Source organism: Amphiura filiformis, chromosome 2 (genome assembly GCF_039555335.1).
Source record: "Amphiura filiformis chromosome 2, Afil_fr2py, whole genome shotgun sequence".
Taxonomy (NCBI): domain Eukaryota; kingdom Metazoa; phylum Echinodermata; class Ophiuroidea; order Amphilepidida; family Amphiuridae; genus Amphiura; species Amphiura filiformis.
Window position 1 is genome coordinate 39166982 of NC_092629.1, and position 140052 is coordinate 39307033.

The 140052-nt window shown below is 38.8% G+C and overlaps 4 protein-coding genes across 6 annotated transcripts; all 4 read left to right on the top strand.

Annotated features, from left to right (window-relative positions):
- The first annotated feature begins 4942 nt into the window (after positions 1-4942).
- On the top strand, positions 4943-5281 carry LOC140140590 (uncharacterized). The gene has a single exon (XM_072162350.1). It carries the CDS (start codon positions 4943-4945, stop codon positions 5279-5281), a length of 339 nt encoding a protein of 112 aa, XP_072018451.1.
- A 1766-nt stretch (positions 5282-7047) lies between these two features.
- Positions 7048-63378, top strand: LOC140140597 (uncharacterized). The gene is given in 6 exon segments (XM_072162357.1): positions 7048-7220; positions 8374-9888; positions 9891-10330; positions 41178-42452; positions 42455-43030; positions 61659-63378. Coding segments are annotated over 5 exon segments (4785 nt in total). The 5' UTR covers positions 7048-7220; positions 8374-8927; the 3' UTR covers positions 63192-63378.
- A 2052-nt stretch (positions 63379-65430) lies between these two features.
- Positions 65431-69842, top strand: LOC140146195 (uncharacterized). The gene is made up of 2 exons (XM_072167977.1): positions 65431-65578; positions 67996-69842. Exon 2 carries the CDS (start codon positions 68354-68356, stop codon positions 69677-69679), a length of 1326 nt encoding a protein of 441 aa, XP_072024078.1. The 5' UTR covers positions 65431-65578; positions 67996-68353; the 3' UTR covers positions 69680-69842.
- A 29772-nt stretch (positions 69843-99614) lies between these two features.
- LOC140146197 (gephyrin-like) lies at positions 99615-137889 on the top strand. 3 transcript variants are annotated; one of them, XM_072167980.1, is made up of 19 exons: positions 99615-99733; positions 105617-105695; positions 107618-107675; positions 108212-108301; positions 109705-109799; positions 110566-110632; positions 112246-112368; positions 125087-125129; positions 126112-126255; positions 127776-127868; positions 128405-128580; positions 129655-129713; positions 130751-130904; positions 133638-133759; positions 134988-135149; positions 135670-135737; positions 136489-136592; positions 137388-137656; positions 137702-137889. In XM_072167980.1, the coding sequence occupies exons 1-18, from the start codon at positions 99694-99696 to the stop codon at positions 137616-137618; spliced, it is 1908 nt and encodes a 635-aa protein (XP_072024081.1). In that variant the 5' UTR covers positions 99615-99693; the 3' UTR covers positions 137619-137656; positions 137702-137889. The 3 variants fall into 3 exon arrangements, with proteins under 3 accessions (XP_072024081.1, XP_072024080.1, XP_072024079.1); XM_072167979.1 differs by having other exon boundaries at positions 137388-137889; XM_072167978.1 differs by lacking the exons at positions 125087-125129; positions 126112-126255; positions 127776-127868; ... (7 more) ...; positions 137388-137656; positions 137702-137889 and adding exons at positions 115113-116943; positions 118162-118777.
- Positions 137890-140052: the final 2163 nt, after the last annotated feature.

The following is a 140052-nucleotide window of genomic DNA, read 5'->3' on the forward strand; positions in this document are numbered from 1 at the left end:
TTATGGTATGCCTGGTTCTTCTAGTCAGCTTTTTCGTGCAGGAGGGTCCTTCACTGGGCCTATCAGCAGGCAAGGCAAAGGCAGTTGCTACTTCTGTGGGAAGTTCGGCCACTGGAGAGAAAGTTGTCCAGCCAGACGGCAGCAGTTCAGTACAAACCAGCCGCAAAATGCAGGAGGCATCTAAAGTAAATAGAGCTAAAGTTAAGTATGATAATTCATGTAGCGTAGATGGATGTGTCTGTGTTTCAGATGATATAGTATTTGATTATGCAGATTATGAGAGAAGCGAAGGTAATATTGCGATCAAGGTTTCAGGTAGGCTAAAAAGCCACGCCCAGTTTTGGCGGGAAATTGGGGCCCCACAGTTTATAATGGAAACTATTGAAAACGGATACGTAATTCCTTTTTATGACGAGCCTCCGATGCAATCATCCAAGAATAACAGATCTGCGTATATTAATCACGAATTTGTGTCTGAGGCCATATCTGAGCTGGTAAAATTGGGGTCTGTAGAAATTTGTCAATCTCCCCCACACGTTATTAATCCACTCACTGTTTCTATTCAGCCAAACGGAAAAAAAGAGGCTAATTCTTGACCTGAGGATGGTAAACAAGTTCATTCGCAAGCAATCTGTTAAGTTTGAGGATATGAGAACAGCACTGCTGTTTCTTAAGAAAGGTGGTTTCATGTTCAAATTTGACTTGAAGTCCGGGTATCATCATATAGAGATTCACCCTATGCATAGAAAATTCTTGGGATTCTCATGGAATCTCAATGGTAAAGTGCGTTATTTTAGATTTTCTTGCCTGGCATTTGGTTTGAGTTCGGCTCCATTTATTTTTACTAAAATAGTTCGACCGTTGGTAAAGAAGTGGAGAAGCGAAGGCAAGGCAATTGTAGTATTTCTAGATGATGGTCTAGGTTTTGGTGGGTCTTTAGATAAAGCAAAAGAGGCTAGTGATAGTATTAAAGCCGATCTGATTAAATCTGGATTTGTGCCGAATATCCAGAAGTCGATTTGGAGCCCAACAATAACATTAGAGTGGTTGGGGTATGATATTGATCTAGAATCGGGTGCATTTGGGGTCACCGGAAGGAGAGTTCAAGACATCCATCAAAGTACTACCACTATTCTTAACTACAAAGACAATAGTGGGAATTTAAATGTGAAGGCTAGACTTCTGGCCAGTGTGGCGGGAAAAATTGTTTCCACTAGCCTGGCAGTTGGAAATATAGCAAGATTAATGACGAAATCTTTACATGTCTGTGTAGAAGGTAAAGAAAACTGGGAATCCTTTGTTTGTGTGTCGGAAGAAGCCATTAATGAATTAGAGTTTTGGCGGGAAAATATTCGTACTCTCAATTGTGCAAAAGTAGAACCGAAAACAGCAGCATCTAAAATAGTATATTCAGATGCAAGTAGCACTGGCTACGGTGGGTATGTAGTAGATATGTCGGATGATATTGCTCATGGGCAATGGAATCAAGTTGATGCAAGACGAAGCTCGGCATGGAGAGAGCTTAAGGCCGTAGAAATGGTCATGGCTTCATTTGTCAAGAAGCTTGGGAATCATGTTGTGAAATGGTTTACGGATAACCAAAGTGTTGCAGCGATAGCAACAAAAGGCAGTATGAAAATTGAATTACAACAAATTGCTTTGAACATTTTCAGAATTTGTGTCCAAGATAATATATCTTTAGAAGTGGAATGGGTCCCTAGATCAGACAATGAAAGAGCTGATTATATAAGTCGCATAATTGATGCTGATGATTGGGCTATCTCAGACTATATATTTGAGACATTGGACAAAAGATGGGGTCCTCATACAATAGATAGATTTGCCAGTTTTTACAATGCAAAGTTGCTAAGATTCGATTCGAGGTTTTGGAACCCTGGTTGTGAGAATATAGACGCATTTACTGTGGATTGGTCTAATGAAAATAACTGGTTAGTGCCACCTATCCACCTCATTCCGAGAGTCCTATTTCACATGATGCGTTCGGGGGCAGCAGGAACTCTTATTTGCCCTCAGTGGTATTCGGCCCCTTTTTGGCCGATATTGTTCCCAGATGGACAGACTCCTATAGTTGGAGTGGTGGATATACAGGAATTACAGTATTTTCCTGGTATGTTTGTAAATGGCAGATACAATAACGAGCAGTTCGTTAAACAAATAGCCAGAAGTGCTATTCTGGCGGTAAGAGTCCAGTTTTAATCGAATGCGTTGAGCAAAATCGGTTGGATTTGTAATCCTAATATTTTGATATTTTAAGAGAAACATATTCTGTAAATTGAGTATGCCATGATATTGGTAATGAATTTTCAGATTTTAGAGGAAATACAAAGAACTTTATAAACGAAATGCAACAAATATCAAAGCTTGCAACGAAGATAGTTACATGCTAATATAGCAGGAATCTATGAAGTTTGATTTGGTACTCGATGCGTGAAGGACAGCATTGACAAGAAGTGAAAATTAGTAAGTAGGTAGAGTAATCAGACAGTGTTGGAAACATTAGTAGGCCTAAATACATTTGACTGCGGAATTCTTAAAAATTGTTTTCATTTCATTTGCAGGTTATCTTCCAGAGTGGTATATGGTCAGATGCAGGATACGAAGAGCATGATGAACTGAACAAATTAGCATCAGAATTGCCTGGTGTGACATTAAACTCTAGAGCCGATTCAACTATAAAGCAATATGGGGGAGCATTTTGCAATTGGTGCGCATGGGCTGACAGATTTGGAAAGTCAAAAATTCCAGCGGATCCCTATTATGTTTCATTATATCTCATTTATGTCAGTCATTCAGCCAACACACCAGCACCTATTTTGAAAGCCACTGCTGCTATTTCATGGGCTCATAAATTGGCAGGGAGTTCAGATCCTTGTCTTTCTCCAATTGTTAAGAATGCTGCTGAGGGTTTGAAACGTAAATTAGCATCTCCTACCGTTAAAAAGGAGCCTATAACAGCAGAAATTCTGGTTAAAGTATATGATTACTATTGTGCAGATTTGTCCATCAAGAATTTGCTTACTATTAGAACTGTAACAATGTGCTTGATAGCTTATGCAGGGTTTCTCCGTTTTGATGAACTTTCTGAGATAAAAAGAGAGCATGTAACATTTGAGTTATCACATATGTCAATTCTGATTCCTTCTAGCAAGACGGACATTTATAGGCAAGGTAAATCAGTTATTATAGCACGTCTGACATCAAGAGTTTGTCCTGTTCGTATGTTACAGAAGTATTTAGAGTTAGCTCAGGTCCAAGATTCATGTTCATTCATTTTCAGGAGTTTGTCTGCCACAAAAATGGGTTACAAATTGCGCAAGGATAACCGACCAATGTCATATACTAGAGTTCGCGAAGTCATTTTGGATGCGCTCAAGCCAATAGTTGGCGACACATCAAAATTTGGTGTTCATAGCCTGCGTTCAGGGGGTGCCACAGAGGCAGCTAATGCGGGGTGCCTGAAAGGTTATTTAAGAGGCACGGCAGATGGAGGTCTGATTCAGCCAAAGATGGCTATGTCAAGGAAAGTTTACCAAAATTGCTTTCAGTTTCCCAATCGTTGGGATTGTAGATTTCCCTGACTTTTACTTCATTGAGCTCACGATTCGCTGTGGCCGGTGCAAATAAATACCAACACAACGCAAGCTTATGTATTAAAAAGTGTTTTATTGGCGGGCATTGGTGTCGTTCTTTGGGAGTATAGTGGAGAAATGAAAATATGTGCGTTTGAGCGCCCTCGGCGAATTAGCATATATTTATTTTCTTCACGTTAGGTCATAATGAATGACTTGGGTGTGCGCCGGGGCGTGTTAGGGTTTGGTAGTCACTTCAGGTTGGTAGCACCACGCAGCACACACGCTTTTTCAAAATTTTTTGTTAAATCCAAAATTTTTTTAATGTGTATTTTAAATGTTTTGCCTCTGTCGGTTATCCAGGGTGGGTATTTGACCGATTGTTCGGGGAGGAAAGAATTCAATCATCAGGTTGACATGAGGTAGAAAGCCAGGGGTCATCGTACGTTCTCAATTTTTCTCCAAAAATAATAATCAGGAGTTTTTCAAGAGTTTTCGTAGCCCGCTCCTACCGCGATTGTTTTCTTTTAGGCTTTAGGCTTCCCCATTGTATTAGTCTAGGATCCCACTGCATTGTTTGTATAAGTAGAGTAAGAAAAAAGATTCACAATTATTATAATAATTGTGCCTGCTCTCATTGAGCTCACGATTCGCTGTGGCCGGTGCAAATAAATACCAACACAACGCAAGCTTATGTATTAAAAAGTGTTTTATTGGCGGGCATTGGTGTCGTTCTTTGGGAGTATAGTGGAGAAAGTTTCTTTTTCAACTTTCCTGGTTAAACCAACCAAAATTTGCACAGATCAGGGTCTTTGCAATAAGGATTATCAGTCCATTGGCTCAGGAAGATTGTCAACATTGGGGGGGGTGCTGAAATTTGACCAAATTTTTGGTGGGCCTTCGTGGGGGTGCCCGAGGGGGTTTTCCCCCTCTGAGGCAGAAAATTTTGCAAAATATAGGTCACAAACACCCATTTCCCCTCTGGAAATCCTCCGCATCTACGGAATACTAAAGATAATCAACATCATTAGGAATTCATCATCAGGACACATCCTGTGCAGTAAAAGCAGAAGGTTCCCTTTCTAGCTGGTTCAAGATAATCACTGGAGTCCGTCAGGGTGATATCTGAATTACTCTTTGGCTTAGCCATTGACTTCATCATGAAGAGGGCAGTTGATGAAAACAACAGAGGAATAATCCTGCTGCCGAGGAGGAGCTCAAGATACCCAGAAGAAAAGTTGGCCGACCTGGATTATGCTGATGATAGGCCTATATAGCTCTCTTGACTGATAACAAGATGGCGGAGACAACTGAAGCCATCCGTGTTACTCACCAGCAAATTAGGACTCCAGATGAGCTATAAGAAGACAGAGATCATGTCCATCGGCCGATCCAGTGTTACAAAACCAGCTGTCCCTCTAGGCAACGAAGGTCTCATTAAAGTAGTTGACCACTTCAAGTATCTTGGTGCTCAGTACTGCAGTGATGATGGGTCTAATACCAAAGAGCTTAACAACAGAATTAGCTATAGAATTGGCAGAGCCACAGGAGCATTCAGAGAGCTGGACAAAGTGTGGAAGGATCGTAACATCAACCTGGAGACCAAGCTGAAGTTCTACAATGCTTGTGTACTTTCCACACTCCTCTATGCTGCTGAGTGCTGGACACTCACAGAGAGGGATGAGTGGTAGGCCTATAGACTGGATGCTTTTGACATGCGCTGTCAACGCAAAATCCTTAAACGCCGCCCGTACAGTGGTTTGGACATCTGCAGCGAATGGATAAAGATCGCATCCCCAAGAGGCTCTACCTCTGGAAGCCAACCCATGGGAGACGCAAACCTGGTCGTCCAAAGACATCGTGGAGAGACGTCATCCACAGAGACATCTCAAGGCTGGACCTAGGATGGACTGTAAAGGAGGCTGACGTCACCATGCAGCTATGGATCGTAGGACTTGGAAGCATTTCTTGAGCCAGGCAGCAGGTGCAGAAATGCATGACGCTGACTGGTAGGTAGGTAGGTATACCAGTGCGAAATTACAACATATTGTTTATGGAGCAGTGTGATACATATAACCATGCAACTCGCAAAAGCAAAATCGGAATCAACTAAATTTTTGGGAATAAGCTTTTTTCGTGGATATCTATTGAAAAATGTCATAAAAAGAGGATGTTACATGCATGTAGGATCACGAAATACTCCTTTATAGGACACATACAAAATTAAATTGTTTCATGTGACTCGCATCTGCCTCCCTCCTCACTTTCTGGGATCAGTTAATTTTTTTCTTCCAATTTTTACATTAAATTTCAGTTTTAATTTTAAGGCTGATATTACAAGATAATTAGTCAGCATGAATCACTTTCAAGTGCTTGTGGCACTTTCAAGGGGCCAGGGCCTATCCCTCATAATTTATTTATTTATTTTTATTTGGCACTAATTGACAACAATACAGAAAATAATAAATATCACAAAAGAAACACACAACCAAGTCAATGAGCCAGGATAACCCATAAATTAGGCTAAATACCTTTCCAATGGTGTCCTGGGAATGGGGTCCATAAATGAAAAGGTGCGTGCAAAAAGGTGATGAAAACACAGAGCCACAAAGGAGGGGACAAAAGTAATCTTGCCAGGGAGATGGTCCATACAATCATCCCCCCTCCAATGTTCACGCCTGAATATGGGTTTCTGACCAAATTAACTCATAATTATGTGCCGGCCATTTTAGCCCCGACAGTGCACACTTCCCCCCCCCCCTTCGTGCGCATTCATTCCACTTTTGCACCATATTTCATCAGTTAAGCTTCAAAATAGCTATAAATTCTGTCGCCAAAATGTGTTGCATTCACTATAGGTCTACTTTAAGAATTTTTTCCACCCCCACCCCCAATGTCAAAAAGAAATCTACGCCACTGGGGGCACCAATTTTGTTTCTTGCCCCGCCGCTACCAACCCTAGTTACGCCACTAGTTTTGGGCACCTTTTCATTATTATGCCCGGCTAAAAAGATGTATAAGAAAACATTAATTAGGAACACTTCCAAATGTGTAGAATTTCCTGTTTGCTCTGCTCGCAGTTGTGACAAGACAAGTTAAGGTTTTAAATTTTGGTTCCTCAAAATCTTGCATGGGTAAAGGGGGGGGGGGGGTGTTTTTGGCACATCATAAGGGGAGGGCAACGATTTTTTGGCACGGGGACATGAAATTAATATTTTCTTTTATGTGGCCTTTAATATAAAGGTATTAAAAATTAACCCAAATCATATAAGTAAATAAAAATTCATATTATTCGGCCGCGAATAATTGTTTCCTTCACATATTTTTTTTGACGTTGCATTTTGACTAACACTGACTATTGAGGTGTAAAATAAGTTGAGGACGGTGTGGGAATGGACCGTACGAATCAGGGTACGAATCTCGTCAATAGAGCAATTTAGACGACGGGCTGCAATTATCTTGAACTACGCAGCAGAAAAAAATGCCTGTTTTTATTCACTATTTATTGGTTTGTTTTAGCTATTTTTCACGATCGTTAGCGCAAATTTTCTGGTCATAGTAGATGGGCAGTCAAGTGGCAATTTTGGACATATCAACTAATGTATATACACCTTCCTTGGCGTTGTGATTGTAAGTACAAATAATATTATCTACTATAGCCTAGGGGCTAACGTCTAGGTTCATTCTAGTCCGAATAATCAGACCCAGAACATATTAATTTCTGACATGATCCTGTTCTGGGTCTGAACTGTTTCTATTCGAAATCTTGATGGCAAAGTGGACAAAAGAAGCACATGGTCCTACTTCACAGTTTTTTAATGGTTTTAATCCCTTATTCATGTTGCGTGAATCACTCTATTGTGGACCATCCTTTTGATACTTGAGTATTTGGACAAGCGGAACAGTTTTGACAGACCCTTTGTCTACCTCTCTGTAATTGTAAACAAACGAGGATCGAGGTCGAAATCGTCCTCCTCGCCGAATAGGAAAGTCAGCGTAATAGTACGGCACTGGGTTCATTCATATATTTTCATGACTAAATTAGGGGTACTTTCATGACTAAACGGTTGTTTATGTTTATGTTTTTTCTCACATTTTGTGATTCTTATTTCAATCAAAACAATAACAAAAAATTACAAATGCATTATTAAAAAACATGATTTTCCTTGGATTTTCCCTACCCGGCCATTTCACATCCAGGCTCTCAACCAATCAAGCGCGCTGTTACATAGCGTGTATGTCGTATGAATTAGGGGTTCATTCATAGAATTGAATTTGAGGGCATGATCGATTGTTTATGCCCGAGGCGGAGCTTCATTTGGTACCAAATGAAGGAGAACTTTCCAGGCTTTAAAATGAATGCAAATTTGATAGTATTAAAACAGATTAAAGTTGTTTACTTTTACAAATAAGTCATTTTTTACTTCAAAACGAAACAATACCACCCTATTGGGAACACCAGTTCACGACACATGGCCAAAGGCAACATTCTGCCTGCTGTTATTTTCCTCCACAACTAAAAATACCATCATTGTAGACTACCTTATCCTTTTAAAAAGTTTTTCCATCGCTAATTGTGAGAAAACGTTTCCTTACTCAGTCCATCGTGTTGGACACGCGCGATTCGTGCGAACATCACATACATCGCTCGCGCTTTGTGTAAATAGCTCATTGCATACCATTTGATCTTTTTCTCCCCTGGAGAACCATGCACAAAGGTCATATGTCATAGTGAATAATACAAAACCAGAACTAACAAATGCTTTCCGATTTTTCATGACAGGGCTTATATATGTCAACTACAAGAATACTCAGTATAGGTTCTTAGTGCTGATCCAGATATGCTTTTATCAACACTTGATGAGAAGTGACGGCTATTGGCAACCGACGTATCTTGGAGTTGCTAGTTGTTTTTCATCCAAGGGATTTTTTGAACCCTCTTCCAGAAACTCATCGAAAATGTGAGGTAATTGGTACTGTCCTTCATCTCTATTCATGGTGGTGGGGCTGGCGCCCTTCTTTCTTGTTTCCATAGCCTTTTTAATCCAACAACAAAATATAATATGATCATGGTAATGTAAACCCCTGCATATGGGCACTACTAGTCATCTAACAGCATTTCTGATTGGTTGATAATTTGAAATGCTCATTTCAATTGCCAATTATGACTAAGCTTTAAACTATTTATGGTCAAACTTGCATTTGCAGATGATCTTATTAATTCCCTCCTTGTTTGGTTCCAAAATTAGACACTTTATCATTTTGGCCAATCGACATGTAGTTCTCATGGGGTTAATATAATCTTGCTAGTGACGTTGCTGCCAAAGGATACCAACAATGTTACAACCATTCAGATGTACAATTTGTGACGCTAGCTTTGAATCTTTTGACAAACGTTCACGTCATACACGTAGGCATCAGATGAAGTATAGCAAACTACGCTGCAAGAAGAAGGATTCTAATTACTTACTATGCCTACAGAATTTGGAAATCTTACTGTGTACCAATGGTTTGTACAGTCAGTGTAAGTACTGTGCTAAATACTTTGAGAATAGTTATCACAAAACACACATCGAAACTCACTCCAAAGAGAAACCTTATCAGTGTAAATACTGTGCTAAATTATTCAGAAAGAAGAGTAATCTCACAAGTCATATCCGAACTCACGCCAAGGCTTATCAGTGTGAATATTGTCAGAAATGCTTTGGCCAGAAAAATAATCTCATAAGTCACATCCGATCTCACATCACAGTGAAACCTTATCAGTGCGAATATTGTAACAAATGCTTTATGCAAAACAGTTCTCTGAAAATGCACGTCAGAACTCACACCAAAGGGATACCTTACCAATGTGAGTATTGCCAGAGGTGCTTTGCAGTGAGCAGTGATTTGGCAAGACACGTCCGAACTCACGCCAAACAGAGACACTATCAGTGTGTGTACTGTCATAAGGGATTTAGTCAAACCAGTGCTCTAAAAATGCACATCAGAACTCACACTAAGGCGATGCCCTATCAGTGTGCATATTGCATGAAATGTTTTGCTCAGAAAACTAACCTTGCAAGTCACATCCGAACTCACACCAAAGAGAAACCGTATCAGTGTGAATATTGTAATAAATGTTTTACACAGAAAAGTTCTCTGAAAATGCACATCAGAACTCACACCAAAGAAAAGCCATATCAGTGTGAGTATTGTCACACATATTTTACCCAGAACAGTGCTCTGAAAACGCACATCAGAACGCACACTAAAGAGAAACCCTATCAGTGTGAATATTGTCAGAAATGCTTCCCTCGAGGGGTCATCTCAGAAGACACATTACAACTCACTTTAAAGATATTAAAATCCACATCAAAGAAAAGACTTATCAGTGTGAATATTGTCAGAAATATTTTGAACGGAACAGTAATCTGACAAGACACATCAGAACTCATACTAAAGAAGAATCTCATCAATGTGAGCATTGTCTGAAATGCTTTGGTCGGAGTGATGATCTGAAAAGACACATGAGAACTCACACCAAAGAGAAACCCTATCAGTGTGAGTATTGTGGCAAATGCTTTGCACACAACAGTGATCTCACAAGACACCTCAGGATCCACACCAAAGAGAAACCCTATCAGTGTGAGTATTGTCAGAAATGTTTCAGTCGGAATGATGATATGAAAGTACACACCAGAACTCACCAAAGAGAAACCCTGTTAATGACGGCCCTGACTGATCCTGGCTCTATCTCGTAAAGTTATGTCTAGCATGCATCTTTCCATGGCTCACTGTGTTGTGATGAGTTTTTGTTCCAGATCTGTAGTTGTTGACCAGGTTTCAACACAGTAAGCAAACACAAAAAGGTTATATGAATAAAGGTCATGAAAACATATTTAAACTTTATTGTGAAAAAAACCCACTATTATACATTAATATTTTCAATTTTGTCCAGTTTTGACCTAAAAATGAAATTTATGGGGAATTTTTTGAATGATTTATGCATCATGGGAAGTATATGAATTTATTGATGGTGGTTTGGATCTAAAAAGTCAATCACATTTTACTGTGATCTACATGTCTGGTTTTATACGATCTCTTGATTTTCACAAGTAGGCATAAAATACATGTTTTTAGTGATTTGGGAGCATTTTGGCCCAATAGTAATTTCTTCAATTACAAAAGTTTGTATTACACTTTATATTAGGCAAAAAAAATGTATCGCTTGCCCTCCACCGACTGACCGACCCAAAATTGGCAAAAATCAGAGTCAGTCTTTTTTAGATTTTTAACTATTTTTTAAAGATTTTTAACAGGTTTTTATTACTTTTTCTGTGCCTAATTTTCATTTCAAAGCTATAATACATTTCATAATTACTGTCCATTCCTGCATCCATTTTTCCAATAAACTGTGCATCTTATGCCTGTAAGTTTTTAATCACCCCATAGGCGGCGGAACCAGGGGGCAGGGGGGCCAGTGACCCCTCCACTTTTTTGACCGGGGGGCATGGCCCTCCACTTTTAACCCATAATGTGCTGTGTGTAACATGTCTGGGTGAACATAAATAATCAAATCTCTATTCTAGACCCTTAACATAACATGCTTAAGAAAGTGTAAAAATGATGCACGAAATGGCTTCAATTGGACCTTCATTTTGCACAATTTTCCAGCTCCCCTGTTTTAATACACAGTGTGTAGGCCTATGGATAAACAAATTACCCTTTTCGCTTCTGCTTTGGACACCCAACACTAAAAGCAATAAATTATACAATAATAGTGAAAACTTATCCACAAATGGCTTCAATTTGGGCCTTCATTTGACCCATTTTCAGATTTTTCAAACTAAAATTGTTCACAATAATAGTGCCAGAATGGGCCACCAAATGGCTTCAATTGGGCCTTCAGTTTGCAAACGTTTCTCACTTCTGAGGGGGGCGCATCCAGACACCCCCTTGCTTTCGCCCTTTTTTCTGCTTTGGACACCCGACACTTAATATTTACAGTAATAATTGATACAGTTAATAATAGTGAGAACTTGTCCACGAATTGCTTTTATAGCTTCATTTCACCAATTTTCGGCTTTTTCAAACACAAATTGTACACAATAGTACCAAAATAGTCCATAAAATGGTTTCAATTGGGCGGGCAATTGGGCCTTCATTTTGCAAAAGTTTCTAACTTCTCAGGGGGCACATCCCCCCTCAGACCCCCCCCCCTACGTCGTGCAAGCGCGACGCGATGGCTTCGCGGCCACTATTTCGATTTGTTACATTACCCTGACTGCCCCCCTTTCAAAATCGTTCCGCAGCCCCTGAATCACCCTCTCATGCGTATTGACGGTCTGAAGTATTGATTTATCTTTCCACATGACCAATGCTCATTGCCTAAAAATATGAACATGGTAAATTTTTGGCTCTGAAAGACGACCTTTTTTCCGGTACGCCGTAAGCTCCCAAAGACCCACAACCTCAAAATTCCGAGGGAGCCCCCCCCCCTCCCGGGTTCGGCTAGTGCAAAAGGTCTTTGTAAAATAGTGCACTAGCTATACTATAATTTGATGTCAATTATAGTTTTTCCACAAAGATTCTAATGTTATGATTGGTCTGTTCATTGCACAACGGGAGAGAAAATGATATGCATAGTGCTGGAAATATGGACATTATCACGAAACAGATTTGTGTAATTAATTTTAGTTCAAGTTTGTAAGCTCAACACTGTAAAAACCTTTTTAACACTTCAACACACCAACATGCTCTATAAACATGTTGGTGTGTTAATAATTGTTATGAAAAATACCCTTATGAACACGTTGTATTGTTATTTGTTAATTATAAGCCTCCGGTACTTTTACATAAAAAGTACGGAAATTAACACATTTAAGTGTTAAATAAAAATTCCTTTATAAAAAGGAATGGGCGCCCAATGGAGCTTTAATGTAGTGTGCTAAAATAACCGTCTGGATACTTTTTTTTCTTTAAACAATAATGTAACATTAGCATAGTAAGCAAAGAAAGATTTGGAAATGTAAAGCATATTGCAGTGGGAGAGGTGTAAAATCGTTTGCATGGGATGTAAGAGGATTGGTTTCAAATAAAAAGGAATACAGCCTGGGTTACCATTTCGGTTACTATTGTTAGGAAATGGTAGATCATGTGGGTGGTTGTTGGAGCAGAACCCGGGAGCAGAATTATTTTATTCAGAATACAGGTCTACATATTTAATTCTTATGGAAGACAAGAACAAACAATCTGAAGAAGTGATTAAAAAACAAATCAATACTGAAAGATAGATGAATATCATGCACGTATTGGGGGGGGGGCTTTGGGGCGCCAGCCCCCGGGGTAAAAAATGGGGCGGCAAAAAAAAAAAAAAAAAAAAAGAAGAGGAGAGGAGAAGAGAAGAAGAAAGAAGATCACGCTTATCACCTATCCCGGCCCCCAACTCAACACAAAAATTGACAACCATGTGAGTTACCAAATAGCGCGGAAAAGGGGTAATTTTTTTACCAGTAGCGAGGACCGCGAAATTGGGAAAATAGGGGCCGGGGTATTTAATTTGGACAGTCCACGAAATTTGACCCTGAAATCAGCAAAATAGGGGGTGTTTAATTTGCACTGTCCGCGAAATTTGGATAAAAGGGGTACTTGGGAAAATCCGGTAAATTTATGTCAATATTTAGTGTCACTGAAAAGGGGTGTTGGAAATTGAAAACCACAAAAAAGGGGTTGTTTTTTGGCCAAATTTTTCCTTGATTTTGCATGAAAAAGGGGGGTAAATTTAATGAAAAATCATTGCAAAGGGGTCTTTAAAAGATTTGGTAACTCTCATGGTTGCCAACATTTGTGTTGAGTTGGGGGTGGGGGGTGGGTCACCTAGAAGGGCGGCACATTTTAGTAGGGTGGCGTGTCAGGCAATAATAGGGAGAGAGAGAGCACTATTAGGCCTACAGGGTGGCACATACAAGGAGGGCAGCTTATGGGGCTTGTGAAAAAAAACGCGTGTCAGTCACCCATAAAGGGCGGCACATGGTAAAGTTGTAACCAAGTGAAAAGAGGGGGTGGAAAAGTACAACAAGCCTAATATGCCTATAGGGTGACCTATCACAAAAAGGGCGGCTTGTGATGGGCGGCACATACAAGGAGGGCGGTTTGTAACCATAACAAAAGTATAGGGAGGGAGGAGATAAAAATGCTTGTTGGTCATCTATAGGGCGGCACATCGTGATGACTTGTAACCAGGAGAAAAGAGGGGTGAAAAGGTAGATCACATATGCACTTTTTTGACTATGGGCCTGCACTACAAGGAAGGTGGCTTGTGGGGCAGCACACAGAAGTATAGGGGATTTGGGGGCGGCACATACAAGGAAGGCGGCTATACACATATAGGGCTACACATGTTGGCTTGTAACCAAGAGAAAGGGGCGGCGGAAAAGCACAACAGGCGTTATAAATATAGGTGAAGGAGGGCGGCTTGTGAGGCGGCACATACAAGGAGGGCGACTTTGTAACAGGACAAAAGTAGAGGGAGCCGGAGGGAGGAGAGAAAAACGCTTGTCAGCCACATATAAATCGAGGGTTGGCAAACAGAAGGCCTTAACTCACTTTTGGCCATTTTGAGATTTTGGTACCAAAATAATCTGTAATACCACATTCTTAAAATCATAAAGCCTTAAGGGGTGGGGTATGAACGTTTGGACAGTATTTATTTTCGTACATATCGAATTGCATTCTGAATACGAAGAATGTCCTTCTGATATCAAATAATTTTGATTTTTTGAAATTCGATATGTAATACACATTTTATGGCAAATCATTAAAAATTGATATTTTTGATATTTAACAGTACTTGAAGTAAACTTTATAAATCTGATGATTTATACTTAAAGTGTATGTAGGTGGGATGAAAAGCCGACGATCAATTTAAAATTTTGACCTTTCGTATTGAAGATATGGATTTTTTTCCCAAAACTAAAAAAAAAAAATTAGGTCTTTTGGGAAAAAAATCCATATCTTCAATATGAAAGGTCAAAATTTTCAATTGACCGTCTGCTTTTCCTCCTTGCTACATACACTTTAAGAACTAGTGCACCTGCAGCTGTGAGAGCCCTGATGCTGTGTGAGAGCACTGGCATGATAGCGATACTGTTTGATGACCTAAGACCTCGGTGTAATTTCTTTCATGCTCCCCTCATACGAAGGATTCCACCCAATAGGGCAAAGTTTAAATTTAGCCCCTACATGACCTTTGACCTCGGTTGACCTCAATTTTGTTTTGGGCATATATTCCCTTCGTATCAAGGATTCCACCCACCAAGTTTGAGCCCGATAGGACAAAATTTGAAATCCATGACCTTTGACCTTTGACCTCGGATGACCTCCATATGATGTTTTTCATGCTCCTCTCATACGAAGGATTCCACACACCAAGTTTGAGCCCGATCGGACAAAGTTTGAAATTTGACCCCTCCGTAATGACCTTTGACCTTGGTTGACCTCGATTTTATTTTGCGCATATATTCCCCTCCTATCAAGGAATCTATCCACCAAGTTTGGGCCCGATCGGACAAAATTTGAAATCCATGACCTTTGACCTTGACCTCCGATGACCTTCAAAACTACCCGATAAACAGCGCCCGCCCGGTACCCATCTATGTCCGAAATATTGGAACGATGCATCGAAGCGCGGCGAAACGCATTGCCGGACAGACACACAGAGCTCATTATTTTATTAGTACTAGTGCACCTGCTGCTGTAATAGCCCTGTAGCTATAATAAGGGCACCATCTGCATGATAGAGATACTTTTTGACCCCAGATGATGATAGAGATACTTTTTGACCCCAGATGACCTTTGAACTCAGATGATGAAGTTTGAGCCCGATTAGACAAAGTTTGAAATCCATGACCTTTGACCTTTGACCTTGGATGACCTCCATATAATGTTTTTCATGCTCCCCTCATACCAAGGATTCCACCCACCAAGTTTGAGCCCGATCGGGCAAAGTTTGAAATTTGACCCTCCATAATGACCTTTGACCTCCGTTGACCTCGATTTTATTTCGGGCATATATTCCCTCGTATCAAGGATCCCACCCACCAAGTTTGAGCCCCATCGGACAAAGTTTGAAATTTGACCCTCCGTAATGACCTTTGACCTCGGTTGACCTCAACTTTATTTCGCGCATATATTCCCTCGTATCAAGGATTCCATCCACCAAATTTGAGCTTGATCGGACAAAGTTTGAAATTTGACCCCTCTGTAATGACCTTTGACCTCGGTTGACCTCGATTTTATTTCGGTCATATATTGCCCTCGTATCAAGGATCCCACCCACCAAGTTTGAGCCCGATCGGACAGTCTGAAATTTGACCCCTCCGAAATGACCTTTGACCTCCGTTGACCTCGATTTCATTTCGGGCATATATTCCCCTCGTATCAAGGATCCCACCCACCAAGTTTGAGCCCCATCGGACAAAGTTTGCAATTTGACCCTCCGTAATGACCTTTGACCTCGGTTGACCTCGCTTTTATTTTGGACATATATTTCCGTCCTATCAAGGATCCCACCCACCAAGTTTGGGCCCGATCGGACAAAGTTTGAAATCTGTGACCTTTGACCTTGACCTCCGATGACCTTCAAAACTACCCGGTAAACAGCGCACGCCTGGTACCCATCTATGTCCGAAATATCGGAATGATGCGTCGAAGCGCGGAGAAACGCATTGCCATCGAACACACAGAGCTCATTATTTTCTTAATGCTAGTGCACCTGTAGCTTTGCAGCAATGCATTCTGGGTAGACATTACAGTGCATTTCAAATTGGGCAAACAGCCAAAAGCTGAATGAAACTTGTCCAGAGTTGCCCATTACACATCTTTGTATCCACTTGCTGCTGCTTTTGCTATGCAGTTGGGGTATTTTCCCCCCTAGATGACCTTTGACCTCGAGGGGGCCCTTCGAAAACCACCCGGTTAACTTGCTTTTCCCGTCACCTATCCATATCCGACATTTCGGCTCGTGATGCGTCGAAGCGCGGCGGAACGCATAGCCGGACAGACAGACAGATAGATAGATACACAGATAGACAGATAGAGACCGCTTATTATTTTATTAGTATAGATAGATATATCAATAGATTTATATAATTTACTTCGAGGACTGTTATATATCAAAAATGTGAAAAATATTAAATTTTTATAATTTGTCATAAAATTTGTATTATATTGTGATTTTCAAAAAATGAAAATTATTTGATATCAAAAAGACATGCTTCGTATTCAGAATGCAATTCGATAGGTCTGAGGTGCTCTCATGTCCCACAAAAAATACTGTCGAAACGCAATAAACGCTCATTTTAGATCCCTTAACTCAATTCAACTTCCTATTACATCTATAGCACAATAATACTTGGTCACATCTCAATGCAAAATATTATTTGTCTCCAAAAGGCACTTTTTGAGTTAAGGCCTCTGTTTGTCAACCCTCAAAATGGCAGCACGTCGTAACTATGGGCTGACACCACTGGCGTAACTAGGGGGGGGGGGGGGGGCAACGTGTCCCGGGCGCCACCCTTAGGGGCGCCAAATTGACCACTTCAGCATCGATTCTGCATGCGCCTGCAAGCGTTGAAAGTCAAAATTTTCGCAAGGGGGGGGCATTATGTATCCTTACCCCTGGGCGTCACCACCCCTAGCTACGCCACTCCCCGCGTCATTCTTGGGTGGGGGTAGGGGCGCCAATTTTTTTTCTTGCCCCGGGCGCTACAAACGCTAGTTACGCCACTGGCCTACACTGTGACACATAGAAGGAGGATGGCTTGTGGGCGGCACTACATAAAAGTAAGGTGGCTTATGGGGCGGCACATATAAGGAAGATGGCTTATAACCATGCAGGAATAAAGCAGATGGAGGAGAGAAAACCGCATTTATGGTGGCTTAAAACAGTGGCGTAACGATAGCTAACGATGGGGGCAGAGGCACGTCCCTTAGGGAGCGCCGAATTGTATTCAACATCGATTCTGCGCCCCTCCTAGCCATGAAAGTCAAAATTCGCACGCATTTGAGCACAAGTTTATTTGAGAGATCAATTTACGATATTCAACTTCATTATAACCAAAATTAATCAGTGATAAGTCCTATTTGTGCAAATCTTCGCGCGCTCCGCGAGCACTTGTTTCAAGGATTGGGGAGGGGCGCCATTATGTATCCTTAACCTTGGGCGCCACAACAACTAGCTACGCCACTGACTTTCAACTAGCAATGAGAGAAGAGGGGAGAAGGAGAGGAAAATCAACGCCATGACCATTGCGTATAACTAAGGGAGTCAGCGGGGAACTTGCCGCCCTGCGTTGGATTCAGCGCCTAGCCCGCGTCCAAGCAGTGAAAATCTAAATTTCAACAAAACTAATCATTATGAAAGATTGTTTTACGGCCCGCAAAATTCAGAGCGTCAGCAGAAAAACCCGAATAAACTCATGATCAGATACAGTACCCCCTCGATGGATTTTGAGCTCCTACCAAGCAGTAAATATCTAAATTTTTGCGCGTTTCGCGCGAATTTCAACAAAACTAATTATTTTGCTTGTCATTAAAACTAAGGGAGTATATGAAAGACAATTTTTCCAAAGGCAATATTTTCAGAGGGTAAGAAAAACTGGGGGTTTAAACCCCCCAATATATTGATAGGGGATGGGGCATACAATCACCCCCATGTTGACACCTGTATGTGGGTTTCTGACCAAATTAACCTTATTTGGTCATATAAACCTAAAAAGTGCCCATTTTGCGAATTTATTCCACTTTTGTACCATACTTCACCAGTTTAGCTTCAATATAATGGTAAATTTTCTCGCGCTTCGAGCGCATTTGTACCATAAACTGATTTTTTCACTGAAAGGCGCTGGATTCACTGCGTATTCTCTGCGTATGGATAAACAAGTGAAAATGATGCACTAAAATGGCTTCAATTTAAAACTTCATTTGGCAAAATTTTAAAACTTCTGATGGGGGGCATCACTCCTCAGACAACCAACCCACTGTGAATGAATAAACAAGTGAAAAAGATGCACCAAAATCATCGATTCGGATCTTCATTTGGCAAAATTGTCCAACTTCTAAGGGGGAACATCCCCGCTCAGACACCCCCTGCTTATGGATAAACAACTAAAAAATGATGCACCAAATGGCTTCAATTTGGACCTTCATTTAGCAAAAGTTTTCCAACTTAGTCAGACATGTCAGACACCCTCTGCATATGGTTAACAAGTGAAAAATTATGCACCAGATGGCTTCATTTTGGACCTTCATTTGGCAAAATCGTACAATTTCGCAGAGGGGAACATCCCCCTCCATGCGTGTGGTTAAACAAGTGAAAATGATGGCCCAGATGGCTTCAATTTGGAACTTCATTTGGCAAAATTGCCCAATTTCGGAGGGGGGGGGATATTCCCCTCAGACACTCCCCTGCTTATGGATAAACAACTTAAAAATGATACACCAAAATGGCTTCAATTTGGACCTTCATTTAGCAAAATTTTCCATTTCGGAGGAGGGGAATATTCCCCTACACCCCTCCAGCTTATGGATAAAGAAGTAAAAAGTGATGCACCAAAGTCACATAGTTTCACTTTGGACCTTCATTTGGCAAAATTTTATGGGGGAGGGGCATCCCTCAGACACCCCTTGCGTATGGATAAACAAGTGAAAAATGATACACAAAATGGCTTCGATTTGGACCATCATTTACCAAAAATGTCCAACCTCTGAGCAGACATCTTCCTATGGATAAACAAGTGCCCTTTTTCTTCTCTTTTGAACACAGCGAACAAAAAAATCAGGGTTTTTACGTTTTTTTGGTCAAAAAAGGTCCAAATTTTGGGGAAAAAGACCACTTGTCACAAAATCGCCCCCCTTGGAAAAAAAGTCCAATTTTTCAAAATCAGCACCCCCCAAAAGAAAATCCTGCGTACGGGCCTGCACTATAATATATAGTGTCAAAATCGTCCACCAAATGGCTTCAATCGGGCTTTTATTTTGCAATTTTGTTCCAAATTCTTAGGGGGTAACATTCCCCCAGACTTCCCAAATGATCGGGTGCGTGTGTCGGGGGAGAGGGAGGGCGCCTTCCTGTATTTTTTCTCCGGGGCGGCGCAAACCATCTCAGCCCCCGGGGTAAGGGCCTTCTAGATACGCCACTGATTCGCGATTCCTTTTTCCGATGACGGCACCAACTCTGTACACCCGCGGAGAGATGATGTGTTTTGCGACACCCGACACGGCGGAAGTAATAGTGAGAGATCGAAAGGAAAAATAAGGGGTATTTGGGTGACATGTGATCAGGAAAAAATATGGGGTCCTTCGGTCTACCATAGGACCTACACATCTGTTATGTACGATCTGTGCACTGAATAATCATAGGCTAACCCCGGGGTAGTAAGTCTCAAAATGGTCTGCCAAAAACCGTTTGCCCCCCCCCGAGGTGCCAAAAAGCTCCCAATTTCAATGTGCCAAAAAACATTTGCCCCCACCTTTTGACGTGCCAATCCCCCCTTACACATGCAAGATGTTTGGGAACCAAAATTTAAAACCTTTAAATGTTCCTAACATTTTCCTAAAGCTTTTTAGGGCGTAATAAACAAACGGTGCCAAAAATCATGTGCCCTCTGCCCCCCCCCCCCACATGCCACCTGCTTTGGGTACACAGTTATGATTATTGCACCGGGGGGGGGGGGGGTACTCACGTACAAACGCTATACGGGGATGTGCCGCCCAAATGGGTACTAGGTTTTCCACGAAAAATCTTTAGACATGGGTCTATGTTTTGAAGAAAAAAAATATTAGACATGGGTCTCCTTTTTACATTTTCCATGCTATGTGTGAAAAACATGTCAAGCTCAAATGGGTCCTTATTTTCTGAAAATCCTTAGATATGGGTCCCAATTTTCGGAAAATCCTTAGATATAGGTCCCTATTTTCGGTAAAATTACCCTTGGAAATGGGTAAGGGTTCAAGAGCTCGGGCCGCACACCCTGTCGAAAAATAATCCAAGTACCCCCATCCGGATTGTACCACACCTAACTAAGAACCCTTGCCCTTTTGAACAACTTTCAGTAGTGCCACTGGTTGGCACAAATGTTTTGATGAATACAGTGGAAACTCTTGAATACGAAATTTGTGGGGCCACAAAAGTTAGTTTTTCTTATCAGGATTTTGTCTTATCCATCACGTATTACATATGGATGCAGTGCCAGGGACCTGAAAATCAAGCTTGTCTTATCAGGTTTTAGCTTGTATTTACAACGAGTTTCCACTGTAGCAACTTTTTATGGCTTACTGTATTTTGCGAAACGAAACGAAACGAAATGAAACGAAACGAAACGAAACAGATTTTTAAAGTGTCCCTAAACTAGTTTATGATTTTTATGATTTGTTATTATTCATGTGTTTCAATGACCTAGATTAAATTATTAAGCATTTTAAAGTTAAATTTAATAAATTTACCTTATCCGGGTATTATAGTTGACTCATCTTGCATTAAGTTTTTTTTTATGTTGTTGTTGTTGTTGTTGAGAAACATGTGAACATAGATGAATGTGAAGAACTATCCGCAGGAAAATCTCATGAATTGCAAGAAACACAACCGCGGGATATAAACCTTGTACACTCTGACTGCAATGGCCTACACTATGGTGCAATGAGCCCGTTTCGCATTTTTGTAAAATGCGAAACGGACGAATAACTTTTTGCATTAAAATATTTTGGGTAATTTCTTTGCATAATATCATGTATCTTGACAACACGCATTCATGTGATAAAGATCAAAGGTCACATCCCCATACTTTGGGTGCAATGAGCCCCAAACCACTTTTTAATATGAAATCATATATCTCATTAGGCAATAAAAAATATTTTTTAATCATTGATAGCTCAAGAAGTTGACCTTGACAACCAATGTATGCATGCAAAATTTTAACTTGTTCGTGTTTATACTTTGGGTGCAATGAGCCCGTTTCGCATTTTTGTAAAATGCGAAACGGACAAATAACTTTTTGCACTAAAATATTTTGGGTAATTTCTTTGCATAATATCATGTATCTTGACAACACGCATTCATGTGATAAAGATCAAAGGTCATAACCCCATACTTTGGGTGCAATGAGCCCCAAACCACTTTTTAATATGAAATCATATATCTCATTAGGCAATAAAAAATTATTTTTGAATCATTGATAGCTCAAGAAGTTGACCTTGACAAGAAATGTATGCATGCAAAATTTGAACTTGTTCGTGTTTATAGGCCTACTTTGGATGCAATGAGCCCGTTTCGCATTTTTGTAAAATGCGAAACGGACAAATAACTTTTTGCACTAAAATATTTTGGGTAATTTCTTTGCATAATATCATGTATCTTGAAAACACGCATTCACGTGATAAAGATCAAAGGTCATATCCCCATACTTTGGGTGCAATGAGCCCGTTTCGCATTTTTGTAAAATGCGAAACGGACGAATAACTTTTTACATGAAAATATTTTGGGCAATTTCTTTGCATAATATCATGTATCTTGACAACACGCATTCGTTTGGTAAAGATCGAAGGTCATATCCCCAAACTTTGGGTGCAATGAGCCTCAAACCACTTTTTAATATGAAATCATATATCTCATTAGCCAATGAGAAAATATTTTTAAATTATTTATAGCTAAAGAAGTTGACATTGACAAGAAATGTATGCATGCAAAATTTGAACTTGTTCGTGTTTATACTTTGGGTGCAATGAGCCCGTTTCGCATTTTTGTAAAATGCGAAACGGACAAATAACTTTTTGCACTAAAATATTTTGGGTAATTTCTTTGCATAATATCATGTATCTTGAAAACGCGCATTCATGTGATAAAGATCAAAGGTCATATCCCCATACTTTGGGTGCAATGAGCCCGTTTCGCATTTTTGTAAAATGCGAAACGGACGAATAACTTTTTACATGAAAATATTTTGGGCAATTTCTTTGCATAATATCATGTATCTTGACAACACGCATTCGTTTGGTAAAGATCGAAGGTCATATCCCCAAACTTTGGGTGCAATGAGCCTCAAACCACTTTTTAATATGAAATCATATATCTCATTAGCCAATGAGAAAATATTTTTAAATTATTTATAGCTAAAGAAGTTGACATTGACAAGAAATGTATGCATGCAAAATTTGAACTTGATAGTGTTTATACTTTGGGTGCAATGAGCCCGTTTCGCATTTTTGTAAAATGCGAAACGGACGAATAACTTTTTACATGAAAATATTTTGGGTAATTTCTTTGCATAATATAATGTATCTTGACAACACGCATTCATGTGATAAAGATCAAAGGTCATAACCCCATACTTTGGGTGCAATGAGCCCCAAACCACTTTTTAATATGAAATCATATATCTCATTGGCCAATGAAAAATTATTTTAAAATTATTTATAGCTAAAGAAGTTGACCTTGACAAGAAATGTATGCATGCAAAATTTGAACTTGCTAGTGTTTATACTTTGGGTGCAATGAGCCCGTTTCGCATTTTTGTAAAATGCGAAGCGGACGAATAACTTTTTACATGAAAATATTTTGGGCAATTTCTTTGCATAATAGGCCTATCATGTATCTTGAGAACACGCATTCGTTTGGTAAAGATCGAAGGTCATATCCCCAAACTTTGGGTGCAATGAGCCTCAAACCACTTTTTAATATGAAATCATATATCTCATTAGCCAATGAGAAAATATTTTTAAATTATTTATAGCTAAAGAAGTTGACATTGACAAGAAATGTATGCATGCAAAATTTGAACTTGATAGTGTTTATACTTTGGGTGCAATGAGCCCGTTTCGCATTTTTGTAAAATGCGAAACGGACGAATAACTTTTTACATGAAAATATTTTGGGTAATTTCTTTGCATAATATAATGTATCTTGACAACACGCATTCATGTGATAAAGATCAAAGGTCATAACCCCATACTTTGGGTGCAATGAGCCCCAAACCACTTTTTAATATGAAATCATATATCTCATTGGCCAATGAAAAATTATTTTAAAATTATTTATAGCTAAAGAAGTTGACCTTGACAAGAAATGTATGCATGCAAAATTTGAACTTGCTAGTGTTTATACTTTGGGTGCAATAAAATGCGAAGCGGACGAATAACTTTTACATGAAAATATTTTGGGCAATTTCTTTGCATAATATCATGTATCTTGAGAACACGCATTCGTTTGGTAAAGATCGAAGGTCATATCCCCAAACTTTGGGTGCAATGAGCCTCAAACCACTTTTTAATATGAAATCATATATCTCATTAGCCAATGAGAAAATATTTTTAAATTATTTATAGCTAAAGAAGTTGACATTGACAAGAAATGTATGCATGCAAAATTTGAACTTGCTAGTGTTTATACTTTGGGTGCAATGAGCCCGTTTCGCATTTTACAAAAATAAATTAGTTCCAATTTTAACAATATTTGACCATTCAAGCTTCAATATGGCCAAATTTTTGCATTTGTAGCCTACTATCATAATAGCCACGGATCCAAAATTCCAAATTATATGCTGATGTGCCTATGAACCTCAATCCTCTATTTCATTAATACCTGTAAAATCAGATAAACACCCTGATTTGGGACAAATCTAAATTAAGTATAAAATGAAAACATTTACCTCCCTCAATGACATGTGACCCAGATACCACATCACTGGAAACAACACTATTAAGAATAATGTTTGTCATACGATAATGGGGGGGTCAAAAAGTTTTGTCTGTCCAAAGAGGGGGGTCAAAAAAGTTAGCGGTCCATCGAGGGGGGGGGGTCAAAAAAGTTTTCTAGCGAAAAATTGGAGGAAGACCAGCCCCCCTACCAAAGTATTAATGAACACTCCCTTACCCAAAATATTTTCATGTAAAAAGTTATTCGTCCGTTTCGCATTTTACAAAAATGCGAAACGGGCTCATGCACCAAAGTATAAACACTAGCAAGTTCAAATTTTGCATGCATACATTTCTTGTCATGAAAATATTTTGGGTAATTTTTTTGCATAATATCATGTATCTTGACAACCCGCATTCCTTTGGTAAAGATCAAAGGTCATATCCCCATACTTTGGGTGCAATGAGCCCCAAACCACTTTTTAATATGAAATCATATATCTCATTGGCCATTGACAAATTATTTTAAAATTATTTATAGCTAAAGAAGTTGACCTTGACAAGAAATGTATGCATGCAAAATTTGAACTTGCTAGTGTTTATACTTTGGGTGCAATGAGCCCGTTTCGCATTTTTGTAAAATGCGAAACGGACGAATAACTTTTTACATGAAAATATTTTGGGCAATTTCTTTGCATAATACCATGTATCTTGAGAACACGCATTCGTTTGGTAAAGATCGAAGGTCATATCCCCAAACTTTGGGTGCAATGAGCCTCAAACCACTTTTTAATATGAAATCATATATCTCATTAGCCAATGAGAAAATATTTTAAATTATTTATAGCTAAAGAAGTTGACATTGACAAGAAATGTATGCATGCAAAATTTGAACTTGCTAGTGTTTATACTTTGGGTGCAATGAGCCCGTTTCGCATTTTTGTAAAATGCGAAGCGGACGAATAACTTTTTACATGAAAATATTTTGGGCAATTTCTTTGCATAATACCATGTATCTTGAGAACACGCATTCGTTTGGTAAAGATCGAAGGTCATATCCCCAAACTTTGGGTGCAATGAGCCTCAAACCACTTTTTAATATGAAATCATATATCTCATTAGCCAATGAGAAAATATTTTTAAATTATTTATAGCTAAAGAAGTTGACATTGACAAGAAATGTATGCATGCAAAATTTGAACTTGCTAGTGTTTATACTTTGGGTGCAATGAGCCCGTTTCGCATTTTACAAAAATGCGAAACGGACGAATAACTTTTTACATGAAAATATTTTGGGTAATTTTTTTGCATAATATCATGTATCTTGACAACCCGCATTCCTTTGGTAAAGATCAAAGGTCATATCCCCATACTTTGGGTGCAATGAGCCCCAAACCACTTTTTAATATGAAATCATATATCTCATTGGCCAATGACAAATTATTTTAAAATTATTTATAGCTATAAAAGAAGGTGACCTTGACAAGAAATGTATGCATGCAAAATTTGAACTTGCTAGTGTTTATACTTTGGGTGCAATGAGCCCGTTTCGCATTTTTGTAAAATGCGAAACGGACGAATAACTTTTTACATGAAAATATTTTGGGTAAGGGAGTGTTCATTAATATACTTTGGTAGGGGGGGCTGGTCTTCCTCCAATTTTTCGCTAGAAAACTTTTTGACCCCCCTCGATGGACCGCTAAACTTTTTGACCCCCTCTTTGGACAGACAAAACTTTTTGACCCCCCCCATTATCGTATGACAAACATTATTCTTAATAGTGTTGTTTCCAGTGATGTGGTATCTGGGTCACATGTCATTGAGGGAGGTAAATGTTTTCATTTTATACTTAATTTAGATTTGTCCCAAATCAGGGTGTTTATCTGATTTTACAGGTATTAATGAAATAGAGGATTGAGGTTCATAGGCACATCAGCATATAATTTGGAATTTTGGATCCGTGGCTATTATGATAGTAGGCTACAAATGCAAAAATTTGGCCATATTGAAGCTTGAATGGTCAAATATTGTTAAAATTGGAACTAATTTATGCAAAAAGCTGAAATGGTCAAATATGAGATTAATTTGGTCACACAAATGTACACAGGTATCAGTTTTGGCCCCCAAAGACCGTGGCACCTGAGGCTGTGTCTGTGCCCACTCTGCCCTATGGTAAAACCCATGGGCCTATGTGTACAAAATAATTTTGCAATAAGAAATAGTAAACTGAAGTGTGCAGTTAATACGTGCAAAGAAATCCAATGACTATATTTGCAATATTTTCTTGATTTAGTTGTATTTTGATCAGATTGGTACATAATCATGTTTGAAGAGATATAAAATTCTATGACCAAAAGTGCCAGTATTTGCTGATCATCTTTAATGTTATATTTATTAATAGATATGTGTGCACTAAGTGCCATCATTTTTTCAAACAAAAGCACTGAAAACCCAAACGTGCCCATGTTAAAAGTGACATAGAGGGTCTCGAAGCGCGCGAAAATGTTGGGGTTTTAAAGCGGAAAACTTTTTTGGCCTCCCTTTCCTACCACCCAAAACTTTTGGTCCCCCCTCTTTAAGGTCCAAAACTTTTGGCCCCCCCCTCCCTTTTACCAGCCCCCCCACCAAAGTATTTCTGAACACTCCCAAATTTCTTTGCATAATATCCTGTATCTTGACAACATGCATTCCTGTGGTAAATATCAAAGGTCATTACCCCATACTTTGGGTGCAATGAGCCCCAAACCACTTTTTAATATGAAATCAAAGGCCCTATATCTCATTAGCCAATGAAAAAATATTTTAGCATTTTACAAAAATGCGAAACGGTCTCATTGCACCCAAAGTATAAACACCAGCAAGTTCAAATTTTGCATGCATACATTTCTTGTCAAGGTCAACTTCTTGAGCTATCAATGAATAAAAAATAATTTTTATTGCCTAATGTAGTAATGAGATAGGGCCTATATGATTTCATATTAAAAAAGTGGTTTGGGGCTCATTGCACCCAAAGTATGGGGTTATGACCTTTGATCTTTATCACATGAATGCGTGTTGTCAAGATACGTGATATTATGCAAAGAAATTACCCAAAATATTTTAATGTAAAAAGTTATTCGTCCGTTTCGCATTTTACAAAAATGCGAAACGGGCTCATTGCACCCAAAGTATAAACACTAGCAAGTTCAAATTTTGCATGCATACATTTCTTGTCAAGGTCAACTTCTTTAGCTATCAATGATTAAAAAATAATTTTTATTGCCTAATGAGATATATGATTTCATATTAAAAAGTGGTTTGGGGCTCATTGTACCCAAAATATGGGGATGTGACCTTTGATCTTTATCACATGAATGTGTGTTGTCAAAGAAACATGATATTATGCAAAGAAATTACCCAAAATATTTTCATGTAAAAGTTATTCGTCCGTTTCGCATTTTACAAAATGCGAAACGGGCTCATGATTGCACCCAAAGTATAAACACTAGCTAGTTCAAATTTTGCATGCATACATTTCTTGTCAAGGTCAACTTCTTTAGCTATCAATGATTAAAAAATAATTTTTTATTGCCTAATGAGATATATGATTTCATATTAAAAAGTGGTTTGAGGCTCATTGCACTCAAAGTTTGGGGATATGACCTTCGATCTTTACCAAAGGAATGCGTGTTGTCAAGATACATGATATTATGCAAAAAAAATACCCAAAATATTTTCATGTAAAAAGTTATTCGTCCGTTTCGCATTTTACAAAAATGCGAAACGGGCTCATTGCACCCAAAGTATAAACACTAGCAAGTTCAAATTTTGCATGCATACATTTCTTGTCAAGATCAACTTCTTTAGCTATAAATAATTTTAAAATAATTTTTCATTGGCCAATGAGATATATGATATCATATTAAAAAGTGGTTTGGGGCTCATTGCACACAAAGTGTGGGGATATGACCTTTGATCTTTACCAAAGGAATGCGTGTTTTCAAGATACATGATATTATGCAAAAAAATTGCCCAAAATATTTTCATGTAAAACGTTATTCGTCCGTTTCGCATTTTACAAAAATGCGAAACGGGCTCATTGCACCCAAAGTAGGCCCTATAAACACTAGCAAGTTCAAATTTTGCATGCGTACATTTCTTGTCAAGATCAACTTCTTTAGCTATAAATAATTTTGAAATATTTTTTCATTGGCTAATGAGATATATGATTTCATATTAAAAAGTGGGTTGGGGCTCATTGCACCCAAAGTATGGGGTTATGACCTTTGATAGTTAGGCTACCACAGGAATGCATGTTGTCAAGATACATGATATTATGCAAAGAAATTACCCAAAATATTTTCATGTAAAAAGTTATTCGTCCGTTTCGCATTTTACAAAAATGCGAAACGGGCTCATTGCACCCAAAGTATAAACACTAGCAAGTTCAAATTTTGCATGCATACATTTCTTGTCAAGATCAACTTCTTTAGCTATAAATAATTTTGAAATATTTTTTCATTGGCTAATGAGATATATGATTTCATATTAAAAAGTGGGTTGGGGCTCATTGCACCCAAAGTATGGGGTTATGACCTTTGATAGTTACCACAGGAATGCGTGTTGTCAAGATACATGATATTATGCAAAGAAATTACCCAAAATATTTTCATGTAAAAAGTTATTCGTCCGTTTCGCATTTTACAAAAATGCGAAACGGGCTCATTGCACCCAAAGTATGGGGTTATGGTTATGACCTTTGATCTTTATCACATGAATGCGTGTTGTCAAGATACATGATATTATGCAAAGAAATTACCCAAAATATTTTAGTGCAAAAAGTTATTTGTCCGTTTCGCATTTTACAAAAATGCGAAACGGGCTCATTGCACCCAAAGTATAAACACAAACAAGTTCAAATTGTGCATGCATACATTTCTTGTCAAGGTCAACTTCTTGAGCTATCAATGATTAAAAAATATTTTTTATTGCCTAATGAGATATATGATTTCATATTAAAAAGTGGTTTGGGGCTCATTGCACCCAAAGTATGGGATGTGACCTTTGATCTTTATCACATGAATGTGTGTTGTCAAGATACATGATATTATGCAAAGAAATTACCCAAAATATTTTAATGCAAAAAGTTATTCGTCTGTTTCGCATTTTACAAAAATGCGAAACGGGCTCATTGCACCATAGTGTAGGCCATTGCAGTCAGAGTGTACAAGGTTTAGGGCCTATATCCCGCGGTTGTGTTTCTTGCAATTCATGAGATTTTCCTGCGGATAGTTCTTCACATTCATCTATGTTCACACGGTTCTCAACAACAACAACAACATAAAAAAAACTTAATGCAAGATGAGTCAACTATAATACCCGGATAAGGTAAATTTATTAAATTTAACTTAAAAATGCTTAATAATTTAATCTAGGTCATTGAAACACATGAATAATAACAAATCATAAAAATCATAAACTAGTTTAGGGACACCTTAAAAATCTGTTTCGTTTCGTTTCGTTTCATTTCGTTTCGTTTCGTTTCGTTTCGCAAAATACAGTAAGCCACTTTTTATCACTAATTTTGCTACTCCTTCTATAACGAGCCATGTGGCTCGGTACCTTTTTTTTTCAAACCGTTGCACCCAATGACCACCTTTAAAACAATAATCAGGTATTCATGACCCTTTCTTTTCTTTTTTCTTATTCCCACCCTAGGAACCCCCTTTTTATTTCCAAAGTCAATTGTAATAATGATTGTTGGACATGCATCGTTTCTATTTCTTACTAGTGTTTTGACATTTTAACTACAATTAAAGGCCAGCATTTTTTTACAGACTAAGGTAAGCTGGTCTGGCTTGTCAGTGATGTTGCGTTACATAGGTCTACATTGTATACCACAGATTTTCCATGGAAATGTGAACCAACCTTGGAGCTATATATTAAACAGACAAAATAATAATTTGCATCCACAAAGGCATGTTGCATGCATATTCTTTGTTTTACTTTATAATATATTACCTTTATACTTTTGAAATTAAAATTGATTTCATGCCGTATTCTGATTTGTACAAGTTATCATGCATATAAAACAGCAGTTTATGGCTCTAGTTTTATGACTATAATAATTATATTCTAATTGCTTCCTTTTGAAGTTTAATTCAGATTTGTGTTAGGGAACAACCCAAAAGTTCGACGAAGTCCTATAAACGAAAGTCCTTTCATTATTTTAAGGGGGTACTACACCCATTGATTTTTTTTTGCATTTTTTGCATTTTGTGAAGAAATTACAAAAAAAATTGGACAAAATGGTATGCAAAATGAAGGGCAAATCTTCTCGTTTTATTGGTGGCATCGGTATCAACATAGCTTACTTGATTTTAAAAGAAGTAGCCAAAAGGTTGTACATCACTGATGATTTAAATTCACTTCATTTTGAAAAGCTTAATATCAACGGATTTCGTTAAAATTTTGGATATGTGTTGCTAACACGTTAGGGAAATAAAGTTGATATGTAAAATGGGAATAAGTGGTTCCTGATTTCTTTTATGACTTCATGAACTTGGTGCTCCACAACTATCAAAAAAGGAACTGGTTAAAATGCTTCTATTTTCAATGTTGAGCTATATTTTGTATTTTTAACTTGCGACATTATTTCACTGAAACTTAATTAAGCCATAGGTAACAGGTTACCACAACCATACTACAGCAATGTTGAAAAAAATTGTATTTCTTGTAACCTATACCACCATATTGGGTAGTTTTCCGTAAGCTTAACTTTTGTGATTTTGGTAACTATTTTATATTTATTTGTGAAATCCATCTCAACTAGGGATTCTAAATTGTACTCACCATTTACATCCCAAGGTATATTAGTATATCCACCTTGCACTTCTCGATATATATCCAGTTAAAGACAGAATATCAAAATTATTCCTCAGTATGATACATTTTGTATCACAGACTCTCACATGTGTATTCAAAATTGATGCTTAAATTTGACCTGAACCAATTGACCTATAACCTGACATACGGTGACCTAATAGCCTTTTCTTCTCCTAACAACACATCAATAACAACATCAATATCAAATTGACTAATGACTATGCATCTATTGTGTAAGTGTTTATTTAATTTATTCAGTGTTATATATTTTGCAAGCACCACTAGATTTTCTATAGAGAGTATAAAAAAGGATTTAATGTATTCTATTCATGTACCCTACTTGAACATGTTGAAAAGAATAAATTATGGTTTGTTATGAAACAAGCATCTGAGTTACCAGGATACGGTAAACAAAAAATATATAGGGCTAAAATGACTTGCTATACAATGGTTTAAAAGCACCTTTTTTATTTATTTTTTTAATTTTTTTTTATCTCACATGATCCGTGCATATATCGCCTCGCTATAAATGAAAAAATATTTTTTTAGACCAATCAAACCAATATATGGGTGTAGTACGCCCTTAAGGATTTAATATATAATTTTCAAATTTTAGTATTTTCCGAAGTACGATATTGACATTTTACAGTGGTTGCTTATTTTATAAATCCTATTTTGTTCGTGCCAAAAAGGTATTAAGAAAATATTTTAAAATAAAAAAAATATTAGTTTCTTCCATGAACATGAGCAATTTCCTAGCATTGGCACACCCCCTCCACAACCGCATGAACCATAGCGACGGCCATTGTAGCCTGGCCATACGGGTAGGTATTTTCGATATTTGACACTTAACTTAGAGGCCATGAGGGAGGGGGTTAGCCTTCTACATTTTTTGTAACGAAAGAACTTTTCGTTTATAGGACTTCGTCGAGCTTTTGGGTTGTTCCCTTACAAGAGTATATTTTGCTTTTACTCTCTCGTGTGACAAGATTCACACTGCAAAGAAAGTTTAAACACTTACGTTTTTGTTCAAATAATTTCAAAGTAACTAGGCCTACTCCGTCATCAGCGGTGTGATACGGTGAATTTCTGATGTGAGACGTTTTTACTTCTGGACAATGTCTTGCGTTGACCTTTTGGAAGGTGCTTATAGAAGTAAAGTGTCATAGATTTTGGCACGTTCTCAGACCCGTGACACCATTCCCTGTTAAGGGTAGTAGGGGTGGTCTCACTTTTCTTGTCACCAGTTTTTCTTCTCTGCAGAGCACTTCGACGTCAGTGTCATGTCCTGTGTTTGTGGTGCTCTACAATTGCTGCTGTGTTTGAGGCGGTGTAAGCAATGTTCCAGGCCTTGTCTTTTAGGCGAGTGAGAATGATCACTCGCCTAAAATCAATCCGAGGAGAGCTTTTTATCACTCGCCTACATTTGGTGTAATAATAATACAAGTGATTAAAATCACTTGCCTACAGCTCACCTGACAAGTTTTGAGGAGAGTAGTTTGTCACTCGCCAGTAATTTTCAAAAGACAAGGCCTGATGTTCTTTCACACTGTAAGTTTTATTTGGTGTGAACTTTACTATGAACTTTGACATACCAACTAGTAGCAAAGCACTTCTTACAATATTCACACTGATATGGTTTCTCGTTGCTGTGAATTCTGATGTGTCTTGTCAGATCACAGTTTTGTAAAAAGCCTTTCCCACAATGCTCACACTTGTATGGTTTCTCTCTAATCTGCTCGTGAATTCCGATGTGCCTTCTATAATTAGTCCTAGTCGCAAAGCATTTCTGACAGTAAATACACTGAAACGGTTTCTCTTTGGTGTGAGTTCTGAAGTGACCTTTTAGAGTACCAGAATCCATGAAACCTTTCCCACAATACTGACACAAATACTGCCTCTCTTTAGTGTGAGCTTTGATAGTATGATTTTTAACATCCCAAGAATTTGCAAAACATTTACCACAATGTTCGCATTGATAAGATTTATCTTTAGTGTGAATATCACTGACGTGTCTTTTGCATTGACCATTAGTTGTAAAGCTTTTCTGACAATGGTGACACTGGTATGGTTTCTCGTTCGTGTGAACTCGTCTGTGACTGGTCAGGTCCTTGTTTTGAATAAAGCCTTTCTCACAATATTCACACTTGTATGGTTTGTATTGGGTGTGAGTTCTTAAGTGTCTTTTTAGATATTTCCGTCCGAAGCATTTATGACAATACTCACAACGATATTGTTTTTCATCATTAGGATCCTTTTTGCTGCTGTTAACTCGTCTGATGTGTCTTGTCAGGTCACTGCTGTTTGAAAAGCATTTTTGGCAATGCTCACACCGAAAGGGGTTCGCAATGTCAATCTCAACTATCTCATTGCTGTGAACTTGTCTGTGTGTTGTCAGATCATTGTAGTGTGCAAAGAGTTTCAGACAATGCTCACACTGATAGGGTTTCTCTTTGGAGTGAGTTCTGATGTGTCTTGTCAGATCACTGCTTTGTGCAAAGCAGCTTTGACAATACTCACACTGAAAAGGTTTCTCTTTGGTGTGAGTTCTGACATGTTTTGTAAGACTACTGCCATCTCCGAAACTTTTGTCACAATACTCACACTGATAGGGTTTCTCTTTAGTGTGAGTTCGGATGTGAATTTGTAAATTACCTTGTGTGGAAAAACATTTCTGGCAATACTCACACTGATAGGGCTTCTCTTTAGTGTGAGTTCGGATGTGTTGTTGTAAGGTACGTTGTACAGAAAAGCATTTCTGACAATACTCACACTGATAGGGTTTCTCTTTGGTATGAGATCTTATGTGTATTTTCAGACGGTTCTTACATGAAAAGCATTTCTGACAATATTCACACTGATGTGTCTTTTTGGTGTGAGTTCTGGTATGATTCACAAGATGGTTATTCTGGGCAAAGGATTTATTACAATATTTACATTGATAACTTGTCTGTTTTGTATGTGATATGATGTGTTTCTTCAGATCACCATTCTGTCCAAAACATTTTTGACAATATTCACACTGATAACGCTTCTCCTTAGTGTGCGTTCTGATGTGACTTGTGAGATTACTCTTATCTTTAAAGAATTTACCACAATACTGACACTGATAAGTTTTCTCATTGGTGTGAGTTCTGAGGTGCCTTGTATAACTTTTCTTGGTAAAGAACTTCTTACAGTATTCACACTGATAAGGTGTGGGTGTCCTGATGTCCTCTTTTGTCTTGATGTCCTGCTCTGATTTCCCTGTGTCCTCTTTTGCGTGTGTCCCGATGTGCGGTTTGGGATCACTATTCGGACAATGCTTTTAGTACAATTTTCAAACTGACAGCTTGCCTGTTTTTTTGTGAGATGCGATGTGTCTCTTGAGATCACTATTCTGTCCAAAACATTTCTGACAATATTCACACTGATAACGTTTCTCTTTGGTGTGACTTCTTATATGGGTTGTGAGATTACTCTTCTCTCCAAAATATTTACCACAGTACTGACACTGATGAGGTTTCTCGTTGGTGTGGGTTCTGAGATGTCTTTTGATATAACTCTTCTGGGTAAAGAATTTCTCACAGTATTCACACTGATAAGGTTTCTCTTTTGTGTGTATCCTGATGTGCGGTTTGAGATCACTACTCCGGGCAAAGCGTTTCTGACAATATTCGCACTGATACGGTTTCTCTTTGGTGTGGATTCTGATGTGTATTTTCAGATACCATTTGTCTTTGAAGAATTTAGCACAGTACTTGCACCGATTTGCTCCCAAATCCTTTAGACATAGTACGAAATTTGGATCCTTCTTCTTGCAACGTAATTGTCTATATTTTATCTTATGGTTACGTGTATGAACTGAATATTTGTCAAAAGAGTCAAAACTGGTGCTACAAATTGTACATTTGAATGGTTGTAACATTAAGCTGGGATCCATTGGTTTGCAAGATAGTAGCGTCACTACAATGTATTTCTCTGTAATTCTTGTAGGTTGAATATGTCCTGCAGTAAAAATAAATAACTTTGTTAGACTCCTGTCATGCCCTGAAGCAATGAAATATATATTGTTGGCTTCACCTTGGCAATAGTCAGCAATAGCATATGGACCCTGTCGGTAAGCCAACGCTGAACTGTGTACACCAATAAAAGCTTGGGCTAAGATTCTTTGTCGTGCCAAACTTAATTAAAAAGGATGGTCAGTATGCCAATGTCATGGAAACCCACCAAACCTTTAAGTTAATAAGTTTAAATGACAGTCAATACGTTGAGCTTGGGCCAATGCCCGGCCCCCAACTCAACACAATAGTTGGCAACCATGAGAGTTACCAAATCTTTTAAAGACCCCCTTTGCAATGATTTTTCATCAAATTTAACCCCTTTTTCATGGAAAATCGAGGACAAAATTTGGCCAAAAACAACCCCTTTTTTGTGGTTTTCAATGATTAGAATTTCCAACATCCCTTTTCAATGAATAGAATTTCAAACACCCTTTTCAGTGGCATTAAATATTGACATCAAATTACCGGATTTTCCCAAGTACCCTTTTATCCAAATTTTGCGGACAGTGCAAATTAAATATCCCATATTTTGCTGATTTCACGGTCAAATTTCGCGGACTGTCCAAATTAAATACCCCGGTTATACCTCCTATTTTCCCAATTTTGCGGTCCTCGCTACTTGTAAAAATAATTACCCCTATTCAGCGCTATTTCGTAACTCTCATGGTTGTCAATTTTTGTGTTGAGTTGGGGGGCCAGGGGCCAATGTTCTTGTGCAAACATTAAAATGATGGTCGTAATTTGATTAAAGTTATTTAATACTAGGCATTTTTATTAGGGCAAAATTTCAAGTTCCTGGTTTGCAAAACAAAACAGCGCCATAGTCTGATGACAGCAGCTTTTCTATAGTCTATGGAACTGCTAAATATTAAAATCCCTCTAAAATTCCATGTGCCATGGTGCGATTCTCTCATCACAAAAATAAATTATATATTTTGGTCAATTGAATGAAGTATAGGCTACATGTATGTAGGTTTCCTTGATCCTAGATCTTTTCTTTTAATTTTCTATTGTGTTTCGGGCCAACTTGGCTGTATACTAGCAAATGTGATACTAAACTTAAGGTTTGCCTTTTATACATATTACATGTACATGTACGTAACCTACTTACTTTATTATACCGTCGCGATCTGAGATGAATATAACTGGTCGCGACGACTTGGCGGAGTTCGCCACCTCGCTCATATTAATTCATAATTCTTTCACGAAGTAGTAAAATTTGAAGTAGATGATGACAACTTCCCTTTATACCAGCTCTTCTATCATCTATGTTTATACTAGTACAAGGAACTTATACGATGTCCTCATTCACAAACTGATGCTATCTGTCCATGCGAGCGGTCCGAATTTTGAGCCATACAAGTTTACGTGGTGAACTAATGTTTATACGCGAGAATTACGTGCATTCAGTCCGACTCAGCATATGCGTGTATGTCAGTATGACACTCGGAAATCCTTTGCGACGAATGACCTGACGAGAGTTCAAGATATTTGCAGCCTGTCGTCTGTTGATTAAAGACCCGTACGGTCCACTCTCATTTCGTCCTCAACTTATTTCGCCCTCATCATGTCCATCGCAGGGGGGAGGTGCACTGCCACTTTTGGAGGTGACGCGTAGGGCTGCTATTAATGATCACTTTCAAAAAAAAAAAGTAGTGCTGTCACCCAGGTTTATTTTCACCATCACAAAATTAGTGACCGTTCACAAACACTTGTAAGGGGGGCCTGATGCAAAAAAGTGGGGGGGAGGGTGAAAATTGTTGAGCCTCCTAAGGGGAGTTTATATGCTTTTCTATGGGGTTGACCCATAATTTTCATGTCAAAAGGGGGGGCACTGAAATTTTCGAGGTCTGCAAAGGGGGGGGGGGCAAAAAAATGTTTGTGATAAAATTTTTTGCATCAGCCCCCCTTACAAGTGTGTGAACGGTCCCTTATTTAGATATTCTCAAGTTGGGTCGGACAAGAATATGACTCGCCTGTACGTCCGTTTTTCGGGTTCTAGGCCTATAAACCTCGATGAAATCACTGATTAACACATTTGATATCAAAATAACTTGAGAGTACCAAAACATCATTTAGCATGGATGTAAAAAGTACTAAGAAGGCCTATTCTTATTGTCATAGGCCTATAAGTTTACTGTGTTGTGCAAAATATAGTTGCCAAATTGCAGACCACCAACAGACATGTCAAGTTATTGCAACTGGCGGCATAATTATTATTGGGAATATCAGATGAATATCGTATGATGATGACTTCAGGCAAAATAGAACGAGGTAAAGTTAGGCAAATGTTCAGAATGTCATAAGGATCATTGCATTTAAATTTGATAAATCTGATGATTTATACTTAAAATGTATGTAGGTGGGATGAAAAGCCGACGATCAATTGAAAATTTTGACCTTTCGTATTGAAGATATGGATTTTTCCCCAAAACACCAAAAAAAAATAGGTCTATTTGGGAAAAAAATCCATATCTTCAATATGAAAGGTCAAAATTTTCAATTGATCGTCGGCTTTCCTCCCAACTACATACACTTTAAGAATATATCATTAGATTTATAAAATTTACTTCGAGGACTGTTATATATCAAAAATGTGAAAATATCAAATTTTAATAATTTGTCATAAAATTTGTATTATATCGTGAATGTCAAAAAATGAAAATTATTTGATATCAGAAAGACTTTCTTCGTATTTAGAATGCAATTCGATATGTCTAATGTGCTCCCATGTCCCACAAAAAATACTGTCGAAACGCTCAAAACGCTCATTCCAGATCCCTTAAATATGCAAATTTTCCTGCTCGCTGCACTCGCAACATGTATATAGACCATTTAATTAAGGTTTGCAAATTGGGATCCAAAAAAATTGGCATGTGCAAGGGGGGGAAGCGATTTTTGGTGGGCCGAGAGGGGGGGCAAGCGATTTTGGCGAGCCGTTTGGAAATTTTACCCCAGGGGTCCTCATAATTATTGCACAGCCCTAAATAAATAAATAAATAATAAATATTTATGACCCCCTATCGTGGGCAAAATGTTTTACGACCCATCCTATTACAGGGTGAATTTTTTTATGACCCCCCCTTCCGCCGACACAGACTCAAGACAAATCATTGCTGGAACAAAGGCGAAGAGCGCACCAAAAAGTGGCGGAATGCCTTAAAATTTGATCGTGTGTGTAAAGAAGGCGTGCGGAGCGGGCCAAAATTTTGCATTATGTAACGAAAGATTGTCACACGCACATTTTGATTGTTAAATTAAAGAATGCGCGCACAGCGCACAAAAAATTTGAGTCACCAGCCCTTAATAATTCTGTAACCGCCCTATTTTGGGTGTTAAAAAATTATAACCCCCATCTAAAAATTCCATGACCCCCCCCCCTCCAAAGAAAATGACCGCCCCCTTACAACACAAGTTGTCTATGGAGCATTATCATGCATAACTCGCAAACGCAAAATCGGAATCAACTGAAATTTTGGGAATAAGCTTTTTTCGTAGATATCTAGGCCTAATGAAAAATGTCATAAAAGAGGATGCTAGTTACGAATCCTCCTTTAATTTGGAATTAAAGTTATGCAGTGGAAATCGAAATTTTCAAAACCTCAATCAATGCATGATATTAACGGACGTAGACCTATATGCGGTTCAAAGAATCTTTAGATATTGTAGCTTTTGTGAAACACGACAGGGGCAGGCGAAATAAGGTGAGGACGTAGTGGTAGTGGGCCGTACAAATCTCATCGACAGGTCAATAGACGCTATGATATGACGGGCTGCAAAATTTAATCGTTCATTTTTTTCTAAAGTTTTACTTTCTACCGGCTTCTAGCTTCTGTATTGTATGGTCTGGCGATGAATTAATACACCTTGCACTAACAAATTGTAAATTCAAATCTATGACCATAAAAAAACCCGTCTGTGTGAGGTGCCCGGTTACACGCGCGAGTTGGATATGGTAAGCTTAATTTTTTATTATTTATAATACTAAAGGAATCCTGATCCCCCGCCTGATCTAGACTCGCTTGCCAGTCCTATATACGCCGTAGGCCTACCTATGTATATTAAGGACTGGCTTACGCCATTTTGGATGTCAATGGGAAATACACACTTAACGATTTGCGCCGGTTAGAAACTTGAAAAAAAATCTTAAAAATTTTATTAATGTATATAAAAGTGGTACCAACCTTATTGTGCTTGCTAATTAAGACTCGGTTGAAACAAAATTAAGGATCGAATGCATTTTAGTGTCCAAAAAGGCAAAATTATCGTCAAAGTTCTGCCGAAATCGGCACCCTTGCGAAGGGTTCAGAATTCGAATCAGGGAACGAAAATATCCGATCTTTGCGATCAAAACACAAAATTACAACTTTAAACATACTATTGGCAAAAGACATTATTACCAAACAATATAGAATAGAAAATTTGACATCATTTTCTCAAAATATTGAAGAAATTTGCTCACTAGACATCGAAAAAGTACGCAATCCAATTCCCGTTCAAACGCGTGAGAAACTGAAAGTGCATAATCGTGACTAGCCTGATCCTGATGTTTCAAATTTCTTAGGGCTTAGCGGAACAGGCTTATTTGATACAGAATGATCTCCTGAGCATTTTGACACCATTTTCATCCAAATTGGCCAAAAAAGCGAGTTGGTGCCGGCCGGTATTTGGACGGGGGTCTGTGGGGGGTGAAAATCAATATTTTGACAATAATCATTATTATATGCCTACTTCTGTTAAAGTAGGTGCTGATTTGTATGTAATTGAAGTCTAGAATTTCATTTATGAAAGTTGCATAAAAGGGGGCATGCATTTTTCCCCAAATATATCCCCCCCAATTTCCCCCACTTTTGAGGCAAAACCCCAAAATTGTGTGAATTTCCACTTTTGCAAGAATTTTGCACAAAATTTCTTGATTTTGCCCCCAAGTTCACTTTGCCCAGGATTGTGCTCCCCCAGTCAAAATATCTTGCACATGCGCCACAGCATGCATTTCTTGCATCACCATCATTGTTATTGTTAATTTATTGTGTTTGCCCGACTAAATCAGTAGTGGCAATGAAGCTGTAGTTGGGAAACAGACAAACAACAAGAAATTAAAAGCATCCAAAATTCCTAGACATATTTATTTTCGAAATGAATTTCAAAAAAAAAATATATAATTGAAGAATTGGTTCTATCTCAGGCATTTCATGCTTTTTACAGGAGTTTTTTCCCGGCCCCCAACTCAACACAAACGTTGACAACCATGAGAGTTACCAAATTGCGCGGAAAAGGGGTTACTTTTTTACCAGTAGCAAGGACCTTGAAATTGGCAAAATAGGGTGTATTTAATTTGCACTGTCCGTGAAATTTGACAGTGAAAATAGGAAAATAGGGGTATTTAATTTGCACTGTCCGCAACATTTTGATAAAAGGGGTGATTGAGAAAATCCAGAAATTTTATGTCACAATTTATTTGTTTTTGGCCATATTTTGTCCTCGATTTTGCATGAAAAAGGGGTAAATTTTATGAAAAATCATTGCAAAAGGCGGCTTTTGAAAGATTTGGTAACTCTCATGGTTGTCAACAAAGCAAATGCATTTAATTTTTTTTTATGAGTCAGGGTGTCGTCAAAATTATTATTGTCAAATCAGTGCAGAGAAGGTTTTAAATAAAAATTGGAAAGTTTTTGACAAATTTTTCATTGGATATTTAGCCTCCGATTCCATAATGCATGTAAACCAAAAAAGTGTTAATGCTAGGCAAAAATAATGTAAATCAAAACTGTTTTGCTTGAAAATATATTTTTTTTCTGGATTTCTCAAACATACTAATCGAAATGCACGGAGTAAGGGACCCTGGTCACAGCCATGGAAACTTGTTTTGCATAATTTGTATCAAAAACATGACTATTGTCTAACAAAGTTTTATTATTATTATTTTTTAACGTACAGGGCATATTATAATTGTAAGATTTTAGAGCAACTGTAGTGATACTGCCATCTTGCTACCAAAGGTTACCTACAATAACTAACAATGTTACCACCATTCAGATGTACAATTTGTGGAAGTAATTTTGATGATTTTGATAAATGTTCAAATCATACAAAACGACATAAGATGAAGTATAAAAAACTATGCTTGAAGAGGAAGGATCCTTATTACGGACAGGACATGGAAACTGTTGAATTTTCTTCCTATAACATCAACATTCACACCAAAGATAAATCTTTTCCTTGTGAATATTGCCAGAAATACTTTACACATGAAGGTAATTTGAGGAGACATATCCGAACTCACACCAAAGAGAAACCCTACCAGTGTGTATATTGTCAGAAATGGTTTACAGACCTTAGTGATTTGAAAAGACACATTAGAATTCACACTCATGAGAAACCCTATCAGTGTGAATATTGTCAGAAATGCTTCGGACGGAATGATGATCTGAAAATACACATCCGATCTCACACCAAAGAGAAACCCTACCAGTGTGAGTGTTGTCAGCAATGTTTTATACACAGCAGTCACCTTAAAAGACACATGAGAACTCACACCAAAGAGAAACCCCATCAGTGCAAGTATTGTCAGAAATGCTTTGCACAAACGTGGCATTTAAAAGATCACATCAGAATTCACACTAAAGAGAAACCTTATCAGTGTGAATATTGTCAGCGTTGTTTCACTCAGAGCAGTGATCTGAAAAGGCACATAAAAACTCACACCAATGATAAATTTTTTCAATGTGAATATTGTCAGAAATCCTACACAAGGCAAAGTGATATGAGAAGACATATAAGAACTCACACCAGTGACACCAAAGCAAAATCTTGTCAGTGCGAGTATTGTCAGAAATGCTTCCCAGATTTAAGTCAACTCAAAAGACACATGATATCTCACACCAAAGAAAAACCCTATCAGTGTGAATATTGTCAGAAATGCTTCGCACATACATGGCATCTAAAAGATCACATCAGAATCCACACCAAAGAGAAACCCTATCAGTGTGACTATTGTCAGAAATATTTTGCAGATTCAAGTCGCCTTAACAGACATATTAGAACTCACACGAAAGAGAAACCTTATCAGTGTAAATATTGTCAGAGGTTTTTCACGCAAATCAGTGTTTTAAAAAAACATTTAATAAAAACTCACCAATCTTTTCAATGTGAATATTGTCAGAAATTCTTCACAGGGCAGGGTGATCTGAGGAAACATATAAGAACTCACACCAATGACACCAAAGCAAAACCTTGTCAGTGCGATTATTGCCATAAATGCTTCACAGATAAAGTCAACTTAAAAGACACATAAGAACTCACACCAAAGAGAAACCATATCAGTGTGAGCATTGTCAGAAATGTTTCGCACATACATGGCATCTGAAAGATCACATCAAAACTCACAACAAAGAGAAACCCTATCAGTGTGAGTATTGTCAGAAATGCTTCACAGATTCAAGTCGCCTCACAAAACACAATAGGATTCACACCACAGTGAAATCTTTTCTATGCGAGTATTGTCCAAATTTCTTCACGATGCAGGGTAGTTTATGGAGACATATAAGAACTCACACCAATGACACAAATGAAAAACCTTATCAGTGTGAGTATTGTCACAAATGTTTCACAGATGCAGGTCAACTCAAAAGACACATAAGAACTCACACCAAAGAGAAACCTTATCAGTGTGAATATTGTCAGAAATGCTTCACACATACTTGGCATCTGAAATATCACATCAGAACTCACACCAAAGAGAAACCGTATCAGTGTGAGTATTGTCAGAAATGCTTTGCAGATAAAAGTAGTCTCAGAAGACATATCAAGATTCACACCAAACATACGGTAGATGTGGCATTTAAGACAGAAACATCATATGCTAATTAGGGTTAGGGGTTGGAGGTAAGGAGTTTGTCTTAAATGCCCCATTTACCGAACAACACAGTGTTTTGTTGTCAATGATGCTTTGTACACGGCGTTAGTAAAAGAAACAACTCAAAGAGAAACCCTATCAGTGTGAGTATTGTCAAAAATGTTAAACATTCAAGGATAAGGTTAATTATCATGATAAGCACAGCAGAATTTAGTAAATAAGCTCATGCAAACCTTGGGTCAAGTACCAATGAGGCATAATTGGCCTTGAAAGTTGCCCTACTTTGATGCATTAGATAGTAAACGAACCATCCTAGATTGTGCAATCATATTAATATTTGAATTTTATCTTAACACCTCTTTTTATCAAAATCGGAGCGCTTTGATGTTACCCCCCCCCCCCCTCCGCCATCTTATGGCTAGAGTACATATAGGTATGGTTTTAACACAATTTGAGCAAGTTTGAAATTTGACCCTGTGGAAAGTTTGATGGGTAACCCTTAGACTATGCCATAGTCGAATTTTATTAAAAATATGTTATTATTAGTCATGATGAACCCATTTCGTTGAACTCAAAATTATACTGATGTTTATTAAAATTAAAGTATTCAATAGTAAAATGGTCATAAAGAGTTAAAAATATCAGACGATTAGTGACAATAAAAGTAATTGAATGCAACAATATCTTGCATAATTATAACGGCTCACTTTTACTGAACAATTCTGATTTTGGAATCTACCAGTTTATTGATAGCGAACCCCGAAATTTCGACTATGAACTTTGAATTGTAAGCAGAACTTTACCCCCTGGACTTTGCTCTCTAAGAACACACTGTCAAGCATACTTGTTTATCAGTCCATTAACCACAAGTACGCGCTAGATGTTTGATGAGAGATTAACTTTCGCGTCAACACAAAAGTGCCGCAAATACCACAGACAGTTGTTTACGGTGTAGTTAATGGTAATGGCGCGGGCCCAGACGATTTAAACCATAGCGAGGTATGGGCGAATCACAAGGCAGATCCATTTAAAGATGCATTACATCATCGCCAATTTTAGTTAGGCCAGAAATTGGCCTAACTCTCCATAGAGTCCCGTGTTAAAAATCTTAACCGCAAGGCAATGTCAGTAGTCCACTTGGGAAGCTAACAAACAGAGGAGTAGGGTGACTGATCAGATGTGAAAATCTATCAATTGTGCACACATTAATTAAATCAGAGTTTTAAGCTTAAATACAATATCCAGAGTATGCACAATGGGCAAGTGGACTACAGGGTAGTCTAGGTAACCCTAGACTACTCCGTAGTCCACTTGCCCATTGTCATGATTGTGCATACTCTGGATATTGCATTTAAGCTTGAACTCTGATTTAATTAATTTGTGCAAAATTGATAGATTTTCACAACTGATCATCTTTTCAGTCACGGACTACTGACTTTGGATTGCGGTTAACATTTTTAACACGGGACTCTATGGAGAGTTAGGCCAATTTCTGGCCTAACTAAAATTGGTCATGATGTAATGCATCTTTAAATGAATCTGGCTTGTGATTGGTCACCCAGATCTCGTTATTGTTTAAATCCTCCCAACGCGTACCATTACCATTAACTATACATGGTACACATCTATCTATCTTTGGAATGTGGCGCTTTTGTGCTGGCGCGAAAGTTGGTGGATGAACGTACGCATCTAGCGCGTATTGTACCACCATGCTTAGTCTTGTAGTTAGATTTGATTGATAAACAAGTATTGACAGTGTGTTTTAGAGAACGAAGTCCCTGGGTAAAGTTCTGCTTAAAAGTGAAAGTCCATAGTCGATTTTTAACTCGTAATAAACTGGCAGAAATTAGAATTGTTCAGTATTGAAGTGCCATTATATAGTTATGCCAAGTTGCATTCAATAATATAAGCCTACGTATACTTGACTTTTTCTGTCACAAATATAATTATATAAACTTTTTCATAACCATTTTATACTAGTACATGTATTTTGATGTAATAAATATCAGTATAATTTCGAGTTCAACTGAATGCGTTCATCAGGGGTAGCATTATTAAGGCCCCAAAGTCAGGGGTTGTTTTCCTGTGTTTTTTACTCCCGAGCTTGCAGAAAATCCAAATACATGGGGTGAAAATTAAATCTTGGGGGTGAAAAATATTTTGCAGTGTAGTCAGGGGTAGGAGTAAGGTCCAAATGTAGAGGGTCAGAGTTCACCCCCGAGCTTGCACATATTCCCAATATAGAGGGTGAAAAATTTATATTTTTTAAATTTAGGGGTCAGTCACCCCCGATCGGGGGTTAACGCTACCCCTGGCGTTCATCATGATTAATAACATATTTTCATTTATCAAAAATCGACTATGGCATAGTCTAGGGTAACCCATGATGTCAACTATCTCTGGTAGCAGTGCAGCTTTGCACGCCAACTGGTATACCCCTCATCTTAGGGGGTCGGGTTCATACACTATTTAAAGCCATATTATAACATTCGCTGAGGAGGACGCCCTCACTGATTTTTTTTAAATTAATTTTTTACACGATTATATTGTACTTTATTAAACCAAATATACCCTGCAAAAATCAAGACTCTAGGTGCTGTAGTTTTGTCAAAATCCTAGATTTTGAATAAAACTATGGAACCAGCGTTTTATTATTACGATGGAATTATCAGTCGAACGATGTTCATAACACACAGTACATACACGGCGTGCGGGACGGTGATCTACACTTAACAAAGGGTCGTACCATAACATGACTGAAGGAGTGGTATGTATTGGTGACATATGCGCTGGTAGAAAATTCCAATTTTCTTTGCTTTGCCGTAGTTGTTCGGCTCAAAAATAAAAGGGGCTATATCTGACAGTAAAAACTAACATTTTATGGCAAAGAAATGCTAATCTATTTTGTATGAAATGTTATAATATGGCTTTAAGCATTTTAAATGTAATCCAAAGTCAGTATATAATCCACGGGGGGGTAGCAAATGGAGTACGGTGTCTGAAAAGATTAGATATGGAAATATATCAATTGTACATAAATTAAGGCCGAACACAAAATAAACTAGAGCTACTGTAGCTCACGAGCCACGAATATCAGGCGGTGACTTCTGCTTGACCTCAGTTTTATTATTTTTGTTCATTTTTATGGACAGGATTTTAAGATATGACCTTGTGAAAAATTATAAGTTTCTTTTTTTTGAAGCCAGTTTATAAACATGTATAGCATTTACCATTATAGCCTTTGTGTGTATTTATTGATTTTCATAAATGCATCATGGCAAAGAATAAAATTTGACCACCAAACCTTTAACCGCGCAATATACACCATTATTGCGCAATCAGTAGCATTTACCACATACCCTTAGTGTGTATTTTGCCCGGGACAGCATATTATTTTCTGTGATCTAAATACTAGTAAACTAACCACAAAATGGGCTATTCCACTGGGCGATTAGACACGTCCAGTTTGGTTCAGTATGCTGTGGTTAAGATTCTGCTTTAATATTTACTTTGAGAATTTCACACTCACTTCTTGGAAACAACTTATATGCTTATCTCTTGTTATCAAAATACTAGACCCTCCCTCGGGTCCATGGAAAACGACTGGTAATGTAGATTACATAGCATTAAAAATCAACCCAATACATGGACCCTCCCAGTTTGTAAGCAATTTGCCTTCCAGCTCCCACAAAATGCTGGGAGTTCACTTTTACGGATTTGGAGTCACGCAATCTTTCTATATACCACGTCCATGTTTTCACTACATTAACGTTTGTGTAAGCGACTAAACAACGATATTGTATCCGACCAATCAACGCAGCTTGGCAGCGCGGGGATATTTGAAAAGGCTTCCCTAGCTAAATAATGTGCAAACATTTGCAAACCGCACGCGATAATATACGCAATATGGACAATAGGCCTAAGTCCGAGTCGAGTGGTTGCCTTTTATTATTGCGCGTACCATGGGTCTATCAGACGCGTGCCACTTGAGCTCAATACCTCTCAGTTGTTGACAAGTGTCCCATCCGATCTTGCGTCACATCCGCGGCATAGCTTTGTGCTACCATATTTGAATTGAAACTGGGGCGGGGCTTTCGTAATTGACATCGGAAACAACGTGCTTCGTTGAACGAATATTTGGAAGGGAGATCTCTAACAGATTGGACCAGTCTCGGAATCAGCGTTCAATGGACTTTCGCGTTCACTTATAATACGAGTATATTTCTATATCTGATATTGCTGCATGGTTGACTGTGGTGGGTGTAATTAGTGGCGTCGATTTGTGGATGAAGAGGAATGGGTTTTGGCATTGAAGAAAATAAGGGGGGGGTTACAGGACTTTGGCATTTTTTCATAGGGCATTATGAAATTATTTATTGTTACATTATCCAGAGATGGACTCGAACCGAGACTGGGGGCCAGTCTATCAAAATACCAGACCAACTGTCTCCCTGCCCAAGTTATCTGCCAAATTGCTGCCTCTAATGATAGCTGATTCATTACATTTCACGCAAATATTTTCACAAAATGACCCCTATTAAGCCTTAATAGGGGCTGTGCAATAATTATGAGCCCCTCCCCAGGGCCAGGGGGGTAAAATTTCCGAATGGCCCACCAAAAATCGCTTGCCCCCTCCTCTCGGCCTGCCAAAAATCGCTTGACCCCCCCCTCTCGGCCCGCCAAAAAATCTTTGCCCCCCCCCCCTTTGCACATGCCAAATTTTTGGGATGCCAATTTGCAAACCATATTCATGATATTATGGTCTATATATACGTCCCGATATACGTTGTGAGCGCAGCGAGCTGGAAAATTTGATATTAAAGCATTTCCGTACTGTTTTACGAAGCCTTTTTAGAGCGTTTTATTTAAAATGCGCCCCATGTGTACCAAAAATCGCTTGCACACCGCCCTCGGCGGGCCAAAATTGCGTGCCCCCTCCTTTTGGCTTGCCAAAAATTTCTTGCACCCCCAATTTTACCCTCCCCCCAGGGCTCATAATTATGAACGTTAATTGACCCCAAGCTGTGCTACAATTTATTTGAAGCTTGGGCCAGTGGTTCTTTTGACCAATTTGGTGGCCATAGCGCGTATATTTAAATGGAGGAAAAGCATTTTTAGGGGCTGTGCAATAATTATGGGAATTATGACAAAGCCCCTGCACAAATTATTGCACATCGAGTCCCTTAAGGCCTATTCAAGTTTCACAAAATGACCCCAGATATAAACGTGTTTCTTGTCTCCTTCCGCTTCCTTTTTTGAGGCCGCTTAAACTTTATTAGGCCTATGATGAATTGAATTATAACTTTTGAAAAAAAAAACGTCTAGGAAGTTAGGCTGCTTTTATGCAAGAAAACACTTCTGGAAGATTTATGATCTGTGTAAAAATTTAAAAAAATTTGCCTATTATCTTACTATAAATAGGCTAATGTTGTATCTATCTATGTATGAAGATCGAAAGGCTCCGTCAGTTTGGATCCAAATGACGCCAAATTCATACGGGAGATCGAGGAATATATGAGAAATGGACTGGTCTTTATTTGGTTGAAAACGGTTAAGAATTGGCTGCAAAAACGGTGAAAATACGGGGTTTTTGTTATGAAAATCGGTTGACAGCCTACGCGTCACTGCAGCTGGCCGGCATCGCGTCGGCGCCGCGTGCGTAGTGCGCACTACGCCAATGCGCGAGTAAACGGCGCAGAGCCACGCGACTTGCGAGCCAGAGACCAGTGGACATGATAATACGGAAAGAAGGAAAAATAAAGGACAAAAAGGTACATCGACGGGTCACGGGATTGTGATAACGGGTGAATAAATAAATAACATGGCAACGGAAAATCACAAGCTAAGCAGAAGAAACTAAAAACGAAAATGTAAGAAGAGACAGATTTAGATAAATAAAATGTACCTTTTCAAATAATTCTACCTGTTCAGTAATTCTTCCTGTTATAGTGAACGCTCCCATTTAGGCCTACTCATCTAGCGGGGACCCGCGCGAAGCGCGGGTATCCCGCTAGTCTTACTATAAATAGGGGAATGTTGTGGGTTTGTGAACGGAAAAGCTCCGTCAGTTTCGATCCAAATGTCGCCAAATTCATACGGGAGATCGAGGAATATACGGGAACGTGCTTAAAATTTATTTGGTTGAAAACGGTAAAGAATTGGCCTCAAAATCAGTGAAAATATGGGTAAAAACGGGGTTTTTGTTATGAAAATCGGTTGGCAGCCTACGCGTCACTGCAGCTGGCCGGCAGCGCGTCGGTGCCACGTGCGTAATGCGCACTACGCCAATGAACGCGTAAACGGCGCAGAGCCACACGACTTGCAAGACATGATAATACGCAAAGAAGGAAAAAGAAAGGACAAAAGGGGAGTACCGTACATGGTCGGGTCACGGGATAACGTGTGTACACGTCCGCAGACACGCTATGAGAGGACGTAATAAATACGGGAAAAAGATGTGTGTTGTAAGCCTATAAACAACATAAACCGGTACTAAAAATAAAAATAAAATGAGGACAAAAAAGGTACGAGTAATAGGCCAACGGGTTAAAGTAACTAAATGCAACGGGAACGAAACAAAGAAGGAAAGAAACTAATAAATCAGGAAATGTAAGAAAAATAGAAGCTAAAATAATGGGAACATAATTAAATTAAAAACATGGAAACGGGAAATCAGAAGCAGCAAATAAAAAAAGAAGCTATAGGGAAATGTAAGAAAGATTTAGAAAATAATGGGAACGGGGTTAAATAAATAAATAACATGGAAACGGAAAATCACAAGCTAAGCAGAAGAAACTAAAAAAGAAAATATAAGAGACAGATTTAGATAATTAAAATGTACATTTTCAATGATTCTACCTGTTCAGTAATTATTTCTGTTATAGTGAACGCTCCCATTTACTCATCTAGCGGGGACCCGCGCGAAGCGCGGGTATCCCGCTAGTATTTATTTAAAATGACATGCATGATGCTATAGCCATGCAGAGTATTGCACAATGGGTGAGTTGGCTGCGGAGAAGTCTAGCTGGCAGACAGGCAGAGGATGGGGGAAAATGTTGTTTTAAGGTTATTAATTATTTTAAACTATTGTGATTTGGTAGTTCACAGCCCCGTTCACAGCATCTTACGAATGGTAGTGAGCTTTGACAAAAACTGCATTGCTCAATTCATAGCGAGCGTGTAGAAGAATTAAGATATCACAGATATACTTTTCATAGGTGCTGCGGTTCTTGAGTTACCGGTACGTTGTAAAGAGGGCTGAAACAACAACACTTTTGTAAAACGTACATAACTCATTAACAACAATAAATTAAAGGAGTATTTCGTGATCCTAGCATCCTCTTTTTATGACATTTTTCAGTACATATCCACGAAAAAAGCATATTCCCAAAATTTCAGTTGATTCCGATTCCCGGGGGAGGCACTCCCTATCTGAAATGGCAGGGGTGTGCCTCGGCCATGTTAAAAGTAGGGAGAATTCAGGTCAAATGTACAATTACAAAAATATGGGGTCATTCAGTACACAACCTGAATAAAAATGGGGTCATTTGGTATGAAACTATGAAAAAAAGGATGGTCATTGAGGTAACAAAAAGTAAAATGGGAGTCATTGAGTACAGGGATTGCCAAAAGAGTATCAGTAAGTACATATAAATAAGTGCCAAACTGCGTAAAAACAACTTGGCCACCTTGGAAATGTGAAAAATCTCATTATTTCTAGAGGAGAACACAAATACCACCTAAATTTGGGAATTAAAAGGGGGGTCATTGGGTATAGCAGGAATGATAGAAAAAGGGGGTCATTGAGTACATGATTTTTTTTAAAGGGGGTCTTTGGGTAATAGGTAGGACCATTACACAAAAAAGGGGGTCATTGGGTACAAGCCGGTTTGAAAAAGGGGGTCTATCCCGAGGCACATGATGCATATCTGTCATGGAAGTGCTCCCCCCCGGGTTCCGATTTTGCGTTTGCGAGTTATGTATGATTATGTGTATTACACTGCTCCATAGACAGCTATATAGACAATACGTTGTAGTTTCGCGATATCTTTGCTGAACGAATTAATCTGCAAAAAATATTTTGTACACAAACATTATGTAGCCAGAGTATCCAGTGATATAAAAAGCTCAACTTTTTTAGAGAAAAGTGGGGGGGGGGGATGAGGCTGTGGATCACGAAATGCCCTTTCAAGCAAGTTTGCAACGATTTGTAGAATGAACTTTTGCAAAACATCAAGGTGTTAATTTTCAATAATATATTGATCTAGACAATGAATATAGATTTTTAGGTTGCTTCGACCAGCAATACCTCGTCTACCCTTACCCAATAGCTCTGCCCAATATGAGTTCTGATTGATTGGAATTAAAAACAAGCCAACAAACATCACAAATCGTGCAGGCAAAATAAGTTTGGGACGTTGTGGGAGTGGACCGAATGAGTCTCGTCAATATAAGCGACGGACTGCAATTAGCAGCTGGAAACCGTGAAAATGTTTAGATTACTCAGTATCGTTATGTAATTTGTCAACTTCCTTGACACTTTGTAGGCCTACACCTAAAACGAAACCTGTTCATAAGATAGATTTATACAATAAAAGGAATTCACGTTAAACGAGGTGACCAAGTCAGCTGAAGTGACAGAGATGAGACGGTAAGCCGGGCGGTAAGCTTCCGGGAATGCAACACTGACAAGCAAACTTCTGTACAAATTCAACTTATGCAAATGAATCAACCACAGCTCATTATAACCCAATGACATCACCAGCTCAAATTACATCCCATTGAAATACATGTAACTGATGTAAGTGGAACCAACATTACTCAAATTTCAAGGCCTTTTTGTAAAAAATTACAAGTTTTTCTGAAATTTTCAACGTTTTTCTACGGAAGTTGAAGGTTTATTCAAGCTGCTTGTGTAGGAAGTACAAGTGGAGACAGCCAAATGTTGATGGACAAACGTAATATGCATGAGCATTTTTCATAGTCCAGAACAAATTTTCTTGAAAATCCATGCACCTGATTGGTCAGTTCAGTGCATGGTGTTGTAATGTGAGTAGCTCTGTGTATACTGTTGGTTGGTGGTTTCCCAACTGTGCAATTGATCATCATGGTGGTGGTACCTGGTGTGTTCTCTTAATTATTTGTACAGTGCCAATGGTGCAAGTTTGATTGTATATGCAACCAGCGTATTCTCTCGGTCGGGCCCACGTCACATACAAGCGTCTACGGGACGACAGGTAACCTTCCGGTCAGCTATTGTTGTCACACAGTAATCCGTTGACCGCTATCATGGAACAATATCCTGGAAACGGCAATAGCTCATTTGCATGAGCCGCACTGTTACGGTAAATAACGTATTGTTATTCAAATTTGCTCCCTGGTCTTATAGTCGGCGCTATTCATAGCTGTCCGAACTAAATGGAAGTGTGCAGGCATGTTAAATTGATGCGTAATATCACCTTTCTGTGTTATGTATAAGCTAGTATATTTCGTGCACCTTGGTTATATAAAACAGAATGTAATATTCAATGTATTGAAGTGTATGACATTTGACATAGTAGCCTTGTTATTGTCTGAAATGCAGAGCTCTGGTGACTTAAGCTAGGCGATGTATGCAACGTGCCCGTCCCTGGCTGCATGTAGAATTCAATTCCAATAATATTGAATTATATCCGATAAATTTGAAGCAATCACAATTGGCCTGCATTTAAAAGAAATGTTAATTCCTAAAGATATATAATCGAGCATCACGATGTCATTCAATCATGTTAAAGCAGCTATAGATCTTCAAAAGTTCAAGGACATGGGTTACGTAATTTCCACAGCACGCGTTTGATGATAGACCTATGAATAAGGGATAAAGTACTCTTCATTTATGATCCGCTACTGAACAACGCCGCGAGATTACTGGCACCATGGAGCTATTATAAGATGGAGAGGAAATAGATTACGTAACGCATTGAAACCTTGTGCCGATTTGAAATCTGACAAGCTATTCATCGAAAGGTACCTTTTGTTTGGGACAAAGGGCTTCCGCCATTAAATCAGTAAGCTGACCCGACAGTGTATTAACGCTTTACCTAGCAGGCTACTGTCAATAAGTGATCAAATGAAAGTCGCGTGAAAGCGCTTAATGGAACGAAAAGTACCTATTGTTATACATAAACCCAAGGGTGTGATTGAGTAGCCGTAAGCACAAAAGGCACACATTAGCCGCTAATGCATATTTCGTTGTCACCCCACTGACATTAGGTGCTTCATTTAAATAAATTGAATGCGCTTGCTGAATGATTACGCATCAAGGCTGCCATGTGTCTGCATGTCAATAGTACAATAATGGTATTAAATAGCTACGTCCCAGGAGCTACGTATACATGTAACATATAATAAGTATACCGGTATAGGCCTATATAAAAGTTGTTTTACAAATTGAGATTTTATTTTATTTTATTTTAAGAAGGGAATATCATAATCAGTGGCGTACTGAAGGGGGCAGCTCTTCTGTGAGAGGTCTTGGGAGGGGGGTGAGGGTGGAGGAGGGATATGAAGAATGAGACGGGACTGGAGGAAGAGAGAAAGAGGAAGAAATAAAGAGAAATACATAAATAGACGTAAATAAATAGAAAGGTAAGGAAAATGATAGGAATGAGAGGGGACAAAACGTAAGAGGAGATGGAGAAGTAAAGGGAGATAAGAAGAGGGAGTGATACTTTAGCAAGTACAGAGAAAGGAAAAGAATGACAAATAAATGTAGGCCTTTTATAATAATTTATTATAGAAACTATACACAGCCCCCCCCCCCACACACACACACACATAGGCCTAACACTAACAGCACTATAGGCAGCCATTCGATGATGGCAATGCCTTTATGCGTTACGTATTTAAAACGCCCAGTCAGATGTATTTTACACAAAGCACAAGTCACCCAATTTCGAAAATTGGACGTTGAATGTACACTCTCATGAATATTGATTGGCAACATTTTCCAATATGTCAGCGCTCAAATCGGACACAATAGAACAATAGACCATTCAGTGCGTTGACTGGCACAATAATTAAGGATTAAACCTACAAACTTACATCCCTGTTAGTGTTAGCTCATGTTCATGAGAATGAGCCTTGGGTAGGCATATGCTTTATATTACACAATGAATCGGTGATTCTGATATTTAGACTCGGGTATTTAGGCCGAGATTTGTTTGTGGGTAGGCCCCTAGCCTATACTTGCTTCCTTTTAAAATTTTGTTTTTATTTCCCATGATCATGATCACACGCGTTTCTCCCGATCGGAATAGAATCAATCACAGATAGATTTGTCAACAGTCTGAACTGACCAGTAGATAGTTGACGTACATCAAGGTGTGCAATGACACAGTTAGTAGGCCCTAGATCCTCTTTTTTTCTGGGGTCTGTACAAATGTAGCTGAAGGCGATACGACCTATCTGCTCACCTATGCCCTAAAGCAGACTGTGACCAATCAGATTTTTGGTCCATTGGTGCTGATATACATAACTAAAATGGCAATATGATGTAAATTTCTTTACATACTTGTAAAAACATTACTTCACGCCCATAGCCGCAAGCACCAATATGTCTGATTATTGCAGATTGATAATTGTTTTAATGAGAATAGGAAAGGAATACAAACACACATACAATACCCCCCGTACAAGCTAATATATCGCCATGTTGAAAGGTCAGATGTCATGTCAAAGGTTTTATTGACTTGAAATACTACTTGTATTTCATACCTTGCATCTGACACGCGTTTTCATCGCATTATTGACAGCAAGTCCTTATTTCAACATTACTTTTGTAAAAAGTCATTCCCGACTCAAACTAGTAGACTTTCTGGAAAAAACAAATCACTGGTGCCTGATGGGAAATACTAGTGCGCCATCACCGGATTGCTCCCTGCTCTGCTAGCTGGCGCTCTTTCAAGCTTCCTACTCGCATTGAACAGGCAGAGTTCGCAAAACTAACGGCGTCGTTATTTGCCAACCCTAATTAAACATGATCAAGGGATCGAAATTAATTATTCATAACCGATCGATAACTGGCCTCATTTTCTAACGAGCAAACCAGCGGGGTTTGTCATAGGTTTGCGTTGGGAATAGAACAACCGTGAATTTAGTGTCACCCCCTTGCCGCTATCCTGTCAATCGACATCTAATTGATCGATTGATCCAATATTGATATTATGGAGTACCCGCGGCGCCCTGTGATGCAGCAGGCACAGGCCGGGTAGAACCTAATTTGTTGGACCGACGCTAGCATTGTAGTAGCGCACTGTGTCTAATAATAATAAATTAATATTAATAATACAAAATATTCTGATCATGTGGATTTTTCTTTCTTGTTTTATTTCTTATCATTATTGCTTTTCTATTTGTTAGGCCCACAATTTATTTTCTTATTTCTCCCTTTCATTTTCTTTATTCTTCTCATCAGGAGATTTTTTTTCCTTTTCTTCTGCTTCTGCTTCTGCTTTATAATTGGCACCGCCTCCGTAGAGTATCACGCCAATGGAGGGTCAGGGTCAGTTAGATGTGCTGCAGATGTAGATGTGCTTTCAACCTTTCTTTGAATTGAGTTGCTGAAGTAGATTCGATGACATTGGGGGGCAGGGCGTTCCAGTCGACTATGGTTTTTGGGAAATATGAGTTCTTAAATGTTTCCCGTACTGGCAGTCAGATGTTTATAGCATGCCTGATGTATGCGTGTACTCCTCGATGGAATCAGCCTTTTGTTTGCTGCTGTGACAAAAAGTTCTTCATTTCTGATTTTATATAGGCCCCTAAGTTCGTCAATCTTGAGGCTTTTCTTCTTTCTTGAAGAGTTGGCCATTCAAAATTATGTAGGCCTAGTTCTTCCTTTCCTTTTTTTCTTCATCTTTCTTTTCTTCGTATTTTTTATTAATTTCAATATAAATATCTACAAAAGTATGAAAAATAAAAGTACCCTGAACATTTATGCATGGATTTTAAGCAAAATATTGGCAAAAATATAGAGCACTTCCATAATGAGCTATAATGCCTCCAATACCACCCAGGCCTATAATATGATATATTTCAGACAGCATAAAAATTTGTTACATAAAATATTACTTAGGCCAACTTTGTCAACTTTGTCATTTTATTTCCATTTTCATTTCATTGTATTCCATTTCAACTTTATTTAATTTCAGGTTGGAGATGAAACCAAATAAATAAATCTGAATCTGAATATTGAATTGCATTTTTTTTTCACTTAGTTAATTTTCTATTAAATTTTTGCATTTCATTTAATTTATTTCAATTCAATTCAATTCATTTTAATTTAATTTAATTTAATTTAATTTAATTTAATTTAATTTAATTTAATTTAATTTAATTTAGTTTAATTTAATTTTATTTTGTGTGTGTTTTATTTCAATTTCGATTTTAACTTTTTTTACAAGGATTAGGGCGGGCATATATAGAGCTATATACATAATTCTATTAATTGTAATGTTTATTTTCTTTTTAATTATTAATTAATTAAATTTATTTATTTTTATTTTTTATTATCAATTTATTTATATATTTATTTATTTATTTATTATTTTATTTTCTCTCGTTTCTTTCTTGTTTCATTTCTTTCTTTTTTTCCCTCCAACTATTTTGACATAATAGTCGGCCCGGCGGCAGCCGACACGTGCTGCTTGCGGACATGACATACTGGTTTGCGATCGATACCTATCATCAATGCATCGTGACCCCGACTTCCGATCGATGTCATTGAGTGGATAACGGTCACATGCACGGAGAGGGAACAATAGCGTGAGTGTTTGATTGACAAGGTTACCTGTCGTCCCGTAGACGCTTGTAATTTTTGTCGTCACATCCATTCATGCATTGGAGTGAAAACAACTTATCGCATATTTTTATTTGCAGAGAGTCGAACCTGGCACAATAGTGTGATAGCTTGTGATACACTCCAGAGTTCAGTGAATGCGAATGTTTTTTTCACTCCAGTGCTATGCTATAGCTGCCTGATAGTCAATTCAGGGACAGACTTAGGTTTCAGTTTTCTACTGGCCCTCCGGGCCAGTGAAATGGCAAATCTAGTGGCCCTGCAATAAATTTACTGGCCCAGCTTTTTCAATATGTTCTACTGCAAAAAAAAACCCCAACGTTTTTGTCGGTGCTTTGGGGGAACAATCTATATCAATTTTTAATCATTTATACAATGCATGTGTATCATATCGCAAAAATCGAAATTATTTGATATTCCTCGTTTTCAAAATGCAATTCGATATATCTGATGTGCTCTCACAAAAAATATGTGCAAACATCACTATCCGAGCCCTTAAAGTCAAGCAAACCTTAACATTTTAATTTGTTTTGTACCGTACTGAATGTACTCAATGTAGAGAGTGTAGTCACTAACACAAGTTCAGTCAGTAGTCGTGCCTTTAGTTCCAAAAGTTTCAAACTAGGCGGTATTTGCAGTATCGCTATCATCATCAGATATAATTATGTAGCGCATGGAAGAGCTATAAGTAGTACATAGGCCTACTACCATCGTAAAAAGCGGCCGTATATTTCCAACTTGCTAGCAACGCAAGAATAAGAATATATATATTAAAATATTATACAAAAAAAATCATTGAATAAAGATATAAATTTCAAGTGACAGGCAGTGCAGAAAACTGTATAAATATGACCATCACTGATATCTTGTCTCCTAAGTGTTACATAAAGCTCAAAAATCTAGTGGCCCGCCGGGCCAGCACTGTTGGAAGTTTACTGGCCCGACGCAAAATCCACTGGCCCCGGGCCACCAGGCCACTGCTTAAATCCGACCCTGATAGTCATATAACGACCAAATGATACGGTAAATGACGACTATCATGGAAGACTGAGTTCCGCAGTCTAAGCTGCCCGAGCGAAGTAAACCACCGCTATTGTCAGCCATAACAATATAAATCTCAGGTGCAAACTCTGAGGCTGAGTTGCTTTATTTGATGAAAAACGGCCGGATCTTTGCTTTTTACATTTCGGGCCCCGGGGCCCATAATATTTGGCTTATGGGGCTCATGTGCATATGTTGAAATATAATTCTCAAGTGCTATCAGCAGACTCAAGCTGGACATTGTAGCTGCTTTCTTAACGGAGTAACGGCCGGCCCTATGTTTTAGCGTTTGTGACACATGGGGTTCATAAACACCTCAAAAGAAATAAGTCCCCCTCTGAACATGTCGTCATAACATCGTAAGGTTTCGTTTTGTACCAACTAAACTAACTTTGAAATAATTATATGACTGTTTACTAAGTGCTGTGTGAAAATGAGAGATTTCCATGACTTCAGGGCTGAATGAGCCTAAATTGAAGGCAAAAGTGCCCTTTCCAAAAGTCACAAAGTAGGCCTATGCTTGTTAACTGCAAAGCGTATTGGGACAAGGAATGGAACTGACCATCTTACAACTCACTGTGCTGAACTCTGCACCAAGGTGATTTGCATGGCTGAATGATCAAGAATCGATACACATTACAGTAAATGTTCACTTGGTGAGGATTTTAAACTGCACTCAAACACATGGGGTTTCCATTAGTAACAAGCCATGAATCAACTTTTGTGACAAGCATAGGCTTACTTTGTGACTTTTGAAAAGGGCAGTTTTTGCCTTCAATTTAGGCTCATTCAGCCCTGAAGTCATGGAAATCTCTCATTTTCACACAGCACTTAGTAAACAGTCATATAATTATTTCAAAGTTAGTTTTGTTGGTACAAAATGAAACCTTACGATGTTATGACGACATGTTGAGAGGGGGACTTATTTCTTTTGAGGTGTTTATATATATACATATAACAATATAATGCTGAAGACCTATTAGTGTACCAAATCTAAACCCTGTAGCTCCTTTATTTGCTGAGAAACGACCGGCCCTTTGTTTTAACATTTGGGCCTCTGGGGCCCCTAGCCTTAAACATCTGGGGTCAAAATGGGCAAAAGGCAATTAACAACTTAGGGCCCATACATGTACCACATATGAGCTCTAGTGCCCTTGTAGTTTTATAGCTAGCCTTGTCAATCTGTTGCCCCTTATTTTAACATTTGGGGCCCTGGGGTCCATAATATATGACATGCGTATTTGTATATATAGAGCACCCCTGGATCTATCAGGTCGTGTTCTCACTACAAACATGGGGTCTCGTACCTAGGTCCGAATCCACATTAAAGTGGACCCAGTCCACATTATTTCACGTTCTCACTAACACCAAAATGATGTAGGATCGACTCCACTTACCCGGATGTTATAATATCAAGCACTTCAATGCATGACCATGACGTCACGAATTCTGTTGCAATGCATGTTTTGAGCCGAACTCACAGCACAATTAAATCAAACTTTACTATAGACTATCAATTTTGAAAGATCATGTTTATTTCCAGGCCCCCTGATATATTTCTTCAAGCTATGGATATGTTATTTTGTGATATATGTATAATTTGGAAAGATCTGAAATAAACAGCTCATATTTCTAAAAACTTTATTTTATATTTTAATAGGCCTATATACGTGTAAAATATATACGTGTTTAAATATTTCTATATATTGTATAGGCCTATAGTACAACGACGGCCATCAAGGTTGTACATACAACATTTCCGGTTTAAGTGGATCGAGTCCACTTGTAAACGCGTTCTCACTATACTGTTTGATACCACGTCCTAGGCACGAGACTGCTACATCCTGGATGTAGGATCGAGACCACTTATTTCGCGTTCTCACTATACTTGGAAGTGGACTCGATGTAGGATCGAGTTCACGTCCTGGTATTAAACAGGCATAGTGAGAACGCGCCCTCAGTGTATCAACTCAGGGCCCTGAGGCTGCTTCATTTAATGAGAAACAGCATGCTTTGTATTTTTACATTTGGGCCCCTGGGGTCCGCGACCTTTGATGTGCAAAGGATAAATCTACGGGGCACACCGACACCGCCTGGCTAATAATTATTTGGTGCAGAAGGGACACTAAAATGAATACACGGGATCGATACACGTGAATTGCTATGCACGATTTTGATATCAGACGAAAATCTTCTGATACCGGGTTAGAAAATGATGAATATCTCCCGTCATGATTTTTTTTTTCTCAAGAAACCAGATTTGGTCTCATAAACTTGGAAATACGTGTTGAACAGATATGATAGTCGCTAGAATGCGCTTTGAAAATTGGCCGTGCGCTTTGAACTCAAAATTTGACCATTTTATATTGCGTTGGTCCTGTTATGGACTACAGCGTGCCCGGGGGGATCACTCAAATATGACATTGTACGCATGCGTGACCAAATTTTTTCATGAACACCCCCTAAATGAGTTTTACCCTAACAGCAAATTAAGCCCCTTAATAAGGTAATTTAATATAGAATTTACCCCCTAATGAGTTTTTTGGCCAGAAAAAATGAAAAAATTTACCCTTTTTGGACTCGTAATTTACCAAAAATTTGAAAAGGTACCCTAAACAAGTTGTTCAGTTTCAGAAAACTACCCTTATTCTTGAAAATCAGTGTTTTTAGACCCTAAATGCGTCACTCGCGTAACTCGCCTTGCCTAAAAAAACACCCCATTTTCCTTGTTTTTTTGGTCACGCATGCATTATGTGAGTGGCCCCCCCGGGACAGCGTGCAGCGTGTAGTACAGCTGCACTCACTGTAGGCAGTATAAAAGTCGATGACCATTGACCTCAATGGGGTATACAAGCTTAATCACGCACAACCAAGATCGATTACCCGGCTATTGTGAGTAGCCTTAGTTATGTCCCTCGACTAATTATTAGTTTAAAAGAGCTTTAAAGGTTTGAACCAAATGGCTAATCGTGGCTGTGGATTTAACCTACCATGGCGATTCCTGCCATGAAGATATAGGGTCGAAGACACTGTGCGGGGTAGGGCTCATAAGTGTACCACATATGGGCCCTGTGGCCCTTGTAGTTTTAGCGCTAGCCTTGACAGATGTTGTGTTTGATGGAGGAGGATGAAGAAATGATGGCAATATACCTGTTCATGCTTCGCATGCGGGTATAAGTAACACCATTAAAAATGTGAATTTCCTTCGTTTTCCATACTGTCACACGATCGCACATCTAGGCCACCAGGCATTAACATTGTTTAAGCTCGGTACTCGACCAACCATTTGCGAGAGCGCTGTTATGAAAATCATATGAATAACAGAGGGGGGGGGGGGCACGTGCCAATTCAGTATCGATTTTGCCCCTCTCCTAGCGATGAAAGTCAAAATGTTCGCCCCCATTTCAGCACAAAATCAATTGAAAGATCAATTTTATTCAACTACATCCTAACCAAAATTAATGAGTGAAGGCCCATGATTTGTGCAAAATTTCGCACGCTTTGCACACACTTTCAAGAATTGGGGAGGGGCGCCATTATGTGTCCTTAGCCCTGGGCGTCACAACCCCTAGCTACGCCACTGTGAGCATTTTAACTGTTCAATAATTTTTCGAATCTACCATCCAACCAGTGAAAAAATGATATGTCTGGTCAGGTGTAGGATCATAAATGCTAGTGATAATTTATTTCTATCCTACTGAATGACGGCAAAAACTTCCTACTGATGGCAAAACTTCTTATCTTTTTTGTTTCGCTTGCAGGACATTCAACCTGCTTCATATGTGATGACGACACTCCAATATTGTCAAGCGATACCAACAATGTTACAACCATTGAGATGTGGATTCTGTAACGCTGTATTTTACTCTCTTGACAAACTTTCACAGCATAAACGCAGACACAAGATGAAGTATAGAAAATTATGTTGCAACAAGAAATGTGTTACAATGGAATATTCCCTTAAAGAACACATCAGAACTCATAGTCATACCAGAGAGAAACTTTATCAGTGTCAATATTGTCACAAGTGCTTTTTGAAGAACAGTGGTCTGAAAATGCACATCAGAACTCACACCAAAGAGAAACCCTATCAGTGCGAATATTGTCAGAAATGTTTTGCACAGAATGGTGATATGAAAAGACATATCCGAACTCACACCAAAGAGAAACCGTATCAATGTGAGCACTGTCAGAAATGCTTTGCAGGCAAGAGTGAACTTACCAGTCACATCAACCGAATTCACATCCGACGAGTTCACAGTAAAGTGAAACCTTATCAATGTGTGCATTGTCTTAAATGCTTTGGGCGCAAATTTGACCTTACCCGACACATAGGTCGAATTCACAGTAAAGAAAAACCATATCAGTGTGAGCACTGTCAGAAACGCTTTGCAAACAACACTGATCTGACCGTACACAGACGAGTTCACAGCAACGAAGCATTTCAGTGTGACTATTGTCAGAAATGCTTTTCATTTAAACTTGCTCTAGAAGTACACATCAGAACTCACACTAAAGAGAAGCCATATCAGTGTGAGCATTGTCAAAAATATTTCGCTGATAAAAGTAATTTACAAAACCACCTCCAAACTCACACCAAAGAGAAACCATTTCAGTGTAACTATTGCCAGAAATGCTTTTCACGTAATAATACTTTAAAAAGACACATTAGATGTCACACCGGAGAGAAACCATATCAATGCGAGTATTGTCAGACAACTTTTGCACAGAAAATTGATCTGAATATTCACATCAGAACGCATACTAATGAGCAGCCGTTTCAGTGCGAGTATTGCCAGAAATGCTTTGTGACTAATTTTAAGCTGAAAATGCATATCAGAAGTCATACCAAGGAGAAACCTTATCAATGCGAGTCTTGTCAGAAGTGTTTTGCCGCTAAAGGTAATTTACAAAAGCACTTCCGAACTCACACTCAAGAGAAACCGTATCAGTGTGAGTATTGTCAGAAATGTTTCCGAGATAGCAGTTATCTACCAATTCACATCCGGACTCACTCCAAAGAGAAACCCTATCAGTGTAAGCATTGTAAGAAATGCTTTGAACACAACATTGATCTGGCAGGACACATCAGAGCAGATCATGTCAACGAGAAGCTCTATCAGTGTGAGCATTGTCAGAAATGCTTTTCAACTAGTACAAATTGTAGAAGACATATGGGACTTCATACCAAAGAGAAACCATATCAGTGTGAATTTTGTCCGAAAAGCTTTGTGTGTAGCCGGTATCTCAAAAACCATACTAAAATCCATACCAAAGAGAAATTAACTATGTGAATACTGTCAGACATGCTTCGCCCGAGAGAGCAATACCTCGCTCCGTACCAGAGAAATACACAAGAATCATACCAGAGAAATTTTATGTGTCCGTATTGTCAGAATGCACACTGCAGTAAGGCCAAAAAAACAAAGGTTTGTCTCAAAGCTCACGAGTGGTTTGAAAACAAATGCGAAATGCGATTTTTTTGTGTGAATTCCCGACTTATTTATAGGGTATTTTGAGAAAAAAATCAGAATTTTCCGACGATCAATTTAAAATTTTGACCTTTCGTATTGAAAAATAGCTAATTTTTTTTGGTGTTTTGGGAAAAAAATCCATATCTTCAATACGAAAGGTCAAAATTTCCAATTGATCGTCGGCTTTTCATCCCACCTTTTCATCAGATTTATAAAGTTTACTTCGAGTACTGTTAAATATCAAAAATATTAACTTTCAATGATTTGCCATAAAATGTGTATTACATTGCGAATCAAAATTATTTGATTATCAGAAGGACATTCTTCGTATTCAGAATGCAATTCGATATGTCTGATGTGCTCTAATGTCCCACAATAAATACTGTCCAAACGTGATGCAGCAAAGAGGAAAACGGCAGCTGCAAGATGTGCATCCCGGGCGGCTGAAACACCAAAACAGCATGGAACAGCAAACCAGAAACAGGCAGCCGCAAAACGTGCATCTCGGGCGACTAAAACACCAGAACAACGTGAAACAGAAAAGGGCAGCCGCATCTCGGGCGGCTCAAACGACAGAACAGCGTGCTGCAGCAAAACAGATAAATACCACATGCCAACCGAAAAAGACAAAAGCAGAAACATTGTGCTCAAATCAGCAGGAACCCTTTGGATGCACAGCATATTGTTCCCCCGCCCGGGCTGCCAAAATCGCTTGCCGCCCCCTCTCAGCGTGCTCCCCTCCTTTGAACCCAATTTGCAATACTCTGTTGCAAACCTTAGGCCTATTAAAAATGATCTGGGTACAATAATGTGGCGAGCAGGAAAATTTGCATAGGCCTACTACTTAAGCCTTTTTTGAGCGATTTATTTCAAGTAAGAGGTGCCCCCATGAATGTGTGCCAAAAATCGGTTCCCCCCTCTCGGTTTACCAAAAGTTGCCCTCCCCCCATTTTACCCTCCCACCAGGGCCCATAATTTATTGCACAGCCCCTTAGAATGCTTTAGGAAAACTTTTTTAGATATGAGAAAGAAACGAAGTCGGTACAGGCGAAATGAGTTGAGGACGGCCGCGTAGTGGAGGGGGCACACCACTAAATCAATGCGCCATTTGTGTAACCCTAATGAGTTCCGGTAAAAAACAGAAACTTTTTGAGGTATTTTGGGCTGGTCTGTAGACTTATTAATCAGAAAGAGTGGCGAATTATAGCTTAAATAAAAGTGTAAAGCCTATACATAAATTTGAGTCGCCAAAAAGTCGCATTTTTATAATTATTGAGAAAATAGGTCCGCGAATTAAAAAATGGCAGAATCGGGTTTGCAGTCTTGAGAGCATGTCAAAACAGTGAGGGCGCTGTTCGCGGCCTCCTAGCGGGAAAACGAGATGGAAGAACCCCCATACATTGAAACATATGTTAAACTTTCATCGATTTGCAATCGACTGGTCATCATAAAATATTTTAAAACGAGCCCAAAAGGCCTCAAAATGAGCAAAGAAAACCGGTGTTTTTACACGTGTTTCAATGGGAAGATTATTTAGTGGTGTGCGCCCTGGACCGTACGAGTTTCGTCAATAGGCGACGGGCTGTAATTAAATTATCACCAGCTGGGTGCACTACACTAAATCCTTCCGCATTTGGTGTAAAAATAGCGCCTATGCGATATATCGGTGTCCCGAGGGGACCAAATTTGAGTGACTCTTGGTTGCTTTGATAAAAACGATAGAATAGAAGCTCAACATTACAAATCTGTTCAGAAAATATTCCGAATCGAATGTACATGGGCAATAGGCCCTCGGAACAATATCAAGGCCGGAACTGGTAAGGAGGCGAGAGTGTCGGCTGAAATTCGGGATGGCGCTGTTCAGGAGTTCGTATCTCTGAAGTTTGTCTCAACTTGTCCAAAAAAATCAAATTTAAATAAAAGTTTCATCTTTATTTAAGACGTTGATTCGATCAAAATATTAAAAATGTTGTTACATGGGGTAGAAAAACAAACTTACTTTTTCTTGTATTTTCCCGTGTCACTTTCAATGGGACGATTATTTAGTGGTGTGCGCCCAGCTGGAACCGTCTTTCTGCTGATGAACTGCTCTAGTTTCCTACATAGCCTATTTGCGATTTATTACGATTTAGGGAATATAGATCGAGTGACAGTGAACTTCCCCGGAACTTCAGCTAACTGCGATGCCCCTTCGATAGGCCCTATAGGTAAAGTGTGAAAACTAGAAATGCTGAGTGTGCCTGGTTTTAATTCTGTGGCCTATAGGCCTACGCATATCGCATCATGTTACTATATAGGCTACGTGTAGGTGTGTCGATGTAGGGCCTACATGTATCATCATCATGTTCCCGGATCATGTTGCGTTACGATATAGGCCATGTAGTGTAGTAGGCCTATGTGGATGTAGGCCTACAACAACATTAACCTGTTGATAGGCCTAGCCTAGGTAGGCCTAGGTCCAGTGTTGGAGGACTCGGGACTCGGACTCGGACTCGAGTCCTTTTTTTCAAGGACTCGGACTCGGACTTGGACTCGGAAGCTAAGGACTCGGACTTGGACTCGGACTCGGACCCCAAGGACTCAGGGACTCGGCTTCGAGTCCTCCTCGAGTCCGGCAAAATAGGGTCTTTTTAGGTCTTTTATTTTCGTTCATTGTAAACTTCTTCTTATGCTTGATCAATGATCACATGATTAATTTAACTAAATTTGCATGCAAATAAATTAGGTTTGTAAATAAAAGTACAACCAAAAAGCAAGATTGCTTTCAGTTAGCCTATATCTTTAATTGGTTAAATTGATTTTAATAATAATCGTTTGTTTTGACATGACTGCTTTGTTAGACACAAGTCTAGAATGTACATAAATAATAATATCCTGGGTCACTCAAGTTAAATTTTGGTAGGGGTGGGCGATGCCGAACTTTGGGAACTAAGAACTAATTTGGGGGGAAAATAGGGGCGGGGAATAGGGGCTTGATGAACTAAAATTTCAACATTTTTGTGTAGGTTTGTGAACTGAAATTAGGCCAAATTATAGGCTTTATCATTGTTTATCGGAGCTAACAAATTCAAAATGTTTCCAAATTTGAGCTAAAGAGCTACAATTTAGTGTTAGGCTCAATGAACTGGAGCATGATTGCAAATGTGGGTCTTATGGAACTGCCGGAGAGCCTGAAAAAGGGACCCTTGACCGCCACACATACCCGTACGACCTTTACATATACGAGTGTCCCCCAACCCCGGAATAATACTGCATAGGCCTACAGCCAGATGCAACACCCCTAAGTTTGGCACCTGAAGTTTGGTAGTGACGTAATATTTTGATTGTCATAGTGCATCTTTTGCCTCTTCAAAACACAAGCCTAATAAGTTACTGTGAGCCTGTGATTGTACTCTGTTTCCAAGGTATGCTACCTAAGGGGCTGCATAAAATTATGAGCATGGGGGAAGTTAAAATCGGGGGTAAGAATTTGTTGACCGATCGAAGAGGGAGGGTGGAAGCAATTTTTGGTAAACCGAGAGGGGGGAACAAACAATTTTTGGCACACATGGGATACCTTTCAAATAAAACGCTCCAAGGCTTAGAAAACAGTACGGAAACCCTTACATTTATATGCAAATTTCCCTGCTCACTGCGCTCGCATCATAGACCTATATCTAAACCATTTAAGGTTTGTAAATTGGGATCCCAAAAAATGGCACGTGCAAAGGGGGGTGCAAAGATTTTTAGCAGGCCGGGAGGGGGGGGAAGCGATTTTTAGCAGGCCGAGAGGGATAAGCATTTTTTGCAATTTTACCCCTCCTTGGGTTCCGCATAATTATTGCACAGCCCCAAAACAATACTAATAGGCATGCTAGGTGGGACTGGCAAATTATATATTTACAAGAAAATATTATAGAACTAAAATTCTGGTTAAGTAATAGGCCTACGTTGATAAAGAATTGGTGAAAACCCCGGGGCTTGAATTTGATACATAAGGACTCGGACTCGGACTCGAACATTGAGGACTCGGACTCGGACTCGGACATCAAAATTGGCAGGGACTCGGACTCGGACTCGGACTCGGACACCAAGGACTCGGACTCGGACTCGGACTCGGATGACGAGGACTCGACTACAACACTGCCTAGGTCTATTTGTGCCCTTTTTTATTGGCCTAATGTCACTAAACTATGCTGTCTAAAACTACTTCGTTATCCTTGTTTTGATGTAAGCCTACATGTACATGCATGTGTCTTGAGTTTGATTCAAGGTTTGTGCGACGACAATTGTAACTATATGTGACGTCCCATGTCAAAACTAGACACGTTTGTGCAGGTTATCAATTTTGAGGTTTTTACATAATTATGGCCATGTGTTTTGAACTCGACACCCATAGCGTTAATAGGCTACATCACAAAATATTATGAATTTTTACACCAATCAAGTTTCAAATTAGAATATCAATTTCAATAGCATATTTGAGTTACTGACAATTTGGCCCAGATTTAGAGAGGATGAAGGATCCAAAAAGGGCGGATTTAACATAATTTATGTAAGCCTAATTCTTCATTCCCACCACCGTGCCGTGATGTAATGACTAACCCTGGGTGATTAACCTTTTCTTTCTCTTTACCACCCGCAGGAAATCGGAGGGCAGTGCAATATAAGAAGTGATAATACCAGTCATACAAAATGTATATGATATTCTTCAGAAGCATCGCATCAAATATGTTAATCCATGAATGACAAGCAGACATCGTATTTAAATAGGCTTATCTGAACTTGATGGTCATTGTAAACTCTTTGTATGGGTTGTCGCATTCATATTCTTTGATGTAGTATTCTATACAAACAGGAGGGGTTTGTTTCGAGTAGGTGGAGCAACGTGCAGCACATTCCGCGGTAGTGGTCATTTGTTAAATAAATTGATGATCGGTGATGATATAAATGCCTTATACGTTCTGAACATTGTTATATAATAAAAGGTGGAAATTATAATCATGTCAAACAACACCCCACCACCACCTGTTAATCCCACTGCCGCATTGGATAAAGAGATTACCGTTGGTTGTGGACACTTTACCCTCGAAAAGCTTGACATCAAAGACACACACACCCTCATTATTGTCATTGAAGATCCTGGGGAGGAATGTGACGATGAAGCAAACAAGGCAATGATGAACAGATTGGCCAAGGGTGGTATTAAAGTCATCTACTTGGCTGTAAACGGCGACAAAACATCCCGTGAACGTCTGGCACGCTGCGACGACATGAAAGTATCCCCTCCTCAAGATTCTCGTCATGCAAAGCAAGTTGGACTTGAAGATTGGGACACCACGTGCTTGATGAACATAGGTGATTTGGCAAATAATCTCGACAAGAAAGGACGTGTCGTTGTTCAACACAACGCCCCAGTTTTTGGAGAAGATGAGGATCACGTTGAAGGCCTTGCTTATCATTTGGAGCAAGCAAAACGCAGAGGATACGTCGACTTTGTATACTTTACGCAAGGGACTTTTGGCAAATGCGTAAATAGCGCTGACGGCAAAGGAAAAAAGGCCGCCAGTCGACTCAAGAGAAAGGCTAAGGACGCTTTTTATACTGATTCGACCAAAAACATGATGTTTTCGTACAATTCAGCCAAGGCGCTAGGCGAAGGCGTTCTACGTGTGTCCGGTCTCGTTTTTGTTCAAAATACACTTGCACGAGCACCGGCTCATGGGTTTTGTCGTCATCTCGTTGGTCCTCGTGGCGCAAACTACAACTCGACCAAAAGCATGTACACGAATGCAAAGAAGGACACAAACCCCGAATGGGATGCCATCAAGCCAAGTCCCAAAGCAATTGCGGCGGCTGAGGCGTATTGCGACCCAAAGAATCCAGAAAATTTCGCCAAAGCCGAAGAATTTTCCGCTTCCAAACGCGAGATGTTGAAGCAAACACGTCAAGATCAAATTGATGGTTTGGCGAAGATGCTGCAGGCGTTCAATGTTCTCTTTGGCATTGATGAGGGAACTGTTCTTTACTCATCTGACAAGAGGTGGGAAAATGCGGACAAGGGCGGCGAATTTTACGGTATTTACAAGGCGGTATTGGATGCAATGAAAGACAAGCCAGATGCGGAATGGAGTCCGGCGTACGATCCAACGTGTGCTGCCTTGGTCTATGCGTTCTTGTGTGACGAATCAGCCTCCAAGAAAAGTAAAGTTGCGGAGTGGTTTGACGTGAGTAAGAAACCCGAAGAGGACGATATTTTTCCGGCGACGTGGAAAGGTGTAGCAACATTGGGCGAAGTGACCAAAGAAATGACTGATGGGGAATTTTAATGTATATATATATAGAACTTAGTATTATAGTTAAACATAATGTCTTAATTTATGTTAGACGTTTTGGAAATATGTGCCTTAATTAGCGTCAATTGGATGGCAAGTTTGTATATTTTAACTAAAAAAAGGTCACCCAAAATGCCCGTATGGGGTATTGGATCATATGGGGGGGGTGCTGGGATGAGGGGCAAAATTAAATTAAACATAGTCCAAATTCACTCAAAAATATTATTATTTATCCTAAATTAATTATAAAGGATAACCAAAATGTAACATTTGTGTGCGTAGAACCTAAGATTATAGTTATAAAGTTGTGAAGCTAGCTATAAGCAGCATTTGCATGTTGCACAGGGGTTATCAAATAATGTTGCTCCGATTTTTGTAAAACTAGCTTGATGGAGGCAAACTGTTCGTAAAGTTTAAGGGTTTCATAGTTTGCAGTATCTGCGATGTGACATTCCAATGTTCACAAAAATTTGAGCAAATTTGACTGGCGACCCCTGTACAACAAAACAAGCACATCGACCTCCAGTGGCGTGCGCAGCACAGCACATTGAAAGTGTGTGTGTGTGGGGGGGGCTCCTCACGGGTGGTTCTGGGGCTTTAAAAGGCCAAGGAATCCTATTTTGAGTGGGCAAATTTTGACGTTTTTCCCCCGAATGACCAACAAAAGTGGGGAGACTGTGCCCCCTCCCTTTTGCGCATGCCACTGTCGACCTCCATATCTTTTGAGCCCCATGACTTTTTGAATATAAGTCCTACGTGCACACATTTTGCATTTCTGGGATTCATGGAACCAGACAAACAATTTGACATGTTTGGAATAAAATTAATATTTGCCCCCTGTACGATCCCGTGGTCTATTTTGAGGGTCGCTGTTTCTAATTATTATGTGGCAGACAGCAGATTCGATTTCAGCGTGCTCGATTTATCAAAAATAAGCTGGTTGCCGGCTTTTTTCGGGGGCAAAAGTCTTGCGTTATTAAAATGGTTGAGTACATTTTTACCCACCTTTTTAAAGTTATGGGTAAAGTTTAACCTAACCGCTGGGTGCTATATGAACAACACTTTTGCTGCAGTACGTGTAACCCAACCCCTCGGTTGGATAAAGGTTACCCAGAATTAGGGTAACCCAGATTAGCGGGGAAAGGAGATTCAGTGAGCTGGTGGGAAAACCCTTCACCCAATATAGGCATAGGCTTGCGTGATTTGACTGCATGAGCCATTTACAGCATTTTAAGTAAAGATGATCAAGTTGATTTCGATCATTAGGGTGAATTTTGAAAGTGGTCCTGGACCATATGGTACAGGAGCATGTTTGAGTTTTGACTTATAAATATTTTCAATTTAAGCAAATACATGCTCCAGGAGCATGGTTGACTACTTATAAATATTTTCAATTTAAGTACATGCTCCAGGAGCATGTTTGACTTAGAATGCTCCAGGAGCATGTTTGACAAACATGCTCCTGGAGCATGTTTCTAATTCAAACTTAAATTGACAAAATTTATAAGTAGTCAAACATGTTCCTGGAGCATAATTTTTAATTTAAAATATTTATAAGTCGAACATACTTCTGTACCATATGGTGCAGGACCATAATATAGGACCATTATTATGGTCCTGACCATATTATCGGGCCAAAATGGCACAAAAGCGTGTAAAAATTTGCAGAAATTGATTCGTTGATTATTGTACCTGTTGATATAATTTTGAAAGGTCATGTTTTTGAGCGTATGATATGATGACACGTGCGTATGATTATGAATTTGTGATCAAGAACTTTTGACATATGAAAACCAATGAGTATTAAACAATAAAAAGAACATTTTGAATTCCACATTGTCCTCATTTTTTAATTCCTTGGTCGTTGTTTAAATGTAGACGAAGTATTGTTGGTCGAATAGGGGCACGGGGGTACGTGCCCCCCAATCGATCTGAAAATTAAAAAAAAATCCCATAGGAAAATTGCCGAAAAACGGCTTGTGCCGCCTATCAGACCCGGACCCCTCTCCCCACCCTATCATGGTCGGTGCCATGCCCCCTATGTGATGACCCACGCTACACCACTATGAGTTATGTAGGCCTACGTTTTTTCAAAAGTGTTATTGTTTCAGCCTTCTTTACAACATAACCATGATAACTCAAGAAGGGGACCTGCAAAAGTATATACACAATCGCTATGAAATGATCAATGCAATTTTCGCCAAAGCTTTACATTCGCTAGATGTTGTGAACTACCAAATCGCAACAGTTTAATGATAGTTGGTAACCTTAAAACAAGTATATTTAACCTCACATACCTTGTGGAACTGAGTGACCCGCTGATGGATTATTTCTGGATTACTTCGTCAACATAGTCAAAAAAACAATCGTAGCTGCCGGCCGTAGCTGATGTCATCGCAGTGCGGTCCAAATGTTGAAATGACAAGTTTGTTTATGTTGCTTTGTGTTGGCAACTTGGCATAGCAATGATCAGACACGCGCGCGTTTTAAAGTACGCCGCGCAACGTGATCGCAGTGATACGCACTTAATCACGCACGCGCGATAATCGCGTTTATCATGGTGAGACGCTTTGCTGTGCAATTTTCCATTTTCATATTCGATTTGTTCACTCTCTGATCATAGTGGTATCAAAATATCGATTCTCAATTGTTTACAAAGACCATGAAAACCACCTCGACAATATGACAGTTCAAAAAATTGATCTCAACAAATGTACTTTAGAGGATCTTTGTTCTTCAATTCCAAGTCTACCTAAAACAACTGCAACTCGAATTTTAACAGCTAGAAATCGAAAACAGGGATATGCGTCGATTGACGAAGTGCTTCAAACAAGAGGGGTCACGCAGGACGTGTTCAATGAAATCAAGAAACGGTATAAGGTCACTGGTGTTTCCAATGCGTCCCCGAAGTCACATACACGGAGATCCGATCCATCAAGAACAGTACTTGTGGTGGAAAGAAACTCTGAACATTGGATAACACCAGCAGCAGCTCAACCAAAGTCTCGGCTGAAGAAGTCAACTTCAGCAAGGTCTACAGCAAGTTCAAGAACATCTCTACAAGTAGGCCTACTACAACAAGAGAAAGTCACACCAAGGACTAGATCTGGTCCGAAACGGACTAGGTCTACTTCAAAAGAGTCTGAATCACAAAGTAAGTCATGTAAGTGCATGTGAATAATTAAACTAAGAGAAACTTTTTTGGTTGTTGTTGACAAATTCGTCATCTTGAAATTACGAAAGCCAGGCTGTGACTGAAGCTGCAGACATAATACATGAACAGATATTTGAATCTGAATCTGGAATCTCGAAGTTACTCTCATCAATGCTCCTTTCGGGGTCAGACGAGTGGATGACATGGATGAGGGGTAGGCCTACTTTCAAAAAGTTTCAGATTGCTTGGGTGCTTGCTTCTAGGCTGTATGTACAGTAGCGTGTCCAGGGGGGGAGCTTTGGGTGCTGAAGCCCCCGCACTTTGTTAAAAATCATGTAAAATCAGCCGTTTTTGGCGATTTTAGCCATAAAGCCCCCCGCATAAATCTGAAAAAGGGGCTTAGCCCCCCGCAGGAAAAGATCCTGGACACGCCGGTGATGTAGGCCACCATAAGGTAAGTTATTATGACGTGATGGCGGTGGTGACTGCAGAGATCCAGTGCGATGTAGTCACTCTGCCGCCAGGAATTTTGCAGTGTAGCTGATAACATGGTGTTTCCTAATTTGTATCGATGAATCACAGTGGTTTCTTTGAACGAGATAGATAATAACATTAGGGTTGACTCTGAGTTGCTAGTCTTGCCATACATGGAGAGTGTCAAGATCATTATGTAGTGTGTGTGCGTCCAGTCTTTATTTATTCCCTGGTGCGTCTTTGTCATTTCTAATGTAGGCCTACCTATACATCACGCAATCGTCAACAAAACGTCTGACTGTTGACGTTGTATTTTGAGGCAGGTCGTTGATGAAGAGCAAGATGCGGTAGTGTGCCTAACAGTGCCTTGCGGCACGCCCGAAAGCACATCAACATAACTCGAATGCTCTCCTTCCCCGGTCTCCATCAACCACACCCTCTGTTTACGTTTTGGCAAAACAGTTTGGACCCGCTTTTGCGTGCTACCGGATATCTATCCATCTTCAGCAAGAGTCCTACTGTGTGATACTGAACCGAAAGTTTTGCTGAAGTCCATTATTAATATTACATTTGTTTGTGTGTTTTCAGCGGATGCCCTCTACTTCTTAAGGTTCCTTGGGTGATTTTCGTTCTCAATAAAAAAAAAGCACTAATTAAAAATCATCTGGAGCTGTTAATAATAATAATGACCCTTTGCTTTATGTATCATTGTAAATCATCGTTTTCTTTGTTTCGATCCCCGTTTTCCCCCTTATAGATGCAGACCACAATCCACGGCCTACTCGGAGTAGTCGGTCCTTATCCAGCGAGACACACAATACTGAGCCGAATGCACGATCTACTCGGAGTAGTCGGTCCTCATCCAGCGAAACACACAATGCAGACCCTAATCCACGGCCTACTCGGAGCAGTCGGTCCTCATCCAGCGAGATACACAATGCAGACCCTAAACCACGGTCTACTCGGAGTAGTCGACCCTCATCCAGCGAGACACACAATGCAGACCCTAATCCACGGCCTAATCGGAGAAGTCGGTCCGAATCCAGCGAGACTAACAATGCAGACCCTAATCCACGGCCTACTCGGAGTAGTCGGACCACACCCAGAGAGACACACAATGCAGGCCCTAAACCACGGTCTACTCGGTCCTCATCCAGCGAGAGAAACAACAATGCAGACCCTAAACCACGGTCTACTCGGACTAGTAGGTCCGCATCCAACAAGACAAACAATAAACGAACCAAGCCCTCGTCAAACACCAAAGACGTGTCAAGTTCCAAAGTACAAAGACGAATCGCTTCTAGACAAAAATCCTCCGCGAATCGAAAGCGACGATCTACCGCCGAATCAAAAGTACTCAAGAATAAGAACTGGAAACCCCCAAGGAGTACAAAAAGGCGATCTGGATCAGCAAAATCAGCATCCGTACCAAAATGTACAACGGTGACAGCTTCGAATAAGGGAACAAATCGGCGGGGGAAATCCACCGTGGTCGGTGGCACTACGAGTGAGATGACTGCAGCTCACCTGCACAACTGCTTTGTAGCGGTGCATAGCAGCACACCAAAAGGCAAACTTGCCCCGATTGTAACGGTTGATATCAACCCTACCGCGCCGGTGACGGTTGACTATCACGAAACCACCGGCCCTCCCGTGATGAGAAGGGTATCGCCTGTACTAGAAGAACCTGAATCACAACGAAGTCCAGGGCGTCGTTCGAGTCCAGTACGGCGTGCAGTAAAGACCAAGCCAATATTGTTACCTGTGAATGAAGACGCCCGCTTGTTTCGCGACGAAGTCCCGCGGCGGCATTCGTTGGTTCATCGTGGAAAATCTTCAAGTCCGCCGCGGGTCGGTCATACAACAAGGTCGCCATCTCCGCTGCGTTTGAGTCCAATCCTTAACCAAGCAGAACGGAGGCACTCTCCGGACAAGACCAGTCCAAAAAACAAAGGCCAATCAGTGAACCGAACAGCGAAGGAAGACCCGTTGTCCGTCAGTGAAAGTCTGGACGAACTGCTGGCATCATCAAATAGAGACGTTGATACTCGAACCCGAATCGACGCGGTCTGCTGCGCGGGGTAGTAGTCGCGCCAAGAAAGTTTCGCAGTGGTTAAAAGAGAACTCGAAGTACAGCTTACGTAGCTTGAATAACACGACAAGATCTGCAGGCTACCCAAAAGTCTGTTCTTCTTCTCCGTTGCAATTGCAGGGGAACAGTTGCAAACGAACTCTGGAATCTGATTTTGAAGGGGCCACTCCGGAGCGCCATCGCAAACGTAGCAGACTTGTCCACGAATCGGAAATGTGCTCGTGCGGCCTTTGTAAAAGATGCGGGAAGCTGAAGACACCGAGAAGTCAGAGAGGCCATCGATCTAAATATCGACAAAGCGTGGCTCCTGAACCTTTGCTTACTTGGTGCAATTTGTTATAAGATGGCTACTTTTTTTAAGCTCTTAAAGTTGGAGGTTCGGGTTTATGCCTCATTTCAAATGGCATAAAGTTAATCCAGTTGCAAATTACGAAATTGTGTACCCTACACATTCCAAGTGTTGCGTGCTGGTCATCATGGGTACACCCCATCAGTCCGAACCCCGTCAGTCCGAAATTCTAACTGAAAAAGACGTCAACCCTAACTTCAATTAGATTTTCAGACTGACGGTGGTTCGGATTGACAGTGTTTCGGACTGACGGGGAGACTCCGTCATCATGGCCATAGGCTTCAACATAAATTATTGTTTTGACATACTTATTTCCTCAAGAGCTATCTCAAGAACCACCGAACCACTGGGACTTGTTTGTAATCATTTTATTGCATTTTTGTATGCCGATTCCAATTACCGTCATGAAAATGTACAATTCAGAAATTTATTAATGTGGTGAGGGTTTTACGAATTAGGTCTACGAGCTTTTGTACCCAACATATTCCAAGTCCTATGGGTGACTACACAGGAAGCGGAATCCGCATCGAGGCGAACTCATGGGATGCTTTTCTGTGATGTCCTGTTGCGCGAGCAGACGGCATCCCCTCATGAACGCCCTACACGAACACAGTTTCGTGCCGTGAGCGTCGCGTCCTAAACTAACGCGCCTTACCGTCCCTTACAAAAAAAAAGGATCGTAATTTCCCGGATGCGGATCTGAGTGCCGTTTGGAGTCACCCATCAAAGGACTGCATAGTGTACAAGCGTATTCGTGTCATAGATGTGCGTGTCTCTACAGATTGAACTATTCGGTAAACCTCATTAGCCTTTGCGAGTAGACCTGTCATTTGACGTCACGCCGACACGCGACATCGTTATCACAAGACTTCACGCCGCAGTATAATTGAAGACCGAATTAAAAAGACTAGTGTACGTATGACGTTCTGTCAGGCAGACTAAAATGCCGAACTGCTCAGGTCAGCAACCAATCACGTCGCGCCTCTACCCTGACGGCAAACTAGTATTTTTAATTTGGTCTTCAATTAGCGATGTTCGCTAAATGACGACATCGCCTTCTCGGTCTCGCAAAGGCTTATGGGATTTACCAAACGGTCAATTCCGCCATTAGGCCTACTCCTTGTACACATTTAAAATGTAGCCTTCGTCAGCGAAGTGGATACGTAACTCCCTGGTAACTGGATTACGCACCTTTTGCCGGGACCTTTTGACTTTGGTAGTAGGCCTACATGCCATAGACTTTGTGTTGCGATCATTTTGATCGTGGTGCAGAACTCAAAAGCGATCCAGTTGACATAGTGATAATCGGATTACACGTAACACTTCGCTGGCGAATTCGCCGCTTTGAATGGATCCACCACCATCTTGCTACCAAAACGAGGTTCTATATAGAGTTGGACCAAATACTGAATAATACATGTTTGAAATATTTTCTGTAAATGCTCTAAATGTCATCTTCAATAGATAGCGAAAAATCAACAAAACAAAACAAAAAACAAACATGAATAATCAAAATACATTGTATACCAAATTGCTTTCTATTAAATGCTATAAGCTGCTATATAAATGTAGGGCCTATGAATTGTTTTCTGTATTCAACAGAGATGATTTTCATTTTGGACTTTACTAAGTCCAGATATATTTTAAACTTGAAATTAAATTCACTTTGTGTAACAAGTATGATTTTGAATGTCCAATTTATTATCCATTCCAAAAGGAGCACCCCCCTTCCAAGGCTATATGATTAGGATTTGGACTAAGGTTAGGAATTGATATAGGATTAGGGTTTGCCTGTTAAGGGTATGTTAGGGTTAAGGTTGGGATTAGGGTTAGGTTAGGGTTAGGATTAGGGTTAGGATTAGGGTTAGGATTAGAATTACGGTTAGTCGTTATCCGGTCTAGGGTTTAGGGTTATAGGGTACCTATGTAGGAGGGTCTGCAATTACCTTGGATAAAATACAGTTGTTTGTGTGGGTGTGTGTACATCTGTACAGGTATATGTATGGCTATGTGAATATAGGCCTGTGATTCATATGAAGAATGTGCATGGTCTTTTTATAGTACAAGGACAAATTGGCCAATGCCAGAGGCTATATGCATACCAATGTGTGTACATCTACAAATGAGAAATTTTGGTGGTTTGCTTTTCATTGCAAATTGCAGTCATTTTAAATTATCGCAGTTTTTTTTTTTTTTTCTTCCTACACACAAAATGGCGTTTTATTTACTCGCAACATTACGCTGGCCTGGTAAAGCCGTGAAATTGTGCCTATTTAGAGGATATCTCATCATTTGTATAATGTACATCATCACTATACTTGTCCATGTTATCAAAGATATGGCTATATGCAGTTGTGAATTTCAGCCCCCCCTTATGGCCAGGGTACCACAGGGATGGGTGGCTGGGACTTATACCAGGGCTAAATTTCAAAAATGTTAAAACTCCCGCCAAGTCCCGGACCGACGGAAACAACACATGGCCGGCCCTACAGGGGCAACTTTTGTGTCAATGCCCGTCTGTTATCATAAACTGCCCGGCTATTTTTTCCGGGTACTCTGCACTGCAGCCAGGGGTTGGAGTGGGTCAGGGACTCAGGGTTTCAATTGACAAGTGCATTATCAACAGCCTTGCATTTTCACGTGCATGAAATCTATAAGCTTAAATACTGAATATACAGGCCTATGTACCCCCCCTCAGCACACACACACAATCATAATTACTCACATCACTAGTATTACAGGGTCAGGCTTTCAATTGACAAGTGCATTATCAAGAGCCTTGCATTTTCACGTGCATGAAATCTATAAGCTTAAATACTGAATATACAGGCCTATGTACCCCCCCCCTCAGCACACACACACAATCATAATTACTCACATCACTAGTATTACAGGGTCAGGCTTTCAATTGACAAGTGCATTATCAACAGCCTTGCATTTTCACGTGCATGAAATCTATAAGCTTAAATACTGAATATACAGGCCTATGTACCCCCCTCCCTCAGCACACACATCCCCGGGCACAATCATAATTACTCACATCACTAGTATCACAGGGTCAGGCTTTCAATTGACAAGTGCATTATCAACAGCATTGCATTTTCACGTGCATGAAATCTATAAGCTTAAATACTGAATATACAGGCCTATGTACCCCCCTCAGCACACACACACAATCATAATTACTCACATCACTAGTATCACAGGGTCAGGCTTTCAATTGACAAGTGCATTATCAAAAGCCTTGCATTTTCACGTGCATGAAATCTATAAGCTTAAATACTGAATATACAGGCCTATGTACCCCCCCCCCCCTCAGCACACACACACACACACAATCATAATTACTCACATCACTAGTATTACAGGGTCAGGCTTTCAATTGACAAGTGCATTATCAACAGCCTTGCATTTTCACGTGCATGAAATCTATAAGCTTAAATACTGAATATACAGGCCTATGTACCCCCCCTCAGCACACACACACACAATCATAATTACTCACATCACTAGTATCACAGGGTCAGGCTTTCAATTGACAAGTGCATTATCAACAGCATTGCATTTTCACGTGCATGAAATCTATAAGCTTAAATACTGAATATACAGGCCTATGTACCCCCCCCTCAGCACACACACACAATCATAATTACTCACATCACTAGTATCACAGGGTCAGGCTTTCAATTGACAAGTGCATTATCAAAAGCCTTGCATTTTCACGTGCATGAAATCTATAAGCTTAACATACAGGTCTATACCCCCCCACAAACACAATCATAATTACTCACATCACTAGTATCACAGACATTCAAATTCCATCATGAAATCTATTCGCTTTCACAGTACACTGATTTTCAAGTTCAAACGCTAGCTCTTCAAAGGTGCTGAATTCGACCATCGTGCAAATCGCCAGATATCGTATGAGGAAATTTACATAAGGGCGCACATCACTGAAAATGATGCCAGTTTTTCTCTATAAAAATGCTAATTAAAATCATTTAAACAATTTTGATATCTGCCATCTGTGATACACTTGTAGGATTTATCATTACTAATCCAAATTTAGCCAAAATTATGCAAATTTCTGCTCATTTTAATGCTTACTTTTAGAATCTATGTTTTTTTCTTAGAATAAAAATAAATTAAGATTTGTTCCAAGTCTACCATGTTACAATACTGATAATTCAATTTAAAAAACTTTTTAGACTGCAACAAGTCTGTCCTAAAACATTGTATTTATTTGGATAATGAATTGGAAATTCAAAATCATATTTGCTACACAAAGTAAAATTATTTGAAGTTTGAAATATATAGTGGACAAAATAAAGTCCAATTTGAAAGAATTTAATGTTCAAAGGTGTATGGCTCAAGGCTTGGATAGCAGTTATCCATGTTTGACCAATGCACGCATGGATAGCCCTAGTGAAATGGACATTGGATAGCTCTTATCCATAGTGCTGAGTGACCAGCATGGATAATTGCTATCCATTTTGCCTCTCAGTTTACATGTGTTTGGCCCAAGGCTTGGATAGCAGTTATCCATGCATACAAGTGAAATGGGAAAATAATGGATAGCTCTTATCCATCCCAGTGCTGACCAGCATGGATAATTGCTATCCATTTTGCTTGTCAGATTACATATTACAACAGAGATGATTTTCATTTTGGACTTTACTAAGTCCAGATATATTTTAAACTTGAAATTAAATTCACTTTGTGTAACAAGTATGATTTTGAATGTCCAATTTATTATCCATTCCAAAAGGAGCACCCCCTTCCAAGGCTATATGATTAGGATTTGGACTAAGGTTAGGAATTGATATAGGATTAGGGTTTGCCTGTTAAGGGTATGTTAGGGTTAAGGTTGGGATTAGGGTTAGGATTAGGGTTAGGATTAGGGTTAGGATTAGAATTACGGTTAGTGTTATGGCCCATGTTTAGGGTTTAGGGTTATAGGGTACCTTATGTAGGAGGGTCTGCAATTACCTTGGATAAAATACAGTTGTTTGTGTGGGTGTGTGTACATCTGTACAGGTATATGTATGGCTATGTGAATATAGGCCTGTGATTCATATGAAGAATGTGCATGGTCTTTTTATAGTACAAGGACAAATTGGCCAATGCCAGAGGCTATATGCATACCAATGTGTGTACATCTACAAATGAGAAATTTTTGGTGGTTTGCTTTTCATTGCAAATTGCAGTCATTTTAAATTATCGCAGTTTTTTTAATTGCAACTTCCTACACACAAAATGGCGTTTTATTTACTCGCAACATTACGCGTCTGGTAAAGCCGTGAAATTGTGCCTATTTAGAGGATATCTCATCATTTGTATAATGTACATCATCACTATACTTGTCCATGTTATCAAAGATATGGCTATATGCAGTTGTGAATTTCCAGCCCCCCTTATGGCCAGGGTACCACAGGGATGGGTGGCTGGGACTTATACCAGGGCTAAATTTCAAAATGTTAAAACTCCCGGCCAAGTCCCGGACCGACAGGAAACAACACATGGCCGGCCCTAAAGGAACAAATTTTGTGTCAATGCCCGCCTGTTATAATAAACTGCCCGGCTATTTTTTCCGGTTTTTTTGCACTGCAGCCAGGGGTTGGAGTGGGTCAGGGACTCAGGGTTTCAATTGACAAGTGCATTATCAACAGCCTTGCATTTTCACGTGCATGAAATCTATAAGCTTAAATACTGAATATACAGGCCTATGCCCCCCCCCTCAGCACACACACAATCATAATTACTCACATCACTAGTATTACAGGGTCAGGCTTTCAATTGACAAGTGCATTATCAAGAGCCTTGCATTTTCACGTGCATGAAATCTATAAGCTTAAATACTGAATATACAGGCCTATGTACCCCCCCTCAGCACACACACACAATCATAATTACTCACATCACTAGTATTACAGGGTCAGGCTTTCAATTGACAAGTGCATTATCAACAGCCTTGCATTTTCACGTGCATGAAATCTATAAGCTTAAATACTGAATATACAGGCCTATGTACCCCCCCCTCAGCACACACACACAATCATAATTACTCACATCACTAGTATCACAGGGTCAGGCTTTCAATTGACAAGTGCATTATCAACAGCATTGCATTTTCACGTGCATGAAATCTATAAGCTTAAATACTGAATATACAGGCCTATGCCCCCCCTCAGCACACACACACAATCATAATTACTCACATCACTAGTATCACAGGGTCAGGCTTTCAATTGACAAGTGCATTATCAAAAGCCTTGCATTTTCACGTGCATGAAATCTATAAGCTTAACATACAGGTCTATACCCCCCCCACAAACACAATCATAATTACTCACATCACTAGTATCACAGACATTCAAATTCCATCATGAAATCTATTCGGCTTTCACAGTACACTGATTTTCAAGTTCAAACGCTAGCTCTTCAAAGGTGCTGAAGTCGACCATCGTGCAAATCGCCAGATATCGTATGAGGAAATTTACATAAGGCGCACATCACTGAAAATGATGCCAGTTTTCTCTATAAAATGCTAATTAAAATCATTTAAACAATTTTTGATATCTGCCATCTGTGATACACTTGTAGGATTTATCATTACCAATCCAAATTTAGCCAAAATTATGCAAATTTCTGCTCATTTTAATGCTTACTTTTAGAATCTATGTTTTTTTCTTAGAATAAAAATAAATTAAGATTTGTTCCAAGTCTACCATGTTACAATACTGATAATTCAATTTAAAAAAACTTTTTAGACTGCAACAAGTCTGTCCTAAAACATTGTATTTATTTGGATAATGAATTGGAAATTCAAAATCATATTTGCTACACAAAGTAAAATTATTTGAAGTTTGAAATATATAGTGGACAAAATAAAGTCCAATTTGAAAGAATTTAATGTTCAAAGGTGTATGGCTCAAGGCTTGGATAGCAGTTATCCATGTTTGACCAATGCACGCATGGATAGCCCTAGTGAAATGGACATTGGATAGCTCTTATCCATAGTGCTGAGTGACCAGCATGGATAATTGCTATCCATTTTGCCTCTCAGTTTACATGTGTTTGGCCCAAGGCTTGGATAGCAGTTATCCATGCATACAAGTGAAATGGGAAAATAATGGATAGCTCTTATCCATCCCAGTGCTGACCAGCATGGATAATTGCTATCCATTTTGCTTGTCAGATTACATATTAGTTGTATGGCTCAAGGCTTGGATAGCAGTTATCCATGTTTGACCAATGCACGCATGGATAGCCCTAGTGAAATGGACATTGGATAGCTCTTATCCATAGTGCTGAGTGACCAGCATGGATAATTGCTATCCATTTTGCCTCTCAGTTTACATGTGTTTGGCCCAAGGCTTGGATAGCAGTTATCCATGCATACAAGTGAAATGGGAAAATAATGGATAGCTCTTATCCATCCCAGTGCTGACCAGCATGGATAATTGCTATCCATTTTGCTTGTCAGATTACATATTACAACAGAGATGATTTTCATTTTGGACTTTACTAAGTCCAGATATATTTTAAACTTGAAATTAAATTCACTTTGTGTAACAAGTATGATTTTGAATGTCCAATTTATTATCCATTCCAAAAGGAGCACCCCCCTTCCAAGGCTATATGATTAGGATTTGGACTAAGGTTAGGAATTGATATAGGATTAGGGTTTGCCTGTTAAGGGTATGTTAGGGTTAAGGTTGGGATTAGGGTTAGGTTAGGGTTAGGATTAGGGTTAGGATTAGAATTACGGTTAGTGTTATGGCCCATGTTTAGGGTTTAGGGTTATAGGGTACCTTATGTAGGAGGGGTCTGCAATTACCTTGGATAAAATACAGTTGTTTGTGTGGGTGTGTGTACATCTGTACAGGTATATGTATGGCTATGTGAATATAGGCCTGTGATTCATATGAAGAATGTGCATGGTCTTTTTATAGTACAAGGACAAATTGGCCAATGCCAGAGGCTATATGCATACCAATGTGTGTACATCTACAAATGAGAAATTTTTGGTGGTTTGCTTTTCATTGCAAATTGCAGTCATTTTAAATTATCGCAGTTTTTTTAATTGCAACTTCCTACACACAAAATGGCGTTTTATTTACTCGCAACATTACGCGTCTGGTAAAGCCGTGAAATTGTGCCTATTTAGAGGATATCTCATCATTTGTATAATGTACATCATCACTATACTTGTCCATGTTATCAAAGATATGGCTATATGCAGCTGTGAATTTCCAGCCCCCCCCCCTTATGGCCAGGGTACCACAGGGATGGGTGGCTGGGACTTATACCAGGGCTAAATTTCAAAAATGTTAAAACTCCCGGCCAAGTCCCGGACCGACGGGAAACAACACATGGCCGGCCCTACAGGGACAAATTTTGTGTCAATGCCCGCCTGTTATAATAAACTGCCCGGCTATTTTTTCCGGGTACTCTGCACTGCAGCCAGGGGTTGGAGTGGGTCAGGGACTCAGGGTTTCAATTGACAAGTGCATTATCAACAGCCTTGCATTTTCACGTGCATGAAATCTATAAGCTTAAATACTGAATATACAGGCCTATGTACCCCCCTCAGCACACACACACAATCATAATTACTCACATCACTAGTATTACAGGGTCAGGCTTTCAATTGACAAGTGCATTATCAAGAGCCTTGCATTTTCACGTGCATGAAATCTATAAGCTTAAATACTGAATATACAGGCCTATGTACCCCCCCTCAGCACACACACACAATCATAATTACTCACATCACTAGTATTACAGGGTCAGGCTTTCAATTGACAAGTGCATTATCAACAGCCTTGCATTTTCACGTGCATGAAATCTATAAGCTTAAATACTGAATATACAGGCCTATGTACCCCCCCCTCAGCACACACACACACAATCATAATTACTCACATCACTAGTATCACAGGGTCAGGCTTTCAATTGACAAGTGCATTATCAACAGCATTGCATTTTCACGTGCATGAAATCTATAAGCTTAAATACTGAATATACAGGCCTATGTACCCCCCCCTCAGCACACACACACAATCATAATTACTCACATCACTAGTATCACAGGGTCAGGCTTTCAATTGACAAGTGCATTATCAAAAGCCTTGCATTTTCACGTGCATGAAATCTATAAGCTTAACATACAGGTCTATACCCCCCCACAAACACAATCATAATTACTCACATCACTAGTATCACAGACATTCAAATTCCATCATGAAATCTATTCGGCTTTCACAGTACACTGATTTTCAAGTTCAAACGCTAGCTCTTCAAAGGTGCTGAATTCGACCATCGTGCAAATCGCCAGATATCGTATGAGGAAATTTACATAAGGGCGCACATCACTGAAAATGATGCCAGTTTTTCTCTATAAAAATGCTAATTAAAATCATTTAAACAATTTTTGATATCTGCCATCTGTGATACACTTGTAGGATTTATCATTACCAATCCAAATTTAGCCAAAATTATGCAAATTTCTGCTCATTTTAATGCTTACTTTTAGAATCTATGTTTTTTCTTAGAATAAAAATAAATTAAGATTTGTTCCAAGTCTACCATGTTACAATACTGATAATTCAATTTAAAAATCTTTTTAGACTGCAACAAGTCTGTCCTAAAACATTGTATTTATTTGGATAATGAATTGAAATTCAAAATCATATTTGCTACACAAAGTAAAATTATTTGAAGTTTGAAATATATAGTGGACAAAATAAAGTCCAATTTGAAAGAATTTAATGTTCAAAGGTGTATGGCTCAAGGCTTGGATAGCAGTTATCCATGTTTGACCAATGCACGCATGGATAGCCCTAGTGAAATGGACATTGGATAGCTCTTATCCATAGTGCTGAGTGACCAGCATGGATAATTGCTATCCATTTTGCCTCTCAGTTTACATGTGTTTGGCCCAAGGCTTGGATAGCAGTTATCCATGCATACAAGTGAAATGGGAAAATAATGGATAGCTCTTATCCATCCCAGTGCTGACCAGCATGGATAATTGCTATCCATTTTGCTTGTCAGATTACATATTAGTGAAAGGTGTATGGCTCAAGGCTTGGATAGCAGTTATCCATGTTTGACCAATGCACGCATGGATAGCCCTAGTGAAATGGACATTGGATAGCTCTTATCCATAGTGCTGAGTGACCAGCATGGATAATTGCTATCCATTTTGCCTCTCAGTTTACATGTGTTTGGCCCAAGGCTTGGATAGCAGTTATCCATGCATACAAGTGAAATGGGAAAATAATGGATAGCTCTTATCCATCCCAGTGCTGACCAGCATGGATAATTGCTATCCATTTTGCTTGTCAGATTACATATTACAACAGAGATGATTTTCATTTTGGACTTTACTAAGTCCAGATATATTTTAAACTTGAAATTAAATTCACTTTGTGTAACAAGTATGATTTTGAATGTCCAATTTATTATCCATTCCAAAAGGAGCACCCCCTTCCAAGGCTATATGATTAGGATTTGGACTAAGGTTAGGAATTGATATAGGATTAGGGTTTGCCTGTTAAGGGTATGTTAGGGTTAAGGTTGGGATTAGGGTTAGGATTAGGGTTAGGATTAGGGTTAGGATTAGAATTACGGTTAGTGTTATGGCCCATGTTTAGGGTTTAGGGTTATAGGGTACCTTATGTAGGAGGGGTCTGCAATTACCTTGGATAAAATACAGTTGTTTGTGTGGGTGTGTGTACATCTGTACAGGTATATGTATGGCTATGTGAATATAGGCCTGTGATTCATATGAAGAATGTGCATGGTCTTTTTATAGTACAAGGACAAATTGGCCAATGCCAGAGGCTATATGCATACCAATGTGTGTACATCTACAAATGAGAAATTTTTGGTGGTTTGCTTTTCATTGCAAATTGCAGTCATTTTAAATTATCGCAGTTTTTTAATTGCAACTTCCTACACACAAAATGGCATTTTATTTATTTACTCGCAACATTACGCTGGCCTGGTAAAGCCGTGAAATTGTGCCTATTTAGAGGATATCTCATCATTTGTATAATGTACATCATCACTATACTTGTCCATGTTATCAAAGATATGGCTATATGCAGTTGTGAATTTCCAGCCCCCCCTTATGGCCAGGGTACCACAGGGATGGGTGGCTGGGACTTATACCAGGGCTAAATTTCAAAAATGTTAAAACTCCCGCCAAGTCCCGGACCGACGGAAACAACACATGGCCGGCCCTACAGGGACAAATTTTGTGTCAATGCCCGTCTGTTATAATAAACTGCCCGGCTATTTTTTCCGGTACTCTGCACTGCAGCCAGGGGTTGGAGTGGGTCAGGGACTCAGGGTTTCAATTGACAAGTGCATTATCAACAGCCTTGCATTTTCACGTGCATGAAATCTATAAGCTTAAATACTGAATATACAGGCCTATGTACCCCCCCCTCAGCACACACACACAATCATAATTACTCACATCACTAGTATTACAGGGTCAGGCTTTCAATTGACAAGTGCATTATCAAGAGCCTTGCATTTTCACGTGCATGAAATCTATAAGCTTAAATACTGAATATACAGGCCTATGTCCCCCCCCCCCCTCAGCACACACACACAATCATAATTACTCACATCACTAGTATTACAGGGTCAGGCTTTCAATTGACAAGTGCATTATCAACAGCCTTGCATTTTCACGTGCATGAAATCTATAAGCTTAAATACTGAATATACAGGCCTATGTACCCCCCTCAGCACACACACACACAATCATAATTACTCACATCACTAGTATCACAGGGTCAGGCTTTCAATTGACAAGTGCATTATCAACAGCATTGCATTTTCACGTGCATGAAATCTATAAGCTTAAATACTGAATATACAGGCCTATGTACCCCCCCCCTCAGCACACACACACAATCATAATTACTCACATCACTAGTATCACAGGGTCAGGCTTTCAATTGACAAGTGCATTATCAAAAGCCTTGCATTTTCACGTGCATGAAATCTATAAGCTTAACATACAGGTCTATACCCCCCCACAAACACAATCATAATTACTCACATCACTAGTATCACAGACATTCAAATTCCATCATGAAATCTATTCGGCTTTCACAGTACACTGATTTTCAAGTTCAAACGCTAGCTCTTCAAAGGTGCTGAATTCGACCATCGTGCAAATCGCCAGATATCGTATGAGGAAATTTACATAAGGGCGCACATCACTGAAAATGATGCCAGTTTTTCTCTATAAAAATGCTAATTAAAATCATTTAAACAATTTTTGATATCTGCCATCTGTGATACACTTGTAGGATTTATCATTACTAATCTAAATTTAGCCAAAATTATGCAAATTTCTGCTCATTTTAATGCTTACTTTTAGAATCTATGTTTTTTTCTTAGAATAAAAATAAATTAAGATTTGTTCCAAGTCTACCATGTTACAATACTGATAATTCAATTTAAAAAAACTTTTTAGACTGCAACAAGTCTGTCCTAAAACATTGTATTTATTTGGATAATGAATTGGAAATTCAAAATCATATTTGCTACACAAAGTAAAATTATTTGAAGTTTGAAATATATAGTGGACAAAATAAAGTCCAATTTGAAAGAATTTAATGTTATTCTTTCTGATGCTACTGGGGTATAGACCATCGTTCGCAACATATCAGAGTAAATGTATTTTTATCATTGACATTGTAGTTATAGTTGTAATCACATTTTTATAATCATTTATAATTGTAGTTGGATTATAGTTGCATTTATAGTTGCAGTTAGAATTGTAGCTGGATTGAGAGTTATAGTTAGAGAGTTATCATGTTATAGTTGAGTCTAGGGTTATAGTTGAGTTTATAGTTACTTTATAGTAGTTGTAGGTTTAGAGTTAGGGTTGAATATTTCACTTATGCTACATATGATCACAGAAGTAAGAAATCTTTCATGATGATCAGGTATTAAACCTAGTAAATTCAAAACCTAGGTCTATAGATTCAAATCTTCTTAGACTATACTCCAACATCAGATACTCTTTTTTTTCTGGAAGACTTGGGTAAATTACTTGAGGGCACAACAAAGGGAATTAGTTTTATGGCCATATTAAATGTTTTCACTGTGGGAGACTATTAGCATGATTAGTAGTTAGAAAACAGACCCTGGAAATAAATTCCAGGATCTGTGCTGTGACTTGGTATAGATCTGATCGCCTACCATGCCTATATACTGCTAAAATAACCATGATAGTGGGGTGGGTGTAACAATGCGGTACTTAAAAAACAATCATTTTGTGCCATTTAGTACCATTTAGCATAACATAATTTAGTGCAAATTGCACTCTATTAGTTTAATTAGTGTTCAGTGGTGTAGTTCAGTGGTTGTGGTGCCCAGGGGCCAATGATACATGATGGTGCCCCTTTTTTTGGTTGCCTGTGAGTGCATAATTGATATGTTGATAACATATCTAATAATGTTGTAGAATCAAAATCTTCATTATATGGACCACATTGAAGTCAAAGTAATTATCTATCCTATCCTGTATCGTTTTATGGATAAAAATGACTCAAAATGTTATTGATGATATTATTGCTATCTTTAACATCAGTTTGTCTTTTCAGCGGGAAAAATCCGATGGAAAATAAAGTTTTTAGGGGCTAGCTATAATATTGAACAATATATCCCATATTTTGACATGCACTTATAGAAAATAAATAAATTATTGTCTTACTTTATAAATTATAAATACTGTAAACTGACACATAACTAAAGTGAGGCCACTTTCTATCTTTTTTATTTGATTCATAAAATTACATTCAACAAAATGATTGAAGACTGAGAAAACACACAATGCAGACTATTACAGAATGGAGTAGGTAAGATGCCATGTCCATAGCTTTGCAGGAGTTTCGGACTAACAATCAACACATTCAAAAAAATATAGTTTAAAAGTGAAGATTGTAGTGAATGATCAGTCCTTTATCATGTGCTTGCCACTATCTACTTTATAGTAAACTATACATTATGAAATAATATAAAATCATTTTAAAATAAAATGTGCATGTAAAGTTGAGTTTACATCGTGAATTAACTAACAACTGCAGTGTATTTCTTGATTTTAATAATAAGCATGGGTAAAAAGCAGTAAAGACAAAACTACAGAACAATTTGGAGTAATGAATTAAAGAGTTGACAGGAGTTATATGAGTGAATGTTTTTGCTGTTTCGGTGTGCATGTTCTCACCATTGATGGTTTGGTGGACTGTCATGTAACATGGATGTAAGCGTGATCCTAAAAATGCCTTTCACGGTGACCCAAACTATTTACAAGACCTCTTCTGCATTGAGGCTGGCCTTCCTTTTAAAGGAATTTTTATTTTTGCATCAGGCCCCCCCTTACAAGTGTTTGTGAACGATCCCTAAATAGTTTATTTATGAGCATAGCAAACATGACATTTTGCACACATTTCTGTACTGCCCGGGTACTGCCCCTCTTTTAAAGTGCCAAATCCCACAGCTCATAATTAGTGCACAGTCCAAAATGAGGGGTGTTTGGGTGATGGAGCCAAAAGTAAAACCACTGACAGGCCTGTACATAGAACCCTATTTATTTTCACCTTCAAAAGACAGCATATAAACTCTTCTACAGGAGTGGGAGAATTAAGAAGGGGCCAAGAGGTGAAAAATTTCCAAATATTCCTGCTGTCCCTCTACTAAAATATTGTTGATATTCACTGAGAAATTTTGGGTCAAAATTGTGGTCTAACCAGGCCAAAAGAAGATACTTTTGGTCCCAGTATTTTGAGCCGAGGCAATATCGACCAGCCGGCCCCGGGGGGGGGGTGGGGCACATCAAAAATTTTGGCGGGTATGCTCCCCGAAATTTTGAGGTGGTGGGTCTTTGAGAGCTGAAGGCGTAACGATGAAAGGGGTCTTTTAGAGCTGCGAACAAGTAAAACAGGGACTTTTGGAGCTGCGAACAGTCCAAATCAAGGGTCTATCTTGGCTTTCTGGTTGAAAAAAAAAAAAAAAACCTTTCAGAGCTGAAATTATCAAAATCAAGGGTCTTTCAGAGTTCTATTTTGGTCACTTATATAGGGGTCTTTCGGAGCTGCGAAATCCAAAAAAGGGGGGGGTCTCTTCGGGGAAGCATACCCGTATGGTTATTTGTGTTGAGTGAACCCCCCCACCGGGACCAGCCTCTCCCACTCCCCATTACTGCTGATGCTGGTATGCCTCTGCTCTTCTGGGTCTTTGAATTGATAAAGGATCATGCTATAATAAAAATTCCCTTTAAAAGGGAAAGCCAGCGTCAATGTAGAAGAGGTCTTGTAATTAGTTTTGGTCAATGTGAAAGGCATTTTAGGATCACGCTTACATCTACATGACAGTCCACCAAACCATCAACGATGAGAACATGCACACTGAAACAGCAGAAAACATTAATTCCTAATCTCATGTCAACTCTTTTAATTCATTACATGTACTCCAAATTGTTCTGGTCTGTTTGTTTTGTTGTTGTTGTTGTTGTTGTTGTCGTTGGTTTTTTTGTCTTTTCAGCTTTTTACCCACGATATCTCAATTTCCAATTTTGTAATACCAGAACTTACGAACTCAATATCTTCGCTTAGGAATGTCCGATTTCACTGCTTTCGATATATACACTGCCGGTTTGAGTTAACTTACATGTACATTTTACTTTAAAATAACTTAATTAATTCGCAATGTATAGTTTAAGCCTACTATATTATAATAGATAGTGGCCAGCACATTTATAAAGGACTGGTTACTCACTACAATCTTCACTCTTAAACTGTGTTTTTCTGAATGTGCTGATCATGTTGATTGCTAGTCGGAAACTCCTCATGAAGCTATGGACATGGCATCTTACATACTCCATTCTATAACAGTCTGCCTAGTGCCTTGTGTGTTTTCTCTTCAATCATTTTGTTGAATGTAATTTTATGAATCAAATAGTTATGTGTCATTTTATTTATAATAAAGAAGTTATTAAATTAATAAAGTAAGACAATTTATTTATCTATAAGTGCATGTCAAATGGGGTACATTGTTCAATACTATATGCATAAATTATGCCCATATTATAGCTAGGCCCTAAAAACTTTATTTTGCATCGGATTTTTCCGTTGAAAAGACAAAACTGATGTTTATGATAGCAACCATTTCATCAATAACATTTTGAGTCATTTTTATCCATAAAACGACACAGGATATGATAGATAACTACTTTATGATCACAGATTGTTGAGAATCTGTGATAAGATCCGAGGATATGATGAAGATTTTGATTCTATAGATCTGTTATCAACATGATATCACGCTGTTCAGTGGTCAAGGAGTAAGGACCCCGGTCAAGGACACTGATATGACATCATAGGTGATGTCAGATTTTCTTCTGCTGACCATATGATGCTATATATATTAACTATTATTGTTACATTTAGGCCTTTAAACTTTTAAAGTCATAATTAATTAGTTCAAACATAACTTTGGTAATACTCACTCGTTTTCGTTCGTTGAAACGGCAAAACATACTTACTTTTCCTAACAAATCAATTAAAATATTTAAAAAAAATTTAACCACAAAAAGTAAAAAAAAAATCATTCCAATACCACTAAAATATAATCTCTTGAGTAAACTGACCCCAAACCTGAAACAGGTACCAGCCCCGAATGGGCTGGCGAAAATTAATTTAAGTCATGAAGTAACATGAGCTATCTATAAATTGCATAATGGGTTGCTGTTTTGGCCATGATTTGACCACCCAGAGGCTTTCATTTCCTGCTTAACATCATCAACACATTGACCCCTCACTGTGTCTCAACTCCAAGCATGAAGTTATAGAACTCCCAGGACCCCAGTTTAGTATCTTTGTTTACCTTGACAAAAGGACTCATGTAACATTTCACAGTGAACCCGGAAGGGCTTTATCATATTGAAAAAAATGCAGAATTATGAAATGCCAAAGGGATTGAGGCTAATTGTTATAATTAATTGGTTAGACCACAGATATTGGAATATTTTCCAATATCTGTGGTTAGACCTGTATACATGGTATACAGGTATCAAAAGACACCATTTCATCAGTTGTGGTCCTGTAGTAGGCCTATTAAGGATCTTCACATTTACATCAAGATACTGTAAAACACTTAAATTTCGCGGGTACTTTATTTCGCGAATCGCCGATATTCGCCATTTTCGCGGGTACTTAATTTCGCGAATCCAGGATTTTGTATTTCACGTCAAAGTTTCCAAATTCTTATCTCTGCATAAAGCCAGAAGCTTAAGTGAAAATTAGCCTTACTTTGCTGGGTATTTCCGCCTTACCTTCCCTAAATTGAATGTTGGGATATCTCTAAAATGAAATATGGCCATTATTTTGTAGGAAATAACATACAAACTATGATAAAATTACGAAATACTTTTGCCCAAACAACCCACGCCATTATCATGGGGGCGGCCATTTTGTTTCACAAACTTTCATTTCTGTCTCATAATTTGTTATTAAAATTACTTCTAAACATTTTAAAATATCTTTTTAAATCATAGAAACAATGAAAATAATATTTTGGAGCTTTGTTTAGAGCGTTACAACGTGAGAAAACACGGTTCAAAACAAAAATAAAATGTTCTGATTGAACGAGGACAGGCATAATTGATTGATAATTGGTCATTATTTTCTATGCAGCAAATGGATAAACAATACCAATTTCACGATTTTCTAGCAAGCTTTATGTGGAGGGTCAATGTTTTCTGGAATTTATATGATCTTTATAATGATATATGAGGCTATTTTGATGATGGTTCAAGGTAAATAAATAATCTACTAATGAAAATTATGTCACACAGTCACAAAATAACTTTGAGGTGAATTCTGTAATGGAAGTTGCTAGAGTTGGGTTGTCAAATTCGGAACCAGTGTGCAAATTGTCTGTGATAAAATTCGCGAGTATTTAATTTCGCGAATCAAAAGCCCTCGCGAAATTCGCGAAATTAAATACCTCGCGAAATTAAGTGGTTTTACAGTAGTAGGCCCCTATATGGTGATGACACAAGTGGACAACTTACAAAATTCAGTGCATAGTGAATTTGTAGCATAGTATCAACAATGCATTATGGGAAGCTATGGCATAATTTCATCAATACTTTGTATGGGAATATAAGGTACAGCTGATGCATTCTGGGAAGAATATATAGGCCTAGTGTACATGTATTTATCATGACAATAACATTTAAAAATGCATTATGGGCAAGAGTTCCAACAATGCATTATGGGCAAGAGTTCCAACAATGCATTATGGGAAAGCATTCAAATACAATCTACAGCAATGCATTATGAGTATAGGTATAGCTTATAGTTTCAACAATGCATTATGGGAAAGCATATTCCAGTAGAGGGTACGGAATGCATTATGGAAGGCATTTGACTACAGGTAGGCCCTATAGCATTTCATCAATACTTTGTATGGGAATATAAGGTACAGCTGATGCATGTATAGGCCTATTTAACATGACAATAACATGGTTTTAAAAATGCATTATGGGAAAGCATTCCAATACAATCTACAGCAATGCATTATGGGAAGACATTCCGCTAAAGAGTACAGGTATAGCATATAGTTTCAACAATGCATTATGGGAAGCTATGGCATAATTTCAACAATGGTACAGAGAATGTCTTTAGTTATATAACTCGATCTAGCCAACTATAAACTCAACTATAATTCCAACTACAACTATAAACTCAACTATAATTCCAACTACAACTATAAACTCAACTATAATTCTAACTACAACTATAAACTCAACTATAATTCCAACTATAACTACAACTACAACTATAACTACAACTATAAACTACAACTACAACTATAAACTATAAAATGTTAACACTCATCAAAGGTTTGGCTACAAAAATTGAACGATTCTCTTATAAATGCATCTATTTGCACAGTTTCCACCTCGATACACATGAGTACACAAATTTGTCCAAGTACAGAGAACCTAGCAATGCCTTGTCTCTACACAGTCTGTATTTACACTGCATGGTTAAGTGGATAGTGTAGCTGTGTGAGCTTCTATACCTGGTGACTAGTGGAAAATACGCCATGGCATGCTGTGATTGGTTTTGTCAAAACACCGATAGTTTCCTTCATTTTCCACTAGTCACCAGCTAGAAAGAAGCTCACAATTATAGACTAGTCCTTATGATGTTATGCACTCAACCGTGTTGTGTAAAAGACTGTAGAGACATTATAAATGATTTCATTTGAACAAAACCAAAATGTAACTCACGATTGACGGTTTCGCCTATCATGGTCGATAGGCATCATCAGAATGATGGTTGTTGATCCTTACTTCCTGCTGGACGAATCCCGGCCGACGAGGGTGTTTTATCAGCCAGGAGAGGATCATACACGTGACTAAGGAAGTGGACCCCTCGTCTCTGTTCATGACGTTCGGGCCTCTTCTCCTGATCCAAATGGATTCTTTGATTCTTCTTGTATTTGCATCGCACTCTTTGCACAAGATCTTAGCATTGTCCCAATTGATAACATGGTTTTCATGGTTTTGCTGGACCGCATGGTCCGCAATAGCGGACTTAGACTGTTCACTCGCTGATTGCTTGCGAGATTGTCGGGTATAGTTGGTTTTGGTCTTTGACACCCTAGCCGTTTCTTTTTGGTGCTCATTCAGTCTAGTTTCAAATTTGCGGCCCGTCTCCCCCACGTAGGAGTGTTTACAGTTAGTGCATGGGATCTCATATTATACGCAGTCGGTGGTACTGAGTGGGTCAACTCTGTCTTTAGGATGCACTAGCATTTTACGGAGAGTGGTGTTCGGTTTCATGGCTGTCGCTATACCATGCTTTCTGAAGATTCGATTTGCTTTCTCTGCGAGTCCCTCTACGTACGGGATCACAACAAGTCCCTTTGTCTGATTTGCACTGTCTTTCTTGGTGTTAGACTTGCTCTGACTCTGTTTTTTTCACCATTTTATCTTTGACTATCAAACAGCGGTTCGGTGCAGCTATGGGAAGCCCCGTCTCCCCGGTGGTGGCTAACCTTTATTTAGAATTTCTTGAGCAACAAGCACTGGCATCGGCGCCATTGGATTATAGACCTACCCTTTGGAAGAGATATGTCGACGACATATTAGAGATTGTTAAAAAAGACCAGGTAGACAATCTCACCGACCACCTCAATCAAAGCGACCCCACAGGAAGCATAAAGTTCACTTATGAGAAAGAACATGAAGGCACAATTCCATTTTTGGACACTTTAATTGTTCGGAAAGCGGATGGCTCGGTTAAGTTGTTAGTAGGGGAGAGCGGGGAGTATTCGCCCTAGGGGCAGGTTCGCCCACCCCTTGTTTCTCAGCACTACGGCTATCGGGGGATTTGGTGATGGCAAAATTAGGTGACATAGGTCATTATAAACTTCTCATATTAGCTACGCGACATATAGGGACGTGTTCATCGAACTGCAGCCAAAACAAAAAAAATTACACCAAAACGTAATTATTTCTTGCATTAATAATGTTGTATTATCATTGATACATAAATACAGATGGTTTTAATGGAAATATGTATTGGAAACATATGGGATTTGTTAAAGATTTAATGCAGTTATAAACTCCTTATTCTGTTTGTATTTTGCATACCCTGAAGAAAAAACAAAAATGTGCACAAGGGGCACGTTCGCCCTTTGAGGATGGGGCATGTTCGCCCTATATCTTCCCGGGCGGACTTACCCCCAAACTGCAGGGCGGACCTGCCCCATCAGCGTATTATGCAAAATATTGATAATTATACCATTAAACAAGGTAAAACTACTGAAAATCATGTTGTTTAAAGTTATGTGGTATCAGTATTACTCATATATACCACCGTTTATGTCCTAATCCATAATCCCCCTGAAGTTGTAAACATGATACGTTTAAGCTCACTTTGGACCCCTACATTTTACACTGACCCGACCCCTGCAACAAATTTTGTGATTCCCCAGGAGAGAATGAATGCCCTGTATACTCTTGCTAAATGTTTGCATTGAATATGTTATTGTTACGCAATGTTTAAACCTTTTTTGTGATTAGGGTGAACTTACCCCACCATATGGGCGAACCTGCCCCAATATGGGGCAAGTTCGCCACTTTGAAAAACTTTTTTGTTTGCTCTATCCTGTTGCTATTGTAAGACCTATAGTTCTGGGATTGTGGTCATATATAGCTAAGACATAGGGCTTTCACATGGGCTAATCAGGTCATCCCTAACCTTAAAATTGACATCGCTAGGCTGGTCAGAAAAAAATAGGGCGAACACTCCCCGCTCTCCCCTATACAGGAAGGTCACCCACACCGACCAGTACCTTAACTTTGAGTCCCACCACCCCATCCACCATAAACTGGGTGTTGTCCGCACGCTCCTTGATAGAATGAATAGTATAGTTACGGAAGAGGAGGATATGAAGCAGGAAGAAGAAAAGATCAAGCAGGCGCTCGGGCGTACGTGCATGTGTTTGGTGTGTGCACGTGTTCGGTATTGAATAAGGCCTATAATTATTGGTTGGATGAGATGCACCTGTTAGTGTTAGTCACACTGTAGTGCTTTTCCGATGCGCGCACTGTACTCCGCGCACACTCCCGTTGATACTCCGCGATAGCGCCCCGCGAGCACGCGATAGTGCACCGCGTGAACGCGAACCGCACGGACGCGAACGCGATAGCGCGCGGACAGAGGGACGGACGGACGGACGGACACGCCGTTATTAGTATTATTATTATTAAGATAATAGTACAAAAATAGTCCATGGTTTCAATTGGGCCTTCATTTTGCAAAAGTTTCTAACTTCTCAGGGGGGCACATCCCCCCTCAGACACCCCCCTGCGTCGCGCAAGCGCGACGCGATGGCCACTTCGATTTTTTTACATCACCCTGACTGCCCCCCCACTTTTTCAAGTTTTTTGAGCAAATTATTTGATAAATAATTTCAGAACTTTTTACTGCCCCCCCCCCCCACTTTCAAAATCGTTCAGCCGCCCCTGTTAGGTGTTTGGAAATATTCGCACTTTTTCTTTGTTTTAGTGTAGGCCTATATATGTTATAGGTAATAGGACATTGCCTAGTTTTGTAACATGTCCTAAATTTTTTGCTAATTTAGGTATTTGCAAATATTCGCACTTTGGTGTTTTAGGAAGGATATGTAAACGACAGACAACACCAAAAAATATGAAGAAATTATTTCCAAACCGTGTTAAGTCTACAACCATTCATATGGAAAACGTTGGTGCATCTGCTCACGCCACTTTCAAAAGGTCTTTTTAACACAGGAAATTCTAGTAAAATGTCGACTTTTCTACCTATCTTCAACCACTACAGGAAAACAAAAATGTTTTTAAATATCTTCGCTCGGTATTAAAAACTTTGATATATCTACTTTCAAATAATATAAATTATAAATGCATTGAGTTTTGGGAAAAGGTGGCACTTTTTACTTAGAAAGTTGTACGTTTTTCAATTTTTAATGGGAAATGTGACATTTTGTTTCTTTTTCAAGTTTTTTGAGCAAATTATTTGATAAATAATTTCAGAACTTTTTACTGCCCCCCCACTTTCAAAATCGTTCAGCCGCCCCTGTTAGGTGTTTGGAAATATTCGCACTTTTTCGGTGTTTTAGTGTAGGCCTATATATGTTATAGGTAATAGGACATTGCCTAGTTAACGTCACTGTGTGAAAAATAAATGGCCAATATTTAAAGTTCTCTCTGAAATATTCTAGAAAATATAGTTTTGTAACATGTCCTAAATTTTTTGCTAATTTAGGTATTTGCAAATATTCGCACTTTGGTGTTTTAGGAAGGATATGTAAACGACAGACAACACCAAAAAATATGAAGAAATTATTTCCAAACCGTGTTAAGTCTACAACCATTCAGTGTTTCTCATTTTCAACTTCTGGTTAACAATATGCAGACTATTGTCTAATTTCGTAAGCAAAGGCTCACACAGTATTGTTACCTTGTGTTTGCTTTCAAAATCGGTTACCCAACTGAAACTATAATACCAGCTCATTGCAATAACGCACAGGTAAAACAGAAACATTATAGTGTGAATTTAACCAGAGAAGATCTGATTTAACATAGTGGGTGTTATCTTGGTTTAATAGCTTTTAATGGAGTTTAAGTCCTGCAAAGGTCGTGGTGAAATACTGGTATTGTAGACATGACTGCATCATGGCCTATAGAGGTTATCCACTTCACTCATGCGTGACTTCTAACAAAAGGCGCTGGTTCCCGTAGTATTCCTCATTCAAACCAATTCAATGCACGACCTCGCGTGAGTTACCTGCATGACTTTGGCGGGTTATTTTGAAACAGTAATGGTTGCACATGCAGGACTTCTCATTGAAAGTCCTTAACCTCTATTATTTGTTTCTTTAACTTGGACCAAACCTTTAATGGTTAGATATTTATATTTTGTGTTAATTTATCTGTATTAGGCCTATGTCCCATACTTCCTTTTGGCATGGTCGATCCAAGGCCCTAGGCCCTACATCATGATAGGCCTAGGCATAAATGTGACTCGAGTTTTGACATTTTAGGACGAGGCCTACAATTTTCGGCCCTTTTTTTTTTCAAAAAGATTTTACTTTATAGGCTCTGTACTGAAGCGGGATCCGGAGTGCTTGAAAATAGGAACAAACGAGGGACCCAAGCTAACAGACATGACGGAGCGGACTCAGCGGAGCGACCTTCTACCCTTGGCATAAAACAATAAAACAAAAAACACGCCATCAGGCGAGTGCGTAGCTAAAGGTCAACAAAGGTCAAATGAAAACTTCAGCTGTGTGTGGAGTTTGTTGTTATTTTTTGGTGGGTAGACGCATGAAAAGTTGTGGAAATGCCCCCGAAAATGCGCACTAAAGTTGGCATTTTAACAGGTAGGTTTCAGGTAATATAACATAGTATGTGCTCACCGTAAAAAATGTCATTTATTTTTGTTGATTCTTCTATTTTGGTCACCGAATAAATGAGCCTAAAGATAAAAAACAGTGCATAATTCGACACCCATGCATGATGTGTGCGTGTGAATGAATCCACCACTTGGACTTGCATTAGATATTAAAGCTCGAGATACTCATTAGCTGGAAATTACAAGTTTACATTTACAATATGACATTTTTTTACGGTATTTCAGCTAGAGGGCCCCACACATGCACATGTGTGTCAAAACCGAGTGCAAAAAAATCCTTGTGCATAGTAGTCCGGTTCATAAAATTGTACGGGACGTAAACATGCTTCATAGTTCACAAACACACTTCATAAGCGTGTCATTATAAGCTTTATTCTATTTCATGTATTACGCCGTACCTTTATACATTTTCGATACCTACGATCCTAAAAATTGGAAGCAAATATAAGCTGATTTTTGCTGACTGCACACTCAGCCGACGAGAAGATGGCAGAAATTTAACCTCAACCTGTAGGGGCATTTGACGCAGGTAAATATTCATGAATAATGACTGGGAGGTCATAGGCTAACAGATTCTATAGATGAGAGTATCTTTACCACGTGAGCTTACTTTACGTGACCTGACCTTAGATTGCTGCTCTCAGTCAGGCGGCGGATGACATGCATGATAGAGAGAGACGGCAAAACTGCTAAGCCGTATGCACATGATGGCACTTTCCACACAAGTGCGATGAATTTCGCAGCTGCCGTGATCACTGATACGCCGCCATTCAATTTGCACACTGAGTGATCGGAGCCTAACCAACACGGCGTAATTACGCCAGAGTGACTCTCATCCAGTAATAATCAAATTTTACAGTATTTAATTAATTTGAAGGTTATTTTTGTAGGGTTCATTATCGAACCCCAACGGTTTCAGCTTGTATTAATATTTATTAACATAGGCCTACTTGTTTGTGATATTTTAAGCGTTTTTAAATTTCAAAATAATCCCATTCAATTACACGGCTGACAAAGCAAATTTACTGAATTTAGAGATTGCACGGCGTTCACCACCTGCATCTCTCTGACCTTTTATGCTGGTTTCATACTACCCTGCCGCTTGCCACTGAGCGGCGAGCCGCCCGCGCATTGCAGACAAACGGACACAATAAAGGCTTGCCATTGGTTGAAAGCGCCCTGCCGCTTGCATGCAGCGGCAAGCGGCAGGAAAGTATGCTGGAGGCTTTACTTGAATTACTTCCTGACAAAATGGTGACGCTAGCCGATCGCCGGAAAATATTGGAGCAATTTCTCCAGAAATAGTAATGAAATATTTACCTAAATGCACCTGAAATGACCCATAGGACTAGACTGCGGAACTCAGTCTTCCATGATAGTCGTCATTTATCATTTGGTCGTTATATGACTATCAGGGAGAGACTGAGTGGTTATGTAATGTACACGGAGGTGCATCCTTAACGTGTTGGTTACCGGTTTTAATTCATCTTCGTTAGCAATTACGCACACTTACTATTGTACTGAAATTGTCTCTAGTCGTATATGAGGTGATTACGGTTTCTTCTTGTTGATTCCATATTGAAATCAGATGATTATTTCTTACACATTTTAGGTATGAAATCGGTGAGCACGCCGAATTGTTCAGGCGCAGTCGTCCATGTTTATCGCGCAATGGAGGGGGAGGTCACAACAGGTCAGAATTAGCATATTCATGATATTACTAATTCCACTCGTCTGTAGGGGATTTAATTGACTTGATTGACAAATCACCCAGACGGCGAAGGGTGATCCCAATTATACAGATTTTCCTGCTCGCAAGATGTAGCCTATATAAATATCGAGAATATTTTCAGGTTTGCAAATTGGGATCCGAAATATTTGACACCGGGGGTTGTCAGTACAAATGCCATATCTGGGACGTATGGCGCAAATATGGGTAGCATTTTCAGCCTTTTGGTATATCAATGACCCCTTTTTCAAAGCCTATTTTGGTATATAAATGGGTCCTTTTTCAAAATTTTCTCAATTTTTTTAGAAAAGAGCACAATTTTTCCTTAAGCTAACCAAAAATTTTCAACATTTTCCCAAAATTTTGGGAACATTTGTAAAAAACTACGACAATTTGGGTTAAATTTGGGCGCAAATTTTGACTTTTGGTATATAAATGGGTCCAAATTTCTTGAAAAATTGGTATATTTATGGGTCCACTTTCAAATTCTCAATGCACGTCCCTACCAAAACCAAACTTGAGTACCCCCGGTATTTGACATGTGCAAAGAAGGAAGGGGGAAATATTTGTCTCAGTTTGAGAAGGGCGGCAAGCCATTTTGTTAAATTCCACCGGGCTCATAATTATTGCACTAGCCCTTCACCCATAGGCCTACTGGCCATCATGAATGAAGTAGCGAACAATTGTTACATGAAAATGACATTTTGTGTTTTATTTGAAGCTGTTATAAGATACGGTACCGTAAAATGGGGTAACTTTGGGCACTTTTCAGAGTTTTTAAACCACTGCTTCCAAACAAAACCAGTTCTATTTCTAATTATAGGCCTACTTTTTTTGTGACATTAGGGTTTCCCTTCTACACCTTGAAGTTATAAAAGATTTTAAAATAATTTTGTAAGGGTGCCCTAGGTGTTAAAAATAGCCTGACCAACGTTACCCCGCATTTGGGGTAAGTTTAATAGTTCCCTCGGTACCCCAGGCCCATTTCCGTTTTAAATTTCAGTACCCTGGAAAATAACTCAATCAAAGGTGACATAAAAGATCTGTTAGAAAATCGCAGCCAGCCCCCATTGCCGCAAAAGCATGTAGCATACCTATTAAGAAGTGGTAGGGTCCACAGAGACCCGGATTGAAGAAGGTCATCACATGACCATCAGTGTTGAATTATTTGGCAGCTTCGCCGAACACTGCGATCACGGCAAAAATATGAAACTACAAATTTGTGTTTGAACAGAAAGGATTCCGCAGATAATGGTAAATTTAGGATCATTGTAGACTATGAAGTCATTAGATAGTCGATCTTTATGTTTTGGTGTGTTACATGTTGTTACAAAATAGGAATTTCGTTAACAAAACTCACAAGCAATCTCAACAACTTCCACATGGAGTAATTCGTGTTGTTTATCAGGGTCATAGGTCATACGACACATATTTTGTGTCTTTCCGCCCCTCGGAAAATGGCTTCTATAGTTAGTGACTACCATAGGACTGAGAATTACGTCAACAATTCGCATAGTAACAAATTGGTAGGTAAAGCTACGTACAATGAGGTATTTAGGGGGTATTTCAGAATTGCCTATTGTTATTACAATGACATTACGTAACGGTAAGCTTACGTAATTTGTTTACCGACCGATATTCGGGCAAAGGACACTAGCCACGAATGCGAGGGCATCCGTGAGCAAATTCGTGGCTAGTGTTTCTCGAGCAAATCACGGTGGTCATGGTGGTAGAACCGGGCGCCTTAGGCTTATAAATTGTTAATTTTGCACCTTCAAACATACAAACCATCTCAAATGTTAGGTATTTATAGTAGGAAACTTTCTTTGGCGAAGGCACCATGTCAACAATGCCTAGAAAAGTTGCTTTTTGCCTTGTAAAAGTATTTTTCGCCATTTACTGCATACCTGCCAACTACTCTGATTTGTGCGGAGTCACTCCGATTTCCCGAGTTTAAAACCCCTGTTGTCCTCCATAGGATACCGCAGGGGCATTTTAACACTAAACAGGAGGTGGGTCACAGTGTCAACATCCTGTATTATAAAAAATGTTTCCATACAGCTCAATATTCTATTATTGACACAGATAAAGAAAGTTTACATGCATTGTGTTATAGGGCTTGCACCTGGAACTTAACTGACTGGGCTAAACGTGTACCTTTATACCTATAAAGTAGAATTGTAATTCTCAAAATTAAATATATCACATTTTTTACATTGGATTTCAAAATCTTTACATAAAAATGCAGTAAAAATATCCACAGCAAGCTGCAAGGCCCGCTAATTAGTGTACTGCTTTTCGAAAGTGAGTGTACTGGAAACAAAAACCTGGTTTTACCTGAAAACAAATCGATTTTCTTGTAATAGAAACATCATATGGGGTACTAGAGCATGCACAAATCGTAATAATGTGTAGAATATAGAAACTCTGTGTGTATCTCATATGATAGTCATGGTATGCTTAACCTGAGTCGCTCGGCCTATCTCGAACAAAATCGCGATGCGTAGCTGGTGAAAAATGAGAGGAGTCCCTGTACTATCACAGCAATTTTTGACACGAAGATATATAGGGATGATGACGATGTGTGGGTGGTCACAAACAATTAAGGGGTGTGATTGTTTGGCAATTATGTCTTTTGCCAAAATTAGTACCGTATGTTTAAAGTTGTAATTTTGTGTTTTTGATCGCAAAGATCGGATATTTTTATTCCCGATTCAAATTCTGAACCCTTCGCAAGGGTGCAGAATTCGGCAGAACTTTGACGATAATTTTAATTAGCAAGCACAATAAGGTAGGTTTCCGTGGGTACAACATTTAAAAGAATTTTTGTCAAATTTCTGACCTGCGCAAATTGTAAGTGTCTATTTCCCATTGCCATCCAAAATGGTGTAAGCCAGTCCTATAGGCCTACATAGGCATGGCGTATAGGACTGGCAAGTGTCAAAGCGAGTCTAACTTTTTTCTGGACTTTCTTAGTTACAAGTTACTGTTAGTTACATATGATGTCTTGCAATAAACTGACACTATTAGATAATATTCGTAACTATTAGTCTATAGATATTTCAATGGAAATCAGAAAATAGCAAAATCAATCATCAACATGCCATTTTTCGGACCCCCCCCCCACCATCGACTTAGGAGTTCTTTTAGCACTGAATACTGAGTTAGCCCTATGGTCAGGAACATGATAAAAACATATTGTCTTGCTATAACAGGATTACGTTGATATCGTGGGACAGCAAAGTCTTGTTACCTTTAAAAAAAAAGGAACTTTAAAAATGCCAAGTTAATAAAATTTTGTTTTAGTTGCAGCAGTTACATGGTTAACACAAATCAGCAGATTCGCCTAGACATAAGTCTGTGCAATAAAAAATGTTACAAAACAAAGTGAATAATCAAACACCAGTTTGTTTTGCTTCGTGAATAAGGGGTGGGGTATGAACGTTTGGACAGTATTTATTGTGGGACATTAGAGCACATCAGACATAATTATCGAATTGCATTCTGAATACGAAGAATGTCCTTCTGATATCGAATAATTTTGATTTTTTGGAATTCCCAATGTAATACAAATTTTATGGCAAATGATTAAAAATTGATATTTTTGATATTTAACAGTACTCGAAGTAAACTTTATAAATCTGATGATTTATACTTTAAGTGTATATATATGTAGGTGGGATGAAAAGCCGACGATCAATTGACAATTTTGACCTTTCGTATCCCAAAACATTTTTAAAAATTAGGTCTTTTGGGGAAAAAAATCCATATCTTCAATACGAAAGGTCAAAATTTTCAATTGATCGTCAGCTTTTCCTCCCAGCTACATACAATTTAAGAATATGTCATTAGATTAAAAAAATTTACTTCGAGGACTGTTAATCAAAAATGTGAAAAATATCAAATTTTAATAATTTGTCATAAAATTTGTATTATATCGTGAATTAAAAAAAATGAAAATTATCAGAAAGACATTCTTCGTATTCAGAATGCAATTCGATATGTCTGATGTGCTCTCATGTCCCACAAAAAATACTGTCGAAACGCTCAAAACGCTCATTCCAGATCCCTTAAGTGTACAGTACTGATTGGCTTTGTTATAACCTGTTTTCATTCCCCCAGTCAGTGACAGGTGCTACAAGGGAGAGGAGGAAGACAACAGTGGAAGGAATCTCAAGCAACTCGTAGAAGATCACAATGGGTATGTTTTAATGCTCCTGTTTTGGCAAGTTTTATGGAAAATGGGGAAAAAATAGCGGAAGTGGAGTAGAAAATTTGCAAAATTAAAGTGCCAAGTTTTTGGAAATTATGTAAAAAAGAAAGTCACAGAATTGGAGTAGAAAATTTGCAAAATTTATTTTCACTAGAGACCCTCTGTTAGGTCTGTGACTTGTAATGCACCATTATTAATCAACATTTAACACAGACTCTCTGATTCTGATTTCCACTTCCTGTTAGAAGTTCAAATATATATGGAACTTCGAGTTATCTTTTACCGATTCCTGGGTCAGGCGAGTTTTCTATACATCATGTCCGATTGTCTGTGCTCGGCACTGCCTTGCCATTTGTGTAAGCGGCTACTTAGCTTGACCAATCAGTGCAGCTCTCAGCAAGCGAGCGAGGGCAATAATTTGAAGGGGCTTTCATTGATAGGCTATTGATTAGAACCAAACACATACATATACATGCAAAATGACAATAGGACTGAAATGCATGTTAGTACAGGTACTTACCATTATATTTGAATTGACAATGGGGTGGGGCTATCATGACACCAAACTCACCTTACTTAGTTTGAAAATTATTTGGAAAGAAGATCAGTAACAAAATAAAACAGTCTTGATGGAGGAGAGTTCATGATGCGAGTAGGCCTGTAGATTAATTGAGTTATTGTCAACACACAGTGCTCCAGGAGCATTGTAACCTTGTTGCTGGTAGCTAGGTGTTGCGGTTGGGATCATGGTGTTAGCCAGAGAGCCGTACAGTACACCCGTCTTTTGCACGGGCAAGGTCATAAGTAGATGGGTGGAAAAATCATCAACAGAAGATGGGCAGGAAAATTTAGTTTCAAATATTTTCACCTTTATTCAGATCATTTTGATAATGATATTTTTATTATATGTCTATGAAAATACTCTAAAATTTAAATTAAAATACCTTGTGGTCGGTGACAGCGCTTGTCCCAAAGAAAATTGTGTTGAAGTGCAATGACTTGTTCAATGAAGCCCTGGATTGTAAGGGGTCAATGCAGGGGAATTAGTTTTCCAGATCTGCATTGATAACACAATATGTGCTATAGCAGCTTGCAAGAGATTTTGGTTTTCTGTACTGAGATAAATCTTTTTTTTCTTTTTAAAGCAATAGTAGTGTATAGTTATGCATCAAATGGAGATAAAAATACTGGAGTTATGCAGACTGCCCTCAGTGCCCTGACGAATTTGGTATACTTTGAATCAAATTGCATGTGATTGATCTTGATACATGATCAATATTGGACCCAAAAATTTTGGATGGACAGTTTCTGAATCCTGGCTAACACCCTGGTTGGGATAGCTCAATTTTGCTAGGTTTGTATTTATAATGCAGTGGTGAGCAAGTATTATTTATGGAGTGATGAAGGGTATTTACCCTGAGATGGAACTGTGACTGTGGGACAGTGTAATATCCACCTTAAAATATTGGCTATTTTGAAAGCACAGCTTACATAAAAAGTCCAACTTTTGAGATATTTTCCAACTTTTGAGATATTTTCCAACAATTTCAAGAGCTATCTTAAGAACCACTGAACTAATACTAGGCTTGTTGGTACTTGTTTTAATGCATTTTCCATGCTGATTCCAAATATGGTCATAACAACGTGCAATTAATTCTGAATTTTTTGAATAAAATTTTTTTTGAAACTTGTCGTCTGCAGCTCACACCCCGTGTGGAGAGAGTTAACCCCATCCTGTATTCTTCAATTCTTTTATTTACCATATTTCATTTCCCAAATATATCAGGCCACCTTCCTTTCTAAAATTGTAGTGTAGATATCTAGAAATCTACTAATTTTCAAGTCAACATGCATATAAAACTGTAATTTGTTACAAAGTTACAAAGAATGTTTTTTTTTCTTGCCTTCAGATTGGGTGGAGAAGTAGTTATGAGTGAAGTTGTCCCAGATGAAGTGCCAAAAATTAAGGTGAGTACAAGATTTTCTGTTTTGTTGTCTGTCCCTGAAGAAGAGCAGTTTATCTGGTCGAAACACTGGTTGTTTTGTGTGATACACTTACAAAATGTTCTTCTTGCCAAAACCAATCACATTTTACTGACCTGACAGTTTCAGCCATCTTGGTCGAAGGCCATCATCATAGTGATGTTACTTGATTCTTCCTTCTGGTTGATTGGTCACCAACATAGGGCGCACTAGCGCCCAGAAGTGGATCGTATATATGTGACTGTGAAAATGTACCCCCCTCATCTCTGTTTATGGTGTTTGGATGATGCTGTTAATTTTATTACAAACTTTTGTGTATAAAAACTGATTGATCACATTTCCCAAACATCACTAATCAATCGATATTGGGGGATGTATTTGAGCAAATGCTTGATGTTGGGAGCATACTATGCTAGGACTATGCCTGACAGGAATTGTGTTTATAAATTATACTATTTAACAATTTCTTCAGTGATGTCTGACTGCTCTTCCTGATGCTGTGTTTCTGTGTCTTCTTTCAGGAGAAACTTGTGGAATGGGTAAATGCCAAAGTGGATCTGATACTCACTACAGGAGGCACCGGATTTGCACACAGGGATGTCACCCCTGAGGTAAGTATCAGATAGGAATGTCAACCTTCAGATATCAAATGATTCAATTAAAACTCACTGATCATCTATGAGAAGGAAAGCATTTCACCCAATGCAGTGAGAAACACTTATTGGTCAATAATAACTTGTTCGTGGCTCTGAAACTTAGTATGAGAAACTGAACACCTTCTCCTGAGAAATCATTCAAGTTTGTTTGGCTTATAATTGGCGAAAAAACTGAGACTCATAACATCGAGTATTGATATAGAATGGTGTGCATGTAGCACTTACGCTAGTTGCGCTTTGCGTAATGCGTGGCTAACGCACATTTATGTTAATTTACGCAAGCGTAAGTTGGGACTTGACACGCGCAGTAACAAACAATTATAAGCCGAACAAACTTCAGTGCTAAACACTAGCTGCAAGTTACAATGTGGTGAGGCCAGTCTAAAAATGGTTATGTCAAACATCTGGTATTAATATACGAAACCAAATGGGCTATTCCAATTGAAAACCATACACCCCATATGGAAAACATGGCCTGAGACTAAGGTCTAGTCATTCAAATGGAGTGCACAGGCAATGAGTCGATGAAACCAATAAGGGCTCATATTGAAATACCCTACCACGTTTTCACACAGAAAGAAGGCAGGATTCCCCTCGCTAAGCGCGCGCCTCAGGAAAGCTCGGTCATAAAACGGATGGATTATATGCATCAGTGATACACCCTGCCCAGGATTTTAACAAAAGAAGGCTAGAACAGGAAAGCTGCAGGATGGCGCACACCTTCCTGTGTAAGGGAATTTCAATGTGAGCCCTAAATGCATTATATAGATCTTGGAGTTGGTCTTAAGGCCAATAACATATAAAGAAACGTTTTCGATGTTTCCGAGAAAAATCATGCTCATGTGGAGGAAACAACACCTCTTATGACAAATTGTGGGATAGGCTTTTATGACGGGGGTTCATAACAATCGGTAAGTTTTTAGCAGGTTCGCCGTCTGACAAGTTTAGAACTGTCAAGCTTTTGTCAGGAGTAGCTCTGACTTCAGGACAAAGTACCTAAGAATGAGACATGTAGGCAGCCCCTTGCCTACTGGTGGCTCTGAAAAGAGCCGTTCACTGAAGACTGTCCCTTGTCAACAGAGAACAAGCAGACCTCGCCTATCTGCTAATGTAAGAGGTTTGGTGGCTCTGAAAAGAGCTGTTCACTGAAGACTGCCCATTGTCAACAGAGAACAAGCAGACCTCGCCTATCTGCTAATGTAAGGGGTTTGGTGGCTCTGAAAAGAGCCTCTTATGACACCCCTTATTTCAAGCCTTGGGATCTCGGAACCTTTGACATACTGAACCTTTGTCATAGCAGTGTTACAACATTGATATTATACATCATGAATAAATGCATTTAATTCTTTTCTTTGTAGGCAACCAAACAGGTACTGGAGAAAGAAGCACCTGGGTTGGCTTTAGCTATGCTGATGGGGTCACTCAAGGTCACTCACTTTGCCATGCTTTCAAGGTAAGGAACGGTGGATTAATCTGTTAATTTGCCATCTTCGTAAATACATCATGCCTTAGTTACTGGTTGTGGTTGCACACCTATTAGCAACCCATTGACTTTGTGATGTGATCATTGTGATTGTGGATCCAAACAGATAAATATTAACCACTGATTTTATGATTTTGTTTGTTTGTTTTGGATTCTATTGATACTTTCATTCAAGTACTTAATCAAAGGTAAATACACTTTGATCAGCTCGTAATCGGCGGGCCTTATAACATCGTGGATTAATATCAGTATATTATTTGGAGAATTGTCTTGTGACATCTCGCGTGAAGTATTACAAATTATTAATTTGTCCTATACGTTGTCTACTTTCTTTAACACACAAAATATAGACCAGACAGATCAACTATATCACTCTTAACGTGGGGCTATTTTTCGGCGTAGTGGTAAAAGCCTAATAATTCCCGCCAATTACGAGCTGATCAAAGTATAGAAGCATAATTTCCCAGAGTATATGATTTTTCCCCTGGGCAGTACTGACCAAATTATCAGCTTCTTATTTGTTGATTGGTTTCAAAGAGGACTATCGTATATTGAGTCAATTATAGATATGGTAAGAACAGCGAATACAGCTGAAGGGGGTGTTGCGCTGAGGAAACAAAAGCATATCAGTTGGTTAAAGAATTAATAAATTTGGAATTTTTCCACACGTTTATTCTATTTTCATTAAGTATTCAATATATTTACAATGTATTTATTGAAATGTTTATCATTACAGGCCTGTTTGCGGCATAAGAGGAAGTACTCTTATCATTAACCTCCCAGGCAGTCCCAAAGGTTCAAAGGTCAGTGAACATACCATTATGGTACACATTACTTACAAATTATTAAAAGGGGCAGATGCAGCACCAATGGGCAAAGTCCCCATGGTCTGTATTAGATGAGGGCAAAGTCCCCATGCTTTGTATTAGATTAAGATTCTCCAGAGAATTCAAAACCAGAGAACCATGACTTCCTATACCGCACGTGCAGTAGCGCGGTCAGTTACAGGGTATTCGGGTTCTTACCGATGTTACGTAGAAATGCACAGAACCAATTCTGCATGATAATCACACAAGAACGCATTGTGATGCTCCTTAGACGCAGTCAGTGCGTCCCGCCATTAAGTGTGTTTAGTATCGCGCACAAGCACCGATTAGTTTCTGATGCATTTCAAGCAAAACATGAATACCCCAAATTTTTGCTATATCCGTGTATCAAGGTGGCGGTCAAGTACAGGCTCTCTGGTTTTAATTCTGTGGAATTCTGGCATAATCGTGAGGGTCGATCGTTCAATTCTCCATGCAAATTGCACATACACTGTAGTGTAACAAATGGCACATAGGTGCCTTATGAAATAAATCAGAACTTATATCAGGCACAGAGTGATTATGTCACTTGTATTTCATGTAATGATTGGCATTAACATATGATGCCATACTTTGCTTGTTGATAAGGCATCTTTTTCTGTTTACAAAATATGCACTGCATTTATGTCAACTGATAATAGGTGAAAATTATGTTTGTTACTGCGAATGTTAATTAAAAGGCCATTTCATGATCCACAGCCTCATCCCCCCCAATTTTTCCAAAAAAAGTTAAGATTTCTATACTCACTGGAAACCTCTGGCTACATAATGTTTATGTACAATAAATTTCTTACAGATTAATTCGTGTAGCAAAAATATCATGAAATTTGAATTACGTTCTGGTACACCATAATGAAATTACAACACACTGTCTATGGAGCATTGTAATATACATAATCATGCCTAACTCGCAAAATCGGAATCAAGTGAAATTTCAGGAATAAGCTTTTTTCGTGGATATCTACTTAAAAATGTCATAAAACAAGGATGCTAGGATCGCAAAATACTCATTTAAGTTCCAACTTAATTAAATTCACTAAAGCACAGACCAGTTGTTCATTTCACAAAGGGCACTTAGCTTAGCATAGTTGCTGTGCCCATCTGTGTGCATCGATGGATATTGTACCATGTCTCTATCCAGGATTGCCAAACCTGCGATTTGGTAGCCCAATTGGGTGACTTCAGAAGATTTTCCCCTCAATTTTTGGCAATTTCCTGTCCCATATCGAAACCGATGGTTGAAAAAAAAATTGGTTGACTTTTCAACATTAGCTCCCCCGACTTCCGATAGTTTCCTGTCCCATAGAAACCAGTGGTTAAGAGAAAAATTGGGCGACTTTTCGATTATTTGACCCGCGATTTGGACTGAAATGTTTTGGCAACCCTGTTTCTACCAGCCACTTCTTGATGAAAACACATCCTTGTTGTCTTTTCTCTGTTGTATTTATGGGAGGTACTCAAGCCTCGGAATATCTAGCTTTCAATCAATCTAAGTTTCTAAGTTGTGTTGATGTAACACAAAGATAATTATTCCCCGTCTTCCCTTACAGGAGTGTTATGAGTTTGTGTTACCAGCTCTACCTCATGCTATTCACCTGTTACAAGGAGAGACATCTAAAACAGATGCTACACATAGACAACTGGCAGGCCAAGATGCAACACACCACCATCAGGTAGGTAATATGAAAAAAAAAACTAGTTTGTGTCAGACGATCCTGTCAATCAAACTCCAGACGACCTGTGATTGGTTAGAAACACGTAAAAGGGAGGTTGTTTTATCTGGTACCTTCATCGGAGAAAAGGAATTACAGAATATGGTGGATGGTGTCCATGTCGGCACTTTTACAAGGCAGAAATCAACTTTTTTAGGCATTGTTAACATAGCGCCGTCTGAAAAGGAAGTTTCTAATTACTAAGACATAACTTTTGAGATGGATTGTATGTTTCAAGGTGCAAAACTAACACTGTTTTTTCGTTCAATCATCGCAAATCGTAAAGAAACTGTCTGTAAGTTTGATTGACAGCTGACATCAATTGCAAATTAGTTTGTTATCTTGGACTTTTATTTTAGGAAATATTTCAACAAATGGGCTATTCCATTTAAAATCCTCACTACTCCTGTGGAAGATTTTGGAAATACCTCCCACAAGGGGAACATGAATTTGAAATAGAATAAGACTTTAGCAGCTCCATTTGAAACTCTCCCTCCCTCAGTAGAAAAGTCAGATTGAATCTTTCTCAGAGGGTGCATGAAATTCAAGTGGAGCTACCTAATATGTTCATTCCATTTGAAATTCATAGTCCTCCCAAAATCTTCCAGGGGACACCCCGTCAGTCCAAAACACTGTCGATCCGAAAAAGATGTCAACCCTAACCCTAACCCTAGCCTTAACCCTAACACCAACCCTAACCCTAACTTCAATTAGATTTTCGGACTGACAGGGGTTCAGATTGACGTTATTTCGGACTGCCGGGGAGACCCCATCTTCCACAGGGGTAGTGTGGATGTTAAATGAAATATATAGCCCAATGTTATGCTCATTCATGGTTTTCATATTTTTTTGGAAGGTCATATTTTAAGCAATACTGCATATTTAGTAGTTATTTTCTTGTACAGAATTTTTAGTCATTTCCGACAAAGTGGACTTTTGTGTCTTTATTATCTGACAAAAGTTCATAGTTGCATGTTAAATTTACGACCTAACTCGGTACTATTCACGAAATTGGGGCAAATAAATCCTTCACGAAAATGACCACATATGTAATACATTCATGTTTTAATGCGGTTTCCTGGATTTGGAGGTAGAAGAAATCCATATATTTGTAAAATATCTATATCAAATCTCAAATTAGGACTAGTAAATGCTCTTACACACTTTGAGTCGGAGGGTGAAATCAGACAAATTTGGAAGTAAATCTAATACTGGAACAAACTTTTGAAATACTTAAGAATATTTGTAGATATGAAATTTCTATAATCGCAGGCAGAGACGATGAACTCGGAATATCATATTTGACGTCATCCTTAAGGGTCATGACAAGTAGCAGATCCAATTATATACCATAAAGATTTGCCTAATGGTGCCCATAGGCTCCTTTGCCTTATGGATAAATATTGCATACAAATAGAGAACTCACTCCTATGAAAATCCTTGCCTGTACTTGCTGGTGTATTTTGATGGGGGGCACTTTAATTTGTGCCTAAATTTCCAGTTATTGACTGCTTATTGCCAGAAGTGGGTAAGTGCAAAAGACCTTTTCAAATCAAGATTGAAAAATCAACATGAGTCATCACAGAGAAATATTTTCTAAAGGTATTGAACTAACACTTCCACTATTTGGCACTTCACAATGTAACAGTAAAAGAAAGAAAATGCACATGTTTGTCATCTGTGGCACATTTGATTTGGTCTTTGTGTGGTCTTCGCAATATAAATATCAATCTCTTGCACAAGCCATACCCAACACATGACCGTGTCTTTCATGCAGATTTGTGTTCAGACGTAATAGTTGCATTTGCGTTAGTGTCGATGACCCGGAATTGTAAACGGGGTCATCCATAACAAACTTTGGAAAACTTTGATTTGAAAAGGTCTATAGCTGCCCTGTGAACATTTGACAAATTACACACAGTATATTGTACTTCCAATTTTTGAAAAGGTCTATAGCTGCCCTGTGAACATTTGACAAATTACACACAGTATATTGTACTCCTCTACACATGGTAGCTACACATGGCAGCTATTGTACTTACCCACTTCTGGCACTGAGCAGTTGTTATGTCAAGGAGAGCCCATATGCGCCATTTGGCAAATATTTAATGGTATTCAGTCAGTTGCTAATTCAATTTAACCCCCTGTACACTACTGGTCATCTACCAGCAATTTCTGATAGTTGATTACTTGAAATGCTCATTTTAACTATTTATGGCCAAATTTGCATTTGCAGATGATCTTATTAATACCCTCCTTGATTGGTTCAAAATTGGACACAATATTCATTTTGGCCAATCGGCAGGTAGTTCTCATGGGGTTAAAATCACTCCACTGGTAGCTCTCCTTCTAGGCATCCTTTGTCAGGAGAGCAACATGTGCCTAACATTCAATGGACTATTTCAGTCGACATCCATACCCCCATGGAAGGTATGACTTTAATCTCTCACATAGTGAGTATGAATTTTAAAAAGGGTTACCTGAATGGGTGACTCCATTTAAAAATTCACACCCCCTGTGTGGAAGATTAAGGTCATGACTTCCATAGGGGGTGTAAGGATTTCAACTTAAATAGCCCATTTCTGCATAAATCCCACGTAGATCTAATTGGATCCTGAAACAGGGCTGCTTCAATATAAAGTATTTTGTCGTAGTTTGGGCAATTTTTGATATTGAGAATGGATTTCTTCTCCTCCTTTATCCAGGGAAACCGTAAAAGAAGAGGAGACTGGGACTATGACCCACCAATACCTCTATATCATACATGTGGTAAACGATTCACCGAACACACATCCACACCCCAATATCGCAACGATCAAGAAGCTCATAGCAGTGAGATTCAAAGTCAGGTTGATATATCAGGTATATTCGCCCAACATACATCCACACCCCAACATCACGACACCCAAGAAGCTCCTAGCGAAGAAATTCAAGGTGTGGTTCATTTGTCGCATATGTTTGCAGAACACACACCCACACTCCGGCATCGCAACACACAAGAAGTTCCTAGCGATGAGATTCAAAGTGCGGTTACTCAGAGACGTCAAGGAGTCCGTGTTTTGAAACCAAGGAGAACTAATAGCTCCGATGATGTAACAGTGGGAAGTAGCGGCCTGGATGGGCACAGCTTTGCTACTCAGGCTCGGACTCAATCTAGCGAGATCGCTCGATTTCACACTCATTTAAGTGAGCGACCCAATCAAGCTTCAACTCAGACAGAAATGCAAACAAGTGTGTTGACTCAGCACATAACTCATGCGAGTGAGAGAAGTTCAACTGTCACTCGCTCTCAAACTAGGACTCATTCGATAACTCAGCCACCTGAGATTCAGCAAGTCAGGACTTGTGAAACAACCCCACCAGCGACTCGATCTCGGACTCTGTCAAGTGGGGAAGATCTACCTCAGGCTCCAACTCATCAGACACAGAGGGAGGAAGAGCACTCTCCCAATGGGAAAGAAGTATCAAGCGAGGAAGAGATGAAGTCGGAATCGGAGAGTGGGGAGGAGAGTGGTAGTGATGAGGACAGTAGTGAGGAAGAGGAGGAAGAGGGGAAAGATGAAAACGGGGATGAAGATGCCAAAGAAAGTGAAAATGAACAAAGTGAGATGTTACAAGATAAGATTGCCAAAGAAAGTGATGATGATGAGGGATCAGATGAGTCTTCCAGTAACGCAGCATCAGAGGATGATGAAGATGATGGTGGTGGGGCTCATGATGTGACAGGTGGTAACGATGACAATAGAAATGAGGACAATGATGAGGATGGTGAAGACGATGAGGGATGCAGTGATGAAAAAGATGATGAGGACAGGGTTGAGGACAGTGAGGAAGAAGACGGGCAAGGTGATGCACTACCACCAGACTTATTAGAGTTCTCATGCATTGTTGGTGCTAACGGGGCACGCAAAAACAAACTAGAACAACAACAACGACAACAACAACAGCAACAACAACAAAAACAACAAGACATTGATGTGTTTGAGTTTGACCCAGCTGATGCGATACTCTCGTTAAGCAACCCAATTCGCGCCAAACAAGAACGCAGAATTGTGATCCCGCGACCTTTTGGCATCCCGCATCACCAGCGTGTTAAAAAAAAGCAGACTGTTAAAAAAAAGAGGAAACCAAGAAAGAAACAGATAACTCCAGGGAGTCTACGTAAAGCAAAACTACGCGAAGAGGAATTTTCCATTCCGGTCGGACCGAAACTGCTTGAGTTTTTGAACACTAACGAGAAGCTTAAAGATGTGTGTTTAGTGCGTGGAAAACGGCGTGTCAAACAGGATCTTGTCACCATGGCGAGAGATGAAAGTGCGGTGCACACAACTGCATGGAATCGCGGAGAGAAATTAAACCAACGGTGTCGCTATGACGATCATTTTGTGCCTACCGAGAAAGGAATGCAGAACATTCAGGGTTTGATGAACAATGATCCTAGCTTACGAGATCAGTATGCAGTAGCATGGTATCTGTGGTGTCCGGGACAGGGGAATTGTAAACGGACGTGTGGAGAATATGGAAAATGCCGACCGGGTAAGTTTTATTTTGTTTACTTTTTGTTTTCCTGTTGGCGATATATATTTATTTTGTTTTTGGGGACAGTTTGCCACATTTTGCATTTTAATTGAGAAATTCAGATTATCAAAAATTGTAATATACGGAAAAAATGAATCACAAAACTTTTTCAAAAGATTTGTTTTCTCATTTTGTTCACATGTAATATGAACATCATTCTGTAATTTCCCTAAAACTTTGCGGTGATGTACTCCCATCAAGGTTCCTGTTTCTGTTTTTGGTGTCTTATTGGGTTATTCTAATTGAAATCCATACATGGAATTCATAACTTTAATCTCCCACACAGGGGGGTGTAGATTTTAAATGTAGTCGCCCATTCAGGTAACCAAATTCACACTCCCTGTGTGGAAGATTAAGGTCATGTCTTCCATAGGGTGTATGGATATCAATTGGAACAGCTCATTTGTGATATGATTGTGGTTATGCCTAAAAACATACTTTTAATGAGAAATCAAAGGTTGATTACTAATTAAGGCATCACATATAGTTTGACCTTATAGAGCTATCGCTGCCCATAGACATTTTGCACACAAATGTTCATTAGGCAAAAAAAAATGTTCATTAGGCCACTAATTCTCAGTAAGATCCAATCCTTATTTGTTACAAAATTTAACATTGAACACACCCAATTAATCCTTATGTAATCCCAGCTTACATTTCCCACCAGTGCCTTACATCTCCCGGGATTGGAGGGGTGGGAGAAGCACTTCACCCTCTCCAGGCGAGCGTCGACTGCAGACGATAAGTTTCAAATTTTCTTTAAAGATTTCATAAATTTAAGAATTGTACATTGGTATGACCATATTTGGAAGAGCATGAAAAATGCATTAAAATGAGTACAAACAAGTCCAGTATTGGTTCAATGGTTCTTACGAAACCTCTTGATATTTTGAGAAAATATCACAAAATTTTGAATCCCATGGCTAGTACGCATAGGATATACCCCATGAGAACTACCTGCCGATTGGTCAAAATGAATATTGTGTCCAATTTTGAACCAATCAAGAGGGTATTAATAAGTTTGACCATTAATAGTTTAAAGCCTATTCATAATTGGTAATTGAAATGAACATTTCAAGTAATCAACCAATCAGAAATGCTGTTAGATGATCAGTAGTGTCCAGGGGGTTAAATAGTGCATTATCCTGATGTGTTATTGGTTCATTTTTTCCATAGATTGTAAAGGCATGGCTCACAAGCAAGACAGACACAATTGCTCTGTTCTTGTCACACTTAAACTATTCATCAGTGACCTTATGACCTGGAAGATTAATGTCACCGGTAACCACATCCCTCCAGAAGACAACGAAACGTGGGTACCTCCTAGACGCGAGAAGCTTCGCATAGATGAAGACATCCGAGATGTGGTTGCCTTGGAAACACTGAGCGAGGAAGTAACCACAGATGTGGTTTCCTCACGGTTGATGCAGAATTCAAGCACGGAAAAGAGAATGCCATCGAAGAGGAAGTTGAGTTACTATTTATCAAATATGAAGAAAACAAGCGACACATTGAGAATTCAAAAGCTACAGAAAGAGATTTTGAAGAAAAAAGAACCATCTTGGTGACTGTAGTCTCAGGTGTAATTTAGAATATTTATCTTGTCGAAAATTTTTACTCACTACAATATTTTGTCCTACACATCGGAGAACTTCGTCAGGCATGACTGATACGGTCATCGCCAGGTTACATCAGTCCCTAGGTGATTGTATGTATTTTGCTGCAGGGCAAAATATACAGATATTTATTTATTTATAAAAATTGGCTAGAAAGCTTGGACAAACCCAATAGTGAATACCGTATTTGTTCCAATAAGCGCCCATGCCCCAATAAGCGCCCACCCAGCGACTTTGCAACAAACACAATATGAAATTATTAACCATCCATCCAATGTTGTCAAAATACTTCCAGTAAGCTTACCTGTCGAGTGATTTTACATGCGTGCATGAGGGAAATTGAGCATCAAAAGTATCCAAAATGTTCACCAAAATTAAATTATGACGCAATTTCATAGTGTGCAGATGTATAGCTATTAAAAATACTTCACAATAACCACCTGCAAATGCCTTTAAAAGGCCAAGTTTGAGCTAATTCTGTCTCAAATTTTTTTTTTGCCGGCACGGCAGCGGCCATCTTTATAGTGCGCCCTCAAAAACATTTTGTCAATATAATATTAAATTAAGACACATATGAGGGCGCACTAACTGAGAGTAACTAAATACTTTCAGACGGTGATTGATGACTAAAAACCAGGTAAAAAATAAGCGCCCACCCAAAATGACTTTGTTAAGCGCCCTGGGCGCTTATTGGAATGAATACGGTACACTAAATTAAAGGGATGCTGTGACACAATCTGATCTATTCAGACCAAAGTGAGCAGTAATGAAATTGAGATTTGGAAACATGCTTATCATGTTTGTGATTAAACAATTCAGGACTTCTTGATTTGTCAAAACCAATAGAAGAAACTTACTCTCTTGCTGACAGTTTCATCGGCACTGACTTTTTCGAAGCTTGTTGTTGTGATGATCCAACAGCTGATGACTGGCAGGAAGTTATTTCACTTCTGGTAGCGTTATTAGTCTTGCTAGCAGTCTCCAACATTGGATCAAACATGCAAATTAGATTGTAAACCCCTCGTCTCTGTTCATAACTCCTCATCACCCCCTTAGTTATTTCACTTCTGGTAGCGTTATTAGTCTTATTAGCAGTCTCCAAAATAGAATCAATTCAGATCAGGAGGAGGTGGTGAGGATTTATGAACAGAGACGAGAAACATATGACAATCTAAGTCACATGTTTAATCCACTGTTGGAGAAAGCTAGCAAGACTATAATATCACTACCGGAAGTGATAGCTTCCCGCCTGTCATCAGCTGTTGGATCATCACAACAGTTACAAGCTTTTATAAAGTCAGTGGTTCACTGATGAAACTGTCAGCAAGAAAGTAAGTTTCTTCAACTGGTTTTGACAAAAACTCTTTAAATGAAATTGAGATTACTTGTGAAAACAAGTAGCAACAAAACATGAAAAAATGAACGTGTTATAACTTTGCAACCAAGTATGCTTGGGGATTTCAGCAACAGGGGTAGTAAGCTTAAAGCCATAATGTATAATTTGCAACACAATGATGCCATCAATTTTTCTTGAATTTCTACTTTTTGCATGATTACAATGCCCAGTGGTGTAGACTAAGCCTGAAGTTCTTTAATTACAGTAAAATTTAGTTATTCTGTACTCAAAATGATGAAATATTACTAGTAATAATTGTCGAGAAGGGTTTCTGTCCATTTTGAGCTGAAATAACAAGGTAAAGTGAAAGAAATCCTACTGGTTATTTTGGGCATTTAATGTGCAGTTCTATGAGAGGACATAAAGTCATAATAAAAAAATTATGACTGTACATGTATGTCGAACTTTGCTCTGTTGACTTACAAAGACAACCCGACCGACCTTAAAGATAGGCCCGAGCCTGAATTTTCAAAATGTCAGACTTTGGTCCGAGTGGATAAGATTGTGTCACATCATTCATTGTAAACTAAACCAAATGTATTCAACTTCTGATGCAACTATAAATTTTTAAATTTTTTATATCATGATTAAGGTTTGTATGTATACTGCGTTGACTGTGTTCAAATTGTAATGAGTGAGAGTGCATATCATTGTGCACTGATAGAGATTGGCATGCACACAGTTTTAAGACACAGTGCTTATATGCTGAATACGCTATTCTATAATGTACGGCTGTCGGCTGGTGTAAGTTTCTGTGAATTTACATGTAGAATTTGAGACTTAAAGGAAGGTGACCTGATATATTTGGAAAATATAATTCTTTGAAACCTGTGTATAACATAACATGTCATCCCTTTTTAGCATTCATGCAAAAAGATTAAAGAACATGTAAATGTTGTTGTTTTTTGTAAATGTGACTAATTCCTTATGGAATTACTGACATTTTATACAGCGTGAAATTGGTAGTCTACAGTGTTTTTATTAATGATAAACATAGTCATATATAATACTAGTATATTGATTTCAAATGAAAGACCCTGTTTTTTCTTAGTACCATATTGAAATTAGAAGTTCCATCTCGGTGTATTTCAGAAGGTACCATCAAAAAGCTGTCTAATTAGTCTCAAATGTGGTATAGCACAGTCAAGACTATTTTTTTGATGATTTCTTCGGAAATATGCTCATTTGGAAAGCTGCTATATTTCAACATGTTAATGGGAAAAATACGAACTTTAACATACCTAATACCAAAATCTGCATTTTGATGGGGTAAAGTGGGCGATGAGGCTGTCAATCAGGTTACCCACCTTTAATTTATGTAGGTAGTAACAAAACGTAATATTTATCTATTAAGAGTGATCATGGTATAGTAGATTTCTAATATAATGATGGAAAATAAGGAAAGGAAAACAATTAGTAAGTTTTTAGCGGGTTCGCTGTCAAACAAATTTGAATTGTTTCTCTGGAACTTTTTTCAGAGCCATCAGTAGGCAAAGGGCAGCCTATATGTCTCGTTCTTAGGTACTTTGTGCTGAAGAAGTCACAGCTACTTCCTCAATCCTGGCAAAAGCATAACAGTTCCAAACTTGACCAGTTGCGAACCCTACTAAAAACTTACTAATTGCTATGGACTCCTGTCATAAAAGCCTATCCCAAAATTTATGGGGAAAAATTCAATTTCTTTAAGTTGAGGCCATTTGCCTTATATTGCCTTTATACATTGATACCATTCTTAAAAAAATTCAAGGTAAAACTATGAGCAGAAGTAGCATACCACATATTTTCTTATTATTTTCTTTTTACACCTTAATTTTTTTTAAATTTGTTTGAAATTGTTTGAAATTTTTTACAGTTATACGCTGTTCCAGTTGAAATCCATACACCCCATGCGGAAGACATGACCGTAAAATCTCTCGCACAGTGGGCGTAATTTCTAATGGAGTCGCCCATTCTGGTAACTGGGTGACTCAGTTTGAAATGCACACTCCCTGTGTTGAAGATTAAAGTCATGTCTTCCATAGTGGGTGTATGGATTTAGGCCAATAGTATGAAAAGTAGCCCATAAATTCAATTACACCAGTTTGTAGCCTGCTATGATTGTTATGAAACATTTCTACAATCATTGCTGTGCGAGTTGTCATGCAGAGCCATGCATGCGTATGTACCTACTAACATGATACGGTGCTTCGACACATGTGACATGCTCAGCAGGTATGATACAAGATCAGATATATCATGTCAGTAAATTGAGGCGCTTATTAAAAAAAAAAGAGAAAGAAGGGAAACTACTTGATGGTATTTTATAATGATTTAACAGTGTTTGTAACCAATCAAAAGCCTGGTTAAAAAACATTCGTTTTTAACATTTATTTCTAACTAACAGCCCCGGGCTAACAGCTACTGCACCCGTTCATTTTGCAGTGGGCATTTGTCTCAGAAATAATTTTGTTTTTTAAACGTAAATATTGGTGCAAATATGTTTTTAAAAGAATTTGTTTTTAGAATTGTACCAGAAACCAGTACTAATATTCAAAGGGCTATTCCAGTTTAAATCCATACCCCCTATGGAAGACATAACGTTAACCTCACACACAGGGGGTGTAGATTTCAAATGGAGTCACCCATTTATGTAACCCCATTTGAAATTCACACTCCCTGTGTGGAAGATTAAGGCCATGTCTTCCTTCTTCTTCATTAGTGCAGGCCTCATATGTATGAGTATTATCGCACTGCGTACAGACATGCTGTACTTATTTTTACTCTGGAACCTAGCGTAGATGAGTGTATTTTTGAAGCTCAAGCAGACCTACTCAAATTTCGAACCCAGGACCCTGGGATTCACAGTCCAATGCTCGGCCACGCTCCACTGTAGGGGGTGTATGGATTTTAACTGGAATATCCCATTTTTAGACACACCTTTTTATCTAATATGGTGGATTTATATTTTTATTCTCTTATACTGTAAATTCTTTGATTGAAAAACAATCATGTCGCATTTATATCACAATGTCACTTTTCTTGTTTGTATAACAAAGACTTCCATGAAAACGATATGTATATTATTTTGTATAATTTCATGAATCATGAATATGAAAATAAAATGAAAGTATTATGTACCATGTTTTCTTGTCAATTCTGTATTAGGGATGAAATCAAAACTCGAGTTTTGATTTCATCCCTTAGGCGATGAAGAAAAAACTTTTTGAAAATGCACATTTCCATTGTTGTTTTTTCACATGCCTGATAGCCCAAATACTGCTTTATTTGGTGCCAAACAAGGGCAAAGAGCAAAACGTTGGGACTTGGGAGTGGCCCTTTTCCCCTTGTTCTTTCTCTTCAATTCTTTTTTTTTTTTTTTCTCTCTAATTACAGGCCAGCATGCTTATATAAGCTTTTCAGTTTGGCTTGAGCCTGGTGCCATCAGTACCCAGGTGTGTGTCCACCCAGACCGATTGGTTAAACTTCCCCCTTCCACACCAATTAATATTGGATACCACTAGATGCACATGAGCAAAATTATTGCAGGATTCAACACTTAAAAATATTATCCATTACCTTGTTGAAAGTTTGTTTGGTTAAGCGGCTGCTCTGTGTGGAGACCCACTTGGGTCCTGATGGGACCAGGCTCAAACAAAATGCTCAAGCCAGGCTAAAAAGCCTATAGAATCATGCAGGCTTATATGGAAAAAGAAGTGAGAAACATATTTGAAGATAAGGAACAAGCCTTTGGGTCAAGAAAAAAAAATGCTCCTGACATTGGAGTTACAATACAATGTAATATTGTGTATTTTTAAACATTTATTTATATATATTTTTTATTTTACTGCTTTAGCATTGCTATAGCAATGCTAAAGGGCTCCCCTTGACAAACTGGGACAGAAGGGGTAAACACCCTACTCTTTCAGAAACCGACTGATATACATGTATGACTTTCTATACTACCGATGACTTATCATCCCTTCAGAAGGAGGGAATACACTCATGCTATGACTATTTGTGCCGATGTAGCAACTTTGTCTTCAATAACTATTAGGGAACCCAATGGGCTATTCCAGTTAAAATCCATACACCCCCAATGAAAGACATGACCTTAATATCCAACACGGGGGGTGTGGATTTCAAATGGAGTCACCCATTCAGGTAACTCCATTCTGTGTGGAAGATTATGTCTTCCATAGGGGGTTTATGGATTTCAACTAGCATAGCCATTTCCCGGGAGCCATTTGCTCTGGGTACATTTAGGGGTCTACAAAAAAAGGATGTTTTTCAAGATATTTACACATGACATGTAAGCCTGTTTTAGGGGGTCATATTTTCTTTCAAACTTGTTTAGGGGGTCATATGTGGTGCAAATATCATTGGGGTTTAGGGGTCACTTTTTGCGGAAAGACCAAAACTTGTTTAGGGGTATTTAGAAACAGTACGTTGGTCACACGTGTGCACACTACTGTTGAAGTATTTTGATGGCGTACTCGTAGAAATACTATAGTTTAATGGATTTCTGCTGAGAAAGCCTATCGACAAACTTAATATTGTTGTTGAGTTTCCCTCTGGGCCAGGGTCTTAGCTAGAAATTGAGGGTTGCCCATCATTTGAATACATTTGCCTGTCCTAATCTGACCTTTAAAATATTTACCAGACATCTATTATAGCCCATTGGGGGTTCAAAGAGTTCAAATATGTGCTGATATGGCCTTGTTCTACAAATTGGGTCTACTAAAAAGGGCAATTAGCTTCTAAAAACATACAATTTATGATATAGCATCTGTCAAAGGCATTAATTTTGCCCGTCCCAGGAGCAAACTGGCCGTCTAAAATGACGGCCAGACGGGTGGCTAGCTAAGACCCTTCTCTGGGCCCATTACTAAGCCTATTAATGACTTGCATTTAATGAGCATGTGTAGGGGTACTAATTACATAATCAATCAAATTACATCAATTTATGTTGTGCATGCCTTAAATGCCCCTTTCATATCCAGACATAAATAATTGTCCCTCTCCTAATTGCCTCCAAATGAGATTTTGTTCCTGTTTGTATAATGACATTCTCTTTCAGGGGTTAATTAATTTTCTTTTTTAATTGATACAGCATGGAGGAGACACAACTGATCAAGCCCACCATCACCACCATGGTAAGCAAAGATTCCCCCAAATCACCAACCCCCAATATGAAGGCACGGTGGTACATCAGTACAGGCTCTGCCTTGCAATCGGTGGATTCCGGGTTTGAGCCCCAGTAGTGGTGCCATCGTGTTGTGCACTTGGACAAGGCACTTTACCCTACTTGCCTCTCTCTACCCAATGGTGAAATGGAGAGCTGTTATGAATATTGTCCATTGAGTGCTACCCAAAGATATAAACATGCCTCGGATATAGTATGGCAGCTGACATATTCTACCGACAGCGGAATAAAATAATATTAAGCACTTTGATACACATGAAACATGTGAAAGATGCTGTTTGCTAACATTTTTATTTTGTTATACTGGCTGAGTTTTAAGCCTTTTGTATTGTATTGTTTAGCCCATTTTTGACAATTTTTGTCAAAGTTTGCCCCATTGGAAGTTGCCTCGCCTCCCTCCTTGTCTGACCCATGTTTGCAGCACATCCCTGTATCTTGCCCTGTATGGTCATTTGTACTGGGTAACCCCAGTGCACTTGATTGCTTACAAAATACAGTGGAACTTTGTTAACTCTCTCCACGCTGGTATCAGCTGCAGACAAGAATTTTTTTTAAACTTTCATAATTCAATGTTCATATTCATGTCCATTTTTGGAATCAGCATGATAAATGCATTAAAATGAGTACAAACAAGCCTAGTTTTGGTTCTTAAGATAGCTCTTGATATTTTACCTCAAAACTTTTTAGCCTTTTGGCTAGTATAATCAAAGAAAATAGTCAGGGCCCAGATTACAGGTACAAGTATGTGTAATCAGGCATTTATAATGTATAAGATATATGCTTGGGACTTGGAAAAATATTTTATATTGTCAGGAATTTTGTGTTAACAGACTATTTGTTATGTTAACGAGTTTCCACTGCACATGTTTCTATTTATTGATTGCATGGTTGATTGCTTGATTGGTTATTAATTAATTGCTCAATTTTCACAGATGATCATCATGGCCATCATGACATCGATAAGGTCGCCAGGAGACCTCGTCAGTCTCCCTACCCCATGCTGAGTTTTGAGGAAGCATATCAGAAAGTAATGGAAAATGCTGCAGTATTACAGCAAGAAACCATCGCTTGCAATGGTAAGTATGAGCCCTGGGAGAGGGTAAATCTAGGGCCGGATTTACCTTTTTGGAGAAAATGTTGACTTTTGGTATATCAATGGGTCCAAATTTCTTGAAAAATTGGTATATTTATGGGTCCACTTTCAAATTCTCAGTGGCACGTCCCTACCAAAACCAAAGTTGAGTACCCCCGGCCAGGCCAAAATTTCCCCAAACAAACTCACCGTGAGGAAGGCATTAAATAAGTGGTCAAGTTTTGGTTTATCTATAAAGATCCACAGTGGCGGTTGATGCATTAAATTAAGTTTAGTTTTACAGGTGAACAAGCATATTTTGTTAGAATGGGGGGGGTAAGAATTTGACAAGCTATAAAGTGTGGGGGGGTGGAAGGCAAGGGAAGGGACAAACAATTTTTATCTATATAGGCTTAGGAAAACAGTCATAGTTGGTAACCTATGCTTTCAAGGTGGGTTTGAAGGGTCCACAAAATGCCTGAAAGGGTGGGTTTGATTTCTGGTTGAAATGCGTGTCCAAATATAAAGCGTGGTCACTGATGAAAAGGGTGGGTTTAGAAGTCAACAATTGCAATCTCAACACTCACTGCAATTTCTGATTGAATGACACTAAATGAAACATAATAAAATACATGTATATTAATTGAAATCCCATTCTGTTTGGTCATCTAAAACTTCTTTGGATGCAAATCTGCACCTCCTGGACCACCATAACCACTTATCTATCATCAGTAACCACGCTTAGAAAGGGTGGGTTTCGGAGTTATGGTATAAAGGGTATAAAATAAAAAGGGTGGGCTTGTATCACCACTGCCAACTATGACAGTACAAAAATGTTAAATATAAACTGGTGGCAATGGAATATAATTATGTAAAGCGCTTTGAAATTAACGTAAAGTCGTAAGTTGGTAGTTTCAAAATGCCCTGGCTATCGAGTTGGTGTTTTTTTTCACACGCACCTGTTCAAGAGCTTTCATTCCTTTCAAGCCAGAAATTTGTCTGTATGTCCTTTGTGAATGGGGGCACAATGGGCCGGGCATACTAATGGCTTCTACATGTGCACGGTAGACAAAGAACATCAACTCAGTCAGACAGGATGATCTTGAAACTACCAACTTGCGACTTCATACACATTTTGTGGTAGCAGTCACATATTTGTATACAATACCATCCTCAAGAGCCACAATTGGGCTTTTCCAATTGAAATCCACACTACCCCTGTGGAAGATTTTGGAAATATCTTCCACAGGGGGATTATGTTTTTCAAATGTAATTGATCAGAGTTAATCATTTTGTAACCCATATTCCCCCTATAATATGGCTTTACCTATATCTTCACAACTGGAATAAGTATTTCAAGTGGACGCTACCCAATTATCCATTCTATTCAAAACTCATACTCCCTCTGTGGAAATTTTTAGCTGAATCTTCCACAGGGGAAGTGTGGATTTTAAATGGAATAGCCTATATTTCCCAATGTTGTTTGTTCTCATTCTATTGTTTTCATCATATATAATATTACAGATGCCATGAATCGCATATTAGCATGTGACGTAACAGCAGACTATCCACTCCCACCATTCAAGGCATCAATCAAAGATGGCTATGCAGTTATCAGTAAGTATATATATACAGAAAGCCAAACTATTAAGGTACCAGTTATGTTCACCCCTGTATATCCTAAACAAAGCCATATATGCCCAAATTAAAATACTTGTACTCTGTAGCTCTGATTTAACACCTTATTTGTTGAAATTGATTGAAACAATTGCAGCACAATGCTAGTTCTCTTGTTCAAGAACGCTTTGTGTACAGTTCAATAGGGCATGCAATGGAGCAAATTGCAACTTTTGAATATGTGTCTTCCTTTGGGTTTGTGGATCATTGTAACGTCTTCATTTCTTGAACGATTTCAACGAATGAGGTCTTAAATTCAAGCTAAAAGATGCAGTTATCGGCTGCTGTTTCCATGTTCAGTCGACATAAATCGGCAAATGCTCCCCCTTGCCCCCTCCCCCCTGGTAGTGCCGCCCCTTCACTGTCTGCTCAGTTAATGTACTGTGTATGTATGGAGCTACCTACACCTTATGAAACTTTCGGGCTAATTTCGAATAAAGTATGTGGATTTTATTTTAAATATTTCTGTTTTTCAGCATCAGATGGCATTGGTGTTCGCAAAGTGCTGAGTGATTCCACAGCAGGGGCGATGCCAAAGAGTGAAGTCATACCAGGGTATACCATACGCATTACTACTGGCGCCCCCGTACCACAGGGAGCTGACGCTGTCGTACAAGTAGAGGATACAGAGCTTGTGAAAGAAACTGACGGGGTAAGGTGAAAGGTTACATTTAGGGTACAATGTATGTATTAGTACAGAGCTGATGCTGTCGTACAAGTTGAGGAACAGTGGTATGCGCAAAAAGGTGCAGATCCAAGGTGTGGCCTCCAGGGGAAGGGGGCCTGGCACTGCTCCCTGAGACTTATGACCATGATGACAGCTATAGAGCTATAATTTGATAATGACAATATATAATGTACAGTGTCCCACTGCAGGAGGGTGGTCTCAGCAGTGTAATGGCTTCTTCACAGCCTTAATTATTTCATGAGCATTTTCATGAGAGGGCGAGCATTTTCATGAGAGGGCTACCCCTTTCAAAATACTGGATTCACTCTGGATTGGCACCTTATACTACAGGGACCTGATGCTGCTGTTGTTCAAATGAGGAAACAGGGCTTATCAAAGAAGCTAAGGGACCGTTCACAAACACTTGTAAGGGGGGGGCTGATGCAAAGGGGGGGCCCTGAAAATTTTGACCCTCTTAGGGGGGGGCCCTGAAAATAATGACCACAAATTTTCCTGGGGAAATTGAGTTTATAATTATGCTTTTCTATGGGGTTGACCCATAATTTTCATATCAAAAAGGGGGCCCCTGAAATTTTTGAGGTCTGTAAAGGGGGCCTGCAAAATTTTTGCGATGAAATTTTTTGGCATCAGGCCCCCCCCTTACAAGTTTTTGTGAACAGTCCCTAATGGGGTTAAGTAAAAGTTTAAATCTAGGGCACGTAATATTTTTGTTAAAATACTTTGTCAATTTGCTATTCCAATCAAAATCTGCCATACCCCTGTGGAAGGTTTAAGAAATGTCTTCCACAGAGGGAGTATATTTTTCAAATGGAATTGGCTAGGGTTAATTAGTTTCCCCTTGTATATGGCTTTACCTATATCTTCCACAACTGGAGTGAGTATTACAAATGGAAGTTACCCAATTATCTATTCTATTTGAAACCCATGCGCATTCTGTGGTATACTTTAGCTAAATCTTCCACAGGGGGAGTGTATTTCAAGTGGAATAACCCAATTTGATTTTCTGTATTTTTTTTACCAATTTGTGTTTTGTTTTAGGGTCAGACAGAGCTGGAAGTGAAAATTGTAGTTGCACCTAAAGTGGGTCAAGACATCAGGTAAGGGACAATTAACATAAAGATCAATGACATCATAGAAACTTAACTACTGACCTTTGTTTCCAAGAACCGAAGAATACCAACGTTTCCTTGTTTGCATGTTGACGTTGCTCATGGAGGGCAAATAGTGTACCTCCGGATGATATCGCTAAAATGCACCAGGCAAACTTTGATTCAAGTGTGTTGTTGGTTGTGTTCTTTGTGTAACACATTTTGTCAAAAATGCACGCTAAGCAATAAGTGCGCAAACATTTTGTAACGATCAAGCTCAAAGAAGCTTAAATGTGACCAGCTACCACGAAATGAACGTAAAGTCGCAAGTTGTTTAGTTTCGAGACACCCTGGCTACTGTGTTGGTATTCTTTGTTTCCACATGCACCTGTTCAAGCCAGAAGTATGTCTGTATAAATTATATATGTCCTTTGTGAGTGGGGGCACAATGGGCCATTCAAGAAGGACATACTGCTGGCTTGTACAGGTGCGCAGCAAACAAAGAATATCAACTCAGTCAACCAGGACGTCCCGAAACTACCAACTTGCGACTTTACGCACATTTCGTGGTAGCAGATCACAAACTATCGTTCTATTTCATTAATGTTTAAATTCACTGGTATAATCTCTGTGGCATTAACACAAAGCACCAGAATTTTATAGTGGCAGTCAGTGGCGGTGCCAGGAATTTTTTTTTTTTGGGGGGGCATTGGGGAAAGTGAATGGAGGGGGGGGGCAAAATCAACAAATATTGTGCCAAATTGCTGCAAAAAGTGGGAAATATTTGCAATTTTGGGTTTATACTGGGGGGAAAGGAGGGGGGGGGGGTAAGAGTTCTGACTGGGGATATTGGTCCCCCATGGTGCAGCCACTGGTGGTGGCACCAGGTGACAAAAGCCCTGCCCATAAAAAGGCACATTTTTGTTCATGCTTTTTATGACAAGCTTATGAATTTGTGATAATAATAAGAAATGTACATCGTTGAACTGAGGCAACTGCCTTGTTTTAATGCAATGGGTCACATTTGTTTGTTTGCTTGTCCGCAGGCCCATAGGATGTGACATCAAAAAGGGCCAGACCATTTTAAAGAAGGGAACTCAACTTGGACCATCAGAGTTAGGCTTACTTGCATCGGTTGGAGTCACCAAGGTTGCAGTTTTGAAATCCCCTACAGTGGCAGTGGTATCAACTGGCAATGAGGTACAGTTACAATAAAGAATAAGTGGAACATATTTTAAACACAGGACTTTGCCCCTATCTTCATCTGAACCTACCAGTGGACCTAGGAGGGGCTCAGTGTGTGTGGACCATGCATGTGGCATGTCCTTTTCAAGGAGATGATATTATGAAGCCATCAGTCTTGTGTACAGAGTGCCACACATGTAAGCTAAATCCACATGATCTAGGTGAGGGAAGAACTCAGTGTATGTGAACCATGCATGCTGTGTCCTTTGAAGGAGATATAATTAATGAAGGCATCAGTATTGTGTACAATCTGTACTACAGAGAGTCACCAGTGGATCCACCAGTGCATGGATCTAGGGGGAAGGAGGGGCACAGTGTGTTTGGACCATGCATGTGGTATGTCCTTTGAAGGAGACAATATTATGAAGCCGTCAGTCTTGTGTACAGAGAGGCATATACGTAACTGGCAGTCAGATTTGTAGGTGCAGGGTATTAACCCCTAACAATCCAATTGATTCTCTTGGCGCTTTCTGAATAATCACACTTTAAGACGATTATCGCAATCTGATTCTGATATCCACAGTAACAGCACTTCTCAATTGCTTTTTTTTTGCATTGACTTGGTTTTAAAGCAAATAATACCAAAATTGTTATCAAACTTGATTACAGGTGCTACAAGCCACACAATATCACAAAATAAAAATAAAAAGAAGTTTTGCAAGTTGGATTTTAAAAAATGTCGTCGTGATATGGACCGATTTGACATGTAATGGTCAAATTCTTTTGTTGAATCACTGATTATTGATATTAGGAACCACTAAGCCGCGCGTATAAATTTTCAACGTAGGTGATGGTATTTTCCGGAAGATTGAATCTTTTCATGGAATGAGTAATTAGGGTATGACTGACGCTGCCGAACACGTCCGCTAAATCAAAGAAGGTCATGTGCAAGGTTTTTTTCCTTGATTTAGAGAATGCGATGGCTTCCTGGAGAAGACTGTTATGTTCAATACAGCCGTTAATCCCCGTTAAAAACGCTTTTTGGACATCTGGGTTAATATAGCCATTTTTGGTTAGATATGCCCCTGTCCTGTCGGCAAGAACTTGGTGAAATATCTTGCTAATGCACGAAGTCAAGGAGATCATTCTGAAGTTCTCAGGTTTATCAGTCTCCCCAGCTTTATAGATCAATACAACTCTGGACTCAGACCAGCATTCCGGCGGGTTGGGATCGCATTGGAGGATTTTGGTAAACAATGTTGCCATGAAATGGTGCGTTGATGGTAAATTTTTCAACAACCCATAAAGTAGTCCGCCGTTGCCCGGAGCAGAGGTCGCTTTCTTTTTCTTCAGGATGGATTTAATCCACTGTGCAGCTCCAACGCAATAACCGATCAGCTTCAAACTTGGTATGGTGATAGAATATGGTGGACACATAAATGCCATATTTGCAATATAAAGGAAAATGGAATGATCAAAACAACAACAACATAGTAGTTTTATGCAGTTCTCAACAAAATTGCTAATAACCAATGGGGCAAGCAGACATTTTTAGGGGGAATGCAAAACGTAGTGTAGTGAGATCAAGCAAGCATAACAATTGGGAATGCTATAATGGGGGTCAAGGGGCAAAACCCCTTGTATGTTCTTTAACCCGCAGGGAAGTAATAAACGTTTAGGCTAAAGTAAACAAAATGCTATGTCTCAAACCCCTTGGCAGTTTCAAAAAGGAATGCAGAATGCATTTTTTTTAAATATCCTTTAAAAGCACATTTTTGAATTAAAGATGTCATTGAGAGTGTTCAAAAGTACACAGCATAAAAGTGTGGTTCATTTACACAATTGAAGTACAAATATCAATTGTTTTATACCTATATCGAATCAAGTATTTATTTCTCAGCATATAATGCTTTTACGGCAAAAAAATAAAAGGAAATATAAAAAAACAAGAAATAAAAAATGAATTTGCTGTTTCAGCTGAACACGCTTAGAAAAACGATTGCCTTTGGACAAAGCTTTTTTTAATTTTAGTCTTATAATTTTGTATACGAGCTGACCGTGAGGAGACAACTGGGGAAGCAAGATTTGTGACCTGGGGGTCATATAATATTTCATTGCCCCATTCATTCCACATTTATTAGAAAGTGATAGTTATAAAGTGACTTCAACAACTCTTCCTATCCTTTGTACAGGAGCCAAACATCGTTAATCGGTGATGAATCCACACTTTTCCGTCACATTAATGGAAGCGCGCATACGTGTGAACGTGTAAAATTTGTCATGCTTGGAACTTGGTTTACGTATACATGGTGGAGAGATAGCGGCTAAACATTGACGTTTTATTTTGTAGTTTCATTGCTTAAGGATATCAACATAGAAATCACTGATCTTCTTGTACGCCTAAGGTTGAGAGGCAAAGACTAACTGACACATTCCTCATGAAATAATAATCATGTGAATTAGACAATCTTTAGCTTGTTTTCGTTGTTTAAAGGGATTCAATCATGTTTCACTGTTGTTCTCCACCGTTTAGCAACTCGCATCCGGCGCATCTGTGTGGTTAAAAATAGCTCGGGCAGCTGGGGCACGGACGCATCGTTGTTAAACAGTGATGAACAACGGTGAAACATGATTGAATCCATAAAACAAGAACATTTTGCTAGCAGTAATGGATCCACACAAACGTAGCTATAGTCTCACGGCTTAAGCAATTATTTTATTAACTTTGATATGTGTGATTGTTTTCAGCTTTGTGAGCCCCATCAGCAGTTGAGACCTGGCCATATATTTGATAGCAACAGAACTACACTGTTATCAGTACTAAAAGAACATGGCTATAAGACTTTGGATATGGGTATTGCTAAAGACAGGTAGGTTTAAAGCCGTAGCCAGGGATTGCGGGGTGTGACACACCCTCCTCCCCATGTCAATAAAAAAAAAAATTCAATTTTTTCTGTCTCAAACATTGAAAATCATTCAGGCTTCTTTTAAAGAAAAATTCACAGAAGGTCCACTGATATTTTTGGGGTAAAACATTGAAATAAGTCTTGTTTTGAAGAAAAAATTCCATTTAGCTCCACGTACCCCAATAAATCCTGACAATGGGCCTGGGTTGGTTTATGTTTACTTTTTTGTTTTTGTTTGTTTGTTTGTCTATCTGTTTATTAGTTAGAGAATAAAAGATAGGATTTTGTCTTTTGCCTGGTGAATATTTTGAGTAGTGGTCCTCCATATGTCGATTAAAATTTGTTTTAAATGAACGAAACCATCATAAACATCTAAGCCGCCGAACCGCGTTCTTAGTTCTCGCATGTGTATTACGCAAAGCATTATCACGCAATCATTGAGGAGCAACAAGCGTGACGCCGTTGTGTGGCGGCGTGTGCCCTGACTAATATCACTATCCACCATTGTGTGATATTATACACCAGAAAACCAATCAAATTATGTGAATTCTTTACAAGACACACCCACTGAATAAGAATATTATGTTATGCTATATCAGATGAGACCCCCCAACATTTACTTATCTTGTTAGTTAATTGTCTTTTCAAATTTAACATCTGAAGAAAGTTCATATTTTTCTTATAACTTTTACAGCCAAGATATTGTTATTTTGATGGTATAAGCAAAAGTAGTAGCCTCATCACTGATTGTGGTATACTGTTCACACTATTCTATGGACTGTTTGGATATACTATTTTGCACCTATAAGTTATATCCAAGCCGGGGTGTGTGGGGTGGGGGCGGTACTCAGTACAAACTACTATACCTGGAAGTGCCGCAAACATGGGTAGCATTTTCAGCATTTTGGTATATCAATGACCCAGTGGCGGCACTACCACCCCCCCACCAATATTTTTCTTGCCCCTCCCAGTTTGCCCCCACTTTTGAGGCAAAACCCCCAAAATTACGTACATTTCCACCTTTCCACAAAATTTGTCGATTTTGCCTCCCCCCCTGAAATTCAAGAATGGAATAAGATTGTTTTAGTGATGGGCGATTGGGCGTGCAAAACACCATGTGAAAATAGCGAACTGCCCACCACCTGTAAGGATTAATACTCAATTGAAATTTTAATTATATTTCTATCAACAGTCCAGAAAACCTACAGAAGCTGTTGAAAGAAGCTGTTGGTAAGGCAGATGTCGTCATCACGTCAGGAGGGGTTTCTATGGGAGAGAAGGATCTCCTTAAGTATGCGTTGATGATTGGAATGCATGCCAAGATACACTTTGGAAGGGTTTTTCTTAAACCTGGGTGAGTTGAGACAAACATCTCATGTCAGTCAGTTCCTAATTCAGGTGTATGAAATGGGTATTGAAGTGATGATTGGAAATTCCAAGTATTATTGGAAGTTCCAAATATTATACTTGCCAAATACACTTTGGAAGGGTGTTTCTTAAACATGGGTGAGTTGAGACAAACATCTCATGTCAGTCAGTTCCCAATTCAGGTTTATTCTCAGTGATGATAGGAATGCATATGGAGGTATACTTTGGAAGGTTTTTTCTTAAACCTGTGCGAGTCATGACAAACACCTCATAACAGTCAGTTCCCAAATCAGGTGTATGAAATGGATGCTCAGTGATGATAGGAATGCCTGTGAAGGTACACTTTGGAAGGGTGTTTTATAAACCTGTGTGAATTATGACAAACATCTCATAGCAGTCCGTTCCTAATTCAGGTGTATGAAAGGGATACTCAGTGATGATAGGACTGCATGCGAAGGTACACTTTGGAAGGATGTTTCTTAATGTAATATTGTCTATTTCTGTAGGAAACCTACAACATTTGCTACCATGGAAATGGAGGATTCTAGCAAGAAACTGTTCTTTGCATTACCTGGTAAGCCACTTGATTAGATAATCTTTAAAATCTTAATCAATGCCAATTGGCTGTATAAAATACCTTCAGTAAGGGTTTAAGTCACAAATAATCAAAACAACCCTGAAAGAGTACAAATATCCCGTCAATTGACATGTTTGGACTAATTACATGCAATTCTGAAAATAGACTGTTTCACATTGAAATCTATGGAAAAAGACCTGGAGTGGCCAGTTTGCTAGTCTAATTAATGAATTCAAATTGCACAAACTACTTAATTATTTAATTGCTATATGATTGCTATCGACGTTGGTACTAAATAGTTATGGATTTTAGTTCGTAAATCAACATAAAAGGGAAAACAACCATGTCTGGACCCTTTCCATACAGTTTGTATGGCTCCGTGTCCACACCTCCTATGTCCACACTTTGTACAACCGAAGATTTTCTCAGCTTAATCATAAAAGTAATTAGCAGCAATGTATAGACCTTAATTTGGTATCAAGTCTCAAATCCCAAATTTGGTATCAAATTAGAAAGGAATAACCAGGCTTTTCATTAAGACCAAAATAAGTTATAATCCTAGTCATCTTCCCAAACAAATAAAACAAAACATTTAATTTTCTCAACTAAAATCATTAATGTCACAACTCCAACCTATTGCAGAACTTCGGATGCATTGGATGTACATAGAAGGGGAATCCCCAGATGCATGTGGTCAGTAGGAAGCATTTTTTTATTGATAAATCATGTTATTTTGTTGTTTTATTAGGTAATCCCGTATCAGCTATAGTATGTTTCAACTTATTTGTACTGCCAGCATTACGTAAGATGAAAGGATATTCAAAACCGGAACTCACCAGGGTCAAAGCAAAGGTATGTGGGTGATTTGAATTCTGAAGAAAATACAGCGTGCATCATTTGCAAATATGTGACCAGCTCCAACAAAACCTGGAACAAGTCGCCAGGCATGTTTTTGAGTTATAAGCCTTTAAAGATGACATTCCAATAAAAAAAAATTGGAATTCTTAATTTCATGGTATTTGACTGTGTGACTAAGTGGACTTACTTTCTTGGAAAGTATTTAGTAAAAAGAGGTTTATTTAATCAATAATCAACTATGATAATCCCTATTCAATCCTGTGTAAGGTAGGAAACTAATTGGCCCATAACTCAGAATAGCAATTTGGCAAAAATATCAAGGTATCATTTACAAAATTATCCATATCTTGAAAAGTATTGATGCTATTTATATGATTTGGTATAATTCTAAAGCTTAGCTTACTGCTTGCTGTCTAGTACTTACATTTTTATGCAAATCATGAAATGTCAAAAATGAGACTGGTTCCTGGCTTTGTCAGAGCAGGTCACATATATGAAATGTGATGAGGGTCCAGGGCAACGATAGAAACTTAAGATTGTGAGAATCAGGATCGATTCTCTCCAAATCATATCCATTCTGTATGCGGTATGTTACGATGACCAGTCATTTTTCACTTGATTCTTGCCAGCTGAGTTTGTGAGAATCAATTTTGATTCACGCAAAGTGCGACAAAATTGAGGTCATGGGCCTGGGGCCCTTGAACCATGATAAGGGTATGCGCCGCAAAAATGGATGGGTCATTTTTCCAAATTTGGTTCTTATGTTTCTTTTGCTTTGTCATTCCACAGCTTCTTTCCGACATCAAACTTGATCCTAGACCAGAATTCCACCGATCCATCCTGACCTGGCAACCTGGTGAATCCGTTCCCGTGGCAACCAGTACTGGCAACCAGATGAGTAGCAGGTTACTGAGTATGTGCGAGGCCAACGCACTATTAGCGTTACCACCGAAGAGCGATGATGTAGTTACGATTAAAGCAGGGGAAATGGTGGATGCAATAATTATTGCAAGAATATGAAATGTGTTGTTAAAAGAATGTATCATTATAAATTTATGGTTCAAAATTATTGCAGATTATATAATAGTATAGGCCAATATCAGTAATCATGGCAAAAGTGCTAAAATATTTTTAATTTGTAGTAATATAGCTTAAAAGTGAAAGATGAGTATATATACGAGGGGCAGTCAGTATGTTTTAAGAGTTGACTCGTGACGTCATATGTGGATTGTTTTCATGGCATTTCTCAATGCTTACATAAACACTGTACCTTTGTCTTTCAAACAAAACATGTAAAAATTATATCATACACATGATTACGTAACAGCATGAACATAAAATCAATAGACTAGGGACACTGCCAAAAAAAAAAAAAAAAGGCGGGCCTTTTAAATTACAGAAAAAACACGTGTTTAAAATGTCTGAGAACAGCAAAAGTACAAGGTGCATATGGCTAGTTTTAGGCAGGAATAAACACTAGGTCCTCAGTTTGCATTTGGTAAAATATGAGACTTGCCATTAAACTTGGGTGAAAATGAGACGCCTGGAAACTTCAACAACTTTAGGGCTTGAATGGAAGCAAAATTATTCTGCAAAAATGGCGAAAATGAAAAAGCAGTTATTACAAATGACATTAATTATCTCCAAAATGAAACAGACTAAAATGTAATGACTGGTCACGTGTGAGAACTGGTACTCAGTGCGATGATAACTGGTGCAAATCAAACAACAATCTGCGCATGCGTAGGTAGGACGACTGATACAACATGGTGGAAATGCACGAAAATTGCAAAATTCCATGTAAATAGGGCCTAAAATATTACAAAATGCTATGAAAATTTGAATTTAAATATTCATATGAATTTTTATGGATGATCTCAACCTGAAATGAACAGAAAAGTTTTAAAAATAAATTTCTCATTCAAACGATGGCCTCTCTCTCTGTACCACTACTTTTTGTATAAATGTAACAATGGTAGAATAACGGTTATATTTTAATCACGGATTCAAATATTTTCTAGGGAGATTCCCGTTTTAATGTTTGGCGATTAGTCAACAGAACTGGCAAAAAAAATTAAATTTCCACGTTTGCTATTTTTGGCAATATCAAGATTTTTATAGAAAAAAAACCCTTGTTTTTGTCAAAAATAAGACACATTTGACCACGCATTTTTAATAAACTAAAACCTTTACAGCCCAACAAACATGGTTAAATAAACTGATAGTTTGTGTTCTATTACTGTTCCAAAAGGCAGCATTCTCCATACTTTAATTCCCGAGAAAATATAGAAAATACAACAATACCTCATTTCAGCCTCTTATTTCCTTAACAAAACGACTCAATTTCACCAGGTGACTCTAGACCATTGATTTTATGCTAATGCTGTTACGTAATCATGTGTGCGACATAATTTTTACATGTGTTGTTTGAAAGACAAAGGTACAGTGTTTATGTAATCATTGAGAAATGCCATGAAAAACAATCCACAAATGACGTCACGAGTCAACTCTTAAAACATACTGACTGCCCCTCGTATAATTTTCATCAGGTATGTCTTTCGTATGAGAAAAAAAAAGGAAAACAGCAGTGAAGTCTCCATTCAATTGCATATTTCTGTATACTTGGATTTTGCAAAAAAAAGGATATAAAACCCGGGATAAAACTAAGCCAATTACTGGTAATTAGCCTCTGGCCAATTTCACTCCCAGTTATCCCAATGATAAACCACAGTAGATAAACCAATTGATAGAAAAATGATATGTAATAATGTTGTTATGGAACCTGTCCGCACACTTAACACTTCACAGCTTCAGTGACGGCACCAGGAATTATTTTACGTGGGGCATTGGGGGGCAATGTGAATTGGGGGGGATCAACAAATTTAATTTTGGGTTTTTACTGGGGGAAACAGGGGTCAAGAGTTCTGACACCCACCCAACACCACCCCCCCCACCCCACCCCTACGGTAGCACTGCCACTGGGCAGCTTTATTAATAATCTATCAGCACAGGATAATTAGAGGGATTATTGGTTTTAGTTTTATTCCTTTTTCAAAGGGAAACTGGACTATAAGTGTCTGCATGAACAGAAGCCTCCAATATTGGATTAATGTCAAATGGTCTTTCCAGTTGATATCTGTATATCCTCTATTGAAGACATTGCCTTTATCTCACACATGGGAGGGGGGGGGGGGCGGTGTAGATTTCAAATGGGCTCACCCATTCAGGAAATTGAAATTCACACTCCTTGTATGGCAGATTAAAGTTTTTGTAAGGAGTGACAAATAGTAAAGCTGATAATTTGGCATATATGTATTAGATGAATATATTTTTATTATAATTATATATAATCAGATCAAATTCAGTAAAGGGTAGACAAGGTACTGTTGGTCGAAGCAGCCAAAAAATATTGATTTTCATTATGTATTTCATTCTAAAAACCATATACTTTCAA

Excerpts from the sequence above, each read along its gene's own strand:
- LOC140146195 (XM_072167977.1), top strand. The coding sequence starts at position 68,354 with ATGTCAAACAACACCCCACCACCACCTGTTAATCCCACTGCCGCATTG.
- LOC140140590 (XM_072162350.1), top strand. The coding sequence starts at position 4,943 with ATGAGCTATAAGAAGACAGAGATCATGTCCATCGGCCGATCCAGTGTT.
- LOC140146197 (XM_072167978.1), top strand. The coding sequence starts at position 99,694 with ATGCCCCCGAAAATGCGCACTAAAGTTGGCATTTTAACAG. Across the intron at positions 99,734-105,616 it reads TAAAGTTGGCATTTTAACAG|TCAGTGACAGGTGCTACAAG; the intron begins GTAGGTTTCAGG and ends TCATTCCCCCAG. Across the intron at positions 112,369-115,112 it reads ATGCAACACACCACCATCAG|GGAAACCGTAAAAGAAGAGG; the intron begins GTAGGTAATATG and ends TCCTTTATCCAG.